The sequence below is a fragment of the Cryptomeria japonica genome, chromosome 5 (assembly GCF_030272615.1).
Source record: "Cryptomeria japonica chromosome 5, Sugi_1.0, whole genome shotgun sequence".
NCBI classification, from domain to species: Eukaryota; Viridiplantae; Streptophyta; class Pinopsida; order Cupressales; family Cupressaceae; genus Cryptomeria; species Cryptomeria japonica.
The window spans coordinates 764,061,308-764,205,486 of record NC_081409.1 but is presented as its reverse complement, the minus strand read 5'-3'; the positions used below and the strand labels follow the sequence as shown (position 1 = coordinate 764,205,486).

Sequence of the window (144,179 nt, the reverse complement as noted above, 5' to 3'; positions counted from 1 at the left end):
TCACCGATTAATGACATCTAAAATTTTTTGCTCATTTCATTTCCAAAGTTCTTACAAAGAGAGTCATTTCCACAAAATATAATATCATCAACAAATATGGCTGAGTTTAGTATTCCATTTTCATCATTCTTCTTTTATATATTGTTGTTCTCACTTGTCCTTATAAAACCAATCTTAATCAAATAAGAGTGCAATCTTTCATACCATGCTCTAGGTGCTTGTTTCAGACCATATAATGCTTTGTTCAATTTACATACCTGATCTTTATTATTGTCTTCAAAAAATCCTTCAGGTTGTTCAATAAAAACTTCTTCTTCTAATATTCCATTCAGAAATACAGATTTGACATCCATGTGATATACCTTGAATTTTTTGAAAGCAGCATATGCCAACAATGTTCTTACTCCTTCAAGTCTAGCCATAGGTGCAAAAGTTTCACCATAATCAATTCCTTCTTCTTGAGCATAACCTTTGCAAACTAGTCTTGCTTTATTTCGGATGACCTCTCCTTTTTCATTTAGCTTGTTTATGAAAATCCACTTTGTAGAAATTACATTTTTATCCTTTGGTCTTGGGATTAGTGTCCATGTGTCATTCTTCTTGAATTGATCAATCTCTTCTGTCATAGCATTTATCCAATCTTCACTGTGAAATGCCTCTTCCACTATTCTCGGTTCAAATTCAGATATGAGACATGTGTTCTGTCTCAGTTTGTTCCTTGTCATCACTGGATCATCCTTATCTCCTATAATCTGACTTGGTGCATGATTTCTTCTGACATACTTGGCTAATACAGGCTTGGTAGGCTTTGTATGATCTTCTTCATCACTCGGTAACTGGATATTTTTTTCAACAATTTTCTCGGCAAAACTTGTCGGTTGAACATAGACAAATTCATCGTAATCTTCTGGTTCTTTGGAATTTCCTTCATCATTTCTTTCTGCAAATTCATCAATTTTCACATTTGCACTTTCTACTATTTTGTTAGATGATTTGATTAGACATTTAAATGCTTTGCTTCTAGAAGAATAACCTAGAAATATTCCTTCTTCACTTTTCTAATCAAACTTGCCATTTCTATCATCTTTGTGTACATAGCATCTACTTCCAAAGATTTTAAAATAACTTACATTAGGTTTTTTGTCATACCAGATTTCATATGGTGTCTTCAAAGTACCTTTCTTCAGTTGTACTCGGTTCATGGTGTAAACTGATGTCCTTATTGCTTCTCTCCAAAATGTTTGTGGCACTTTCTTTTCAATCATCAGCATTCTAGCACAATCCACAATAGATCTGTTTCTTCTCTCAGCTATTCCATTCTGCTATGGAGTTCTCGGTGCAGAGACTTGTCTTTTAATACCATGATCATTGCAAAATAAGTTGAACTCATTAGATGTGAATTCTCCTCCTCTATCTGATCTAAGACATTTCAGTTGTCTTCCTATTTCATTTTCAACTCTTGCCTTGTACCATTTAAACATTTGAAAAGCTTTTTATTTTTCTTTTAAAAACATTACTGACATCATCCTTGAATAGTCATCCACAAATAGTATGAAATATTTATCACCATAATAACTTTAAACTTTCATAGGACCACAAAGATCAGTGTGCACAAGATCTAAAATTCCCTTAGAAGTATAAGACTTGTAAAGCTTGACCTTGTCATCTTACCCATCTGGCATCCTCGACACATAGCATTCTCAGGTTTTTCAGGACTTGGTAGACCTCTTACTTGGTGCTTCTTACTTATTTTGATCAGATTATAAAAATTTACATGACAAAACCTTTTATGCCATAACCAGGTATCATCTATCTTTGCATACAAACACTTGTTCCGAGTTGAGTCAAGGTGAAATGTGTTACCTTTTGTTTGTGTACTGGTAGCAGCTAACTTTCCATTTTTGTCATGAAATTTGACAATTCCTTTTTGAAATTATATTCGGTAACCAGTATTGTTTAGCTATGCTACACTCAACAAATTGTATTTCAAACCTTCAACCCAATAGACATCATTGCATCTTGCATTGTCAAGAAGTGTTATAGATCCTTTACCTTTCACAAGACATGGTGCATCATTACCAAATATTACATAGCCTCCATCATAATCTTCTAACATAACAAACTTGTGTTTATCTCATGTCATATGATGTGAGCATCCACTATCTATGATCCAAGAATCATTAGTATTTACATGAGATATTAGGGCTTTTTCTTCATACCTTTCTTCATCTGATCCATCTTTGATAGCCACATAAACTACTTCCTCTGTATCAGTTTCATCTGATTTATCATCATTGGATTCCTCATCAGCTATTAAGAATGTCTTTCTATCTCTTCTTCTGAAGTCTCGGTGTCCTTTGTAATGATTGTCTTTCTGTTTGTCATCTGAGTAATCTCTCTTTTCAGTAGATTCTTTGTCAGGACAGTTAGAAGCCATATGTCCTATCTTATCACAATTGAAACATTTCAACGGTAGTTTTCCTTTATACTTACCTTTGCCTCTTAGTAACCTTCTGGCTAATAGTGCTTCAAACTCTTCCTGCTTTCTGATTTCCTCATACAGTTTGTGTACTTCTTCCATGTTCTTATGAAAACTTTCACTTGCTCCACTGTGATCTCCTCTAGAGTACTTATACTTTCTTTCATTGTAATCATTAGATTAATCAAGATGAAAAGAACTAAATGCAGATTCAACTTTATTTACCAAAGATCCACTATTATCAAAGTTACTTAGCTCAAATGTATGTAGCTTACCAATAGTAGCATCTAAAGAAACTAGCATATTAGGTACAGACCTCAATTCATTGATTGCAGAGACTCTGATTGCATAAGCCGGTAGAAGGGTTCTTAACAACTTACTTGTTATATCCTTTTCTTAAATAGTTCCACCTGCTCCTTTGATTTGATTGACAATCTCCTTTAGTCTTGTACTGTACTGGGTTATGTTCCCACCTTCATTCATCCTCATAGATTCAAGTTGTCCTCTTAGACTATCTACTTTTGCTCTTTGAAAATGTTCATCTCCTCCATATACTGATATGAGCTTATCCCACATAGCCTTTGCATCATTGCAGCCTTCTAGATCATTAAACTCTGAGTTGGTCAATGCAGATGTTATTTCAATCATTGCTTGGATATGTTCTTGCTTTGCCTTTATCTCTTCCATTGTCAATGGATAGGTGCTTGGTGTGATGAAATCATTCTCTAGATAATATACAGCTTCATCTCCAACTCCTGATAGGTGCAGCTTCATCCTTTTCTACCATGTAGAGAAACTTGACTTGTTCATCTTTGGTGCATCCCTCTTATACATCTTTGGATCTTTTCCTCAAGTACCTTTAAACTTTTCTTCTGCAGTCCAAAGCTCGGATACCAATTGATAGTTCTTATACTTAATGAAAGTATAGATCCAATAGCCAACAAGATGAGAGGGGGGAGGGGTGAATCATACAACCTTAATCTTCCATAAAAATATCAGATTCAACCTTGGTAACACATACTTCAGTAATATAACCAAAACTGCTAAACATGCAAACTCAAAAGCATATAAACATCATAAACCTCATAACACGAGATTTAACGTGGAAACCCAAATAGGGAAAAACCACTGTGGGATTTTGGACCCACTAAGAAATATACTCTTCTAGAGTATGCTCGGTTAAAACCAAATCCTATTAAAGATTACAAACACATTGCTAGATGTGACTCGGTTAAGGGATTTCCCTCAGATCTGTTAGGATCTTCACCTTGTTAGAAGTGACCTTGTTAAAGGATTTCAAACACTCAATCAGAATGTCACCTTGCTAGAGGGTTTTATAAATAAGACTGTTAAGTCCACTCGGTTAAGAGATTTTCTGTCACTTTCACAAAATAACAGTAGTAAAAATCTATCTGCAACTTCACATCTAAAATGCCAATGCAGATTCTTATTTACTCAATACAATCTAGACATAGAACTAATCTTGTCCATCTGCTGGGCTTCTATACTCTATTATTGAAACAGGTCTTCAAGCTTCTGTGCTCGGTAATCACTATGTAGCATCCCTGTGCATACATTCGCCCGCATACATTGTTTATCAATAGTTCCCTATTTATAAACAATTACCTAACCGCTTAATCTCCTTGATCACATTTCCCATGATCAATCATAGCCATCAGATCTTGAAACTTTGACCAGGTTCAATGTATCCTTTGATCTAAAAATGTTTTACCCTTCCTTGGAACTTGTGCTAGGATATTGCAGTTCAATCTAAGCTGTAGATCTTCATGCCGATTTTCCTTTGCCATAGATTCATTAACAAACTTCATGCATTGGATACCAATCATTTAATCAATTCCATCTCATCATCTTCCCTCATTAAATTACGCATGTAACCATTTAATGTATTCTGTTATAGCTCAGTTACAACTCGGTAACAACTCGGTAAATACTAAACTTCACTCGATAGACATTCTGCCTTCATTAACCGATGGCAATAACCATAGGATTTACCGACTAGGTTCTTTGCTCGATAACATAGTATAGTATTAACCTTACAATTTACAACATATGTATGATGTTAAAACAATCTAAACATCATGATCTCATCATTGTCTGACTCGGTAATAGTTGCCCATTGAATACCTTATTCATCCCCTTATTCATCATTATTTTTCTGTGTCTTTTACCGACATCTTTATACTCTTCAAATCATACTTCTCAAGATATGGCAACATGATACTGAATTAGAAAATCAATTTCTTGACATCAATGACAAAATAATAATATCAAGACAGTAAACATCCTTAATCAGTTTTATCCATAATCATCAACAACCTTCTCAATATCCTTATTCAAATGCCAACAATCTCCCATTGTCTGTTATAATGCCAAATGCCAACACATAGAACCTTGACTCGTATGATAGACGATCAAGTAGTATGACAGAATATCTTGACTTGTATGACAGGATATCTTGACTCGTACAACAGGTATTTTAACAAGTGTAAAAAGTATTTGTTTGTTTGAGTTTTGATCACTGAATTTTGATGTTTTACTTTGGTTTTCCAGTTTTAAGTGTCTGATTTTTCAATTTAGGGATGAATACATAGCAAACACATGATGTGATACATGACTCTCAATCAAGCTAAACCCTAAGGAAGTTGGCTGAGAATGAAAACCTTTGCTTTCTAACTTAGGTACACACCCAATAGCTAATCAGAATACGGTCGTTGAGTCTCACGCAATGAATTCTCAACGCCGTATTATCTGACTCTAAATGCTAATGGGGGCACGATATGGCAAGTGTCTTGGGAGAGTTACTATCTCTCTTGCACAAAGATTATCACCCTTTTGGAGGTGAATCAGGTAACTTCTATTTTAACCGGCACTAGTAAGGGATCCATTCAGCACGTCGTGGTATAAACTCAATTAAGAGGTCTCCCAACCTTGAAAATCAAGGTTTGATATACCCGAAGGTATACAAGAGAGCTATTCCAGAGCATGGTTTTTTCTTTGAATTTCATTAAAAACACATTTATTTTATGGTGGGTTGGATTACTTGGTGTTAGCCATTCCCACTTAGGTCGTTCCCCTCTCATCGGCCTTAAGGACTAAGAGTTAATAACTCCTTGGGAGGGCAGTCCTACTAAAGAGATGCACTAATGAAAGCAAAAAGATGAGTCTAGCTTTCTGATCACCTAAGAAAGGTGAGAGCATACTTGCCTATCATCACAAGAACATAAGACATGATAGTTCATTTCTTTAAGCCCAAATTGAAGTGTGCCTAAAAATCTTAAAGAATACACAGTTTTTTTTTTGCTCAATCCTTAGGCAACCTGCAAAATAGATCCATTAATAGTCATGATTGTGTTTTGAATTATATCTTGGACAAGCATCCTGCAGAAAAGAGTTATGCTGCAAACATCTCATAGACATAACAAGATTAGCATTAGTGATCCAAACTATGAAATTTTCAAAAAAAACTATATGAAATTTTAGCCTAACTTCAAATAGGCATAACTTTCTGCTCGAGACTCGAAATTACGAATCATTTAACTCATTGGAAAGGTCTCCAACGCTTTCAAGGGCTAAAAAAGCCTTTCAGACGTTCAAAAATGCAAATTACCAACATTTAGACAAATTTGAAAATTCTAATTTGTAGTTTTTTTTTTAAATCACAGAACCAGAGACTTGTACAACATGCTTTTCTAGTTAGTATGACAAAACTTTAGATTTCACACAAGAATTAAAGTAGACTCATATGACATAGGATTTTGAAGCCAGAAAATCATACGAAATAGAATTAGATATAGTACGACAGTGCAAATCAACTCGTACGACACAAGAATGAGCTAGAACAAATAAAGAATTTTCAATGTAAAATCTCATATGAGTCAGAATTATACCTAGTATGAGTCAAGATGAAGTGTCATCTGGGGCTAAAAGGTAGTTCGTATGAGTTGGAAAATCAACTCGTATGACATTCTGGTTCTGATCCGATAGAGATGAATGTTTATTGAAGCTTGAGTGGCCGAAAATGATGATTTCTACCCCATGGTGGGCGCCAAAATGTCATGGTCTGTGAAGTGTACCTGTATCTGCAACCACAATGCATTTAATAAATCATTACAAGCATGGTTAGAAGATTTAAATCAAAGAAAGACAAAACCATAGCTAATCGACTTATTGCCTCTTAGTAAATGCGAGTATGAAAAATGCTCTCAGATTTGATTATGCATATTCTAGTGACTTGACTACACTTAGATGGAGGATTTAAAAGATGAAAATACATGATCTTAGAAAGAATAGCATGATTAAGCTAAGATTCAAGCTAAAATTGATCATGATAACATTGTAAAACTGATAAACTATAAGCTAGATGCCTATAATAACAATGCATTAGACGAAAATGAGATGGGATCAAATGATATGAAATTGGGACCCTTTGAGCCCCAAAATGAGGTCTATTTATAGGATTTTCCAAGGCTAGGGGTGATGTGGCAAGAATCAATGGTCAAGATTGATCTAAAGATATCAATGGTTAAATTGGAGGAGATTGGCAAAGGGAGTTGGATTAAAGGGAACATCTGCCATCTCTATGGTGACAAGTGTCAAGAGGCTTCTAGAAGAGTTAGATGAAAGGGAACACTTAGTGACAAGTGTCACAAGGTTCTAGAAGATGTTGGATGAAAGGGAACATGGTGGTAGGTAGAATGGGTTAGGTTTAGGAATGGTTAGATTTAGGAGTGGTAGAAGTTAGGAGAATTTGAATTTAAAAATTCAAATAATAGGCTAATTAATTTCAACAACTCATGATTGATTTGTTTGTTTTAATTAGGGGATTTAAAAGAAATGAATTTGGTGGAGGGAATTAATTAATTTAAATTAATTAATTAAAGGGGCAAAATGAAATGAACCTATTTAATAAATCCTTAGATTTATTAATAAGTAGATGAAATGGGAAATTTAATCAAATTGTCTAGTGAATTTAATTAAATTGGGGAGGGGGATTAATTAAATTATTGATTATTTAATTAATTATCTTTAGACCATTTTTAGGTGTATACAGTAATCTATACATCAAAATAAATGGAAATCACAAGATTATTGTTGTTGTGTATGTGGATGACATAATATTTCGAGGCAACAAGGATTCCTTGTGGAAAGAGTTTGTTGATCAGATGTAGTCAGAGTTTGAGATTTCAATGTTTGGAGAGTTGTCATACTTTCTTGGTTTGCAGATTTCTCAGCAAGATAAAGGAATATTTATCTCAAACCAAGTATGCCAGAGATATGTTGAAGAAGTTTCAAATGGAAGACAACAAACTAGTAAGTACCCCCATGGTGATCGGATACAATTTGAAAAAGGTTGATGAGTCACTAGAAGTGGATCAGACCCTGTATAGATCCATGATTGGTAGTTTGTTATACCTTACTACCTCAAGACCAGATATAGTGCAGGAAATATGTATGGTGGCAAGATTTCAAGTTACACCTAAACAGTCACATGTGAATGCAGTTAGAAGAATCTTCAGGTACCTACAAGGAACACTTAATTATGACTTATGGTATCCAAAGCAAGGAGATTTCACTCTACAAGCCTACATTGATGCTAATTAGGAAGACTGCATTGATGACTAGAAAAGTACAAGTGGTGGAGCATTCTTTTTAGGTAACCAGTTAGTTTCATGGCACAACGAGAAGTAGGATTCAGTCTCCTTATCTACTGCTAAGGCAGGATACATTGTTGCTGCTACATGTTGTTCTCAAGTGTTATGGAAAAAGCAGAACCTCAAGGAAATTTAGGTAGAAATATCCAACCCTATTCCTATCCAATGTGATAACTCAAGTGCAATCAGCATTTCAAAGAATTTGGTTATGCACTCAAGGACAAAGCACTTTGCCTTCAAATACCATTTTCTATTGGAGAAGGTTTCAGAGAAAGAAGTAAAGGTAGAATATAATCCTACAAGTGAACAAGTTGTTGATATCTTCACAAAACCTCTATCGGGTAAACACATTTGAATACCTAAGACACAAGTTAGGAGTTGTCCCACTAGCTTTATGCACTTAAATGTGTATGGAGTTATGTGGTTCAGGGGGAGTTCACATCCGTACATATTTTATCTCTTGGACCATATGCTAAACATAGGGGGAGATCAGGTATTTGTATTGCAGCTCCAATAGGTTTGAGACTTTAGGAAGTTATCTATTCAATTTGTTTATCTACCATAGTCACAATCATCTTGATGGAGAGATTAACTTGATAGGGGGAGAACTTGATCATAAATCTTCATTGGTGAGTTTTATAGTTGTCTATTCAATTTATCTATCTACAAAAGTCACATATAGTCTTTTGGGAGAAAGAGTACAGTGGTCTGACCTACCAAAAATTGATGTTTGAGCCCTTTGTCATTGTTGTAAAAGGGGTATAAATAGCCTATATTGTGAATAATATTTGTGTTGACATCAATGTCAAAGGGGGAGTTTGTTGGAATTGTGTTGTCATTGATGGAAACCGATATAGGATGTCAACTAGTATGGGATGTCAACCGGTATGAGATGTCAACTGGCATGCAAGTTGGAGACTATTGGGGAGATGGTTGGCATTGTGTTTTCATTGATGTCAATTGGCATGCAAAGTTGATGTTATCAGTATGCAAGTAGGAGTATTGGAGATTGTTGGCATGTTGATGTTGATAACTTAATGATGAAAGAATAATACCAAACAGGTACTGAGAGGGGGGGTGAATTAGTACAGACAAAAATACACTCTTAAACCGGTTTGTCAGTAGACACTGTGCATTGACAGACAAATAGTAACACCGGTCCTAAAACAGAGTACAATTGGCAAAAACCTAGGATAACTAAGACAAGCATAAACCGGTTGATATCTATCTTCTCATATACTCTAACACTTCATTTCCATTTCACCCTAATACATGAACAAGTAATCTACCATCAAAGATATACATATGAGCAACTAGATCAACATAATTTACTGCTTGACAGAAAACAACAAACCATCACATGAGGAAGACATCACACATAACACACATATTTTTTCACGTGGAAACCCAACTGGGAAAAAACATGGTGGGGATGAATACCCACAAGCTTGTTTTTGAACTCTTTAGAAGTCCGGTCTGTTAGGAGCCTTGTCCGGTTAAAGACTGATATAATAGGTTCTGTTAGGAATTGATCCTATTAGGGATCACCCGGTTAAGGGATGGCTAGAATACCCGGTTAAGGGTTAAACCCTGTTAAAGGTTACCTTGTTAGAGGATTTCAAGAACTCAATGGTTTTGAGTCACCTTGTTAAAGGATTTACAGCAAGCCTATTAAAGCTACCCTGTTAAGGGATTTCTCAACTGTTGAAGTGGTTAGAGATCAACAAGTATTACAATGATCTGGTAACAACACTCAATGCCAATGCAGATCTGCTTAAGCTCCTCTTCACCTTCTGCACTTACACTCTGCACGTATCACTTCTCTCCTTTTGGTCTGGAAAGAATCACGTATCCCTTCTCTTGGATACACACACACAAATTTTGCCAACAACCTCAGAAAGAATCACAACATCAACCTTATAGGAAAATAGATAGGTCGGTAGCATAAACCCTAAACCCTAAAACCTGTTATGTTAAGGAATTCAAATAGTTCTTGATCCAATCTCAAGACATTCTCCATCATCCATTTCCACCAATTTCATGGTGGTTGATAACCCATCACACATTATCACCATTTTACAGACTTCACACATTCTCGAGGTAAATAGGAACAATCTCCTTCATGCAAGATCCTTCACACGCACAAGGCTTACGTGGCAACATGATCTGTTCTTTGTTACCATGCTAACTCATCACACAAAGTCACCGGTTGAGCCACACAGGCTTGAAGCACTTAAACCGGAAACCCTGAAGTTGAGACTACCAACTGGTAGTCATACAACACTTCCATGTGCTAGTTCCCATAACCATATGCCAGTTCACCTTGAACAAACACACCGCTTCACTTTGGCACAAATGCTGGTTCATAGTGTTATACCGGTTCTCACATATGCCGGTTCTCACCTCTAAAGCATATTGACATCAATGACAACATACAATGTCATTATGTCCTCATACCAGTTCACATAATGCCAACAGATGTCAACTAGTAAGAAAGAAAGAGATAAATTGAAGGGAAGATAGACAAAATTGAAGAAAACAAATTGGATGGTTGCTGGATCATATATATTGAAGATGTGAATATTGCACCGAGAGCATAGTGTGTGACCTAGATAAGAAAATGAAAGGATACAATGTCCTAACCAGTAGAACAGAGAATTGTATGATATGAATGTTAACTGGTTAGTGTATATTGGTATTATGATTGGTTGGTAACTAAGTTTGAACTGACATGATCAAGTCAGTCAGATGCTGACATATATAACACGTGGATTCCAAGTGGCAAACATGCAGTGGTAGGTGAATTATGTATGGGTGAGGTAGTTGCCAATTAGGTCGTTAATAAATGTCGACTATGAAAATCATAGATGATTTGCAAAGGATTACAACTTGAAGAAGATTGAAAGGAAACAACCGGACTGACAAAATCAAGGCCAATGAATAGTGTTTCATTTGCTATATAGTGAACATGTGTTGGAAGGATTAATAATGTTGGTTATGTTTGACTTGTTGCAGGTTGTTAATCTAAGAAATGTGATGTGATTTGATTTGATACAAATTATGGTCAGTGAAGAAAACCCTAGGTCCATAAAGTTTGAATTTAGTTTTTGGTAGGAAAGTATGAGTATAAATGTGCAGATCAAAGATCTAAGATTGATGATGAAAAAGTGTGATTCTGCCAGGTGAGAGTTGATTAGTCTAAATGTTGATAGCACAAATATTGAAGTAACTATGTGTTAGATGAAGAACCAGTAAGAAGGGTTTAACCGACAAGGCTTAAGGTTACCGATAAATAGTTAGATTTTAACAATTCATCTAACCGATAGTGTTTGAACCAGTAAGATAGCATCAGAGAGTGAAGGAGAAAAGAGTGAGTATCAGAGGGGGTCTAGCAAGGTTGAAGCTGAGTAGAAGAGAATTCAAATAGAGAGAACGAAGATCTAATAGGGAAGAGGTTGCGTTATAGAAAAGAGTTCAACTAACAAAGTGATTTGTTTACGAGTGTTACAAAACTCATTTGTAACAAAGTTCTTATCATTATATTAATTTTAAATTTAATTGTATTTCACTAAGTGGGTATTCAGTGTAGGGGTTGGAGATCCTTGAGTTGGTGCTCAGAATAGATTAGGGGTTGGTGCTCCTTTGCATAGGTGGCCATAAACTGCTAGGGGTTGATACTCCTTGTGTCGGTTCCCTAAAACATTCTAAACTATTATTTTCATTATGAAACTAGATTGGAGCAGTAGATCTCCAACAATATTTCTCACCAAGGTTTTTACCACAGTGGGTATTCCTCGTATATTCAGTGTTATGTGATGAGCTTTGGTGTGTGATTTCTTGTTAATGTTTTTATTATTCTATCGGTTGCACACATTATTTGAAATTATCCATAATCAGTGATTCACCCCTCTCAGTGATATATGGTGTTCTACATTAATAATATCCCATATTCCGAGCAACAGAGAATTCAAATGATATTTCATCCATGCATCCCAAGAAGAATAATTTGTTCCATCAAAATTTGGTTCTTTGGAACTAATCTCTTATACCATCCTAGACCTTCCTCAAGTGTTTAATCTTATCTTAGAGGAACCTTGCTTCTATGCCAATTATTGAGCATACCAAAATACTAAGGGGGGAGGGTGAATCAATCTAGACCTTAAACTAATTTACCTTTAAGATATTAAATTTAAAACCATAATTATCTTATCTCTACAATATCAAAACATGAAAACACAATACACAATACACAAGAGAACACTAGATTTACATGGAAAACTCTAAGTAGGAAAAAACCATAGTGATAATCACACTCATAGTATGAATAATTGATTAAAATGTTTTAGGTTTAAGGCCAAGGAATCTCATTACTCTTTATTTCAACTTGAAAGACTAAGGTGCATAATCTTAGGGAAAGATACAATGGACTTTCATTATCGAGATCCACAATCCCAAGGCAAGGTACAATAGACTTGTATAACTAAAGCTCGCTACTTTAGGGCAAGATACAAATTTGCACAAGCTACCAAAAGGACACATTGTCTTCCAATAGGTGTAGGGAAATGATAAATTAAAATGAACAAGATCTATTGATCATGAAATTTCCCTTGAACCACTATGTCAAGAGATCAATATCATGGCAAAAAAAACTCACACAATGACTATCTCAAAACTCAGTCACACTAATGGATATGATCATCAAGGTTTATCACAAAATTAAATTCACAATTTTTTTTCTCCACATCTACTTACACATAATTCACTATCAATAAACATTAATTCATATCATAATTCAATAATTTGCACATCTTCATCTACTAGCTTAATCATTGATACCCTCAACTAGGTTGGTCACAGACAAAAAATACATAAATTACATACGATCAGCTGCCAAGGGAAATTGCACCAAATGCAACCCATCCCAAGAGAGTAAGGGGATCCAAATACATCAGAAGTTTTTTGTATTTTATCCCAATGAACCACACACACTAACACATCCTCAAAATTCAACATCAAACATAATGTGCAAATAACCAATAAAAAATTAACCAGTTAGCCCAAAAACATCACACAACAAAAATTATTCAATTTATATTTTCACACACCATGGTAAGACCCATAACAACACTCTAACTCAACCTCCAATGTATATTTATATTAAGAGAGTACAATCCAAATAAGATAAACCAATTGAGTCAGCCATAGACCAAACACAACTGACCATACCGAACAATAGAATAACATAAGTTCACTTGCCAAATAAAACAATGCATGAAATTTGAACTTAAAAACTACACAAACTATATGAACATGTCTTCCAAGATGCAACACAATAACCAACACTATGGAGCAATGTGGGGAATTCTCTGGACTAGTCCTAATAGACAACCTCATTGTAAACAAACAACAATAATCAACTTCAACATCTAAGAAACCGAGGACCTAAAAGCATGATAGTGCAACATCCACATAACATAGACATTGATTCTAGAACCACAAGCCATCATCTTACAAAACCTGAGCACTCTTCCATAAGGACTTTGAACACTCTTTCTTGCAAATTGTAACTTCCAATATTGTCACCTTCCAAAAACACCTAATAATCACTCAATATCACCTCCATACAATATAACATTTGAACACTCATTTTTGGACTTCATACCACAACTGCACAACTAAACAACTAAAACTTCTTCCTTACCTTTGTCACCACTACACTTAATTATAGACAACACAAACTCATCTTCACTTGTGACATCAATGACAATACTAAACAATTTTGACATGAGTGAAAAAATAACCAGATTTTCAATAATGCCGGAATATTTGGGTAGTGTGATGTCGAATATGACTCTTGAAAATGGACTATCTTGATGAGATACTTCTTCTTGATCACTTTTTTTGTTAGAAAAAATTTATTCTAGCACTTCCTCTTCATTAGGGTATTCTTTAGTGGAATCCTCTTTGGATTTATATTCCTCATTGGAGTCTTCTTCTATTGACTCACCTATGAAAATTATCCTAATCATAAATACAACCTCTAATAACAAAATACCTTGTAGGAGTATGCCTCTAATAATTCATTCATCCACACTTCCTTTGTGGTCTCATCTCTCTTATGCTTTTCAAATTCTCCTTCAAAATTAGGTTCTTCTTCATTTTTGGTAATAAATAATTTGTCTATGGTATTGATCTCCTCCTCATCGTCATCGTAGTCTGTTGCACTATTCTTTTGTTGTCTACAAATTAAATTTCTTGCATTTGGGCATCAATTACCCCATTTGCATCAACATACCACCTCAATCCAAGAAATGGATCAAATGAATAAAAAATCTCTTTTACTATTACGACTTCAAAATCCACCAATTGTTTTATGCCATGGACATTCTTCTCAAGATGTCTCTTGGTCCCTAGTGTATTGATTATGGTTCTATCCACTAGACTAATGTTATTATAAGTTGTCTCAAGTGCCAATTTCTCCAACTACGGCCATATCCTTCTTGGAAAAAATAAAATATTTGGTGCCAAGTCCACTATTACTCTACTGATATTCTTATGATAAATTCAAAGAACAATCAGGATTAGCCTTGTCTTCCAATGTTTCCTTATGGATCAAACTTCTGGTATTTCCTTCTTCTTCTACTACTTGCTAAATTGATTTAATTTTTCTAAGAGATCATGCTATCCTACCAACTAAGTCATGCGTTTTAGAATATGCACTTCCTAACAAGTGAAATAACAAGTCTATTCATTCTCCCTATTTTTCTCTCATTCCACTATTCTCCTAGTTTTCTCAATGATCTGTCATACTAGGTGCTCCCAATTCTTGGTCCCCTGTTTGGTGACACTATCCACTGGACTAATACTATCTTTTGATCTTTTTTCTTTAGTTGTTATACTAGGTTCACTTGCCAAGAAAAATAATGCATGAATTGGTGACACTATCCACTAGACTAATGTTAGACTAATTCTGGTTCGATCCACTAGACTAATGTTATCTTTTGATCTTTTTTCTTTAGTTGTTATACTAGGTGCTCCCAATTATTGGTCCCCTATTTGGTGAGTACTACAACTTTTCCCTTGTTGCCTAGTTTAAGGTACATATGGGATTCCTCTTGTTTTGTATTACTTTCATTATATTTATATCCAACATCCCTTCCAACCATGTGATATCTCCTTTCTTCTTCTTGATGTGTTTTTAGTATTTTATGCAGGAGCCTTTCCCTATAGGTGCATTTGAACTCTATATATGATCACATTGTATGGATAATATCACATTATTATAATGTTGTCTTGCCTTCTCACAGTTGAACTTATCATTGTCCTCATGACCATAAAATACACATTTATTCCTCTTCTCTCCCCAACACTGTACTACATAATGGCCTATTTTACTACACTTAAATTAGGTGGCCTATTTTAAATTGCATTGGCATTTCTTTAGTTTAATTCCCATAGTAGTACCTTATAACTAGCCTCATGAACATATAACTTCCTTTTTGTACTCCCTTCATATATGCCATATCTCTATCACAATTTGGTTCTTCCTTCACTCTAAATAGGTGGAAATGGTAGTCTAATGCTATATGATCATCCCATTCTCCATAAGTGATACCATACACAGAGCTAGGCTTCTGCATTTTTTGGAAATCAACTTTTAGTGCGTTTTCCTTCCTTTCTACAATCTTCTTAGGGAATTCATTCCACACATGATTCTACCTACTACAATATGAGCACTAGATGTTTGACCTTTGAGGTCCTATTTCATGATTCATTATTGTATATGGTGAAAATGGAAACAACAATATTGAGAGACTAAATGAATTAAACCACAAAACCCTATCCTAACAATAACAAAGATCCACCATAACATATGAAGATTACCTAAGACAATGCAATTCAAATGAAATTCACATGTCCAATATGGTTTGGATCTCCATTCTTCATATCTCCATTGATCTTGCTTGATATATTTGCTTTCAGATTTTATGTGTGCACAAGAGCTCAACAAAGAATGGAAATGTGGTTGCAAGTAGGCTTGATTGCATATGAAAGTTTGAATGCTAGTCCCAAATTGATAATGAAAGAAACATCTCCTTATATAGAAGACACTATGAGAAATGAAGGGATAAGATTGAGAGGTGTAAAAGATAAATGGTTGGCTATGATTAGAGGGTAGGTATAGAAAATAAGAAAATAATAAGAGGGTAGGCAATGTAGGAATTAAGAGATGAATGACATGTGTCATAGGTAGAAAAGGCTAATGAATTAATTAAATAAATAAAGATTTATTTAATTAATAGAGGAAGTGGGATCAATTAAATAAATAGGATATTTATTTAATTTAGGAAAAGGATGATTTAAATAAATAAATATTCATTTAATTAATAGAAGAATTAGGTTAAGATAATTAAATAAATAAAGATATTTATTTAATTAGACAAGACAATTTTAGGTGTCTACATTTTACCCCACTTTGAGACAATGCAGCTTGTTGCATTGTTTCAAAGAAGATAATATGAACTGATACAAAGTTGCCCCAAGATGGAAATGATATGCCCCCTTGAGAGATTGGATGAAAATGTCTAAAAAGATCATAGACAATCTCTCAATAAGAAATAAAGGGTAGAATGGACTAACTGGATAGAGTGACAGAGTCATAGGATAAAGAAGACTAACACAGGAAACTAAGGCTAGGGCTAGGGCTAGAGCAGTCTATAAGATAGACCAGGAGGGGAAAACATCCTCATTTTCATCCACACATCCAAGAGAGAAGAGTGCAAAGAGAGAATAGAGCAACAATAGTCACCAGCGATGGCATTGGTTCACAGATTCAATTGCGTTCGCCGATTATAGAGGCTAGCAGAATCAAGAGAGCCGGTAAGTACCACAAAACCTCCTTGTACTTTGTCGCAATAAATGTTGTCATAAATGCATGCTAGGTAGCACATTTAATGCTTATTAGAATATGTCAAGGGGGGTCAAAAAATGCTAAGGCGCGTCTAGTTGGCTAGGCGCATCTGTGTTTGTGCCAGGCGTGTCTATGAATGCAAAGGCATTTATGTCAAATGTGAGCGCATCTATGTATTTCAGGAACATCTGTGCAGAGCAGGCATGTTTGTGCTATGTGTGTGCGTTTGTGTAGAGTAGGGGCACATCTATGTATGTTAGGCGCATCTGTGCAGAGTAGGCACGTTTATGTAGTATGTAAGCGTATTTATATCATAAATGTGCGTTTATGTCTTCTAGGCCAAATCAGCAGTTCTGTGATGAACATACGTTGTCGATTGGATAAGCTGCTGAGAGAATACACTCAAGCAGGTCCTCTAGGGAAGACTAGGATAGTAGATAGGGCTAGGACTGACAATTCTGTGATAGAACATATGTTGCCAATCAGGAAACTACTCAAGAGGATACATTCAAGTAGAGCCCTAGGATATGATAGATCGAGACACTTTGTGATGAACAGGGAGTACTAAAAGAGAAACACTTTGTGATGAATAGGGAGTACAAAAACGCATAGTACTTTGTGATGAACAGGGAGTACCACTAGAATAAACAACAACACTTTGTGATGAACAGTGAGTGTCACTAGGATAGAGTATCATAAGTACTTAGGATAATAAGTAACAATTTGTGATGAACAAGGAATGCCACTTTGACTAACATAATTGATTTTCTTGATTGCGGGAGTACCTACCTATTCTAGAGTCATGGGAGAGATTCCCATCGACTCAGAGTTTAGAGCTGACATTTGAGGATAGGGCAGCAATTGAGGTTATGGGACTGCGACATATCATGTATGTGCATGAGTTTCAAGCAAACATGAGATTACTGATTGTACTTGCTGAGAGATGGCACTCAGAGACTTGTACATTTCATTTACCAATGGGTGAGATGATAGTCACCTTAGAGGATGTTTACAGGATACTGCAGATACCAATTGATGGGGAGTTAGTTCCTTATGATCGAGATGGAGACAAGGATGCACTGAGACAAGTGTTCTAGGATCCAAGACTAGAGATGAGGTTTGGACACGTGGCATGGGACATGATGACATAGACAGGATTAGCATTACCAACAATACTAGATAGAGTGATCAGTGTGTTCCTCTGTTTGGATAGGGTGACGCGAGGAATGGCTGTGGGCTGGGGGAGTACACTAGAGACACTGGTGACACAACATACCAGATTTGCATGGGGACTGTGTCCATTGGAATATGTGTATTATGAGCTTCATCAGTTTGTATACCTTTGATCAGTAGGATTGGGCTGCGGAGTTACATTGTTGCAGGTGTGGGCTTATGAGCATCTATTGGTTACCCGACGATTCACTTTAGAGGCAGGGGCCATGGGCGCAGTTTTTTGCATCTGTATGATATGATTACATCTCAGGCACAGACTGGGACATTAGAGTATTGGTGCAGGGTCATTGATGAGATTGACACTATAGTATGGAGGCCTTACCGAGAGTGTGAGGAGTGGGAGGATGATGCCGTGGAGCTTCCATATACATTCAGGAGTAGGTATCTGATTGGGCAGACGCCCTATGTGCTTGAGAGGTAGTTGGTGGAAAGGGTGGGTAGGCAGTTCGGTAGGATACAATGGATGCCACAGGGTTCCAGGAGGTATGCTCAGACAGTGAGGGATCAGGTGCACTTCGGGCCGTTATTGTCATATGATCAAGTAGTGATGTAGCTGGTAGAGTTGATTCCCTTGCCTTGGGATATGCGGCCAAAGATAGAGGATGCAAGGATGGATGCCAAGTATACTGCATATTGGGTAGAGCATCTATTTCCATGGTTGATAGATCCGAGGGAGTTGATAGATGGAGATGGTGGAGGTGATAGATGGAGATGGGTGAGGTATGGTAGGAGAGAGGAGAGTGGCTTTGTGAAGAGAGGGTGGAGAGGAGGGGCAGGCTCGATAGATTCACATGGTGAGAGGCAAAGGTGGATTGTTGTTACAGGTGCTAGCAGCATAGGTTCCCAGACAGGGATAGGGACAGGCATAGCTATAGGAGCAACCATAGGTACATGGATAGGGGCAGCCATAGGAGCAGTCACATGGTGAGGGGGGAGAGGAGGAGGATGAGCTACTAGAGTTGAGGGAGATCTGCCAGGGACAGGCATATGAGATCCAAGATCTGGAGAGGGAGACAACTAGACTCAGGAGATAGCTAAGGGACACTGAGCGGGAGAGGGATCAAGCTATCCAGCATTATATAGAGCCTGAGACAGCTTTGAGGGCATGAAGATAGGTAGTAGAGGACATAGGAGCTAGATACGCCTATGTTCTACAAGTCGAGGATGAGATAGGTTACTGGAGAGACCTATACTATGGAGCAGTGCCACCAGAACAACGGGCTAGGAGCTTCCATAGACCATCATGGACTACGACAACCACTGGAGGGAGAGACATGAGATAGGCGTCTAGTGGTGGGGTCATGGGTCCTCCACCACCACCAGATAGAGGGGGCAAGAGAGATGATCCTCGGGTGGGTCCTTCTAGGGCTCAAACTCCATCGAGCCCAGGCAGCTCAGAGGGAGGGAGTTCATCATAGCCTTAGAGGGCTCCCTATGTATTAGTTTTGTACCTTTTTGTATGATGATGTAGACACATTCGGGTGATTGTAGCCATTTGATTTTGACATCATTGTATCATGACACTTATGATTTTGAGATATATATATATATATATATATATGAGATGATTCATCTTTGTGGTAGCTATATGCATGTGTATCTATGTGATGTGATGCGTCTATATGTTCTATGTTGCATGTTTCTATATGATGCTTATGAGATGGATGCAAATATGTACATGATGAAATGCAATATTTTTGTTCTTTTATGTTTTTTAAATATGTTATGTAGATGAAATGCAGATGAATATGAATGTAAAATGTGCTAACATGTGTTGTATGCAAGATGTGATGCAATTGTGATATCTATATGTATGTATCAAATGCTTATATGTGGTAATGTAGGTGCAACTACATGAAATGCAAATATTTTTGGTGTCATTATACTCAGTCATGTGATAGCATGCTACACGGACTCGAGAAGGATGATGGAAGTCAATCAAGAAAGGGGGATGGAAGATAGAAGATATGAAAGTGAAAGAGCTTCTTGTGCATTATCATCATTGAGCTTTATTATGGCAAAATAGGTTATGACAATCGAGGCATATGTTTGACCCAGAAAGTCATTGTACCTATTTGCATGGCGATAAGATAGTCGCAAACAAGGAATGCCCTAGTTCATACTAGACGCATAGTTTCCTCATATCCTTGGACAAGTCATAGCATTACTAAGAGACAATCCATAGACAGCAAAGAAAAATAGGTGATGATACCCCATCCTCACCTTTCTAGTCAAAGACATCCTGGAGATAAAATCTCTAGTCAAAGACATCCTGGAAAAGCTAAAAGACATGTCACCCGAAAGATAAAATCAAAAGAAAACCAAGACTCAACACCAACATCCACTGTAGTCCTCAAGTTTAGTGTCTCTTGTCACTTGTATAAGTCTATTTGATTGTGGTCACAATGTTTACTTTCACAAAAAGGATAGATAGCACTGAACCATAATGTTGTCTGAGTCTGTTGAAAGATTTGATTTGTTGAAGCCCATTGTTGCTTGTGTCTCATCTGAAATTGATTGAATCCATGAGATTGATACTTTATTCTAAAGAAGACGAAACTTTATTGTGGATGAGCGATGCAAATTTTGCTTTATTATGGATTGTGAGAGGATAGACTGAAGAAAGTTGGAAGAAATTGTACTCCTCGAAACATGTGATGCTCTCAGTTCCACACCCATCACTAGACTTAGGATTTTCCTTAGCCATAGATAGGAGCTGATTTATGATGGATGGAAAGGGAAAAAAGGGGGTTATTATGAATGGCGAACCAATCTTGGGTAGATCAATAACAAGCCATTATGGGAATGGGTAAGGTTATTATGGATGGATAGGTTGTGAGTGTGCGCAAAGTGAAAGGATGAAATGGAATCCTGAAGGAGGGAGGAGCAATGTCTCTATACATGGTGCCAGTGACCCAGTTTTCACCATGGTACTTGCCCAGGGTGCCACCGAAGTGGTTTTCACCATTGGAAAAAATGCTTTTCTATTTTCCAATTTTTTTTAATGTCACGAGGCGCCTGTTTGCCAGGTTTTCACCAAGTAACGATTTTTTTTATTTTATGATTTTTTTGTCTTTTTGAATTTTTTTTGATTTTTTTTTTTTGTATTTTTGAATTAGGATATTCTGAAGAGCTATGTGTAAAACTTGCAAAGGTGCATGCTATTGATAGGATCCTCCAAAGTTTTTCCCTCTGTGGTTGAGAGCTGATATGCATCGGATCCATAGGTTGCTGTAATGATGTAAGGACCAAGCCAATTTGGTTCGAACTTGTCCTTCTTCTCTCCATCTTGTTGATTTTAAGGATTTTCTCAGAGAACTAAGTCACCTACCTCAAATGTGTGAGGCTTGACCTTATGATTGTAACTGCAGCTCATTCCTTGTTGATAAGCCTTGAGATGATTAAAAGCAGTTTGTTTTTGTTCATCCAATGGTTCAAGTTCTTGTAAGCGGGAGACCCTGTAGTCTTCATCATTGATGATGTTTTGCAAAGAGACTCATAAAGAGGGTAACTCAACCTTGATAGGAAAGATAGCTTCAGTGCCATAGACAAGTGAATAAGGTGTGGCTCCAGTAGGTGTCCAGACACTTGTGCGGTAAGCCCGAAGTGTGGGATTAAGTTGGATATGCCAATTGCGGCCAGCATCATCGACTGTCTTTTTTAGGATTTTAAGAATGGTTTTATTAGATGCCCCAGCTTGGTCATTACCTGGGGGTAATAAGGTGTCAAGAAATGATGGGTAATATGGAAGTGATCACAGAGTTCACGAACATACTAATTTTTGAAAGGATGCCCGTTATCAGTGTTGATGGAAATAGGAATACCGTAATGACAAATGATGTAGTTGAGAATGAATGTAGCAATTTGTTTTCCAGTGACTTGTGTAAGAGGCACGACTTCGATCCATTTTGTGAAATACTCTGTAGTAGTGATGATGAATTTATGGCTATTGGAGGAAGAAGGGTGAATCTTGCCTATGAGATCGAGTCCCCATTGGGAAAAGGGCCAAAGAGCTGCAATCGGTTGAAGTTCTTAAGCTGGCGCATGAATGAGTTCTCCATAGATTTGACATTGCTTACATTTCTTGACAAACTGATATGAGTCTTTTTGTATATTGGGCCAGTAATATCCAGTCCTGATGAGTTTCTTGGCCAAGATAGGACCACTAGAATGTAGACCATGTATCCTTTCATGAACTTCGCGTAATGCAATCTGAGCTTCGTCCCTTTCTAAACATCTAAGGAGAGTACCATCTAGACCTCGATGGTATAGGATATCGGCTAAAATGACGTATCGAGAAGATTGGTGAATGAAAGTGCGACGTTGATTGTTAGATAAGTCAGGGGGAATGGTATTATTATGAAGGTATGTGAAAATGGAACCATATAACTTGGAATCGGGACCAATGACACATATCATCTTAGTAGGAGTGATCTCATATGAGGGAACCAAAAGGTTATCCACTAAGAACTCATAGCAAGTTTCATTCTGTGCTAGATCGATCAATGAAGCAATAGTAGCCATAGCATCTGTGGCTTGATTCTTTTCTCTTAGTATTTGCTCAAAGTTTAACTTTGCAAAATGTTATTTCAGGTCATCCACCATTTTTTTGTAAGGCATTAATTTTTCATCCTTTGTTTGATAGTCATCATTTGTTTGATGAATAACAAGTTGAGATGGCCCAAAACATGAAGTTCCAGGATCTTCCACTGAACTGCAATCCGTAATCCAGATGTTAATGCCTCGTATTCTCCTATGTTAGTAGTGCAAGGAAATGACAATCGATATGATTTTGGTATGGAATCCACTTGAGGTGTGATGAAGAGGATGCCAACTCCCGCACCATGTTGTGTGTATGAACCGTCAAAGTATAGTTTCCAAGGCTTTGTGTGTGATACTGTCAAGATGGATTCATTTGGAAATTCTAAAGTTAGAGTAGCATCATCTATCATAGGAGCATCTGCTAATTGATCTACGATAGCTTGTCCTTTTATTGCTTTTCTATCCACATACTCAATGTTGAATTCACTCAGGAGCATCACCCATTTGGCTAGTCGACTGGTAAGTGTAGCTTTATTGAGAAGGTATTTCAATGGATCAATCCTTGCGACCAACTTAGTTTTATGAGTTAGCATGTAATGTCATAATTTTTGTGAAGTGAAGACCACAACAAGACATGCATGCTCAATTGATGTGTAGTTTAGTTCATATCCTACCAAAGTGTGATTGATGTAGTAGACTGCCTTTTCTTTGCCCTCAACATCTTGTTAAGCTAAGAGTGCTCCCACTGCTATTGAAGTAGCGGATATGTATAGTAATAGGGGTTGATCTGGAATCAGTGGCATCAAGACTGGTGGATTCAGAAGATAATCTTTGAGTATCTAGAAAGCCTATTGACAGTTATCATCCCATTTGAATTTGATGTTTTTATGTAACAAGTGCTGAAAAGGATGAAATTTATCTACAAGTTGTGCTATGAATCTTTGTATGGACTGGAGTCTCCCTTGCAAAGATCGAAGCTGACTAATATTTCTTGGTGGTTGCATCTCTAGGATGGCTTTGACTTTTGTTGGATCAACTTCGATTCCTCTTTTTGAGACAATGAATCCCAGGAGCTTCCCGGAGGTTACTCCAAAGACACATTTCTTGGGGTTTAATCTTACTTTGTATTTTTCCAACTGGTCAAAAATGATTGAAAGTATGTCCAAATGTGTATCTCTGTCTATTGATTTGCCCAAGAGTTCATCAACATAATCTTCCATAGTAACATGCATGAGATCATGAAAGATAGTAGTCATGGCTCTTTGGTATGTAGCACTTGCATTCTTTAGCCCAAAGGGCATGACATTCTAGCAGAAAGTTCCCCAAGGACAAGTAAATGTTGTTTTGTGTTGATCCTTGGATGCGATTTTTATTTGATTATAGCCAGAGAATCCATCCATCAAAGATAGCATCGCATAACCTGTTGTGAGCTCTACGATCAGGTTGATATTCGACAACAAAAAATCATCCTTAGGACAAGCTTTGTTGATGTCTTTGAAATTTGTGCATATCCTGATGCTACGATCTAGTTTATTGATAGGTACTAAGTTGGAGATCCATTCAAGGTAATCAATTGGGCGTATGAAACTGACATCCAATAATTTTTCAAGTTCCACTTTAACTAATAATGCCACTTGTGGATGCATCTTTCTTAACTTTTGTTTGACTGGTTTTGCCCCTGGTTTGACTGTCAAATGATGCATTACCAAATCTGGATCCAGTCCAGGCATATTAGCATATGACCATGCAAAATTGATTTGTCGCTCCATGAAGAATCTTATGAACTTTGGTCTTTCTGTCTCCATTAGAGATTGTGCCAGAAATACATTATGTGGAATTTCTTATGTACCAATGTTTGTTTTGATGGTCCCCTCCACTAACATAGATGATTTTTCTTCATATGATGCTGGGAGAATGTCAAGCTTTCCATCTTCGAGTGCCTCAGAGAGGTTTTTTCCTGTAGATACATCCTTTCTTTTTACTTTTTTGGGGTCAGACAGTGCCACAACATGGTTTTCACCATAAGACCCTTGATTTGTTTTTATTTTTATGTTTTTACGACTGGAAGGCCCAACACCCTCACCAAAATATGCCATGCTATTGAGTTCTATAATGTATCCTACCTTATAGTCCCTAGGGGGAAGATCATCTCGTATGCCTAGATAGTCAATAAAAGATTCATCATTTTGGAATGTGTCGAACTCTGCAAGTCCTTCATGGTCCCAGTCAATAGGTTGGTGGTGAACAAGGGGAAGGCCTTCAATTTTGTCAAAGTCAGCAGGACCAAGGGTGAAGATGCAGTTATATTCAGGTATGTCAAGGTAGTTATCGACATCATCATTGGCACTCTCCTCATCTGTCTCAATCATGAATGAATCCAAATTGTCATCATTAGTAGTGCATTCCGGGATAGGTGTTCTCCTTCTTCACGATTTCGACCTAGCATCTAGAGGTAAGGACTGTGTGGGATCCTCAGGGGTTGTTTCTTGACCAAATTTGAATTTTTTATAAAATTCCTCTTCTTTTGTGGGTTCACCTAGTTCTCTGAATGTCTCAATGAGTTCATAGTCACTGGAGGATTTGTCTGAATTCCATTCCCATTCATTGGAGTCTTTGGAATAGCGATTCTCTTGTTGATTTTTGGCAGCTTTGATTTGTAATGCTTCTCCTGTCTTTCAAGTATTTACCTTGGGAGACATGAAACCAAGTCCTTTCAAGTATTCCTTTTTGAAAGTCCTTTCAAGCATTCCTTTCTTAAGCCAAGAGGACTTTTGCCATCATACCCAGATTTTGGAGGATCTTGAATCCTTTGCCATATTTTTCACATGGTATGCTGATGTGATATTGTGTATTCTTTTTAGGATCTTTGTAAAACATTTTCTATAAATCTACTTCCTCAACTTCACCCCACTTTTGGAAGATAGTAGTAGGATCCCATTTGAGTGTAATGATGGATACCCGTTTAGAAGGATGTGGTCATCCATATTCTTTGGTGAACTCATAACTTGTTGTAAGCACATGGTTTTATTCAAAGTGTATTCACCCATGCCTTTGTCCTGATATTTCCCTTTAATCTCCTCTTGTTTTGATGTTGAAGGTTTTAATGATTTAGGATCAATGTATGCAGAAGAAGGGACAACTTCTCTATTACTTGGAATGATCATCTCAGTTTTTGGTCTCAAGTTATTGCAATATATGAATGGATTAGGATCACCATTAACCGTTATTTCAAATCCATTGTGAGGAAACTTAATGCATTGGTGGTATGTAGCTAGGACTACCATAATCTCATGAATCCAAGGACATCCTAGTAATATATTGTATGTGAGATCTAAGTCTAGGACTTGACAAACCACATCCTTTGTAATTGGCCCAACTCTGAGAGGTAAGGTGACTATGCCTTTGGATGAACGTTCTTCATCATCATATGCTTTGATGGTAATTTTTTTTGTAGAATTCATAGCTTTATCAGAATATCCCAATTGTTTAATAGTGCTCAATGTACAAATGTTTAGACCTGCTCCTTCATCTATCAGAACTCTCTTGATTCGATGTTTGTGTAGGAAGGCTTCAATGTGCAAAGGTGCATTATGTGGTTGGCTAACAAAGGCATCATTAGCTTCTGTGAATGTAAGGGAGTGTGGAACGGAAAGCTATCCCACCATGGCTTGAAATTGGTCCATGTTCAGATCAATGGGGATGGAAGTGTCTCTCAAGATTTTGTCAAGAATGGCTTTATGTGCGGGGGATATGCGTAAAAGCTTGAGGATGAAGATAAGCGCGGGTGTCTTCTCTAACTGTTCTACAAGGTCATACTCAGGTTTGGTTGATGAGGAAGTGGTGTTTTTAGCTAGATTACCTTGCAAGGTGAATTTACCTTGACGAGTTGTGACATTACATTCATAGGTAGGTTTGGAAGAAGATCCAATGCCTTTTAGGACAATTTTAGGTCTTTGGGTATAATTCTCAGGCGTTTTGTCCTTGATGATAATGGTAGACACATAATTGTCCATAGAAATGTGATTGATAGTTGAATCATAGTTGTAGGATGCTCTGGTATAGTTGGTCTGGTCATCGGTGGCTTTAGCTTTTCCCTTATCATGTTTTGGGAATGCTTCCTTAAATATTTCATGTTCTTGATTGGATGAGTGTCCTTCAATCTCAATGTCACCTCTATCAATAAGATCTTGTATGGTGTTCTTCAGTCGATGGTAATTTCCTATTTTATGACCTTTTCTCTTATGAAATTCACAATACTCATCATCATTCCACCAATTTGGTTTAACCTTTGGCTCATATGGAGGCAAATCTGGAATTGTTATTATTTTGTTTGCCACTAGCTTTTTGAAAACTGATTCTAGTGGTTCTCCCAATGGAGTGTACTTCCTTCGTGACTTGGAAGTTGTTTGAGTATTTACCTAATTGTTTCTAGAGCTTGATCCAGTAAAAAAAAAAATTTGGTCGTACTATATTGGCATCAACAACACCATCATTGATTGTGTTCTTGTTTTTATTCCAAAATCTTGGCTTGTCTTTTCCTTTAAAGTCCTCTTTGTTTTCTTTAAATATTTTGATGACTCCTTGTTCAATTAGGAACTTCTTTGTTGCTAAGCCTTTTTCAATAACGTCCTTGAAGGTGGAAAAACAAGCTTTTCTTAGGTCATAACCAATGTCTTTGTTCACATTCTGGGTGAACATCTCTACCATTTGTTTTTGTGGAATTTCACAAGAGCATCTCCTGGCTAGATTTCTCCATCTTTGTAAAAATGATGAAAAAGATTCTCCATCCTTTTGCTTGGTGTTACATAAAGTAGTGATTGATATGTCTATCTCTATGTTGTATGAGAAATGTTGGATAAATGCCTCTGCTAAGTCACCACATAACTTAATTCTAGGTGGGAGTTGGGAACCATTCCATAGCTTGATCACCTAATCTCTGTGGGAATAATCTCAGCAAATATGTCTCTTCTGCTACTACCTCAATGCAAGCTATGAAAAACTGTCTTATATGTGCCTTAGGATCCCCTTTTCCCCTGTACTTATCAAACTTAGGTGTCACGAAATGTGTAGGAAAAGGAGGCATTGGAATGCTTTTGTCAAATGGATAGGGACATATGTCTCTCATTGTGTAAGTTGGCTTCGGTGTATTTATGTCCTCCATTTTCTTTTGTAAGTCCTTAATTTGTTGTTCCAAATTGTTCTTAGGTGGAGACTGACTTCTTGGACTATGCCCCAAGCTTGAGGCACTGGGTGGAGAAGGAGCATGTTGCATATATGGATGATATTGGTCATACACATGTTCATATGGAGGAGGTCTATAATGATGTTGCGTATATGGACCACTTGGTATAGAGTCATGGTGAGGAATGGAATATCTGATTTGTCCATGTATACCATACTCTACAGGCATGTCATGAGTTTGTTCTAATGTGTTGCCCCCAAATTTGATGCAGGGTTTCCTTGTGTCCAAATTTTGATCATGCCTTTGGCTATCCAATTGCTTTGGTGGTTGGTCCTTAGCATTGGTATGTGATTGAGTATATTTTTCTGCATAAGACTTCCATAATGGTCTGCGAAGGTGAGTATCATATGCTTGACCATGTGTGTATGGGACCTCTGGTTTTTAAAACAAAGATGATGGTGATTCAGGCACAAGATGTGGTCATCTAGTACCTCCACTATTAGGCCTCCTTTGATCCATGTTGAGGTGAGGTTGTTGCAAAGGTCAATTTTCCATTATTTGAGACATGTTAAAATCATGAGGGATCTTGGCTCCACTTTGTGCCATCACTTGTAAGAAGTATTGTCTATCTCTCCTCATTATTTTCTCAACCAATCGATTGAAATAGGGATCCATAATGGAGTCTTCCACTTCTGCTGAATGTACTGAAATGTTGTCCATATTGTCATTGTGTGCATCATTGTTGTTTCTAGTGTCCATGTTCTCAACATTTGGAATTTTTCTATAGGCATCCATGTCCGGTAATGTAGTATGATTGGAATTGAAAAAGACATCATTGTCATACTCATAAGAACTCATGTTTGTAGACTCTTGAGCCTCTTTATCTTTTCTCCTAGATTTTTGGGAACGGGTTTCAACCATGAACTAGGTATTGACCAAGATGTTTGAGACTAGATGAAAATGGAAAGAGTATGGAAGACCAAGAGTTGGATGGAATGTAAATGAATCTGAGGTGTACTTGAAATGTCCAAATTGTAAGACCAAGTATGTATGTAATAGAGTAGGTGTGGCTTCCAAAGAGATGATAGTTTCTCTTGATGAGGTAAGTTGACCTTGACTCTAAGTAAGACCAAATGAGACCCAAAGGTGATAGACCTTGATGAGGGACCACTTAGAAAAATATTGTTGTATGTAATGTGTTGACAAAGTATGATAAGGACAAGCAAGTGACCTTTTGACTCAAGTTTTGACAAATGTGAATGTAATGCAAGGTGTAAAGCAATGATGCACTTTGTGAGACCCAAAGATAGGTTGAATGCTAGATGAAAACCTGAAGTAATAACCTAGGAAGCTCAATAAGTCTGAAACTGACTATTCTTATTTGTTGGGCTGTAAAGTTTTCCAATTCTGAATACAGACGTGTCTGTATACTTCACATACATGATTTAATGACACAAATGTGGTTCTATAAGACATAGACATGTGGCATCATCTTGTAAGAGTAAGAAACATTGGTAATGAGTACTGGGGGGTGGGAATCATAGGGTTCCTCTATAGTTGGGTACTAGACTATATAGTCAGTCTAGTCCATTCATGCCCCCAATTATATCTTTTTTGAGATTTTGTAATGAATGTTGCTCAAAAGAATAGAGACGTGTTTCTGCCCTTCACAGACACGTTTATATGAAACAGACACAACTCTGTTTGACACAGATGCGTTTCTGAAAACTGAGTGCATTTTTTTCAATTTGTGAAGTTATTTTATTGTGACCAAATCTGAATTTTTTACTGTTTTTCGTAACAAGAGGACACAATTTTGATGAGGACTCAATGTTTGCAAGTGTTTAGACTAAAAAATGACTCAAAGAAAAGTGTTTTGTTTGATGTAAAAACATTTTGCATACACTTGAAGAAACAAAAGACACAATGTTATGATGTTTGATCTTGAATGTTTGATTGTTCAAAATAAGACAAGCACAATTCTTATGGCTGGCCAAGACAATAGTTGTTGATCCCACATGGGGTTTCCCCTAAGGCTACGCTATTCAAAGTGGATACTTAGATGCTTGATCCCACTGGCTCCACCCTTGACACTCACTTCTCGGGGCAGCCAAGCATCAGTCCCCACGAAAACTCCCCATGGTGAGCTTTGTTTCTCTACTAAGAATCGTATGTGTGTGGGTCGCTCTAGAGGTCCGACCTCTTGACCCAACAACTAGAATGATTTTGTCCTCTAAAACAAAAAGGTGCTAGTAAGGGTATCTACTCATGTGGCCATACATGCGGCACTTTCAGCTCTATAAATATAGAAGGCTCCCAGCCAGTAGGGGTTATGCCCTACAATTGATCAAATAAATTTGATCAAACGGGTTTATGGGGAGACATAGTGGCGCTATGAACTAATCAACACACATTATCCATGGTTTTCACCATGAATACAGTTGCTTATAGTGGTTTGGAAGAGGTGGGTTTTCCTTGCTACCACTTGGGTCATCCTCTCCTCACTAGTAGTCCTAATGACCACATGGGGAGACAAGCCCTCTAGAGATTAAACAAAAAGAACCAATTTCTCAAGACACAAAAGACACTGGTTCAATTTTAGTACACCAATTGAAGTGTTTGCTAGTCTATGAAAACAAGGCACACAATAAAGATCAAAAACCCTTGCCAAGGTCCTACAACAAAGATCTGTTAGTAGTTTGGATTGTCTCAAATGATCACCCCTTCCTGCAAGTGCACAAGTTAGGTAAATTTTAGATCCAAAAGACTTTACGAAATAGGGGCCTTCGACAAAATGATTTTTTTTTCAAGACAAACTACACCAATTTTGTTAGCTAGATCAAAATATCTTAGCTCAATATAAACCAGATCTGAAATCCGAATAACAAAGCAAAACCCTAAAACTGGATAAAAGACCAAAATGCAAAAGTTGAAACACAGACGTGATTTTACCCTACATAGACGCGGTTTTGGAACACAAACGTGGTTCCAAAACATAGACACGTTTCTGCAAAAAATGTAAAACTGTAAAATCTGCAAAACATAAACGCGAGATCACAAACACAGCTAAATCTCTCAGCCATGATTAAACCACCCACAGACGCGCCTATAATGAAAACCTGCAATCTGGAAAATGAAAAATACTGTTAGAAACATAGACGCAATTAAGAGGTTCATAGACACGGCAAAAAATAAAAAATGTGATCTCAAAATGCGCAGGTTATCGGAAATGTCAGATCTACAACTTCAAAAACACAAAACCTGCAACAAAAGATGTTAAATGCAAAAGGGACAAGAGTCCCACCGAGCATGCCAAAATGTATATGGTGAAAATGGAAACAACAATATTGAAAGACAATGAATTCAACCATAAAACCCTATCCTAACAACAACAAAGATCCACCATAACATATGAAGATTACCTAAGACAATGCAAGTCAAATGAAATCACAAAGATTATACCATCACATGTCCAATATGGTTTGGATCTCCATTCTTTCTATCTCCATTGATCTTGGTTGATTTATTTTCTCTCAGATTTGATGTGTGCACAAGAGCTCAACAAAGAATGGAAATGTGGTTGCAAGTAGGCTTGATTGCATATGAAAGTTTGAATGCTAGTCCCAGATTGATAATGAAAGAAACATCTCCTTATATAGAAGACACTATAAGAAATTAAGGGATAAGATTGAGAGGTGTAAAAGATAAATGGTCAGCTATGATTAGAGGGTAGGTATAGAAAATAAGAAAATAATAAGAGGGTAGGTAATGTAGGAATTAAGAGATGAATGACATGTGTCATAGGTAGAAAAGGCTAATGAATTAATTAAATAAATAAAGATTTATTTAATTAATAGAGGAAGTGGGATCAATTAAATAAATAAGATATTTATTTAATTTAGGAAAAGGATAATTTAAATAAATAAAAGTATTTATTTAAATGAGAAACAAGGCTAGAAGAGGATAAATGAATTAATTAAATAAATAAATATTCATTTAATTAATAGAAGAATTAGGCTAAGATAATTAAATAAATAAAGATATTTATTTAAGTAGATGAGACAATTTTAGGTGTCTACAATTATATCATACCACAACCATAATTGTTCTAACTCTAATTCGAGTTGCTCAATTTTTCTACTTGCTCTATCCTTCTTTGCCTTGTGCCATGATTGATTTTCTACCATGAAGGCCAATGTTACTAATTTTGAACATGTATCAAAATACCTACCTTCTAGGGACATCCACAAATTTGGTGTTACTGCATAAATGAATAAGTCCATCTGTTACTTGTCATTTAGGGTTTCTTCCAATCTCCACATCACTTTCTTGAACCTTCTATCAAACTTAACTATTGACTCATCCTGTTGCTCAAATAAGTCTTACAATTTGGTCTTTCCCTATGTTGGAATTTCTAACCTATAAAAATTCTCTAGAAATACTATTTATCATTTTGTGCATATGCTCTATGATACCACTTTAGTGGCTTGTTCCTCAATGATCCAACAAAGTCAAATAGTTTGGTCCTATTTTGAGTTTCATTTTGGATTTGTCGTAGTGATTATAGTAAGAAAACATGTTTTCTAGCATTGTTTGTGTCCTCAAATATGGGAACCATTTTCATGCTACCCATGGTTTTTTCTTCATTAGAGGTACTTCCTCCTTTAGTTTTGGAATTATTTGAATTTGTATGTGTGTTTCTTCTTGGTTTCCCCATGCGATTGCTTGATTGTCACCTCCAAAGTTATCCCAATCTACTATATATGTTGTCCATAAATTATTTCTATATTTGTTTCTCTAAGATTCTTCTCCACTTGTTATATTTGTATCTGATGTATTTGGCATAGGGGATGACTCCTTGTTTGGGGTTTGTGACTATTCAAGGTACCACTTTAGTTCCAAAGATGACATTTGATTAATACTTGGTATCAGTTCATAAAATTGTAATATTCTCTTGGGATTGAGACTACTTTTCTTTACAATTTCATTTTCTTCTTCTATAATTTTATTTTTCTCCTCCATGACATTATTGCCTTTTGATATATGTGCTTTCCCTTTTCTATCCTTGGTTGTACCCACATCGACATGCTCAACTGCACCATCTTTGGTGTGCTTACTCTTCCCTTTAGATTTTTCTTTTGTCAACTGGCCAACTCTCTCTTTATACCTCTTTTCTATTTCATTCAATATTCTACAATGTCATTCCTTACTCTCCTAATTTTTTCTTCCTTTTCTTTCACCAGCATTCATGCTCATATATTCCACAATCAATTCTTTGTTCTCTCTTCTTCTCTTATGATTTCCTTTAGTCATGGTATTTGGTTTTAGTATTTTTTATATCTTTACATATATACATTTCACCATTCAAAGCATGAAAATGTGTGCCTTTTTAGGGGTTGTTTTAGATCTTGCCCCCTTTCCATTCACCATCCCCTAATTTCCTACCCCCTCACATAGAGGTAGCCCTTAGGGTATAACACAAATCAATTTTTAGCCACTTTACTTCATATCTTTTCCTAAAATTTTCTCACTGTTCACTCTAGAGTCCTAGTAATGAAACCAATGCTAGCAAGATGAATAGGGAAACTATAGTTTGAAGATCTATACCCTAGAGGACATAATAAGAAAATCAACTAATTTGAAATCCAAAAAAGATAGTAAACCATCTAATCATCAACATACATAAAGAAAAATCTTAACACAAATAAATGGACCAGAAACATCATTGCATTGTATTTTGAATCTCGAGATGTATTACTTGTCTAGATATCGATCTCTATTCTCCTATCAACTATCTTATCATCTCTCTCTCTCTCTCTCTCTCTCTCTCTCTCTCTCTCTCTCTCTCTCTCTCTATTCTTAGGATATCAATTAAAATGCTATTATATACAATTCCCAAGGTAGGATTGTTGGAAATTAAAGCTCATCTGGAGGTCTCTGGTGGTTTCCGGTGGATGATTATTGGTTTAGGATTGTCATTGATATAAAATTCATTGCGATTTGATCTGGTGGTTGTAATTTTTCTTATCTAGAAGCTAGTATGATATGATTGTATTCGAGTGAGAGGTGATAGAGAATCCATTTTGGCACAGTTTCACGTGTGCATTTTTTATCTGGCAGTTGATTGTGATAGAGTACAGGGCAGAACAAATCATAATAGAGAAGGTGATTCAATCAGTGTATTCAACATAGCCGGAAGTCATCCAGGAATTGTAGATGCTATTTTAGAGTTCACACATTGTAATTAATCACTGTAAAAAAATTTGTAAGTTAGTGAGACTTCCTTGAGGGTTGTAGCCTTTTAGGTTATTATAATTGAGCAGTGAGATCTAGGCAATATGCCTAAATGCCTGTGCATTCCCATCTTTTAATATATTTTTTATACTGGCCATAGTGCAATAATATTGTAGGTTCAAATCCCACCGTGGTTTTTCCCATTTGGGTTTCCACATAAAAGTACTAATGTTATGATCTTGTGGTTGTTTGTTTCATGTTTTTTCATTTCAGTTTTAAGTGTTTGCATCCGATTGTTGAAATTTAAGTTTAAAAATATTCAAACTGATAGATCACTAATTCACCCCCTCTCTTAGTGATTCCTAATTCCAAAAATTATTATCAGAGCCTAGTACCTTTGAGGAAGGTTCAGGAGATTTATTCAATGGATTTCGATTTTCAGAGACAACTTAGTGTGGAACTTGAGGATCTTGATGTAGCTAGAAATGAGATTTGTACCTTGAAGAAGAATCTAAATGCTATGAACGATTTCATCAATGACTTGAACAATCAAGCGAACATGTCTAGAGACAAGAGGAAATAACTGATGGACAAGCTAAAGGAGAAAGAAGATTAGATCATGAAATACCAAGATAAAGTTGATGAAGTTAGCAAGCTTCAAATAGAGAATCATACTTTGAAGAATGAGATGAAATCATCGTGATGTGGCTGACTAAAGAGGTTGAGGATTGGAAGAAGAATGAAGAGAATCTGGCACAATCACTAAAGAAAAGAGTGGATGAATGATTCAGGCTTACCTATGAGAATGATCAGTTGAATCTTGAGACCCACCAAATAAAAAGACTATTCGGGTAGAACATCTAATTCTCTGGAAAGGATCATTTGAAACCCTCTAATTGTCTCTATTAGACTAATATATTTACCAGGTAACCATTGAATACCTTTGCTATAAAAAAAGGGTTGTGACAAAAATCGTTCAATTTTTCTTCCTCTTGCCACGATTAAATGATCATCTTCTGATAATTTGTCTAATCCAAGAATAGCTATAATATCTTGAAGTTCCTTATAACGTTACAAACTTTGTTTAACTCCTTGCACAGTTTCATAATGTTCTTTTGTTGGCATTTGACATTATAACAGACAATGGGAGATTGTTGGCATTTCAATAAGGATATTGAGAAGGTTGTTGATGATTATGGATATAACTAATTAAGGATGTTTACTGTCTTGATATTATTATTTTGTCATTGATGTCAAGAAATTGATTTTCTAATTGTAAAGCGGAAAATCGAACCCTAGGTGCTCTCCCCCACTCCAAGGAGAAAGGAGGTCACTAGGATTGATGGTTTTCACTTAAGAGGGACTTTACATTCAAAAGAGGGGTTTGAAACTCACAAGATCCAATCCCACACAATGCAAGATTGAATTCTAAATGAGTTTCAAGGGTTGAGACATCAAGGATACCCTCTTTTGTAAAGAATGTAGATAGAAAGATTGAACTAGGAGTACATGTGAAGTAGGAAAGATTCATTTGTAAACAGAGATAGAGACACAGGATGAAGTTGCGGACCTGGAATTAGCAGTAAAATGTTGAGGTGATGTTGTTCTGCAAATTTGAGCGAAAGTTGACAGGATGATGGCACCCGGAGTGCACACGGTCCTCCGAAAAATCCGCGAAACGAAGGGGGATCTATTCGTCTCTGCACAAGGATTCCAGATCTTCAATTACAGCCGCGTACTTGCAACCTACACAAAGAAAAGAGAGGACGATTGGGGGGTTAGGGATTAGGGGTTTGCCTTTAGGTCAAAACCTAGTTTTGGAATTAACCAAGAAATGAGAATGTTGTAAATGTAAATGTTTGTAATGTAAACAAGTACTGATACCTTGTTGTAAGAATGTTTGTATTCTTACATGCGAAGGTGTAATGAATGTTGTATTTTGTATGTTGTAAGTGATCTCCTCTTCAATGGTTGAATCCTTGTCTTGAATGCAACACTTAGCCTTGAATGGAAACTTAGAATGCTCAATTGCTTGAAGGAATGCTTGAATGCTTGAATGTTTGAATGTTTGAATATTGCTTCCGCCTCTTGCTTGCATATATTTTTCCTCTTTTTCCTTGCCTCCTCAAATGGGAGGGGAAATGTAGTTTATATACTTGTCAATTAGGGCTGATAGACTGATTTTTCCGACCTTAGGCCGACCAGGAAACATTATTTCCCAATTTGCAAACTTAAAGACCCGATGCCCAAAAGAGACCGGGCCCAAAATAGGGCAAGGGACCAGGGCGCTAGGCACCATGGTCCTGAGGGACTAGGGCACTGGGCGCCATGGTCCTGGAGGACCAAGGCACTGGGCGCCATGGTCCCACCTCCTGGGACAGCAGGGTGCAAGGAAGGATCAGGCCAAGGTGCAGAAATATGCAGTTTTTGGTGTCATAAATAGGTTTCGGGGTCTCCATTCAGGTTCAACGTTGCGCCGCCATCGTGAAGACCCAAATGCAGTCAAAATTGCAAGTGTCACAATTTTAGGGTGCTACATTTAGCCCCCACTTTAGCGGGAGTATAAGCGTACGCCCATACTTTCGGTAAAGTACAAGGAAACAACATTGAAAGACTTTCACCATGTCAAGAAGGCAAGACACACCAAGCCCCCAGTGGACTAAGGATCTGACGACTTCGATTGACAAAGTAAAAGGGAAGATCATGAGGGAGAACCATGACTGTCAGTAGTAAGGTTCCCTCACTATGAGTCATGTAAGAAAGATATCAAAAATTTTCAAGGCAAAGCTAAATTTGTCAAGAAATTTTCAAGTATCTTGAAGAGATATGAACGGGGTGTATGCCCCCCTACGTTAAAGCGATCACACACGCCTCATCGGGGGTGATTGCTTTAAGGTAGTGATACATATAGGAAATGAGAAGGGAAAGGAGCATGTTATCACAAGGATTTAGCCCCCAAGTGTGAGATAAGCCCAAGGATAATAGACACAAAACACAAAGCACGAGGTGACTTCACTTTCCTTGGGGTCAGTATGTTGTATGATAATTCATGTATATCATATGTATGTATGCATAATTGTTCTTCATTCCCCAATCAAGGAAGGTCACCTAGAAGAAGGGAACACATGTGTCTTTTGAGTCAACATGAGAGAGATAAAAAAAAAATCTCAATGCTTTGCATCGTCCTCAAGTAGACAACACTAAGGACAACAAATAGAAGAATGAGAATAACACATAGAAGAAGTAACAATAAGGATCAAGAGAGGAGGAGAGAGTCTACCATGCTAATGAACTAGTCTAGCACGTCATCTACCCCCCGATCTTGCTGATCAATATTTCGGGAAGGCAGGAAACACGCTAGAGGAGGAACATCCAACACAGCAGACGGAGCTATCACAAGATCCAAACAAGGGCTATATTCATGTTCCAAGCCACGTTGTTCTTGTCTAGGAGCTAGGATAAGTGCTTTAGAAAATTCGTTAGATAAATGGTTATCAACATCAACATATTCATATTCACTATCAGAATGAAAAGAAGTAACATTTTCATCATGAATAACATTTTCATCTATATCATCATCAAGATTTATAAAAATAGGATCTTTAACTCGCACAGGATCAAGACCATCATGCATCTTATGTTTAGGAGATTTTGGCTCAATTTCTGGCTGAGGAGAAAATGGAATAATACTAGCTGAAGGTGTTTTTGGGGATTGCAAAGTTTGAGAAGCAGCTGCATGAGCTCTAAGACGATGCTTTCGACGGTGTTCACGTGCAGAACGATTTCGTCTAGTCTTAGTAGGAAGTTGAGAAGATTGAGGAGGAGTAATTTTCTCATCCTTATCACTTGGGTGTTTGGGTTGTGATCTCTTAGGTTGGATAATAGGAGAAGAAGAAGGTCTCTTCTCTCTATAAGAAGAAGGAGGAGGAACTGCTCCATATAAAGGAAGAATATTTGGTTTAGGAAGGAGACCAAGTCCATCATGACGAGGAGGTATAGGTCTACTTTTAGAAAGTTTATTAGGCATAGACATAGTCACATCCATAGGGATGGGTTGGGAATCTCCTTGAGGAAAGACATTAGTTTTATCTTTCAAAGGAAGAACTTCCTTCTCAAGAACGATAGGAATATTAAGTTTGGGTGTTCTAGGTTCACTTAGAGATAGGATCATATCTTTTTTCCACTTTTGATAAGATTTGAAAAGATGATCACTCTGCAGTGGAAGAGATTGGAATTGTTTAGGCCAAAAGTAATCAATAGAAACGCTAGAAGTTCTTTCAGCTGGTTTAAAGAGACTATGATTGACAGTAACAACTTCAACATTATGGGGAAATTTCAAACACTTGTGAATAGGAGAAGCAATAGCTTTCATGGAAGATACCCAAGGATATCCTAGCTTCACACGAAATTGTTTGGATGATGGAATAATAGCAAAGATTACATCAAGGGATATGTTATGGACCTCAATAGGTAATGTAATAGAACCAATTGCAGGAGAAGAAAATGCATCAAGTAATTTCACAACCACATTTGTTTCATCATAGATCACTTGATTCAATTGCAAAGTAAAAAGAAATTCTTCAGTAATGATATTAACCATGCAAGAAGGATCAATAAGCACTCCACAACAAGGTGTATTCTTGACTTTTGCAACTATATATAAAGGACCATCAGGTGCCCTGATAGTTTCACTAGAATCAAAGGTGATGGAAGGTTCTTTAGGGATTTTCTGCTGCTCTACAAAGTTAATCACATTCGGAGTCATAGACCCAAGATCATCAGGTGAGACAGAGGAATCATTAGTATCGATCGCATTAGAGGTATGAGAAGGTAATGGATCAGTAAAAATCTTGATATTTTGATTAGGAGGAGCTACAGATGTGTTGCCTTTATCATTCACACCAGAAACAGAGATAGTATTATTATCAATCAAATCATGAATTTTACCCTTTAAAGCAAAACCTTTTTCAGTATCATGCCCAGGTTGATGATGAAATTGACAAAAAGATTTGTTATCAAAATAGGGTGAATTAATCTTTGTAGGATCTATTTGCTTTATAGGAGGGAGAGTAAGCACATTTTGTTCCAATAACTTATTCATAATACTATGCAATGATTCATTCAAAGGAGTAAACTTTCTTTCTTTCTTGAAAAACTTAGAAATAGGAGGCACACCTGATGCTGCATTCACATTGTTGTTGATGATGTTTTCATTGAATTTAATGGACTCTCTGTTCGGTTTAAACTTCCCAAATGGTTGTTGACTACTATCACCCTTATCACTCGGAGCCATAGGATTTGCTTGTTCCATTTGACTCACAATCAGTCGATAATTGTGAAGAGTTGCACACAACTATTGGAAAGAAGTAAACTCAGAAAATAGAAGTTTTTCTCTAATATCTTTTTGTAAATTAGAAATAAAGATTCTTTGAATATCATTGTCAGGCACTGGAAAAGAAATTTGAGCATACAAATGCTTATATCTACCAATGAAATCAGTCACTTTTTCTTTAACACCTTGTTTACAATGCATTAAATCAATCAAAGTGAATTTTGGACTTATATTGTTTTGAAATTGTTGAATAAAAGCATTTGCAAGTTGTTGGAAAGAAGTAATACAATAGGAAGGCAACGAGCAATACCATTGTAGAGCCTTGTCTCTTAATGTTCTAGCAAACAATTTTGCAAGCAACCTTTGGTCATGAGCAAAATCGGTACATATTGTTTGAAAAGTCTTAACATGTGTTAGAGGATCACCTTTACCATTGTAGAGCTCCAATTGTGGGATTTCAACATGCTTAGGGGGAATAGCTCGAACAATGTCAAGAGAAAGTGGGCTTGCAACATCAAATGTGGGCACACTAAACTTAGATTGATTCATAGAGGCAATTTGTTGCTGTAAAGAAGAGATAGTTTGTGCAAGATTGTTAATGGTCGCTTCAGTCGAAGAGTTCATATTAGACGTGTTAGATTGTGATGGAGGTATTATGTTATTGAAAGAAGGTATTGATTGAGAGTAAGGTGGCAGGACACTATGATAGTTAGTCATAGGAGATGATTGGAAAGGAGGAACACTACAAGGAGGAATGGAATGGTTAAATGAATTGCCCCCTTGCGCCAGGTTCATTTGCGGAGATGTAATAGGAACACTTATTGAAGGAATGAATGAAGAAGTCAGATTGAATGAAGGAAGAGGGGTAATTGAAGAAGAGGGATTGCCCCCATGGCTGGTGATCATAGGTGGAATGTCTTGTATTGAAGTAGTCATTATGTTTGATGTAAAAGTAGGTATACTAGCAATAGAAGTCATCAAAGGGATAGAATGATTGACTTGAGTAGGAGGTTGTGTATAACCCAAAGTTTCAGCACAACTCTTCATAGGCATCACATTCGAATCCACAATGTGTACAATACTACGCAAAATATCAATTCCATTCTTATCATTTTGAACCATACATTTTAGACCCTCAATTAAGGGAAGAGCTTGACTATCGGGGTATTCTTGAGACATCCATTGCTGAAAATCATCAAATTGGTTATCCAATTTTGAAAATTGTTCTACAGAAACCTCATGGAGAGCTTCTTCATCATTAAGAGGATTAGAGGAATTACCCGTGTCGTTGTTAAAAAGGCCATTCAAATTAGGTTCCATCTCCTCAGTAATTAAACCTTGGAAAGACTTAATTCTAAGGCTTCGTCTAATGGGAATAGTGTAAGTAGGGCTTATTGTTGTAAAACTCATGCACTAAAGAGAGAGAGAAGATTTTGAATTTAGAGGTAGCAAATTTCAATAAAATCAGCCAATCTCCTAGATTTAAGCTGTTAAATGCAATCAGGACAATCTCCCAAAATTTCAGAAAAAATGTCCAAGACTGTGGCGAACGGAGTGCACACGGTCCTCGCAACTTTTTTTGAAATTTGCAGGGATGAAAGTTATGATGATTTTAAAGCTAATCTAAAAAAATTGAATGATTTTACGATCTGTAGATAGGCCAAATTAAAGTTGCAATCTCAAAATTGAACCCTACCAAGATTGTCGAAAAATGCAAAATTTGAATTTTGAAAAAGAGAGGGAAACTGAAATTTTGAATTTTATGATTTTAGAGGGAATACTAAAAGCAATGTAGGTTTTGAAAATTAAAAATTGACTCAATTTCAAACAAAATTCAATTTTGAAAGTGGAAATCAAGGTTGTTGCAATTAAACATTTAATTTCAAAAGTCACAAACTGCAAAAATTTGAATAAAGCACTGAAATTTCGAATGAATGCCAACACACTTTTCAAATTTAGGACAGTAAGAAACACAATTTTGACATGAATTTCAATTTCAATAATTTTTGAATGATTATAAGCCTTAATCCAAGCAATCGCTAGACCAACTTTGACTTTAATTTTGAAAGTGTTAGAATTGATGAAATCAGCCAAGATTCTGGATTCTAGCAGGAAAATACAGTAAGATCTAACTCCCAAAATTTCGGAAAAAATGTCAAGGAAAATGGCACTTGGGGTGCACACGGTCCTCGCAACTTTTTTCAAAATTTTTAGGGATGAGAGATTTTATGATTTTGTTGCGGAATCCAAAGTTACAGCCGATTTGGAGGTGTTTTGATCAGTGAAATCATCAGTCAAAGGCTGAATCAAGAGGGTTTTAAAAATTAGGGTTTTTACACTTAAACACTTAATTTTCAGAATTAAAGCACAAATATGATTTGACAATTTGCAGTAGGAGGGCAGATCTGAAACAAGCATTAACAATTAAACATTTCACAAGCTGAATTACAAAAAAGAAAATTTAGGGTTTTGTGCAATTAACCTCTAAAATTTGTAAAAGATAAAACATGAAAATGTAATTAAGGAAGCAAATTTTTTTTTTCAGATCTAACCATGAATAATCAGAATTAGGATGTTCATGTCGGGTTCACCAAAATGTAAAGTGGAAAATCGAACCCTAGGTGTTCTCCCCCACTCTAAGGAGAAAGGAGGTCACTAGGATTGACGGTTTTCACTTAAGAGGGACTTTACATTCAAAAGAGGGGTTTGAAACTCACAAGATCCAATCCCGCACAATGCAAGATTGAATTCTAAATGAGTTTCAAGGGTTGATACATCAAGGATACCCTCTTTTGTAAAGAATGTAGATAGAAAGATTGAACTAGGAGTACATGTGAAGTAGGAAAGATTCGTTTGTAAATGGAGATAGAGACACATGATGAAGTTGCGAACCTGGAATTAGCAGTAAAATGTTGAGGTGATGCTGTTCTGCAAATTTGAGCGAAAGTTGACGGGACGATGGTGCCCGAAGTGCACACGGTCCTCCAAAAAATCCGCGAAACGAAGGGGGATCTGCTCGTCTCTGCACAAGGATTCCAGATCTTCAATTACAGCCGCGTACCTGCAACCTATAGACAGAAAAGAGAGGATGATTGGGGGGTTAGGGATTAGGGGTTTGCCTTTAGGTCAAACCCCGGTTTTGGAATTAACCAAGAAATGAGAATGTTGTAAATGTAAATGTCTGTAATGTAAACAAGTACTGATACCTTGTTGTAAGAATGTTTGTATTCTTACATGCGAAGGTGTAATAAATGTTGTATTTTGTATGTTGTAAGTGATCTCCTCTTCAATGATTGAATCCTTGTCTTGAATGCAACACTTAGCCTTGAATGGAGACTTAGAATGCTCAATTGCTTGAAGGAATGCTTGAATGCTTGAATGTTTGAATGTTTGAATATCGCTTCCGCCTCTTGCTTGCATATATTTTTCCTCTTTTTCCTTGCCTCCTCAAATGGGAGGGGAAATGTAGTTTATATACTTGTCAATTAGGGCTGATAGACTGATTTTTCCGACCTTAGGCCGACCAGGAAACATTATTTCCCAATTTGCAAACTTAAAGACCTGATGCCCAAAAGAGACCGGGCCCAAAATAGGGCCAGGGACCAGGGCGCTAGGCGCCATGGTCCTGAGGGACTAGGGCGCTGGGCGCCATGGTCCCACCTCCCGGGACAGCAGGGTGCAAGGAAGGATCAGGCCAATGTGCAAAAATATGTAGTTTTTGGTGTCGTAAACAGGTTTCGGGGTCTCCATTTAGGTTCAACATTGCGCCGCCATCGTGAAGACCCAAATGCAGTCGAAATTGCAAGTGTCACAATTTTAGGATGCTACACTAATTCAGTATGATGTTGCCATATCTTGAGAAGTATGATTTGAAGAGTATAAAGATGTCGGTAAAAGACACAGAAAGAATATGATGAATAAGGGGATGAATAAGGTATTCAAAGGGCAACTATTGCCGAGTTAGACAGTGATGAGATCATGATGTTTTGATTGTTTTGACATCATACATATGTTGTAAATTGTAAGGTTAATACTATACTATGTTACTGAGCATAGAACCTAGTCGGTAAACCCTAAGGTTATCGCTATTGGTTAATGAAGGCAGAATGTCTACCAAGTGAAGTTTACTATTTACCGAGTGTTACCGAGTTGTAACTGAGCTGTAATAGAATACATTAAATGGTTACATGAGTTATTTAATGAAGGAAGCTAATGAGCTGGAACTGATTAAATGATTGGTATGCCATGCATGAATTTTGTTAATGAATCTATGGCAAAGGAAAATCGGCATGAAGATCTACAGCTCAGATTGAGCCACAATACCCTAGCACAAGTTCCAAGAAATGTATGCAAGTTCCAAGGTAGGGTAAAACATTTTTAAATCGAAGGATACATTGAACCTAGTCAAAGTTTGAAGATCTGATGGCTATGATTGATCATGGGAAATGTGATCAAGGAGATTAAGCGGTTGGCGAATTGTTTATAAATAGGGAACTATTGATAAACAATGTATGCAGGCAAATGTATGCACAGGGATGCTACATAGTGATTACCGAGCATAGAAGCTTGAAGACCTGTTTGAATAACAGAGTATAGAAGCCCAACAGATGGACAAGATTAGTTCTATGTCTAGATTGTATTAAGCAAATAAGAATCTGGTTTAGCATTTTAGATGTGAAGTTGCAGATATATTTTTATTATTGTTATTTTGTGAAAGTGACCGAAAATCTCTTAACCGAGTGGACTTAACAGTCTTATTTGTAAAACCCTCTAGCAAGGTGACATTCTGATTGAGTGTTTGAAATCCCTTAACGATGTCACTTCTAACAAGGTGAAGATCCTAACACATTTGAGGGAAATCCCTTAACCGGGTCACATCTAGCAATGTGTTTGTAATCTTTAACAAGATTTTCTTTTAACCGAGCATACTCTAGAAGAGTATATTTCTTAGTGGGTTCAAAATCCCACAGTGGTTTTTCCCTATATGGGTTTCCATGTTAAATCTGGTGTTATGAGGTTTATGATGTTTATATGCTTTTGACTTTGAATGTTTAGTAGTTTTGGTTATATTACTGAAGTATATGTTACCGAGGTTGAATCTGATGTTTTTATGGAAGATTAAGGTTGTATGATTCACCCCCCCCCCTCTCATCTTGTTGGCTATTGGATCTATACTTACATTAAGTATCAAAACTATCAATTGGTATAAGAGCTTTGGACTCCAGAAGAAAAGTTTAAAGGTACTTAAGGCAAAGATCCAAAGATGTATAAGAGGGATGTACCAAAGCTGAACAAGTCAAGTTTCTCTACATGGCAAAAAAGGATGAAGTTGCACCTATCAGGAGTTGGAGAATATGTTGTATATTATCTGGAGAATGATTTCATCACACCGAGAACCTATCCATTAACAATGGAAGAGATAAAGGCAAAGCAAGAACATATCCAAGCAATGATTGAAATAACATCTGCATTGACCAACTCAGAGTTTAATGATCTAGAAGGCTATGTGGGATAAGCTCATATCGGTATATGGAGGGGATGAACATTTTCAAAGAGAAAAAGTAGATAGTCTAAGAGGACAACTTGAATCTATGAGGATGAATGAAGGTAAGAACATAACTCAATACAGTACAAGACTAAAGGAGATTGTCAATCAAATCAAAGGAGCAAGTGGAACTATTGAAGAAAAGGATATAACAAGTAAGTTGATAAGAACCCTTCTACCGACTTATGCAATCAGAGTCTCTGCAATCAATGAATTGAGGTCTGTACCTAATATGCTAGTTTCTTTAGATGCTACTATTGGTAAGCTACATACATTTGAGCTAAGTAACTTTGATAATAGTGGATCTTTGGTAAATAATGTTGAATCTGCATTTAGTTCTTTTCATCTTGATGAATCTAATGATTACAATGAAAGAAAGTATAAGTACTCTGAAGGAGATCATAGTGGAGCAAGTGAAAGATTTCATAATAACATGGAAGAAGTACACAAACTGTATGAGGAAATCAAAAAGCAAGAAGAGTTTGAAGCACTATTAGCCAGAAGATTACCGAGAGGCAAAGGTAAGTATAAAGGAAAACTACCTTTGAAATGTTTCAATTGTGATAAGATAGGACATATGTCTTCTAACTGTCCTGACAAAGATTCTACTGAAAAGAGAGATTACCGAGATGATAGACAGAAACATAATCATTACAGAGGACACCGAGACTTGAGAAGAAGAGATAGAAAGACATGCTTAATAGCTGATGAGGAATCCAATGATGATAAATCAGATGAAACTGATACAGAGGAAGTAGTTTATGTGGCTATCAAAGATGGATCAGATGAAGAAAGGTATGAAGAAAAAGCCCTAATATCTCACATAAATACTAATGATTCTTGGATCATAGATAATGGATTCTCACATCATATGATAGGAGATAAACACAAGTTTGTTATGTTAGAAGATTATGATGGAGGCTATGTAAGATTTGGTAATGATGCACCATGTCCGGTGAAAGGTAAAGGATCTATAACACTTCTTGACAATGCAATATGCAATGATGTTTATTGGGTTGAAGGTTTGAAATACAATTTTTTGAGTGTAGCACAGCTAAACAATACAGGTTACCGAATAGAATTTCAGAAGGGAATTATCAAAGTTAATGACAAGAATGGAGAGTTAGCTGCTACCGGGACACAAACAAAAGGTAACACATTTCACCTTGACTCAACTTGGAATAAATGTTTGTATGCAAAGATAGATGATACCTGGTTATGGCATAAAAGGTTTTGTCATGTAAATTTTTATAATCTGATCAAAATAAGTAAGAAGCACTGAGTAAGAGGTTTACCAAGTCTTGAAAAACCTGAGAATGCTATGTGCCGAGGATGCCAGATGGGTAAGATGACAAGATCAAGCTTTACAAGTAAGTCTTACACTTCTAAGGGAATTTTAAATCTTGTGCAAACTGATCTTTGTGGTCCTATGAAAGTTCAAAGTTAATATGGTGATAAATATTTCATATTATTTGTGGATGAATATTCAAGGATGATGTCAGTTATGTTTTTAAAAGAAAAACCAAAAGCTTTTCAAATGTTTAAATGGTACAAGGCAAGAGTTAAAAATGAAATAGGAAGACAATTGAAATGTCTTAGATCTATTGTGGATTGTGCCAGAACACTGATGATTGAAAAGAAAGTGCCACAAACATTTTGGAGAGAACCAATAAGCACAACAGTTTACACCCTGAACCGAGTACAACTGAAGAAAGGTACTTTGAAGACACCATATGAAATCTGGTATGACAAGAAACCTAATGTAAGTTTTTTAAAAATCTTTCAAAGTAAATGCTATGTACACAAAGATGATAGAAATGGCAAGTTTGATCAGAAAAATGAAGAAGGAACATTTCTATGTTATTCTTCTAGAAGCAAAGCATTTAAATGTCTGATCAAATCATCTAACAAAATAGTAGAAAGTGCAAATGTGAAAATTGATGAATTTGCAAAAAGAAATGATGAAGGAAATTCCAAAGAACCAGAAGATTATGATGAATTTGTCTATGTTCAACTGACAAGTCCTACCGAGAAAACTGTTGAAGAGAATATCCAGTTACCGAGTGATGAAGAAGATCATACAGAGCCTACCAAGCCTGTATTAGCCAAGTATGTCAGAAGACATCATGCACCAAGTCAGATTATAGGAGATAAGGATGATCCAGTGATGACAAGGAACAAACTGAGACAGAACACATGTCTGATATCTGAATTTGAACTGAGAATAGTGAAAGAGGCATTTAATAGTGAAGATTGGATAAATGCTATGATAGAAGAGATTGATCAAATCAAGAAGAATGACACATGGACACTAATCCCATGACCAAAGGACAAAAATGTAATCGCTACAAAGTGAATTTTCAGAAACAAGCTAAATGAAAAAGGAGAGGTCATTCGAAATAAAGCAAGACTAGTTTGCAAAGGTTATGCTCAAGAAGAAAGAATTGATTATGGTGAAACTTTTGCACCTGTGGCTAGACTGGAAGGAGTAAGAACATTGTTGGCATATGCTACTTTCAAAAACTTCAAGGTATATCAAATGGATGTCAAATCTACATTTCTGAATGGAATATTAGAAGAAGAAGTTTTTATTGAACAACCTGAAGGATTTGTTGAAGACAATAATAAAGATCAGGTATGTAAATTGAACAAAGCATTATATGGTCTCAAACAAGCACCTAGAGCATGGTATGAAAGATTGCACTCTTATTTGATTAAGATTGGTTTTATAAGGACAAGTGAGAACAACAATATGTACATGAAGAATGATGAAAATGGAATACTGATCTCAGCCATATTTGTTGATGATATTATATTTTGTGGAAATGACTCTCTTTGTAAGAACTTTGAAAATGAAATGAGCAAAGAATTTGAGATGTCATTAATCAGTGAGATAAAATATTTTATAGGTTTACAGATACTGCAAATGAAAAATGAGATATTCATTACTCTATCCAAGAACATAAAGGAAATCTTGAAGAAATTTGGAATGGAGGATTCAAAACTAGTAAGTACTCCTATGACTACCAACTATAAATTATCAAAGAATGATGAATCTGTATCTGTTGATCAGACACTTTATTGATCCATGATTGGAAAGCTACAATATGTTGTTCACAACAGACCAGACATAGCACATGCAGTAGGTATAGTTGCAAGATTCTCTGCAAATCCTAAGGAAACACACATGACAACAATCAAAAGAATTTTTAGATACTTGAAAGGCACATAGGATTATGGCTTAGTATATCATAAAGGAAATGATTTTGATTTAAAAGTTTATACTAATGTTGATTGGGCAGGCAACATTGATGACAGGAAAAGCACAAGTGGAGGGGCTTTCTTTTTAGGAGAAAGACTAGTGAGTTGGCATAGCAAGAAACAAGGATGTGTTTCACAGTCAACAACAGAAGTTGAATACGTTGCTGCAACATTGAATTGTACCAACATTGCATGGATCAAACAACTGTTGGAAGGTATAATTGAGAAAGTTACTGAGCCATTAACTATATTCTATGACAATACTAGTGCTATTAACATTTCAAAGAATCCTGTTATGCACTCTAAGACAAAGCACATCTCTATGAAATATCATTATCTTAGAGAAGAAAGTCAAGAGAAGAAAGTGGTGTTGGAGTATGTAAGCACAAAGGAACAAATAGCTGATATCTTCACCAAGCCACTACCAAGGGACACTTTTGAATATCTCGGAAGTAAGTTAGGGGTCCTACCCCTATCTTCTACTCACTGACCGAGTTCAGTGAAAGAATCAATTCAATGACTCCATCGAATATCTTTTTCGAGTTGATGTTGGTTTACACACTGTAGGATGTTTTCTAAAGGTGTGCAAGAAATAATATAGGATACGATACAGGGAACAAGAATTGAAGACAAAATGCTCTTACTGAGACTCAGTTGATACACAATAGCAGGAAATCACTTCATACAGGAAGAAATTATGTTTTAGTTCTTTACTTTTTGGCATTGTTGTCAAAGGGGGAGAAGACTGATTAAAAAGACTGAAACTGAAGGAGAGAAGACTGGAGAAAAGAGGAGAAGTCTAATGTATGGGGGAGAATTTTGATGACAGTAAGAGAGCATTTTAGCATTTCAGAATCACAGCAATCCGAATCTTTTTAAGGTCAAATCAATTGGTTTTGCCATCAATGCCAAAGGGGGAGATTGTTGGCATTTGACATTATAACAGACAATAGGAGATTGTTGGCATTTCAATAAGGATATTGAGAAGGTTGTTGATGATTATGGATATAACTGATTAAGGATGTTTACTATTTTGATATTATTATTTTGTCATTGATGTCAAGAAATTGATTTTCTAATTTAGTATGATGTTGCCATATCTTGAGAAGTGTGATTTTAAGAGTATAAAGATGTCGGTAAAAGACACAGAAAGAATATTATGAATAAGGGGATGGATAAGGTATTCAATGGGAAACTATTACCGAGTCAGACAATGATGAGATCATGATGTTTAGATTGTTTTGACATCATACATATGTTGTAAATTGTAAGGTTAATACTATACTATGTTACCAAGCAAAGAACCTAGTCGGTAAACCCTAAGGAACCTAGTTGATAAACCCTAAGGGTATCGCTATCGGTTAATGAAGGAAAAATGTCTACTGAGTGAATTTTTGTATTTACCAAGTTGTTACCAAGTTGTAACCGACCTGTAATAGAATACATTAAATGGTTACATGCGTTATTTAATGAAGGAAGCTAATAAGCTGGAATTGATTAAATGATTGGTATGCAGTGCATGAAGTTTGTTAATGAATCTATGGCAAAGGAAAATCATCATGAAGATCTACAACTCAGATTGAACCACAATACCCTTGCACAAGTTCCAAGGTATGGTAAAACGTATTCAGATTGAAGGATACATTGAACCTGGTCGAAGTTTCAAGATCTGATGGCTATGATTGATCATGGGAAATGTGATCAAGGAGATTAAGTGGTTGGTGAATTGTTTATAAATAGGGAACTGTTGATAAACAATGTATGTGGGAAAATGTATGCATAGGGATGCTACATAGTTATTACCAAGCATAGAAGCTTGAAGACCTATTTGAATAACAGAGTATAGAAGCCCAGCAGATGGACAAGATTAGTTCTATGTCTAGATTGTATTGAGCAAATAAGAATCTGCTTTAGCATTTTAGATGTGAAGTTGAAGATAGATTTTTATTACTGTTATTTTGTGAAAGTGACAGAAAATCTCTTAACCGAATGGACTTAACATTCTTATTTGTAAAACCCTCTAGCAAGGTGACATTCTGATTGAGTGTTTGAAATCCTTTAACAAGGTCACTTCTAACAAGATAAAGATCCTAATAGATCTGAGGGAAATCCCTTAACCGGGTCACATCTAGCAATGTGTTTGTAATCTTTAACAGGATTTGCTTTTAACCGAGCATACTCTAGAAGAGTATATTTCTTAGTGGGTCCAAAATTCCACAGTGGTTTTTCCCTATTTGGGTTTCCACATTAAATCTGGTGTTATGAGGTTTATGATGTTTATATGCTTTTGAGTTTGCATGTTTAGTAGTTTTGGTTATATTACTGAAGTATATGTTACCGAGGTTGAATCTGATGTTTTTATGGAAGATTAAGGTTGTATGATTCACCCCCCCCTCTCATCTTGTTGGCTATTGGATCTGTACTTACATTAAGTATCAGAACTACCATCTTCACCTACGATCGAAGGTTGGAGCATAGTTGACATGGAATCTAACAGATCCACTGTTGGATAGATCCCCTTGGTAGCTAATCCTCTTGATAGTACAATAGTAGCATCTAAATGTGAAAATGTTGTAGTAGGAGAGGGATCAGTCAAGTCATCTGCAGGTACATAAACTGCTTGAATGGAGGTTATAGATCCTTCTTTGGTAGAAGTTATTCTCTCTTGTAAAGAACCCATTTTCATGCTAAGAGTTGGCTGATAACCCATTGCGGAAGGCATTCTGCCTAATAATATAGATACATCTGAACTTGCTACTACTAATGAATACAAAGACAAATTCAAAAATAGCTCAGCAAGGCTTGACGAGATGTTAAAGAGTCAGAGAAATGGAAAGAACATGCGAGGACTTGGATTTGAGAAAGGTGAATCCTCTGGATCTAGACAAAGTTGTTGGCATTTTGATGATGTTTTGATTGTCATTGATGGTCACACACTTTCTTGATGTATGAGTTATGCTCAACCGGTAATTGTTCCAATCGGTATTGTGTATTATTGAATGTATAGTCTTTAGACTATCGGTATTTTGCAGAAGATGTTTACCAGTCATAGATTGACTGAAGAGCTCAAGTGGTATGGAGACCCCAAGTGGTTTGAGGATAACAAGTGGTATGAAGGAACCAAGTGATAGTTAACTTTTGATCGGAACACTACAATCTACTAGTCTTCATTTTTGACAATCGGTAATTGGTATATTATATTAACCGGTATTACTCTATGATGAGTTACCAACCGGTATTTCTATAATGTGTGATGAGTTATCATCCTCCGACACTTTGGTGATGATTTTGTGTCGTGTTACCAAATGTGTTTAGATGCACTGAACCTAGGAACTTGTAGTCTAATCCTATTGGACTGACATGAAATCAGTTTCCTTTATAAAGACATTATGTCTAGGGTTTGCATGTATGAGAGAGAGTATGAAAGATAGAATAAGAAAAGGTTATGTGCAATCATTGAAGAGAAGATTAGGTCTGTGTGAAGAGATAGAGTGTGGAGATATTGAAGACTGAATTAATGCTAAAATGTATTAACAATGAGTTGTCAAGGATCTAATTAAACATACTATGCTATTGCCTAGATCATTCACTTGTTGATTACTAATATCTTCGACAAGTCTGAAACCCTTAACATGGTAGGCCTAGGAAAGCCTTTGTAAATCCTCTAACAAGGTGGTTCACAACTGTGGATCTAAAATCCTTTAACAAGGTAGTCTTTAATAAGACTTATCTCTTAATAGAGATCTAAATTCCTAACAGGATCTATTCTGGTGAAGAACATTGTATGACCTTAACCGGTCTGACCTTAACCGGTCTAGTTTCTATTCTATAAATAGTTACTTGTGATTTTTTTCTCACCGTGGTTTTTCCCATTTGGGTTTCCATGTTAAATATCTTGTGTTATGGTGATTGTACTCTTGTGGGTGAATGATTTGTTTGCTATTTGGTTTGCATTTATCTTAACTGGTTTATTAGTGAATCTGTTGTACCAATTATCTGCTAAACTGTTTAAAAGTTTGTTTACAGTATTTTTTGGTATACTAATTCACCCCCCCTCTTAGTATTCATCAATTTGTATCAAAGCTAGCCTTTTAATAAGTCTAACCACTTGGAAGGAGATATGGGGGGATACAGTGTGAGGGAACTTACTCATCACCTCACTCAGACTGAGAGAGCCTATGATGAACTCAAAGTCAAGTATGAAGCCTCTTTGGCCAAAAGAAGAGAGCATGCTGAGAAACTAATGGAACTTACTAAAAATAGCTCTTCTGATGAAGCTGAAATGCATGCCCTAGTTGAAGAAGTTGAAAAATTGAATGAATCTAAAGCCAATCTGAGAAAAGAGTTGGAAGGACTTACTATCAGAATGTACCAAGAGCTTGAGAACAGAAGGAACGCTGAAGATCTAGTAAAAGACAAAGATCATGAGATCTCCAAGCTAAAGAAGGAAATCAACCCTTACTGCTCATCTCAAAGAGAGTAAAGTGGAAAAAGAAGAAATGCAAGGTGAACTAAACATGGCTATTTCTAAGAATGCAACCTTGATGGAATCCAATGCTAATATTTCCAAGAAACTTACTAAGTCAAAGGAAATACTTGCCAAATTCAATAAGAGTACTGTTAAACTAGAGCAAAAGCTGGAATCGGCAAAGCCAATAAAGAATACCACTAGACTTGGTTTCTCTAGGTATGAGGAAGGTGAGACCTCTGGAACAAAAGCTGAAGCATTAAAGAAGCAACTGACATCCAAGGATAAAGGTAAGCAAAAATTTAAACCTATTTGCTTTAATTGTCTCAAAGAAGGACACACTGCTAATGTGTGTAGAAGCAAGGCCTACAACAATTTTCCTTATTTTCTAAACAATAAGCCTAGATCCAATAGATTCAATGGAAACTGTTATACATGAAACAAGTTTGGGCATAGAGCATTTGAATGCAGTTCAGTTTTGCACAACACTGGGAGACATCCTCCAAGGACTCAAGGAATTATCCTAGAACCTTTTTTGAACTGGAATCCCAACCGGTACAATACCTATGATCATCGGTCAGGTGGTTATCAAGTGGCAACTAGTTGGAGAGAAACTTGTTTGATCTATCATGGTAACAGTCACACTGCTGCAATATGTAGAAGGAAGAATGGAAGTATGAATAATGGACCATGGAGAACACCTGGAATGGTATGATATCATTGCAACAAACTGGGACACACTACCAAAACTTGTAGACTGAGAAAGAACCTATCAGATGATATACTGATCACTCCAGAAGGGAAGATTGATGCTAAAACCGTTTAGGTGGAAATGAATAAAACTTGGAAAAAGAAATTAGAAGAAGAGTCATAGGATGAACCGGTTTCTGTACCTAGTGTGGAAGTCTCTGAATCGACAAACCGAGCTTTAGAAAAGCTTAGGGGGAACATATCAATGAAATATTTTGAACCCCCAATTTATATCAGTAAAGAGCTTAATCAGTATATGTTACCTGTCAGCTGGTAGAAGACTTGAAGTGGTAAAAGGCAAAATTAGGGTTTGTGCCCTAGCGGTGATGCATTTATTATGGTAGGTGATAAGTTGTTTAAAAGGGATTTGTGTCATCATTATCACTTACTAGATTTTGAGAGAAGAATTTTCAAGAGAAGAGCGACAAAAGGTGATTCGTTTAGTGATTCAAAGTGAATTAAAAAATCTTGTAGACGAATCTAGCGATCTTTTTCAATCGATCAGTGAAGAACACTAAGTGGTGATCTAAAAACTAAAGTGGTGTATTGTGGGCGACATTGGCAAACCCTAAAATTCAGATTGTGAAGGTATTTCTCAAAATTCTCTCTTATCATGGCTTCTGCATTGCACTCTAGTTCTAGTGCACCTGAAGATACACCTGATTTTCTTCAAAAGAAAATGAAATACAATGCCCTATCTCAAATACCTGCCGGAGTTATTATCAAGGAATAAATTTTAGGGTATATAGACTATAAATTAGAAGACTAGGATCCCTAGTAATCCATTCCCAGCTAAGTCTATTTTGTGGGGATGACAAGAAGATCAAACGTGAGTATAGTATCCTTGAAAAGATGAAACTGCACAATGCGGTATATTTTCTAGAAGAATTCACAGAAGAACATATCCACATCATCCTTAGCAGAGTGCATGGTGATAAGATGTATCTCGAGCGGATGCATGACATCACACCAGAAGCAATTCATGCCATCACCAGTTTCTACAAAATTGGAGAGGTACTAGCTTTACGGAAGGTCACCAAAATTGAAATGACAAAGCTCATCGGTTCTATGAGTGACCAATGGGCAATGAGCATCAACACCATTAAAGATGATCTGGTGAAATATTCTTGCATGGTGATTGGTTATCAGATGTTTTATGCCAGCAAAATGAATTATGTCCCTGCTACTGCGGTGAATGCCCCTTATAGGATGATCAAGGAAGAGACTACATTTGACCTATGTACCTGTCTATAGAAGCAATTGTTGTTGAATCTAAAGTCCATCAGACAGGACAATTCTCTAAGGTTCGGGTTTGGCCAACTTCTGGTCGGCTTATTATTTTATTTTCAAGGTTATTTCCCTAGAGTACGTGATGTGAAATGGTCTACTGACCTACCGGTTTCTAGGCAAATTAAGGAAAGTCTACAAGTAGTGGGAACTACATATCCTGAGGTTCTGAATAAATATTTTGATGAATTCAAGGGGAAGATGAGCTAGAGAATAAGGATATCTGATGATATTGTGAATAAGTATGAAGATGACATCTGCTTTACAATAAGGATAGATGACTGCATAATGGAAGTGGTGGAAACAAGAAAGGAAGTAGTTGGCCCTATGGGGTATGAAGTGATGTATGACATGTTGATTGGGTATGCCTCTACCTTACTTGCATCTCCACTGGATGCAAAGAAAAAGAGAACCAGTACCTACTTGGAGAGGGTCACACCGGTTGAAGAACCAAAATAGAAAAAGGACAAAGCAGTGCCATCAGTATCTGCACTGGTTACCTCTGCCAGTCTGAAAGTGACCAAGCGGTCACCAACTAAGAAGAAACCTGAGATCATTCTTGCAAAAGTATTTGAGAGGAAGCGGAAATCCAAAACCCACTCATCAGAGTCAAAGGACACTAAACCGGAGATTCAAACAAAGAAGACACGATAATCAAGCAAGAAGGCGAAGTCTACTGGTAATGTTCCTACAACTTCAGCACTGGTAAATATACATATTTCCTCTTATAAGCCAATGACACATTGTCAGAGTACATTAAAGAATATTAGGAGAAAAGTACTTGATGATTTAAAGGAATATTTTGATGATTGTATTGATAGTGAGAAAGAAGAAGTAGAATAGGAAGTCATCAAATATTTATGTGTTAATGATCGGTCACCATCTGAGATTAGATTGGTTACACTAAATTCTTTGTACAATTCTTTGGATAATAAATGACGCATTGCCATTGAGAAAGAATAGGAAATCAGGGAGAAAATTTTTGCACAATAATTTCCTGATGCTTCAAATTCTAAATTATTTGAGATAATGGATAAGAACAAAGGCATCTTCTTCATGAGAAGGAGAAGACATAGGCTACTAGAAGGTAAAGCTTATGAAGTAGAAAAGGATACTCACATACAAGTGAAAGCTTCTATCAAAATACATCAAGTATCTGAAGCCGCTAGGAAGGCTGAACAAGAACATGACCTATCATCAAGCCAATTGGATGAGGTATTTGACAGTCAAGGTGAAAGAGTGACAGAATAACCTATTGATGTTGATGTTGGCATTACATTAAATTTGTTGGTATGATGATATTGAGAAGGTTGTTGGAGATTGATGATATAATTGATAAAGGATGATTACTTTCTTAATAATATTATTTTGTCATTGATGTCAAGCAATTGATTTTTTGATTCAGTATGATGTTTCCATATCTTAAAGAGTATGTTTTGATGAGTATAAAGATGTCGGTAAGTGACACAAAAAGAATGTGAAAATGAAGGGGAGTAATTAGTTATTCAATGGGCAACTATTACTGAGTTAGACACTGATGAGATTATGTTATTTTGATTGTTTTGCTATCCTATATATGTGTATTCGAAGACTGAATAAGAAGGAGAAAAGATTTCATGTAACAGAATGAGCAAAGGTTTGATACTGTTCTATTTTACCAAGTGAGGAGCTAGTCAGTAAACACCAAGGTTATCAGTGTCGGTTAATGAAGATAGAATGTCTACCGAGTAAAGTTCAGTATTTACCGAGTATCAACCGAGCAGTAACCGAATGCATTGGATGAATAAATACATTATTAAATGAAGGATGCCAATGAGCTGGAGATTTATAGAAGATTGGAATATCATGCACGAAGTTTGTTAAGGATCAATGGCAATGAAAATTCAAGAGTTGGATCTACAACACAGATTGAATGGTCATAACCGAGCACAAGTACCAAGGAAGGAATACAAGTTTCAAGGAAAGATAAAACATTTTTAGTTTGAAGGATTCAATGAACCTAGTTAAGTTTGAAGATTTGATGGCTAAGATTAATCATGGGAAATGTGATTAAGGAGATTAAGCAGTTAGGAATTGCTTATAAATAAGGAAAAGTTGTAGAACAAAGTATGCGGGCAAATAGAAGAGCAGTGATACTGGAGAGGTGATTACCGAGTACAAAAGATTGATGTGATTGAAGAATAGATTGAGAAGCCTAGCAAGGAGGAAGATAAGTCTTATGACAAGATTATTTTGAACACATAGAGTCTACTTTAACATTTCAGATGTGAAGTTGTAGATATATTTTATTACTGTTATTTATTTTTGTAAGTGACAGGAAATCTCTTAACCAAGTGGACCTAATAGTCTTATTTGTAAATCCTCTAGCAAGGTAACATTTTGAATGAGTGTTTGAAATCCTTTGACAAGGTCACTTCTAACAAAGTGTAATATTCTGATAGATCTAAGGGAAATCCCTTGACCGGGTCACATCTAGCAATGTGTTTATGTAATCTTTAACATGATTGGATTTTAACCGAGCATACTCTAGAAGAGTATATTTTCTTAGTGGGTCTGAAATCCCATAGTGGTTTTTCCCTATTTGGGTTTCCACATTAAATCTGGTGTTAAATGTGTTTTGATGTTTCAAGTTTATCAGTTTATGAGTTTGAATGATTTACAGTCATAGTTGCATATCAAGTAAGTTCTACTGAGGTTGAATTTGGATAGATCATTGAATTGTGAGTTTATCTTATTCACCCCCCCTCTCATCTAACTTGCAATTGGTATTAGAGATAGAACTCCGAAAGTAAATTTTAAAGGAACTTGAGGCAAGATCCAAAGATGTATAAAAGGGATGCACCAAAGTTGAACAAGTCAAGTTTCTCCACATGGTAGAAAAGGATGAAGTTGCACTTATTAGGAATTAGAGAATATGCAACATATTATCTGGAGAATGATTGCACTGCACCTAGCACCTACTCGATGACAATGGAAGAGATAAAGGCAAAGCAAGAACATATTCAAGCAATGATTGAAATAACATGAGCATTGACCGACTCAGAGTTTAATGATCTAGAAGGTTGCAATGATGCCAAAGCTATGTGGAATAAGCTTATATCTGTGTATGGTGGTGATGAACATGTTCAAAGAGCAAAAGTAGACAGTCTAAGAGGACAACTTGAATCCATGAGAATGAATGAAGGTGAGAACATAATCCAATACAGTACAAGGTTAAAGGAAATTGTCAATCAAATCAAAGGAGCAGGAGGAACTATTGAAGAAAAGGATGTAACAAGTAAGTTGCTGAGAACACTTCTACCTGCTTATGCCATTCAAGTCTATACAATTAATGAATTAAGGTCTTTACCAAACATGTTAGTCTCTTTGGATGCTACTATCGGTAAGCTACATACTTTTGAGTTAAGTAATTTTGATAGCAGTGGGTCTTCGGTTAACAAAGTTGCATCTGCATTCAGTTCTTTTCATCTTGGTGAATCTAATGATTACAATGATAGAATGTATAAGTATGCTGAAGGAAATCATAGTGGAGCAAGTGAGAGATTTTGCAAAAATATGGAAGAAGTACACAAACTATATGAGGAAATAAAAAAGCAAGAAGAGTTTGAAGCATTATTGGCCAGAAGGTTATCGAGAGGAAAAGGTAAGTATAAAGGAAAGTTACCTTTGAAATGTTTTAACTGTGATAAAATTGGACATATGGCTTCAAACTATCTTGACAAAGAATCTAGTGAAAACAGAGAATACCAAGATGACAGGCAGAAAGAAAACCAATACAGAGGCCACCAAGACTTTAGAAGGAGAGATAGAAAGACATGCCTAGTAGCTGATGAGGAATCCAATGATGATAAATCTGATGGGATTGAGATAGAGGAAGTTGTATATGTAACTATCAAAGATGGTTCAGATGAAGAAAGGTATGAAGAAAAAGCCTTAATATCACACATAAATAATAATGATTCTTGGATCATAGATAGTGGATGCTCACATCACATGACAGGTGATAAACACAAGTTTGTTAAATTAGAAGATTATGATGGAGGTTATGTAAGATTTGGTAATGATGTACCATGTCCTATGAAAGGCAAAGGATCTATCACACTTCTTGATAATGCTAAATGTGATGATGTATTTTGGGTTGAAGATCTGAAATACAATTTGTTGAGTGTAGCACAGCTAAACAATACAGGATACTGAATAGAATTTCAGAAAGGAATTGTCAAAGTTCATGACAAACATGGAAAGTTGGCTGCTACCGGGACTCAAACAAGAGGTAATACATTTCATCTTGACTCAACTCAGAATAATTGTCTATATGCGAAAATAGAAGACACCTGGTTATGGCATAAAAGATTTTGTCATGTAAATTTTGATAACCTGATCAAAATAAGTAAGAAGCACTGAGTAAGAGGTCTACCAAGCTTGGAAAAACCTGAGAATGCAATATGCCAAGCATGCCAGATGGGTAAGATGACAAAATCAAGATTTACAAGTAATTCTTACACTTCTAAAGGAATTTTAGATCTTGTGTACACTGATCTTTGTGGTCCTATGAAAGTTCAAAGTTATTATGGTGATAAATACTTCATATTATTTGTGGATGATTACTCAAGGATGATGTTAGTTATGTTTTTAAAAGAGAAATTAGAAGCCTTTCAAATGTTCAAATGGTATAAGGCAAGAGTTGAAAATGAAACAGGAAGATAGTTGAAATGTCTAAGATCTGATAGAGGAGGAGAGTTCATTTCAGATGAATTTAACTTATTCTGCAATGATCATGGTATAAAGAGACAAGTGTCTGCATCAAGAACACCACAGCAAAATGGGATAGCTGAAAGAAGAAACAAATCAATTGTAGATTGTGCTAGAACTTTGATGATAGAGAAGAGAGTACCTCAAATATTTCTGAGAGAAGCAATAAGCACTATAGTTTACACCTTGAACCGAGTACAACTAAAGAAAGGAACTATGAAGACACCGTATGAAATCTAGTATGATAAGAAAACTAATGTAAGTTACCTTAAAATATTTGGAAGTAGATGCTATGTTCACAAAGATGACATAAATGGAAAGGTTGATTAGAAAAGTGAGGAAGGAACATTTCTTGGTTATTCTTCTAGAAGTAAAGGATTTAAATGTCTGATCAAATCATCTAACAAAATAGTGGAAAGTGCAAATGTGAAAATTGATGAATTTGCAGAAAGGAATGATGAAGGAAATTCCAAAGAACCAGAAGATTATGAAGAGTTTGCATATGTACAATCGAGAAGTCTAACCAAGAAAGCCGATGAAGAAAATACTCAGTTACCAAGTGATGAAGAAGATCATATAGAGCCTATCGAGCCTATATTAGCAAAATAAGTCAGAAGAAATCATGAATCAAGTCAGATTATAGGAGATAAGGATGATCTAGTGATGACAAGGAACAAACTAAGATAGAACACATGTCTGATATCCGAGTTTGAACCGAGGATAGTAAAAGAGGCATTAAACAATGAAGATTGGGTGAATGCTATGATAGAAGAGATTGAACAAATCAAGAAAAATAAAACATGGACACTGGTCCCAAGACCAAAAGAGAAAAATGTAATCAGTACAAAGTGGATTTTCAGAAATAAGCTAAATGAAAAAGGTGAGGTCATTCGGAATAAAGCAAGGCTAGTTTGCAAAGGTTATGCTTAAGAAGAAGGAATACACTATGGTGAGACTTTTGCACCTATGGCAAGGCTTGAGGGAGTGAGAACATTGTTGGCATATGCTGCTTACAAAAATTTCAAGGTATATCAAATGGATGTTAAATCTGCATTTTTGAATGGTATACTAGAAGAAGAAGTTTACATTGAACAAACTGAAGGATTTATTGAAGAGAAGAATAAAGATCAGGTATGCAAGTTGAAAAAAGCTTTATATGGCCTAAAGTAAGCACCTAGAGCATGGTATGAAAGGTTGCACTCCTACTTAATCAAGATTGGATTTATGAGGACTAGTGAAAATAACAACATGTATATGAAGAATGATGAGGATAATGGAATACTGATTTCAGCCATATTTGTTGATGATATTATTTTTTGTGGAAATGATTCTTTATGCAAGAACTTTGGAAATGAAATGTGCACAGAATTTGAGGTGTCATTAATTGGTGAAATAAAGTATTTTATAGGTTTACAGATACTGCAAATGAAAAATGGGATTTTCATTACTCAATCCAAGTATATAAAGGAAATCTTGAAGAAATTTGGAATGGAGGATTCTAAACCTGTAAGTACTCCTATGACTACTAATTGTAAACTATTAAAGAATGATGAATCTGCATCTGTTGATGAGACACTTTACTGATCTATGATTGGAAAGTTGCAATATGTAGTTCACAATAGACTTGATATAGCACATGCAGTAGGTATAGCTGCAAGATTTTCTACAGATCCCAAAGAAACCCATTTGACAACAATCAAGAGAATTTTTAGATACTTGAGAGGCACTGAAGATTATGGTTTACTATATAAAAAGAGGAATGATTTTGACTTAAAAGTCTATACTGATGCTGATTGGGTAGGAAATATTGATGACAAAAAAAGCACAAGCGATGGAGCTTTCCATTTTAGAGAAATACTAGTGAGTTGGCTTAGCAAGAAACAAGGATGCATTTCACAGTCAATAGCTGAAGCTAAATATGTCACTATAGCATTGAATTATACCAATATAGCATGGATCAAACAATTATTGGAAGGTATGAATGAGACAATTACCGAGCCAGTAACTGTATTTTGTGATAATACATCATTATCTAAGAGAAGAAGTTCAAGAAAAGAAAGTTGTGCTGGAGTATGCTAGAACAAAGGAACAAATAACAGACATCTTCACAAAGCCACTGCCAAGGGACACTTTTGAGTATCTCATAAGTAAGTTAGGAGTCCTACCCTTATCTAGTACTCATTGATAGAGTTCAGTGAAAGCATCAATTCTATGACTCTAAAGAATACTATTTATGAGTTGATGTTGATTTACACACTTTAGGAGGTTGCCTAAAGTTGTGCAAGAAACAGTGAATGAAGACAAGATGCCCTGACCGAGACTAAGATGATACATTTGTATATGTTTTAATAGCAAGAAAATTACTTCACAGGGGAAGTAATCATGAATTAGTTTTACTTTTGGCACTGTTTTCAAAGGGGGAGAAGACTAATGAAAGGGCGAGAAGATTATAGGAGAAGTTTACAACTCAAGGATAATAGGAGAAGAATAACAACAGTCCGAATAAATTGGAATAAATTAATTTGGTATTGCCATCAATTCCAAAGGGGGAGATTGTTAGCATTACATTAAGTTTGTTGGTATGATGATATTGAGAAGGTTGTTGGAGATTGATGATATAATTGATAAAGGATGATTACTTTCTTAATAATATTATTTTGTCATTGATGTCAAGCAATTGATTTTCTGATTTAGTATGATGTTGCCATATCTTAAAGAGTATGTTTTGATGAGTATAAAGATGTCGGTAAGTGACACAGAAAGAATGTGAAAATGAAGGGGAGTAATTAGTTATTCAATGGCCAACTATTACCGAGTTAGACAGTGATGAGATTATGTTATTTTGATTGTTTCGATATCCTATATACGTGCATTCAAAGACTGAATAAGAAGGAGAAAATATTTCATGTAATAGAATGAGTAAAGGTTTGATACTATTCTATTTTACCGAGCAAGGAGCTAGTCGGTAAACACCAAGGTTATCAGTGTCGGTTAATGAAGACAGAATGTCTACCGAGTAAAGTTCAGTATTTACTGAGTATCAACCAAGTAGTAACCGAATGCATTGGATGAATAAATACATTATTAAATGAAGGATGCCAATGAGTTGGAGATTTATAGAAGATTGGAATGTCATGCAAGAATTTTGTTAAGGATCAACGGCAATGAAAATTCAAGAGTTGGATCTACAACACAGATTGAACGGTCATAACCGAGCACAAGTACCAAGGAAGGAATACAAGTTTCAAGGAAAGATAAAATGTTTTTCAATCCAAAGGATTCAATGAACCTAGTCAAGTTTGAAGATCTGATGGCTAAGATTAATCATGGGAAATGTGATTAAGGAGATTAAGTAGTTAGGAATTGCTTATAAATAAGGAAAAGTTGTTGAACAAAGTATGCAAGCAAATAGAAGAGCAGTGATACTGCAGAGGTGATTACCGAGTACAAAAGATTGAAGATCTGATTGAAGAACAGATTGAGAAGCCCAACAAGGAGGAAGATAAGTCATATGACAAGATTATTTTGGGCACATAGAGTCTGCTTTATCATTTCAGATGTGAAGTTGCAGATATATTTTATTACTGTTATTTATTTTTGTAAGTGACAGAAACTCTCTTAACCAAGTGGACCTAATAGTCTTATTTGTAAATCCTCTAGCAAGGTAACATTCTGAATGAGTGTTTGAAGTCCTTTGACAAGGTCACTTCTAACAAAGTGTAAGATTCTGATAGATCTTAGGGAAATCCCTTGACTGGGTCACATCTAGCAATGTGTTTATGTAATCTTTAATAGGATTGGCTTTTAACTGAGCATACTCTAGAAGAGTATATTTTCTTAGTGGGTCTGAAATCCCACAGTGGTTTTTCCCTATTTGGGTTTCCAAGTTAAATCTGGTGTTAAATGTGTTTTGATGTTTCAAGTTTATCAGTTTATGAGTTTGAATGATTTATAGTCATAGTTGCATATCAAGTAAGTTCTACCGAGGTTGAATTTGGATAGATCATTGATTTGTGAGTTTATCTGATTCAACCCCCCCTCTCATCTAACTAATAGTTGATGCATTAGATAATCAGGATGTCACTCCTGACAAAGAGAAAGAGAAACAAGATAAAGAAAAAGAAGAGAAAGAGAAACATGACAAGGAAAAAGCTGAAAAAGAGAAACAGGACAAAGAGAAAGTGGAGAAAGAGAAAGAGGAATAAGCAAGGAAGGAATAAAACAAGAGTAAAGTGGTAGAGAAAAAGAAAGAGGAAGATAAGAGAAAAGAAGAAAGAGGAAGAGAAGAGGAAAGAAGAGGAGAAGAGGAAAGAAGAGGAGAAGAGGAAGAAGAGAAGAAGAAAGAAGAAGACAAGAGGAAGGAAGAAGAAAGGAAGAAGGAGGAAGAGAAGAAAAAGTGGGAAGAGGACAAGAAGAAAGAAGAAATGGAGAAGAAACAAGAAGAGGAGCAAAAGAAGAAAGAAGATGATAAGAAAAAACAAGAAGAGGAGAAGGAAGTAGAGAAGAACAAACAAGCAGAGACTCCTAAGGTAACCTATGATCAAACCAAACAAGTTGATACCACTAGTCTTATTGATCTAACTCTTGCAAGTCTGACTCAATCTGAAGATGAGTCTGGGCTACTTTGAAGCATCAAATTTGTAGAGGAGAGACTGGAAGAATTGTGAAGGAAGAAAGAACAAGATGTCATACAAACTCCGGTTGACACCCTTACTAGTCTAATTCCTATTACCAACCTCCCCAGTACTGATTCCTCTCTATCCAAGCTAAAACTTCTGTGTACCGTAGTGGAGGACTAGGTACAATTCTTGGAAGATGTTGTTGAAGCAACCACAAAGAAGAACCATGAAAAGGCACTCAATGTTTCCTTATTCAAGCAAATGAATGAGCTGCAAACACAACTACTCAAGCAGCAAAATGATATTAGTGTTGGTATGGGTGAAGGTAAATTACTGTTGAGTAAAATTGGCCAGCCCTATCTATTTTGTGACGATGTGCTTAACTAGAAATCTAAACTCCAATCAGAGTTACATGCATATATCAGCAATTTCAAGATGACCTATGATCTCTTCACTACATATGGGCAAACCATTCATCATTATCAGCATCAGACTGCCAAGATGGACTTAGAGATCAGCAACCAGTCTAAATATTTGCAGGAGCTAAAATTGCTCCTATTGCCAAGACTGCAGATTCTTTAGAAATGTTTTCTCAACTTGGAAGCTATCACAGTAACTCAAGAGATGAGTACCATTGATGCAATGGAAGAACTGGCATTCCAGATGAAGACTGAAATTGAGGTTGCTACCTCATTACTTGAGTCATGGAGATTGGCCATGAAAACTTTTATGTAGGACTTTAAATATGTTTTTGAGAAATTTTATTCTTTATTGTCATGAACATCTACTCTATTTTATTATATATGCAAAAAGGGGTTACTTTACATTACTTTGTCATTGTTGGAAAAGGGGGGAGTAGTGTACATTAAATTTTTGGTGAATGTTACCATTTCATGTACTTTCATGTTACCAGTTTGGGGAATAGTGTATATGCTTACGAGGAGTAATTTTGATTATGGCATTTTTTGTTGTAAAAACACTTAGAAGTCAAAATTTTCCTGAGTGTTCCCATCAATGCCAAAGGGGGAGATTGTTGGCATTTTGATGATGTTTTGATTGTCATTGATGGTCACACACTTTCTTGATGATGGACACACACTTTCTTGATGTATGAGTTATGTTGAACTGGTAATAGTTCCAACCGGTATTGTGTATTATTGAATGTATAGTCTTTAGACTATCGGTATTTTGCAGAAGATGTTTACCGGTCACAGATTGACTAAAGAGCTCAAGTGGTATGGAGACCCCAAGTGGTTCAAGGATCATAAGCGGTATGAAGGAACCAAGCTTTAGTTAAATTTTGATCAGAACACTATGATCTACTAGTCTTCATTTTTGACAACCGATAATCGGTATATTGTATTAACTGGTATTACTCTGTGATGAGTTACCAACCGGTATTTCTATAATGTGTGATGAGTTATCATCCACCGACACTTTGGTGGTGATTTTGTACCATGTTACCAAATGTGTCTAGATGCACTAAACCTAGGAACTTGTAGTCTAATCCTATTGGACCAACATGAAATCAGTTTCCTTTATAAGGACATCATGTCTAGGGTTTGCATGTATGAGAGAGAGTATGAAAGATAGAATAAGCAAAGGTTATGTGCGATCATTGAAGAGAAGATTAGGTCTATGTGAAGAGATAGAGTGTGGAGATATTGAAGACTGAATTAATGTTGAAATGCATTAACAATGAGCTGTCAAGGATCTAATTAAGCATACTGTACTATTGCTTAGAACATTCACTTGTTAATTACTAATATCTTCGACAAGTCTGAAACCCTTAATCGGGCAGGCCCAACAAAGCCTTTGTAAATTCTCTAACAAGGTGGTTCACAACTGTGGATCTGAAATCCTTTAACAAGGTAGTCTTTAACAGGACTTATCTCCTAACAGAGATCTAGAATCCTAACAAGATCTGTTTTTGTGAAGAACATTGTATGACCTTAACCAGTCTGGTTTCTATTTTGCAGATAGCTACTTGTGAGTTTCTGCTCACCATGGTTTTTCCCATTTGGGTTTCCATGTCAAATATCTTGTGTTATGGTGATTGTACTCTTGTGGGTGAATGCTTTGTTTTCTATTTGGTTTGCATTTATCTTAACCGATTTATTAGTGAATCTGTTGTATCTGTTATCTGCTAAACTATTTAAAATTTTGTTTACAGTATTTTTTGGTATACTAATTCACCCCCCCCCCCTCTTAGTATTCATCAAAAGAAACCAAGAAGAAAGACTGAGAGCGGGGGGGGGGGGGGGTGAATCAGTCTTCACTAGAATAACAAATTTATTCATAAAATATAAATCTGATAAAATGTAGAAATAAGAATGTTAAGCAAATTGATAGCACAACACACAAAACCAAGTTTTTTGATGTGGAAAACTCGGTTAAGGTAAAAACCACAGTGGGAACCTACCCACAGCAAGATTGTTAGATAGTTCAAATAACTGGAAGACAACTGAGAGGGGGGGGGGGACTGAATCAGTTGTCTCTGATTACCGGAACCATTATCAATTAAAACTTTAATACTAAAATCCAAAACATTAATACCGGAATGCTTAAACCAAATACCAAAATAGAAGTTAAACCAATTAAGAATAAACAATAATCACTGAATAAATACCATCCACATGACACCAAAATTTATATGTGGAAAACCCGGTAAAGGGAAAAACCACGGTGGGAAGCCTATCCACAGTCAGATAATACTTTTGCAGTAAGTATGTGAATTATAATTGAGGGGCCTGCACTTGCAGGAGGCCAACAACCTAGAGCGCATTGCTCATCACAAAAGGAGTCTCACTGACTACATATAGATCTAGACTACAATCTGGAGAAGTGTTGAATCGCAAATCATAGCATCTCCTATGCTTGAGTACAGTTCTGGTTAAGCTCAATACCAGATGACTAAATCCTCTTACATAAACCCAATTTGATCTCCAATGATCGACCAATTCCTCTTACTGAATGATCTTGAATTATTTGCACATTACATACCTTGAGATTTTTCTTATCCTATCCCATGATGATCTATAATGAGATCTCAACATATATATACAAACCCTCGACTATAAACAATCAGGTCAACTACTAGACAATAAACCAATTTACATAATTAAAAAATAGGTCAGCCTTAGACCAAATAAATAATATCCAATACATAGGACATCCTAGAAATGTATCAAGAGGTCCAATCACACACTTCATTAAACCGGTCCATAACCTAGACCAACTGGGACCCAGCATAGGTCAATACGCTACAACAATGATCTCCATTCACCAAGTCTCGAACATGATCACCAACAGCATCCAAAAACCATACCAGAAACTGCACCAATACCACTTATGCAATTCATCAAATATGTTCATCAAAAGCTCTACTGGTGAAACCCTCGCTGGAATCAGAAACCAAGCTTCTAAGCAAACAGGATAGCATTCGATCACTAGACCAAAACCAACTTACTGGGTATGAACATGAGTATCATGAATAAGCCAATTCCTTAACCAAACTATACCATAGCCTACCAGATCATGTCGGATCCAAATCAACCAGAAACCACTCAACCTATCGGGACCAGGAGGGTGCCAGTAAAACATCCAAACAACTAGTGTTGGCATCAATGACAAAACATCAATATAACACATAATCAATTCCTCCAAATTGCCAACAATCTCCCCCTTTGGCATTGATGGCAACACTAGATGTGAAAAAAATCTACGTACCAAGAAATGCCAAACAAGTCTCCCCCAATGGAAGATAGCCAACAATCTCCTGCATGCAGATGTAGCAATGAGGTTCTAAAAACAAAGACCAAACACCTTCTATGAATGATATCTCTATAAAGCTCTGAATTTTACATATATCTCTCCATAATCAATATCTCTCCCTTTTACTTTCTCTTATTAGTATCTCTCCCCCTTTTACTTTTTCTTTTTCACGTCAATATCTCTCGCCCTTTGACATCAATGCCAAAAATCTAACCAAAATATTAAAGAAAAAACATAAACTATTGATTCATAAAGCTAAATACTCCCCCTGAGCAATAGCATCCCCACATCAGTGCCAAAATGAATGGTATCTCTCATAATGCATACCAGACTGATGCCAAATTGCATCAATCAAATATCTATTGGAGGGGCAGAAACTCCCAATCTATCTCTCAAGTACTCAAACGATTCCTTGGACAGGTTTATTGAAAATATCTGCAATCTACTCTTTAGTGTTCGCATAAACCAATTTTTCATTTTCTTCCACCTTTTCCTTCAAAAAGTTATACTTGATAGATATGTTCTTTGTCTTAGAATGAAATACCAGATTCTTTGATATATCAATAGTAGTAGAGTTATCACAGTGAATAACTACCAGTGCATTACAATCCACCTTTATATCCTTCAGCATTTTCTTCATCCATAAAACTTGTGTACAGTTAGTAGCAACATCAATATACTCAGCTTCAGTAGTAGATAAAGAAGTACATGATTGTTTCTTGCTGATCCGTGAAACCAACTTCTTTCCAAGAAAGAAAGCTCCATTGGAAGTACTTTTTCGGTCATCAACATCTTCAGCCCAATCAACATCTGTATATGCACATAAAGTAAATTTTTCATCCTTAGGGTACCATAAACCATATTCTGATGTACCTTGCAAGTATCTAAAAATCCTTTTCACCGCACTCTCATGATTTTATCTAGGACCAGTCTGAAATTTTGAAACAATACAAACAATATTCATTATGTCAGGCCTAATCTGAGTCAAATAAAGCAGACCTCCAATCATAGATTTGTATCTTGTAGGATTTACCAATGCAAAACATCTTTTCTTGTCAATTTCTCAATTATAACCATAGGAGTACTTACCAGTTTAGAATCTCCCATAACAAATTTCTTCAACAATTCCTTATCATACTTAGTTTGATAGATGAAAATACCTTTTTCAGTCTAGGTAATCTGCAAACCTAAGAAAAATTTAATCTCACCAATCATAGACATCTCAAATTCTTTCTCCATATTCTTAGAGAATTCTATGCATAACTTGTCTTCACCTCCAAAAATAATATCATCAACAAATAATTCAATAATCAGTATATCATCATCAATGATCTTATAATATAAATTACTATCAGAACCACCCTTAGTAAAGCCAAACTTCAAAAGATATTTATCCAACCTTGCATACCAAGCTCTAGGTGCTTCTTTCAATCCATATAAAGCTTTCCTAACCTACAAACCATGTTTGTATCATCTGATAGTAAAAAACCATCAGAATGCTCAATATAAACTTCTTCATCAAGATCCCCATAAAAAAATGCACACTTAACATCAATCTGATAAACCTTGTAGTTCTTATAAGAAGCATAGGCAAGAAATAATTTTACAGCTTCAATCCTAGCTACCGGTGCAAAGGTGTCTCCATAATCAATTCATTCCTTCTAAGAATATCCTTTACAAACCAATCTAGCCTTATTCCTTATAACTTGACCATCCTCATTCAATTTATTCGTAAAAACCCATTTAGTTCCAATAACATTCTTATTTTTAGGTCAGGGAACCAAAGTCCATGTGTTATTGTTCTCAATCTGATTTAATTCTTCTTCCATATCTTTCAACCAATATTCATCTTTACATGCCTCAATTACTGATACCAGTTCAACTTGTGAAATTAAACATACCTCATTTGTTGCTAGTCTTCTTCTTGTCATTACTCTATTGTTCTTATCCCCAATGATCTAATCTTCTAAACAATTCAATCTCACATACCTAGGAGTCCTCTAACTCTATGTTCCTCTTCTCGGTTCTTCAATTACTGTTAAATTTTATGATACTACTAGAGTAAGTGGTTCAGCTCTCTGTTCCGGTAAAGGTGCTAGTAGTTCAGATATAATCATTTCCATTGCCGGAACATCTTCCTTGATAGCCAAAAACACCCATTCCTTCCCATTGTCAAAACCACTAGCAGAGTCTTCTAGCGGTCGATCATCAAAATCAATAATGCCTTCCTCATCCACTATGTAGCATGATTTGTCTCTATTCTTCTTGTATTTATATTCATTCTGATATCCAGGGTTAATCTTAAATGATGTTTTAACTCTTTCTTCAAATCTTGAATTCCTTTCAGGACATCTAGATGCAAAATGACCAATCTTATTACATGCAAAACATTTAAAAGGTTCTTTTCCTTCATACTTACTTCGTATCGGTCCTCTAGGTACTCTTCTAGCAAATTGTGCTTCAAGTTGCTCAAACTCATCATCTTCTCTCTTCATATCTTCCAATTCCTTTGCATATAAAACTTTCCAATCTTCCTTACCAGTTGTAGATGTAGATGAATGAAAAATAGGTTCAGTCTTCACATCTCCAGAAGGTCCAAATTGTTCAAGCTCAAAAGAAGACAATTTCCTAACCAAGGTATATCTATTGATAGATGTGTTAACCATTATTATCAACTCATTAATAGCAGTAGCCTTCATTTTGTAAGCTAGTGGAAGGGCTTTGAGAACTTTAAAAACATTTTCATCTTCACTCAGAGTTCTGCTACAACATTGAATTCCCATAGCAATCTCATTTTTCCCTTTCCATGGATGCGGTAATCCTTTCATCTTCTTCAATTTTTAGGTTTTCATATCTTACTCGGTAACCATCAAGTTTAGCAATCTTCACTGTAGGGTCACCTTCATTAAGAGTCTCCAACGTATCCCATATAGCCTTTCCAGATGATTTGTCGGTTAATCCCATTATTTGTTGATCAGAAAGTGCACACAAGAGGGATTCTCTTGCTCTACAATCATTCTCAAGCTCCTTATCTAGGTTTGTCAGAGCAGGATTGTCAGATGCCAGATTATGAGGTGTGACACCATTCTATGTGATCTGCCAAATCTCCTTACCAAGATATCTCAGATGAGTCTCCATCTGAATCTTCCATACTGTGTAATTTTGTTCCATCAAGCCTTAGTATATCTCTTTGAAAGATAGCTCTAGATGAACTAGATGAACTTGAACTATTGGATGCCATAGGATCTTTCTCCAGCAGTTACGATTTTTGTAGAGAGTACCAAAGCTTTGAGATGAATTGTTAAACAGTTAAAATAACCTCAAGACAACTGAGAGGGGGAGGGGGTGGATCAGTTGTCTCAGATTACCAGAACCATTATCAATTGAAACTTTAATACTGGAACCCAAAACATTAATACCAGAATGCTTAAAAAAATACCAGAATAGCAGTTAAATTAATTAAGCATAAATAATAATCACAGAATGAATACCATCCACATGACACCGAAAAATTGGTAAAGGGAAAAACCATGGTGAGAAGCCTACCCATAGCCAGATAATACTTTTGTAGTAAGTAGGTGAATTACAATTGAGGGGCCTCCACTTGCAGGAAGGCCAACAACCTAGATCATGTTGTTCACCAAATCTGGTTAACCCAAGAACACCTGCAATCTATCTATGAGATAGCCAATCTCAATCAATGAAACACTTCAGGGCTTGGACAACATAACATAGGATCCTAATGATCCTCCTACACTTTAGGTTCTGCTAGACCTAGGGGGGGACACCCTTTTATGCATTAAATACAATGATTATAGACACATAACTGCATCAACAATAAGCAGATAGATCATTCCACAGACTCACCAAATTTAGAAACACATTACAGATTGGCTGAATCTGTATAAACCACAAATGAAAAAGAGCTTGGAATGAAAGAACAAAACCCCTAAACACAAAGGGAAATAGATTTTCTTTTAAAGTATATTGCTCTGAGAACATCCCCAAAACTTGTGAGACCAGTGCCTTATCTTAGGGCAACAGAGTCATATATCAAACTGCAAATGATAGCATGTGCTACAAATCCATCTTCATTATTAATATCCTTGCATTAATGCCTTACAAAAATGCATTACTCAACTCATTCACAAAACCATCAGATCTGCAAAAATGTATATCCCATTATCTATGATGTATTACAGAATTTAAATTCCTCCTTGAAGAATGCCTGCAAACAATCACTACAACCTCCTTGAAATTGACAAACTTCAAACCTCCTTAAGGCCTTCAATTTGTAACAAAAATAAATACATCTAGAGATGAATTCTGTGTGAAGTTGTGCATGCCTTACATACACAAGAACCTGGAGCAAAACATCTATAGCAAGAAAATACTCTATTACTCAAAAGAAAAACCCTGCCCTATACAATATTGAAGAGAACTCAGAAATGGAAGCCATCAAATCTGGAGCATTTTTCCAAATTTTTGGAACCCTTACAAATGAGAAGAATTAAGAATAAGAAGAGGAGGGAAAGATCAGATCTGCAATCGAAATTGCCAAGTGTCTATTTTCTCTAACTAAAATTCTTTACCTTCTTCTTTCCCATGGAAACTACTCTCGAAATATCCCATACTTGTTAAAATTAACTAGCTGATATGATTCCTCACTCCAAGAGCTTTCTGGAAACATATAATACTTTATATTTTGGCCAAAAATACAGCACTGGGCGAATTAATCATTCACATGTGCATAATCATTTAAATTTTTGAATTTTTAATATAGTTTGCACTATGTAATAAACTGAATTTAAATTTGATTTTTGGCTCTTTTTGTGCTCTGACGCCTTGCCACATGGTGGACTCTGATTGGTTCATAGGGTCTACTGGGCACCACCTCAACTAACACCTCATCACCGCCACATGTCCGCTTGCTTGTCTGTCCACCCGTACGCCACGTGTGTGCCACATCACCACCACTGGGACGGGGCCCACCTGCTGGACCTCTGATTGGTCCTACCACCTGAGCGCCACCTGGATTTCACCATTTTGCAGACCTTAACTTTCATTCATCTTCAAGCTCCGAAATGACGCAGACCATCGGATCAACCCGAACTTGCTCGATCTTTACCACTTCGTTTTCGCTTCATTTTTGGTCTGAGCCTTTCGCCATTTTGTGGACCTTAACTTTCGTGCATCTCGCCTTTGCAAAGTCACACTAACTGTCGATCCTCTCCAAACTTTCTCGCTAGTTAAGTGTGCCTACGTGGGGTTCACCTATTGCCATTTGTCACCTCCTCCAGTCGCCTTGGGATCTGCACCCACACGTGTGGGGTCCGCTTGGGCGTCCAACGGGCACTGTCTGTCAAAAGCCTTGATGGCTTTGACACTATGGATGTGTGGAGTATTTCTTATAAATACCAAAAAATTACATTTCCCAGCCAATGTGGGATATTGCCTTTTGCCTGGCATTGTGTATTCTGGAGCTTTTTCTGAGACTTTAATGGCGCCTTGCCTGCGGGTTTCAATGCTACAATCACACAGAGGGAAAACACCAAGGTCGTGGCATCAAGAAATATACCTACTGATGAAATTTGATTAAATTTTAATGCCTCCCAAACTCCTCCATTTCCACACAAAGAAAACCATGCCATAATAGGGAGAGGTTGCTGGCAAAAATGTGGAATGTTAGTTTTACATCTGCTAACTTTATTGGCTTGAAATTTCTTTGGTGCCCTTTAACTTTTCATGGTTGGCCAAGGAGCATGTTAGCTGAGCGTGGAGCTTAATCTTACACCTGTAAACTGTATTTTTTGAAATTCTTAATTGCCCCTTTCTCCAAACATGCTCTACACAGGGTTTTCACTGGGTTTTTCTTGGGTTTCAATACATACCAAGTTTCATACACTTCAGCTCACCCACCACGCAAAGCTTTATGCCTACCAATGTACATTCACTGAAGTTACTATTGTTTGCATTTCTTCAAGACTTCAACACTGCCACACAAGGAAGAGGATTTAATATCATCTACTAATTGCTTTTGCTTGAAGTTTCCTGAGCTATTTTGTAACCCACGCAGAGGGAGAGCTCATGAGGAGGAACTTGACTACTGCATACATTTTGCTATTATTTCAATAGCTGAAGCTTAAACACCAAACCAAGTGAAGGGAGGATGCTAGCAAGGGAGATCCAATTCAAATATGCTTTAGCTAGCAGCCATAGTGAGGATTCAACATGAAGATACACATATTGATTGCATTGCTTTGAAGTTTTTTTAAAAGTCTGCTCCAATACCAATCGCCTTCCATTGCATGTATTTGTTTGGAGTTTGAATGCTTTCTCACTTTATGTGCCAGCTGCGAATTTCATTACTTAAGAAGTTCAAACCTCCCACTCCATTCTCACAATAACAAAATCATGCTGAAGATCCGCAATATATACTTGTTTTCTCTGATGTAAATATATGTACTTTATAATAATTGAGCCTCCACTCAGCAATAACTTTGGAACGTCACACTTATTCTCAGCACACCGCAAGTATTTCAACATCAATTCTTGCTGCACTTATACTCTAGTGCCATTGGCACTCACCATTTTCTATTCCTTGAGATATTCAAATTGTTTATTTATTGATAGTGAGAAAAAGACATATGGTCTAAAGTGTGTTTTGTAATGACCATGCATGATTTTTTAATGATATGATAAAAATTGTCACATTCTCTCAAAATGGAGGCGACAAAAATGCACTGCAATTATACCCAACTTGGTTCTAGAAGATACATGTTTTTCTTTAAGACTATTTCGCCATAAAATTGATGCACAGGCATGAGCCAAGTCGGGCCCCAAAGTGGGTCTGACTAAAAAAAAAATCATTTTCAAGCAACTGGCCTCTAAAATACCTCAAGAACCTTAGACATACCTCTGGAATTGATCGACATCATTTTCGGATCATCAAACTGAGTTTTACAACTTTCAGGCAATTACGCCACATTTTCGCATTTAATCGCGAAGATGTAATTTTCAAAGTGGTCAAAACAACTTTCTGGACCTCACCATCTGACAGGTGTGTACTCTGATAAACAAGGATCAACTCTACCAAACGGTTTTTCAAGAAGAGTCCCAAGTGAAGAGATATTAATTTCCGAAAATGCCCAACTGCCTTTGTCGACATTGCAGACCTGATGAAGTCAATGTTCTGGCAACACATGATGCCTTTCTTAAAAATATCAAATGACCTCTGTAGACCCTCAAATTTGATACACAGGTACCTTGAAGTACATGTTAAATCTTTGAATTCTCAGTTCGATCACAAGACTGACAGGATGCAAATGGTGTGCTCATGAGAATGGCTACATTAACTGATAAAGCACTGAAAGTACGGATCACTGAAAACGATGACTCAATGAACCCTTTTGAAAACCGATCAAATGGATTGGCAGAGGCTTGAAACTTGAAAAGTAGCTCATCATTTATACCAACATTAGCCCAAAACTAACATTATGTCATAACACTTACTGAGGCAACTTTTACACTTATGCAAAACAAGGCTCCGACTAGCTGTCAAAACAGGGACTAGTCAAACCACACAAACTGCAAATGGATTGATCTTCAAAAATTGAGCATATGTATTCATTAGGACTTAAAAATTTTCAAGATAACTCACATTTATGCATATAATTGAATCCATTTTGAATTTCTCCATGATGATCAACAGGGTAAGAGATGTAAGCACTCAAAGTAGGCTACTCAATAAAATCTGCATTTGTGCCTAAAATGCACTTTCAACTCACCCCTTGAACTGGGTACCTGATAAACTTATCCAAATTGAATTTTGAAAGTTGCACATCATTTCATAGGCCAAATTAAAGGTGTAGGAAATGAATCCTGAGCCTTACCTCTTTCAAATCAACTGGCTCCACTTTACCCTCTCTAGGTAGGCCATTCAAACTGATTCATTTAGGTACTTTTCTGACATGCAGAGAAATTTTTTGAAATGGGCCTCTAAAATTGACCCAATTTTAATGAGTCCCAACAAATCACACTGCTCATCATAAAAGGAGTCTCACTGACTACATAGACATCTAGACTACAATCCAGAGAAGTGTTCAACTTCAAAAGATAGCATCTCCTATGATTGAGTATAGTTCTGGTTAAGCTCAATACTAGAGGACTAAATCCTCTTACATGAACCCAATTCGATATCCAATGATCGATTAAATCCTCTGACTGATTGATATTACATTATTCATACATTACATCCCTTGACATTTTTCGTATCCTATCCTATGATAATCTACAATGAGATCTTACAATATATATATACAAACCCTCGACCATAAACAATCGAGTCAACTACCAAACAATAAACCAATTTACATAATTACAAAACATGTTAGCCTTAGACCAAACAAATAATATCCAACACATAGGACATCCTGGAAATATATTGAGAGGTCCAATCCACACGCTTCATCAAACTAGTCCATAACCTAGACCAAGAAGGACTTAGTATAGGTCCATATGCTACAGAAATGATCTCCATTCACCAAGTCTTGAACATGATCACCAACAACATCCAGAAACCATATCAGAAGCTACACCAATACCACTTATGCAATTCATCAAAGATCTTCATCAAAAGCTCTGCCGGTGAAACCCTCGCCGGAACCAGAAACCAAGCTTCTAAGAAAACATGATAGCATCCAATCACTAGACCAAAACCAACTTACTGGATATGAACATGAGTATCATGAATAAGCCAATTTCTTAACCAAAGTATACCAGAGCCTACCGGATCATGCCAGATCCAAATCAACCAGAAACCACTCAACCTACCACGACTAGAAGGGTGCTGGTAAAGCTTACAAATAACTAGTGTTAACACCAATGATAAAACATCAATGCAACACATAATCAATTCCTCCAAATTGCCAGTAGATGATACTCTACAGTAGTATGTGAAAATGTTACAATGGGGAATTCACATGTGCATTCAGGCACACTACCTAGAGCTCATTCATCAGATATAATGGCTCAAAAGGGTTACAACCTGTTGACAATGGGTTGTCATTGATATCAACTAGTATGGGATGACTATCGATAATAGAGATGTATGTGCAACACTGTCAAGGAGGAGTACTGGTTGAGATATCTATGATATCACCTTGTCTTGCAGAACACCGATAAGGTAAGAAAGATAACACCGGTACACAAGTTTGTGCTTGACTTGCATGGATGGAATAGTAAGGTGACTGGTACCAGTACAGTGCATCACCGGTAAGGAAAGGATGTCAACTGGTAAGTGATGTGTTGACATGAGGAAGTTAGATCAACCAAGTGAATGGTTATTATCCTACAAAGGTCATGACCAGTGTACATGCGAGATGGCCAAGGTGCTTGGATGTTATCTATGATGAAGAGGAAGAATGTTACCTGAATCACATCAACACCAGAGTACAAGAATAAACGGATCACAGGTATGTTGTGTGGCTGCAAAAAATAGGACTCCCAACCGATGAAGATGCAGTCATTATGAGAGATGACTGATAGTGAATGCACCCACACTGGATCACATGGATATGCTGCACAAACAGGAAAGTCACATGAGCACATTGCAGGATGCAGAAGACAAGGTGTCACTCCACTGGTAAAAGGAACTTATCTCCTATTATGCATTGTGTGCATCATAGTGTTGTGAGATAAGGAAGAGGAGGTGTGTTTAAAGTGCATGAAATCAGGGATATGCACTGAACTGATTGAGAAGTCATTATTGAGATGTCAGTATAGATCAAGAGTGTTTACAGGTATGTAAGTCAACCTGTAATGTGGACAAGGTGCAGATGAAGAAGACTCCCCATCTGATGAAGATGTACATAACGCAGGTTACCAAGAGTGTTGAGCAACTCCACTAGAAGAAAAAAAGAGTACAAGGTTGATGGCAGATAAGTGTGAGGGTTTGATTGGTAGGGTTAGTTAACCGGCAGAGAAGAGAAACTGATAGAGTGTTTGGTTGGTGATCTTATCTGGACCAACATGAAGAGGCAAGTTGGCAGTTGGTCAACATGGATGCCATATGGAATCAAGATGGTGGACCTACATTCGGACGAAGAAGAAATGTACATCGAAGGGGTAGTTGAAGAGTTGGTCGACATTGATGGAAGATCCCATAAATTATGGGACATGTTGCAGAGTCCTTGTAGAGGTTTGTGGCTCGAGGTCTGGAGGAAAACTATGAGCCAGCTAAGAGTAATTGAGGAGATCGAGGCAAATGAAGGAAACAACAAGACAAATCTTGTTGTTTGACCAAGAGATTAGTCAATAGGGTAAAAGCAGATCGTCAAAGATAGAAGGCATGATCAAGAAGGTGTGGTAATGGCAGAGATGTACAGTTGGCCATCAGGAAGATCAGATCAAGGAAGATCTGATTAGATTTGGTTTTCTTTGAGGATCATGAGAAAACCCTAACTTCCCATGATTTTTAATTGGCCTTTGGTGGGAAAAACCTGGCTATAAATATGAAGGCCAAAGACATTTTTGATGATGCTAAATAGAAGAATATTGTGCTACTGTGAAGTGTGTTACTTTTACATGTAAGAGTTGTTAGGACCCGAAGGTAACTGAGAGGGGTGGGTGGGGGTGAATTAGTTGTCTATTAATTTCAACCCAAATATACTTTAACCAAACTTGATACTTAATACCGGTAAACCAAACTTAATGTCGGTAAACAGATTAACAGTTAATAGCAGTACTGATAAAACTTAATGCATGAAACAGAAAGAGAAACAATATCCACAACACATAACACAAAGATTTATCTGTGGAAACCCTATAAGGGGAAAAACCACGGTGGGAAATCTTACACACAATCAAATGATACTACTGCAGTTAGTATGTGTATACAAATGGGGTCTACACATGCAGATAGGCCAGTTGCTTAGAGCTCACTGCTCAATCACAAAATGAGAGTCACACTGACTACAATTGGATGACTAAATTGAATGATAATGTACTGCTCAAAGTAGCATCTCCATTGCTAGATTTAGTACTGGTTAAGCTCTGATTGTCTCCTTCAAACCTTCCTTGAATCTTAAAATGATGTTTGCATGAGTAGCTCTACTTATATTCACATATACCAAATATCACAACCTTATAATACCTTATCTCATCTCTTATATCAATCTCACAATTGAGATCTTACATATATACAAAAACCTAAGACCAAATGTGTAGGTCGTCTTACTAAGAATAATATAATAAAATATATTACAAGTAAGTCAAGATGTGATGCATCATGTTGGCTCAATAATAATATTAATTGATTAAACCATCTCCATAACGTGTCGTGATGATCTGGAATAGATAACGCTTTTCGGTCTATAACCTAGACCCATTTGTCGATAACAACAAATATGTTAACCCAATTAGACTAATAACCAAATCTCCAAAACCAAGTGTCCAAACCATGTCTTTGACATAACCAAGTGATTTCTAGATGATAACAAGTCATCCTTAGTGCCAGTGAACAATATAACCTGTCATTGAACCAGATACCGGTGACTGCGCATAAGTCACAGAGTCTTGCCGGTGAACATAACCAAAGATCTCTAGAAGGATAAGTGTTGATAAGTGTTGACATCAATGATAAAAACAATGCAACATATCCATAATACCAAAAATCTCCTCCTTTGGCATTGATGACAACACAAGATGGAAAAACCATTTAAGTGCCAAAGCAAAAATTCCAAAAACCAAAAATCAACAATCTCCAGAATAGATAAATACCAGAAATAAAAATATAGAATATCTCTCCCCCTAGGGTAATGGTTCCTAAATACAAATTTTTTCCATAGATATCTCTCCCCCTTTGACATCAAATGCCAAAGCAATACAAATACCAAATAAAACTAGTTCATAGAGCCAATTACAAATACCAACTACTCCCCCTGAGAAGTAGCTCTCCTCCATCAAAGTTGGAAAAAGGTTTCTCCATAAATTATGTGGGTTTGATGCCAAGCATCAACTGTCTAAGTCTCTACTGATGATGGTATGAACCCAATCTACTCTCTGAGATATTCAAAAGTTTCCTTAGGCAAAGGCTTAGTAAAGATGTCTACAATCTTCTCTTTAGTATTCACATAAACCAATCTTACTTCTTTTGCTTCTACATTCTCTTTCAAAAAATTGTATTTGATAGAAACATGTTTAGTTTTAGAGTGAAATACTAGATTCTTAGATATATCAATTGCTGCTAAATTATCACAATAGATGATTATAGGTTCTTTGGATTTTACCTTTATGTCCTTCAACATTTATTTAATCCATAATACCTGAGTACAATTGGTTGCTACTGCAACATATTCTGATTCTACTATTGATAATGATGAACAATTCTATTTTTTGCTCAACCATGAAATCAATCTGCTACCAAGAAAGAATTCCCCACCAGTGGTGCTCTTTCTATCATCTACATCTCCTACCCAATTAGCATCGTTGTATGCACATAAATCAAAATTTTCATCTTTAGGATACCATAAACCAAGATTTTTTGTGCCTTGTAAATACCAGAAAATCCTTTTTATTGTTGATTCATGATTTTCTCTAGGATTACATTGAAATCTTGAAACAATACACACTGCATATAACACAAAGGCAACTGAGAGGGGGGGGGGGGGGGAATCAATTATCTATTAATTTCAACCCAAATATACTTTAACCAAACTTGATACTTAATACCAGTAGACCAAACCTAATGCCGGTAAACAGATTAACAGTTAATAGTAGTACTAGTGAAACTTAATGCATGAAACAGAAAGAGAAACAATATCCACAATACATAACACAGATATTTGTACATGGAAACCCTGTAAGGGGAAAAACCATAGTGGGAAACCTTACCCACAATCAAATGATTCTACTGCAGATAGTATTTGTATACAAATGGGGTTTGCACATGTAGATAGGCCCGCTGCCTAGAGCTCACTACTCAATCACAAAATGAGAGTCACACTCACTACAATTGGATGATTAGATCCAATGATAATGTACTGCTCAAAGTAGCATCTCCAATGCTAGACTCAGTACCGGTTAAGCTCTGATCGTCTCCTTCAAACCTTCCTTGAATATTCAAATGATGTCTGCATGAGTAGCTCTACTTATATTTGAATATACTAAATATCACAACCTTATAATACCTTATCTCATCTCTTATATCAATCTCACAATTGAGATCTTACATATATACCAAAACCTAAGACCAAATGTGTAGGTCAGCTTACTAAGAATAATATAATAAAATCTATTACAAGTAAGTCAAGATGCGATGCATCATGTTGGCTCAACAACAATATTAATTGATTAAACCATCTCCATAACATGTTGTGCTGATTTGGAATAGATAACACTCACCGGTCCATAACCTAGACCTATTTGTCGGTAACAGCAAAAAGGTTAACCCGATTAGAGCAATAACCAAATCTCCAAAACCAAGTGTCCAAACCATGTCTTCGACATAACCAAGTGATCTCTAGATGATAACAAGTCATCCTTAGTGCCAGTGAACAATATAACCTCCCGGTGAACCAGATATTGGTGACTATGCATAAGTCATTGAGTCTTGCCGGTGAGCATAACCAAAGATCTCCAGAAGGATAAGTGTTGACATCAATGACAAAACCAATGCAACATATCCATAATACCAACAAGAGAAAATCAGCCAAGTGCTCAACGAGTATCTTAGAAGAGAGTGAGAGTGAGTGAGAATCAGGTTGAAGTGTTCAACTGGTAGTAGAGCAGAACCGGTAGTGAGCTTACCAGCACAGAAGAAGGGAAGGACGCTACAGAGAAGGCAGATAGAGAACCAGAAAAATGTTATACCAGTGAAGATCACAGAGTAAGGTGGAGATCTAGTAGAGAAGAAGAAGAGAAGAGGTGTACCAGTAGAGTTTACAGACAGTTAAGCAACAACAGCATAAGAGAGTAGCAGAAGAGTGAGTCAGTGTAGCAGAGAAGGTATCTCATCGGCAAAGTAATGTATATGAAATGGTTGCAAGATTCACTTGTAACAAGACAACTACTTTTGTATTTGATGATTTCATTGTGATTACTAAGTTGTAGCCCATAAACAAGTTAGGGGTTAGTTCTCCTTGGGTTGGTGCCCTAAATCAGAGGTTGGTGCCCTAAACATTGTAATAGTTTTGATTTTGAAGCTAGATTGTATCAGTAGACTCCAGCAGTATTTCTCATCGAGGTTTTTCACATCTTAGTTTTTCCTCATACATACTAGTGTTATGTGTTGTCCCCTTGTGTGATTGCATTTGTTTTGGTCTCTCCACTAACTGGTAATTCTGCATTGAGTTAGTTCTATTAACCGGCATGCTCACATGTGATAGCTAAAGGGAAAAAGTTTGAGAACCACTGATTCACCCCCTCCCCCTCTCAATGGTGCATTGTGTCTAATAATTGGTATCAAAGCCTAGGTTCCACGTCAGAGGAGTTTTCTCCATCTTGGGTAGATTTTGGCTTAAGGACACAATGGTTTGGTTAGTGTCAATCTCTGCTCTAGTGTTTGATGGATCAAACTATTCTATTTGGAGTTGCAGAATGGAAGTCTTCATATCCTCTCTAGGGTGTGATGTATGGATGTCGGTTGTTAATGGTCTCCCTAGGAATGTCAGTCCTCCCACTAGATCAGAAGAAGAAAGAAATTGCTTGTGCAATGAAGAAGCCATGAAGGCTATATTTAGTGGGCTCATCGGTGATGTCTCCTCATAGGTGGACAGATGTAAATCTATAAAGTGTCTATGGGATAGACTAAGGAAGCTCTATGGTAATGAACCCTATACTACTGGATCAGTGTGTGTAAGTGAGAAGAACAATGTAGTAGTTACATGCGCAGATGATGAAGGAAGATCCACTAGCAGTCACAACATTGATGAAGAAGGAACCCATCTCCTCATGGCTCAAGGATCTGAAGTTGAGGTGCACACATTTGAAAGTGATAATTCAAATAGATCCCACCAACAAAATGTGTTTGGCAGTGATGATGAGGAAGAAGGAGACAAGAAAGATAGATCTAGCCATCAAGATCTATTTGATAGTGAAGGGAAAGAAGAAGAAGATGTAGAAGTAGATCTTGACTGTGAACTGGTAAGTTCTCTAGAAGAGCTTCAAAATGTTAGAAATGATTTTAAGATCTACAAAAGATCAGTTCATGAGGACTACAATCAGTTGAGAACCTGCCTTGATGTGTCAAACCAAAAGGCTATCTTATTGACTTTTCAAGTGGAAGAGACAAAAAGATTAACTGATGATTTGAAATCAGTCTTGGACTCCCAAGAAAGTGAAAGGGAGAACTTGAGAGATGAATACAAGCTATTCAAGAATTCTTCTATAGTAGAGAAAAATAGATTGACAAATTGTATTGAAGATTTTGAGAAATGCATCTCAGAGTTGAAGTCTCTGGCAGAGAACAACAAGGAGTGTCGGTGTGAAGATCTAGCATCTAGGATAGAAGTAAAGAATGAATAATATCTGTAGCTAGTTGGAGAAATGGAGATTATCCAAAATGACCTTGAGAAGTGTCAGGATGAGCTCAAGGTAATAACTCAGTTTGATGGTAGCAGTGATGCCTTGGACAAGATGTTGAAGAAGCAGAAGCATGCCAAGGAAACTAAAGGGTTAGGAAGTGGTGTCGGTGAATGCTCCACCAACAAGAATGTCCCCCACAATGACATTTAGTTTGTCTCCTCAAATGAAGAGAACAAGGGACAAACCTTCACAGTGAGAAATGCTCCCCGAAAGAAGGTTGATCTAAACACAACCGAAGAGGACTTGTAGATAGAAAAGAAGACCGGTGTTGCCAAAAGAAGGAACAATGCAGATCCCAAAGGTAAAGGGAAGATGGGAGAAGACAACTGCACATGAAGTAGAAAAATGAGAAGACAACAAAGAGGATCTCCTACTGGCCAAGGATAAGGAAATGCTACCACCCATAGGGAAAAGCATGTGTGGGAGAAGAAGAGACTAGATGGAATAGCTGAACAAAATGGACAACAAAGGATCCATTCTCAAAGAAGAAGAAATGGAGATGCAAAATTGGTAAGATCTCCCCATGCATTGTAGAATAAATTTGTAAGTCATATGCCATCCTTTACCGGTTACTGCTTTGCATGTAGCCATAGGGAAGGGGAATGTAGAAAGAGATTTAGAAAGGATAATGTAGGATCTCATAGAAATCATACATATGAGAAAAATGTATCCAAGAGTAGATACATGCATGTCCTCTCTCTCGGTTATGCAAATGTTGTTTGTCATAATTGCAATGGTTTTGGCCATAGAGAGTTTGAGTGCAGGAAGAGGAACCTGCAGTCACATGGAGGATGATATAACAAGTATACTCTATAGAAATGTGGATTTAGAGCATTTGGAAGTCAGAGACCTGCATGGAACCAAAGGAGGAATATCCCTGTAGGAGCAAGAGGTCCACTGGTTTTAGTTGCCAGTCACAGCAACATGACCAGAAGGAGATGGTCAAACCATTATATCAAGATATTCCTCAAACATGAAGTTGGGATGGATTTTGTGTGCTACTATAGCACTACTTCTGACTGTAATGGAGAATCAGGAAATGGAAAGCCCCATCAGCAGAAGAAGGAAAGACCTGCTCCCAAGACTAAAAATGAGAAGAAGAATGAGACCAAGCAGGTATGGAGAAGGAAGACCATGGACCAACACTATGCACTTATTGCACAGGTGATATCTCATAAGGCCTAAGGGAGATGCGAGATATTAGGGGGAGTGGCACATTGAATTTATCATTCACCCCCTGAACAAAGAAGGCAACATAGAAGAACATGTTGTTGTCAGTATGAAGAATTGAAATGATATGATAAGTGTGTGTAGAGGTTGCCTTAACTACACACCTATAGATCAGTGTTGGATCACACTATTGCATTTGTCAATAAGTGGAGATTAACAACTGGTATTAGATGTTAACCGGTATGTGCAGGATGTTACCGACATGTGTGCTAATAGGTACTTGCAGGTTATGTAAGACAATGATGTTGGAAATAATTGCATTAGCTCTGGTAACATGGAATGTGGAGTTCAAGTCTTAGGTGGTATTGAAAAAGACTTGAATGACATATGTTGACCTGGTGGTTGATCATGTAGACATGCATATTTTTTTGGGGCTAACCAGCTTGAATCTTGGCATGATGATAACATTGTCTGGCATTGTGTAAATCTAGGATCATGTTATAGGCTGTGATGGATACAATGGAGCTGAAAAATCATCAGATGATCACAAATTCATAGCTCAACTAGTATATGGAGGAAATTGGAGCCCCGATATTAGGCCCCACTAGAGATAAGGACTTGAGATGTATGACTCAGGGGGAGTGAAAGTGGCTATGATGCAAGGCCAGGATACTTGAACTTGGAAGAGTATGCGCACTGATTGCCCAAAACTGAAGATGATGAAAAGTCACAGTAGGAATACCTAGAAGAATTTCATTGCAAGGGGTATCTACGTGTCATGTGGTTGGTTGTATTCTTAGTACAATCACATTTAATTTCTAAAGAAATTTGGGATCAAACAGGGAGTGATGCAGGTTGACTAGTAAGTGAGTAGTGCTCATTGGCACATCCCTCTCAAATTGAGTAGTTTAACAAATGATATATAATTTGCATGTTAAATTGGTGTTAGTTGATGGTTGAATCCTCCATCTCAAGTGTTGTGACTTGAGAAGATGTAACAATTGATATAAAGGAGAGACATTCGGTAAAGAAAAAGGAGACAAAGAATTATGTCAGTGACTAGTAAATATAGGGAGGAATGATATCCTGACAGGAGAAAGATTTTGTAGTACATTGCATACTACATGTGCTGAGAACCCATAGATCATTGAAAGGGGGAGATGGATTATGTAGTATGCTGGATACTACGAGTTGACATCAATGCCAAAGGGGGAGATTGTTGGCATTGGGTTGTCATTGATGTCAACTAGTATGGGATGACTACCGGTAAGAGAGATGTATGTGCAACATTGTCAAGGAGGAGTACAGGTTGAGATATCTTTGATATCACCTTTTGTTGCAGAACACTAGTAAGGTAAGTAAGATAACCTCAGTACACAACTTTGTGCCTAACTTGTGTGGATGGAATAGTAAGGTGATCAATACTAGTACAATGCATTATTGGTAAGTGACGTGTTGACATGAGGAAGTCAGGTCAAACAAGTGAATGGTTGTTATCCTATAAAGGTCATGACCAGTGTACATGCAGGATGGCCAAGGTGCTTGGATGTTGTCTATGATGAAGAGATAGAATGTTACCTAAATCACATCAACACTAGAGTAGAAGAATGAATGGATCACAGGTATGCTATGTGGTTGCAGAACAATAGGACTCCCATCAGATGAAGAGATGACTGATAGTGAATGTGCCCACACCGGATCACATGTGCCTATTTGAAGATATGTTGCACAAATAGGAAAGTCACATGAGTACATTGCAGGATGCAGAAGACAAGGTATCACTCCCCTGGTAAGAGGAACTTATCTCCTATTATGCATTGTGTGCATCATAGTGTTGTGAGATAAGGAAGAGGAGGTGTGCTTCAAATGCATGAAAATAGGGATATGCGCTGAACCAAGTAAGAAGGCATGATTGAGATGTTGGTATAGATCAAGAGTGTTTACCAGTATGTAAGTCAACGGGTAATATGGAAAAGGTGCAGATGAAGAAGACTCCCCTTTTTATGAATATGTACATAAGGCAGGTTAGAAATAGTGCTAACTGACTCCACCGAAAGAAAAGCAAAGTGTAAGGTTGATGGAGGATCAGTGTGAGGGTTTGACCGGCAGGGTTAATAAACCAAGAGAGAAGAGAAACCGGTAGAGTGTTTGGTTGGTGATCTTATTTGGACCGATATGAAGAGCCAAGTTGGCATTTGGTCGACATGGATGCCACATGGAGTCAAGGTGGCGGACCTACATTCGGATGAAGAAGGAATGTACACCGATAGGGTGGTTGAAGAGTTGGTCGACATTGATGGAAGATCCCACAAATCACGGGATGTGTTATAGAGTCCTTGTAGAGGTTTGTGGCTTGAGGTCTAGAGGAAAACTACAAGCTAGCTAAGAGTAATTGAGGAGATCGAAGCAGATGAAGGAAACATCAAGACATATCTTGTTGTTTCACTAAGAGATCAGTCGATAGGGTAAAAGAAGATTGCCAAAGATAGAAGGCGTGATCAAGAAGGAGTGGTAATGGTGGAGATGTACAGTTGGCCACCAGGAAGATTAGATCAGGGAATATTTGATTAGATTTTGTTTTCCTTGAGGATGATGAGAAAACCCTAACCGCCCATGATTTTGAATTGGCCTTTGGTGGGAAAAACCTGGCTATAAATATGCAGGCCAAAGACAAATTTTATGTTGCTGAATAGAAGAATAGTGTGCTACTACGAAGTGTGTTACTTCTGCATGTGAAAGAAAATCAGCCAAGTTCTCAATGAGTATCTCAGAAGAGAGTGAGAGTGAGTGAGAATCAAGTTGAAGAGTTCAACTAGTAGCAGAGCAAAACTGGTAGTGACCATACTAGCAGAACAGAAGTGAAGGAGGCTATAGAGAAGGCAAACAAAGAACTGATAAAGTGTTATACTGGTGAAGAGAACAGAGTAAGGTGGAGATCCAGTAGAGAAGAAGAAGAGAAGAGGTGTATCAGTAGAGTTTACTAGCAGTTAAGCAATAGCAGAAGAGAGTAGGAGAAGAGTGAGTCGGTGTAGCAGAGAAGGTATCTCACCAGCAGAGTAAGGTATATGAAATGGTTTCTAGATTCACTTGTAACAAGACAACTACTTTTGTATTTGATGATTTCATTGTGATCATTGATTTGTAGCTTGGTGCAAGGGTTGTAGCTCCTTTGGGTTGTAGCCCATAAACAAGTTAGGAGTTGGATCTCCTTGGGTTGGTGCCCTAAATCATGGGTTGGTGCTCCTTGGGCTGGTGCCCTAAATCAGGGGTTGTAGCTTCTTGGGTTGGTTCCCTAAACATTGTAATAGTTTTGATTGTGAGGCTGGATTGGAGCAGTAGACTCCAGTAGCATTACTCACCAAGGTTTTTCCCATCTTGGGTTTTCCTTGTACATACTGGTATTATGTGTTGTCCCTTTGTGTGATTGCATTTGTTTTGGTCTCTCCACTAATCGATAAGTCTACATTAAGTTAGTTCTATTAACCAGTATGCTCACATAGAATAGCTAAAGGGAAAAAGTTTGAGTACCACTGATTCATCCCCTCCCCCTCTCAGTGGTGCATTGTTTTTAACATAACCCTTAGGGAAGTCTCACTGAATTTAAATAATATTCAGACTACAATTTGAAAGAAGTGAACTGAAAGAGTAGCATCTCCAAATGCCTGATTATAATTCTGGTTAAATACAGATGTCTGCCCTGCAACACCAATGTCACCTCAAACTCAACATCAAAGGATAAATCACTTGTTCACATAAAAATGTCTCTCTAATAATGTAAACACAATGTCAACACCTAAATTAAATGACTATATCACCTATATATACAATTCATCAACATTGACAACAAGGTCTGCTAAACCCTCAACCCTCAATTACAAAATTACATCACATGATACAAAGATCAACCACTGGAGGTCAATATAGTGGTTTGCATGACATAAATATTGGAAATATGAAGGAATTGATTATGTCTTGCATTTATTTTTTGTCATTCATGTCAAAACTAGTTGTTATGGTTGTTTATCGACTTCCGATTGAAGGATCGGATTGGGAAGATTATCAGTTGATTGTCACCGATATGATCTGTATGATGAAATAAGTTTGTATGAATGGTTAATATGCTTTTGAAGCATGTTTCAGTCAGTTGGTATTGACTTGGTGATCAGATACTATCTTATGTTTTAGTAAGCCTACTTTGTAGGTTCGGTAAGGGTTTCACGGGCAGAGCTTTATTGAAGATCTTTGATGTAATACACAAGTTGTGTTGGTGCAGCTTCTAGAAGGGATTTAGGATGTTGATGGTTATTGTGTTCATGCCTTGACTGATAGGTGTCACTACTTTGGCATGTGTGGATCTAATTTAGGTCTGGTGCTATCTAGGTTATGGACCAGTTTAATGAAACGTATTGGTAGGTCCTTTTGATGTGCTTACATGATGATTGATTGGATGATATTTGTTTGGCCTTAGGTCGACATGTTTTATGATTTTATTTTAGGATTATGTAATGGATCTATTGAATTATCATTTGGGTGGCCAACCTAATTGTTTAGGTCTAGGGTTTGTATAAATATATGTAAGATCTTATTGTAGATAATATGCAAGGAGTGAATAATGTAATAATCATTTGAGTAGAATATTTGGTCGATCATAGGTGATCAAGTTGGGTTTATGTAAGAGGTTTTAGGCCTCTGATATTGAGCTTAACTAGAACTATAGTCAGTCATAGGAGATGCTATACTTATAGTTCAATCTTCATTTTGAATTATAGTCTGATGTGTTATGTAGTCAGTGCGCTCTAGGTAGTATGCCTTCTTGCATGTGTAGGCCCCTATTGTAATCATATACTTTCTGCAAAAGTATCATCTGACTTTGGGTAGGGTTTCCCACAGTGGTTTTTCCCTTTATCTGGTTTTATACGTACAAATCATGGCATTATGTGTTATGGTTGCATGATATTGATTCTATGGTTTTCAATTATGGTTTAATGCTTTATCAATTATTCTGGTATCTATTTTCTTGTATTTTGGTAAAAGGTTTTAAGTTCTTTAATTCACATAATCTGTTGACAATTGATTCACCCCCCCCTCTTAGTTGTCCACCAGTTATCCTAACAATTGGTATCAGAGCCTTGTCCTATTTAATTAGAAGCCTAAGCACTTAAGGAAGATCCTATGAGAGCTAATAGTTTAGCTACTATTTACCGGAAGGACAACCCTAGGCTTGATGGAAAAAACTATGGATTATAGAAAAATCAGATGGAGACTCATTTAAGATGCACTATAAAGGAAATTTGGGAAATAACTCAGAAAGGTTACACTCCTTATGATCCAAAATTTAGCAATATTGTACCTATAGACTTGGAAAGGAAAATAGAAAATGATTATAGAGCTAGAGAATCCCTCTTAAGCGCCTTATCAGATCAATAGATCATGGGTTTAGGGTTTAGGGTTATTAGATAAATCATCAGAAAAAGCTATATGGGACAAGTTGGAGACTTTGAATGAAGGTGATCCCATTGTTAAAGTTTCAAAACTTGAATGTTACTATGTAAGATATGAAAAATTGAGATGGAGGAAGATGAAAGAATTTATGAATTCATGGAAACAGTAAATGAAATTGTATTGGGAATTTAGTGCTATGGTAGATCTCTAAGAGAAGAAGAGATTTTTTCAAAAGTATTAAGGATTTTGACATTGACATATGAGATGAAGGTAACTTTAATTAATGAGATAAGAACCATGCCTAATTCTTCTATCAATAGAGACACTCTTGTTGGGAAGATATCTTCTTTTGAGCTTGAAGAATTTGGTCCTCTAGGAGCAACAAATATTGGCACTATATTTAAGACATCTACATCATCAACCGACAAGCAAGACTGGAAATTTTTGTATGCAAAAGGATTGGAGGTTATTAGGAAAGATGATGAAGACCTTGTGCAACTTCAAGCCCTATTTCCTAGAAGAATACCTAAAGGTCTGAAAGGAAGTAAGTATGAAGGAAAATCGCCTTTCAAATGTTTTGCATGTAATAAGATAAGTCATTTTGCATCTAGATGTCTCGAAGGAATTCAAAATTGAAAGAAAGATCAAGAAGATCTTTTAAGCCTAACCCTGAATATCAGATCAAGCATAAGTACAGGAGAAAGAAAAATAAATCATGCTAATATGCTGATGAGGAAGGAGTAACTAATGACTTAGAGGAAGAACTGGTAGGAGACTCAACTAGTGGATCTAGCAATGGAAAAGAATGGGTATTTTATGCTATGAAGGAAGATGATCTAGAACTAGTTATCAAAAATGAAGAAAAGGCCCTTGCAGCAAAAGTTGAAGACAAAGATGAATGGGTAATAGATAGTGGATTTTCTCATCATATGACAGGAGACAAAAGAAAGTTTCTAACCTACAAGAATTTAATGGTGGTCAAGTTATATTTGGTAAGAATAGAGCATTCACGATCAAAGGAAGAGGAATCATTTCATTGAATGGTAAGAATAATAGTGAAAATGTCTATTACGTTGAAGGTCTGAAGCATAATATTTTGAGTGTAGGATAGTTGGTAGATAGATGATTTCAATTAAAATTCAAGGATGGAAAGTACAAAATCATTAACAAATCAAGATCAGAGATTGCAACCAGTACACAAACAAAAGGTAACATCTCTCTTTTGAAATCTGATGTAAAAACATGTTTGATTGCACATATTGATGAAAGTTGGCTATGGTATAAGAGGTTGTGTCATGTAAATTTTGATTGCATTGTAAAGACCAGTTCAACTAAGGTAGTTGGAGATTTACCTAAGATTGGGAAGCCTCATAGTCCCATATGTAAGGAATGTCAAATGGGTAAGCAAATCAAAACTTGTTTTAAGAGAATACCTGATAAATCTAAAGATATTCTTGATTTGATTCATATTGACCTATGTGGTCCTATTAATACAAGAAGCTTTCAAGGAGATAGATATTTCATGTTAATCATTGATGACTATTCTAGAATGATGTGGGTTGCTTTTCTAAGGGAGAAATCAAAAGCCTTTGAGAAATTCAAGATCTTTAAAGCTATGGTTGAGACAGATGCAAGGATGGAAATAAAGTGTTTGAGATCATATCAAGGTGGTGAATTCACATCCGATGAATTCAATAGCTATTGTGAGAAAAATGACACTAAGAGGTAGATATTTGCACCCAGGACACCTCAGTGGAATGGTATTTTGGATGCAACCAGAACCATGATGATGGAAGCTAATTTGCCTCATAGCTACTGGAGAGAAGTAGTAAGTACAACAGTTTACACTATGTATGGTGAAAAGTGAATAATGAAAACAATAATATTGAAAGACTAAATGAATTCAACCACAAAACCCTAGCCTAACAACAACAAAGATCCACCATAACATATGAAGATTACCTAAGACAATGTAAATCAACAAAATAAAAAAATATTATACCGTCACATGTCTACTATGGTTTGAATCTCCTTTCTTCCTATCTCCACTGATCTTGCTTCATATATTTGCTCTTAGATTTTATATGTGCACAAGAGCTCAACAAAGAACGAAAATGTGATTGATAGCTTGATCGCAAAAAGGCTTGATTGCATAAGAAATTTTAAATGCGTAGATTGCTTAGGAGTGCTAGGAGGATTGATAATGAGAGAAGCATCTTCTTATATAAAAGACACTATAAGAAGTGGAGGGATAAGATTAAGAGGTGTAAAAGATAGATGGTTGGCTAGGATTAAAGGGTAGGTAGATAAAATAATAAAATAATGAGAGGGTAGGTAGTGTAGGAATTAAGAGATGAATGACATGTGTCATGAGTAGAAAAGGCTAATGAATTAATTAATTAAATAAAGATTTATTTAATTAATATAAGAAGTGGGATCAATTAAATAAAAAAAAGTATTTATTTAATTTAGGAGAAGGACAATTTAAATAAATAAAAGTACTTATTTAAATGAGAAAAAGGCTAGAAAAGGATAAATTAATTAATTAAAAAATAAAGATTTATTTAATTAATAGAAGACTTAGGCTAAAATTATTAGATAAATAAAAATATTTATATAATTAGACAGGACAATTTTAGGTGTCTACATTTTGCCCTTCTTTGAGACAATGCAACTTGTCGTGTTGGGTCAAAGAAGATAAGATAAAATGATACAAAGTTGCCCCAAGACGGGAATGATATGCCCCCTTGAGAGATTGGATGAATATGTTTGAAAATATCACAGACAATCTCTCGATAAGAAAGAAAGGCCAGAAAGGACTGAAAAGATAGGATAGAGTGACAGAGTCATGGGATAAAGAAGATTGACTTGAGAGACTAGGATTAGGATATTATATAAGATAGAATATGAGGGAAAACATCCTCATTGTCATCCACACACCTTAGAGATTAGAGTGCAGAGAGAGCGGATAGAAGTCAATAGTTAGTAGCAATGGCATTGGTGCATAGTTTTGATCACGTTCGTCAATATCAGAGGCCAATAGATGCAGGAGAGTTGGTAAGTACCACAAAACCTCCTTGTACCTTGTTGCATTAGTTGTTGTCATAAATGCATGTTAGGTAGGTCAATAAATGTATATTAGGTATGACTAAGAAACCTGTCAAGTGGGACAAAAAACATGAGGGCATGCCTGCATTGGTGCCAGGCACGTCTGGGTAGGTTAGGTGTGTCTGTGTCAAGTTTAAATGCATCTATGGTTTAAAAAGTGTCTATGACAACTGCGATCACTTTTGTGAAATGTAGGTGCTTCTCTGTAGGGAAAGCGCGTATATGTAGGATAGAGGCACGTCTGTGTGATCTAGGTGCGTGTGTGAAATGTAGAGATGTCTGTGAAGGATTCAAGAGCATTTGTATCATGAAAGCATGTTTATGTCTTCAAGGTCGAATCAATAGTTTTGTGATAAACATACGCTATTGATTGGATAAGCTTCTAAGAGGATACACTTAGACAGGTCCTCTAGGGAAGACTAGGATAACAGATAGGGCTAGGATTGATAATTTTGTGATAGAACATATGTTGCCAATCGAGAGAATACTCAAGAGGATACACTCAAGCAGAGGCCCTAGGATAGGATAGAGCAAGGCACTTTGTGATGAACAAGGAGTACCAAAGAAATTGACAGTTCTGTGATAGAACATACGTTGTCAATTGGATTAGGTTGAAATCGACAATTCTGTGATAGAACATACATTGTCAATTGGATAAGCTATTCAAGATGATACACTCAACTAGGTGCCCTAAAAGATAAGATAAAAGAAGCACTTTGTGATGAACAAGAAGTACTACTAGGATATAGTGCCATATGATAGCTATAAGCACTTGGATAAAAGAGCAGCACTTTGTGATGAATAGGGAGTACTACTAAGATTGATACAGTTGATTTTGTTGACTGCAAGAGGACCTACCTATGCTAGAGTCACAAGAGAGATTCCCTTTGACTTAGGGATTACGACCAGAATTGACATTGGAGGATAGAGCAGGAGTTGAGGCCATGAGATTACGATATATTATGTAAATGCCTGAGTTTCGGGTGGAAACGGGGTTGATGGCTTCATTAGCTAAGAGATGGCATTCAGAGACATGCATGTTTCATTTTCCAATGGGTGAGATGATAGTCACCTTGGAGGATGTGTATAGGATACTATGGATACCGATCGAGAGGGAGATAGGGAGGCATTGAGATGAGTGTTCCAAGATCTAGGACTGGAGATGAGGGTAGGACATATGGACTAGGACACCATGATAACTATAGGATTGTATCTAATGATGGTGTTGGTAGGAGTGATTAGTGGGTTCCTTTATCCAGACAGGGTGACATAAGGGTTGGCTGTGGGATGGGGGAGGAAACTGGAGATATTGATGACTGAGCACACCAAATTTGCATGGGGGTCATGTCTATTGGCACACTTGTATTATGAGTTGCATTAGTTTGTGCATCATGGATCAATGAGATTGGGGTGTGGAGTCACATTATTGCAGGTATGGGCATATGAGCATCTTCCGGTTACACAGCCAATACACTTTAGAGGCAAGGGACATGGGCCCAATTATATGCATTTTTATGATATGATTACTTCTAGCCAGGGATTGGGAGGCTAGAGTATTAGCACCGAGTGATTCATGAGGTAGACAATGTAGTATGGAGGCCTTACAGAGATTATGAGGAGTGAGAGGATAACAAAGTTGAGTTGCCATATGTGTTCATGAGTAGGTATCTGATTGGGTGAATGCCATATGTTATTGAGAGGTAGTTGATTGATAGAGTATGTAGGCAGTTTGGCAGGATATAGCAGATTCCATGGGGTTCACAGATGTATGCGCAGATAGTAAGAGATCAGGCACATCTAGGTCCATTAATGTCTTATGATCAGGCATTGACACTGATGTAGGAGATGGTTCCCATGCCTTGGGATATTTGGGCAGATGTGGAAGATGCATGGATGGATAACAAGTACAATGCATATTGTGAAAATCATCCATTTCCACGGATGGCAAATCCAAGAGAGCTGATAGAGGGTGATGGTGGGGATGGTGAAGGTAGAGGCAAATGGAGGAGGCATGGTGCATTAGCTAAGAGGAGGGTAGCTCAAAGGAGATATGGGGGAGAGGAGAGATAGGGTCATGTAGTCATAGGTAGAGGTGGACTTCTTTTATAGGTGCCAGCAGCATAGGTGCCCAGATAGGTAGAGGGTAGGGACAGGAGAAGCCACGAGGATAGTGGGAGGAGGGAGGAGAGGAGGAGGATGAGCTAGCATCCTTGAGAGAGATCTACCAGGGATAGGTAGATGAGATTCAGGACTTGGAGAGGTATGGGGCTTGGCTCAGGAGACAACTAAGGGACACTAAGTAGGAGAGAGATTGGGCTATTCAGCTCTATACAGAGGCTGAGGCAGCACCAAGGGTAGGTAGGCAAGCAACAAAGTACATTAAGGCTAGATATGCCTATGTTCTATGGGTAGAGAGGAGATAGCCTACTGGAGATATATGTATTACAGAGTTGTGCCACCATATCAGTGGGCTAGGAACTTTCAGAGACCATCATGGACTACAACGACCATTGGAGGGAGAGATAGGAGACAAGCATCTAGTGGTGGGTTCATGGGTCCTCCACCACCACTAGATAGAGGGGGAAGGAGAGATGATGTTGGGGTGGGGACTTATAAGGCTCATACTCCATCGAGGCTAGTTGGATCTGAGGGAGGGAGTTCATCATAGCCTTAGATGACTCCCTATGTATCAATGTTGTACCATTTTTGTATGATTATGTAGACACTTTCAGGTGATTGTAGCCATATGTATTTTGACATCATTGTATCATGACACACACACACACACACACATACACACACACACACACACACACACACACACACACACACACACACACACACACACACACACACACACACACACATATATATATATATAAAATATGATTCATCCTCACAAAAGCTATATGTATATGTACCTATGTGATGTTGCTTCTATGTGATGCATGTTTCTATGTGATGCTTATGATATGGATAAAAATATGTACATGATGAAACGCAATATTTTTGTTCTTTTATGTTTTATATGTTATGCATATGTGAATGTATTAAATGAAGATGAATATAATAATGCAAATAATTATTTACATTGATGAAAATGTAAAATGTCCTAACATGTGTTCTGTGCAGGATATGACACAATTGTGATATCTATATGTGCGTATTTATGAAATGCTAATATGTGGTAATGCAAGTGAAAACTACATTCAATACAAATATTTTTGGCATGTCATTGTTCTCAGTCATGTGATAGCGGGCTACACGAAATCAAGAAAGACGATGGAGGTCAATCAAGAAAGGGGGATGAAAGATAGAAGATATGGAATTGAAAGAGCTTCTTGTGCTTTATCATCATTGAGCTTTATTATGGATAATAGGTTATAACAATCTAGATATAGGTTCTACCCCAAAAGTCATGGTACCCATTTGCATCGAGATCAAATAGTCGCAAACAAGGAATGCCCCAGTTCACACTAGAATCACAGTGTCCTCATATCCTTGGACAATTCATAGCATTACTAAGAGACAATCCACAGACAGGAAAAAAATAGGAGGTGAATCATATCCCATCCTCATCTTTCTAGTCAAAGACATCCTGGAGATAAAATCTCCAGTTAGAGACATCCCATAAAAGCTAAAAGATATGTCACCAAAAGATAAAATCAAAAGAAAACCAAGACTCGACACCAAAATCCACTGTAGTCCTCAATTTTAGTGTCTCTTGTCACTTGTATAAGTATATTTGATTGTTCTCACAATGTTTACTTTCACAAAAGGATAGATAGCATTGAACCATAATGTTGTCTGAGTCTGTTGAAAGAGTTTATTTGTTTAATCCCATTGTTGTTGTTTACTGACCGAATCCATGAAATTGATACTTTATTATAGAGAAGGAAGAACTTCATTCATGCAGGGGCAACTCATCAACATTCCAATCATGGCTCTAAGGATGAAGACTAGGATCAGTTTAGTATCTTAGTGTGTCTTTTGTTTATGCAAGTTTGTTTCATGTATTCAATAAACCCCACCATGTAATGCCATGTCACCAATTAGGCAATTTGATAAGCCAATTGGGACAATGTGGTCAATAAAGGTAGTAGATGGTTTATTTTTGTGTTTGATAGGTTTTTGACATGTTTTAGGATTTTTTGGTTGATCCAAGTGTGTGGATCCCAACCTTAGCAAGTGTGACAATATTTTGTGCAAAATTGCAAAATTGCAACTTTTGGAAAATGCAACTTTTGAGTGCAAAAGTGCAACTTTTTGAAATACGGTTGCGGAAGACTTTCAATGAATCCAAAATACTCAAAATTAGGATGGAAACCATTGGAGAGTTGTATAAACCTTGTGGATGTGATTCCCAATGTTTATGATGTTGTGTTGTGAACTTGTGAAGCAATTCAACATAAAAATACTGAAGTTTTCCCATAATTTTTCTCTTTGCATTGATTTCACATGCATGTACGGACTGGATTGGAGAACCCCATTCATGGATTAGATAGAGGGGTGAAGTAGATTTGTTTTTATGGTGGTATAAGGTTCTATTTTTTTATGAGTGGAGATAACCCTCCATTTTCCAGACTATAACTCGAAAAGTGAGGGTTTGGAGAGGGTTTTGGATAAAAATGGCCTTATCTTGCATTCTAGTCCACTAGAAGACTCTTCCTTTGGTGGGATGTAGGATATGCCTTTTTAATTTATTTTTTTCATGGTTTTTTGTAGGGGAGACTTGGTTGTGTGGAGAAAGAAGAAAAATTAGGTAGGCATCTCTCTGTGACTACCTAGGACAAGATTTAGGACGGTCATCATAAAACATCATAATGGTAGATTCCAGGCATCCAACACTGGAATTGGAGGTTACTCACCATCCCCCACATGCCCATAGAGTTTTTTTTTAAATTGGAGTTCATTGATTGGTAGTTTCTTTATAAAATAGGCCTAATTTTCCCTATTAGGTCTCTTGGCCTCTCAAGGGTTCAGACCTTGAAATTTTAGATCTGAGGAAACCATTTTGGGGATAGGGGTAACTCTCAAAAGGGTATCTCAAATGGTAATTTTTTTGTATGGCTATGTGGAAAATTTTGGAGTTAAGATCCATTTTATTGCCAGATAGGGCTACAAGCCTAGGGGGTAGGTTTCTAAAGGAGGTGTAAGGAATTGGAGTCTGATCCCAAAACCAATGCTTGGACCAGTCTCTAATGGCCATGAATGAACCAATTCCAAAGCCCTTAGGAGCAGGGGGTCATGGGATGGTGTAGGGTAGGTATTGAGGCATTTACTCATCTTGAGTAGGCCCAAGCCTAGTGAATTTGTGAGTAGACTCATCGAAGGTGTGGATCCCTTCCTTGTAGGACCCTTGTGATCATTTGAGGGGTTAGAAGTCTAACCTTGTTTGGGCTTGGCATTAGGTGTGTGGGTAGGGCTCTGCATCAAGTGGTATCAGAGCATTGTAGTGTTCTTTGGATAGAAGGAGAAGACAAGATGTCAGAAGAAGAGGGATCCCAGGATGTACCTCCAAGAATGACCAATGCTAAGTTGAATGTCCTAGTGAAGAAGAAAATGGTAGAGAGCAGAGCTGTCAGGGCTGAGAGTCAAGCCTTGAGAAATGAGATGGACCGGCTAAAGGATAGAGTGGAAAGGGCAGAGAGAGACTTTGGAGAAGAAGGGGATGAAGAGGAGATCCCTAGGTAGGAAGAACTAGAGGTTCCTGGAAACCAGAGACCTCTGATGAGTGTTCTCAAGTCCATGGAAAGGAGAACAATGGATGTGAAGATGGATCTGCCAATGTTTGTAGGAAAGATGGAGCCTGATACAGTGATGGAGTGTATAGACTCCTTGGACAATTTCTTTGAAAGTGAAGATATACTGGAGCACTAGATGGTGAAGATGGACCAATCCAAAATGAAAGGGGCTGCACTAACTTTGTGGACTTTCATCCAAGATGAGAGGGTGAAAGAGGGAAAGAGAAGAGTGGCTACATGGAAGAAGATGATGGCTTTAGTGAAAGAAGCCTATGTCCCAATGGACTATAGTGTCCAATTGCATAGGATGAGACAAAATTTGAAGAAAAAGGAGGTGGACGTGAGTTCCTATTTAGAGGAGTTCATGAAGTTGTGTGTGAGAACCAAGGTGAGAGAAAGTGAAGATGAGAATGTGGCAAGGTACCTAAATGGGTTGAGATTTGCAATCCAAGAAGATTTGAATCTCCACACCCCAGAGACAGTCCAAAAGTGCTTTCAATTGGCACTCAAGGTGGAGGGGAATTTAAAGAGAAGACAGGAACAAAATGGAAGAGGTAAAGGGAGATAAAAAAGAGGGGGAAGAGGCCCTTTCAGAGGTAGAGGAAATGGTTTTGGATACCAAGGTGACTCTAGCCAAGAAGGAAATAGAGGAGAGAGCAGTTACAACCAAGGAGGGGGCTACAATCCAAGAGGGAACTTTAGGGGTAGAAGACCACCCTATAGAGGAAGATCTCAAGGAAGAGGACCTCCTAGATGTTATAACTGCAACCAAGAAGGGAAGATTACCAATAGGTGTCCAGAGAAGGCTTCTATCTCCATGGGAGAAAGAAGAAGCAATTTGGTGTAGGAATCTGATTGTCAAAGTGTGGCAAGTGCAAACACTTATCAAAGTGGTAATGCTCCTAATAGCTCTGGTTATCCTAAAAGAGGAGAGGCTCTGATGATGAGGAGAGTAGTAACCACCATGATGGTACCTAACAAGGAGCCTACACAAAGGAAATCTCTTTTCAAAACCACTTGCAAGGTAGGAGGAAAGGTATACAAGGTCTTGATAGACTCCAGATCCACTAAAAATTTTGTATCACTTGAAATGGTAGAAATCTTAAACTTAGAAATTTGTCTCATCCTTACCCCTACAAGGTCTCATGGCTCACCCAAGGTCAACAAGCCATGGTAGAAGAGCAGGCTTGGGTGGAGTTTCAGATCGGATCATACAAGGATAGATTGCTATTTGATATAGCCAAGATGGATGCATGCCATCTCTTGTTTGGGAGACCATGGGAGTATGACTTGAGAGCTCATCATGATGGGTTGAGAAACACATATTCAATCACCAAGGATGGTAAGGTGATATAACTCTTACCTCTAATAGAGGAAGAGATGGAATGAAAAGGGAAGGATGCCAAAGTGCTGATGGTAGAAGGAAACTAATTCATGAAGGAGATTGCAGAGAAACGTGTAGTATGCTATGCCCTCATGTATAGTCCCAAGGTGACAATGAAAGAGAAGTTTGTAGAAGGGAAAGAAGGAGGACAAAAGCATATGGACCCTATAGTCAGATAGTTGCTTGATAAGCATCAGACATCATCTCAGATGGAATGCCAAGATCCCTGCCACCGGTGAGAGACATCAATCATTGCATAGATCTGATCCCTGGAACTACTCTCCCAAAAAAGCATCCTACAAACTCACTCCAGACCAGAATGCAGAAATGACAAGGAAGATTGAAGGGTTTCTTGAATTAGGCCTAATTGGCATGACCTTAAGCCCATGTGTAGTACCTGTTGTCCTAACACTCAAGAAAGAAGGCACTTGGAGGCTTTGCATAGACTCAAGGGCCATCAACAAGATAACTATAAGGTATAGGTTCCCAATCCCTAGGATAGAGGATTTTCTTGATTACTTGGGGAGTGCTAATTATTTCACCAAAATGGATCTAAAAAGTGAATACCATCATATTAGAATAAGGCCAAGGGATGAGTGGAAATCAACTTTTAAAACTAATGAGGGGTTGTATGAGTGGAAAGTCATGTCATTTGGGTTGTCCAATTCCCCCAGTGACTTTATGAGGTTGATGAATGAGGTCTTGGTGGAATTTATAGGAAAGATTATCATAGTATTCCTAGATGATATCTTGATCTTTAGTCACACAAGGGAAGAGCACCTCAGACATATAGATATGTTTCTCTACAGGTTACATGAAGAGAAAATAATGATCAATTTGGATAAGTGCTTGTTCATGTAGGAGGAGATCATTTGCTTGGGCTTTGTAATCTCACAAGGTGAGTGGAAAATGGACCAAGAGAAGGTAAGAGCCATACTTTCTTGGCCAACACCTAAAACTATGAATGATGTTTGGAGCTTCCATGGTTTAGCAACTTTTTATAGGAAATTCATAAGAGGATTTAGTCATGTTTGTGCACCCATGCTTGACACCATAAAGGGAGGACAAAAGTGCAGGTTCAGTTGGACCAAAGAGGCAGATGATTCATTTGAAACATTAAAGAAGAAGGTTGTAGAACAACCAGTCCTTGCACTACCAGATTTCAACAAGATATTTTAGGTGGAGTGTGATGCAAGCCACATGGATATTGGGGCAGTGCTCAGTCAGGAACGAAGGTCTATTGCTTTTTTTAGTGAAAAGCTAAATGATGCCAAGAAAAGATACTCATCCTATGACTTGGAGATGTATGATTTAGTACAGTTTTTGAAGAAGTGGAGGCACTATTTATTGCCTAAGAAGTTCATAGTTTTTACTAATAATCAGGCTCTCAGTATCATAAATAGCCAAGAGAAGCTAAACCACCAACACATGAAGTGGATAGAGACACTAGAAGCCTTCACCTTCACCCTCAAACACAAGAAGGGAGTCAAGAACAAAGTTGCAGATGCTTTGAGTAGGAGGATCTTAACTGTCAACCAAATCAAGATGGAGAGTGTTGGTATTGATTCCTTGAAGAGTACATATGACATTGATGAATATTTTGGAGAGATCTACAAGGTATGTGAAACCTTTGGTGAGAGGTATCATATTGAGTTTTATGAATTTCTGATACAAGATGGATTGTTATTCAAAGGAGGATAGTTGTGTATTCCTAAGTTTTCCATGAGGTTAAATATCATTAGGGAGAAGCATTGTGGAGCTATGGCAGGTCATTTTGGCCTTGAAAAGACTCTAGACCTTGTGAAGAGACATTACTATTGGCCTAAGTTATAGGCAGATGTAAGGAAGTTTGTGGAAACATGTGTAATATGTCAGAAAGCTAAGAGGAAGTCCACTAATGTAGGTTTGTATCAGCCCTTACCCATTCCTTCTAGGCCATGGGAGAGCATAAGTATGGATTTTGTGTTGGGTCTTCCTAAGACAAGGAGGGGATTTGATAGTGTCTTTGTAGTGGTGGATAGGTTCAATAAAATGGTTCATTTCTTGCCATGTAAGACTTCTTGTGATGCCTCATATGTTGCAGATCTATTCTTCAATGAAATAGTCTGGATACATGGATTGCCTCTAAACATTGTTTCAGACAGAGATGTGAAGTTCATATGTCACTTTTGGAGGACCCTTTGGAATAAGTTGGGAACTAACCTAGCTTTCTCATCAGCCTACCATCCTCAAACAAATGGGAAAATTGAAGTTCTCAATAGGTTATTGGGAAACCTATTAAGGTGTTTGACAAGGCAACATGGAGAAAAATGGGACAGTATACTATCACAGGTAGAGTTCTCATAAAATGACACTATCAATAGGAGCACAGGGAAGTATCCTTTCCAAATTGTGTATGGTATCCACCCAAGGGGAGTATTGGAGTTAAGAGATTTTCCCAAGGAAGAGCCCATTAGTGCAGATGGTGAAGCTTTTGAATCAACCATCAAGGAGGTGCATGACCAAGTAAAGTCTCATCTTCAATAGTCTGCAGTGAAGTACAAGGTTTATGCTGATAAGAAAAAGAGAGATTTACAATTTAGTGTTGGGGATTTGGTATGGGTACATTTGAAAAAGGAGAGAGTCCCAAAAGGAAAATACACCAAGCTCATTGGTGCATGAGCACCTAGTTGAGCAAAACTCTCCTTTTTGAGTAATTTATGATTTTATGTTTGTATTGTCTTGTGAAAGGTTTTTAATGTTGTTTTAGGTTGTTGTGTGTCTTTTCTAGTGGTTTTGATCTTATTTTGGGCTCAAGAGGTCTAGTTTTGCCTTTCAGGCTTTGAGTTGACAATTTTGGCAAAAATGTGCAAAATTGCCAAAAAGGTCTTCTAATGCTTTTCAAAGAATTGAAATATGTTTGGTAAGTGTTTTTAAGCATGTATAAGGTGTTTAGATGAGTTTATGAGGTTAGGTTGTCAAAAATGTATTTTTGAGCAAGAAATGTTGTCATTTTTTGGCTTTTCTTGAGAAATGAAGTTGTGGAAGCCTCATGTCCATGCTAGGGCTTGATAACCAACTAGAAAAACTATAAAAGGCCTCCCTTTTCCTTGGAAAGGGTTGGTGATTGTATGAGCAAGAGATTCCTAATAGAAATCATGAAATTTTGACTTTTAACATTATTTTTTCCTTCCTTGGAGTAACAGTCCATACTGTATCTTTTCTAGTCCATACTGTACCTTTGGAAAGTGTGCATAATAGCTGTACAATGATATCTAAGTGATTTTTGTTCTAGTTTCCTTTGGCAATTTGATTGTACAAAATTATTTCACTTTTGTGTGTTCTCTACCCTGTCAAGGGTTTGAGGTTACAAAATGCAACAACTTGACTAATCCAGGTCTGGGATCCCACAAAATGGATTTAGTTAAGTTGGTATGCATGTATATAGTGTACATATGCTTTATTTTGTGCCAAAATTGTGCGTGGAGGATGGATTTGAGTTGAAGACTAGGCAAGTATTGATTACTCGACTAGTAGCATGATCAAAAACTCAAAATTTGCACCCAAAAGAAATTTGGAGTGAACAAATGTATGAGGAAAAGGTCTGGAAATATGGAAAAGGGTGTTTAGAATCATCTTGGTTTGTTAGAGAAGCTTATCCATATTAAAAATTCTCAGTTTGTAAGCAAAACAGTGAGTTCACTGTTTTTTGTGAATTGTGTTTGCCAAAATGCTCAGGGAATGCTTCAAAGCATAATCCAAGACTTATAAATATGAAGGATATGTAATAGGAAATTTAATTAGTGTTTTGCAGACCTCATTGAGGTATATTTCCAGTTCAATCCCCTTGTTATGCAGGTCCAAAGATGTAGCAGTAGTTGATTGGTAAAAGGGCAGTGTTTTAACAGTGATAGTGGTATTTTACTTCCTTTCTCAGTTGTTTTCCAAGTGTTTGGCATAATATGGATATGGAAGAGATAGGGGACACATGTTGGAGACATGACAAAGGTCCTATGAATATCTAGGCACTTGTAGCAGTGAACAAGAATGCAAACCCAGTGGTTACATTTCAAAACCCTCCAAAACCCTACTTTTAAGCCCAAATTTGTGGATAGTCACTAAAACTGGTTAATGGAGCCTAAAACCTGAAAAATATTTGAGCCTAGACCTCTAAATCATCATCCAAGACAAGCTTGTGGGAGGTTTTAACCATCGTTGAGCTAAATAAGCAAAAAAGTGGCAATTACCCATCCACAGGCTAGTAGCCCTTTTTGACTATTTTTGTCAAAAAGTATGAACCCGATTGCGAGGAGGATTTTGGGAATTATGGAACTTTGTGTGATCACTCTAAAATAGTGAAGCAAGTGTATTTGAGACCTTGGGCAATGTATAATCTCATTTGGGGGTTTTGACCTTTGATTGGTGAGTTGGGTAAGTTAAGAGTTATGAGCCTTAAACTAAGTTGGTTGTCAAATCTTGAGTAAAACCTTGTTGCCTCCACATGACCATGGTGGAATTCCCTAATGCACACTGAAAACAATAAGTTGAATGTCTAGTAAGTCAGTGGTTGAGAAATGTGTAGATGGGTAAAGTGAGGAGTTGGAGTAAGTTTGACTATTGTAAAGGGAGGTTGTTGGTGAAGACTTGTAGAGAGACCTGACTATTGTAACTAAACTTGATATTTGCAAACATAAGGAGCAAACATAAACAATACTTTTGTTTCCTATTGTAAGTTCTTGACCAAAATTGGCCTTTTGAGCACTTGCCTAGCAATCTCCTTATCATAGTGGTATCAAAGCCAACAAAAGATTCAGAAGAAAAGGATCATTAGGAAAACATGGTGACTAATGTTGCGTTAGCCAAGAAGGTTGAAGACCAAGAAGAGGAAAATAGGGCACTCAGAGAAATATTGGATCAACTAGCAATGAAACTAGCTGAAGTAGAAGTCAAGACTGAAGAAGTGCATTATAAGGTTGGAGATCAGGGTAAAATTGTGGCCATAGAAGATGAGGTTCCGATACCTAGCCCTGTTATTGAGAAAGAACCATTCTTGAAAGCTTTGAGGGCTATGAGTGGAAAAACCTTAGAGGAAGTGTCTCTTTTCAGTGGAAAGATGGATCCAGATGCTATTATAGAGTTGATTGAAGGACTAGAAAACCATTTTGAATGTGATGGAGTAACCAAAGCATAGAAGGTTAAGGTAGAAAAATCAAGGTTGAGAGGGGAACCCTTAACTTGGTGGAAGTTCATCCAAGAGGAAAGGGTGAAAGAAGGTAAGAAACCAATAGCCACTTGGAAAACAATGGTAGCCAAAATAAAAGAAACCTACCTTCCTGAAGACTATGAAATACAACTTCACAAGAAAAGACAAAATTTGAGACAAAAAGACCTAGATGTCAGTAGCTACACTGAGGAGTTTGAAAAAATGTGCATGAGATCCAGAGTAGTAGAGGATGAGAGCATAAAAGTGGCAAGGTACTTGAATGGGTTGAGGTGGAACATCCAGGAAGAGATGAGCTTGTTATGCCCACAAACAGTACACAAGTGTTATCAACTAGCACTTAAGGTGGAAGAGAAAGGTAGGAGAAAGAAAGAACAAAACAACAGACGAAGAGGTATGGGAAGAGATGGTAGAGGCCATAGAGGTAGTTTTGGGGGAAGGAACATAGATCAATGATCCCAGGGAGAGTCTAAACTTATAGAGAAAAGTGGGGATTCTCAGAGCAAACCCAACTATAGGGGTAGGGGATCAAGCAACCCGAGTAGGGGTAGATCTAATGGACCATGGCGAGTGTCCTACTTCTCAACCATGAAGTGCTATAACTGTCAAAAGTTGGGCCACCCTGCCTATAGATGCCCAGAGAAGCCTAGTTCATCCTATGGTGGTGAAAAGAGGGTAAATTATGTTCAGGAATATGGAGGGAATACCAGAACTTCAGCATGGAACCTAGCTTCAGAAGATGGTGAGAGTTTAATGATCAAGAGAGTGCTAATGAATAAGCCACATAGTACAGGGGTCTCACAAAGAAGAGCATTGTTCAGGATTAAGTGTAAAATCATGAGAAAGGTGTGTAATGTGATCATGGATTCAAGATCCATAGATAACATCATATCAGAGGAAGCAGTAAGTAAATTGAAACTACCTAGGATACAACACAAGGAGCCATACAAGGTCACATGGTTAAATAAGGGACAACATGTGTTAGTAAATGAGCAAGCCTGGGTAGATTTCCACATAGGTGGATATACAGATAGGATCCTATGTGACATCCTTCCTATGGATGCTTCCCACCTACTGTTGGGTAGACCATGGTAGTTTGACCAAAAAGCACAACATGATGGGGAAATAAACTCTTACTCATTTCAGAAAGATGGAGTAACTTATCAGATTGAATCCCTCAATGAAGAAGGAGAGAGAAGCAACAAAGTGCCTAACATCTTGTTAGTGAATGAGAAAGAATTCATAAAAACACTAGAAGAAGGTGAAGGAGTGGGATTTGCACTCATAGTGAAACCCAAGGAGAATAGTTAGAAAAGAAAGTTGAGATACCATATGAGGTGCAACAAATCCTTGATAAATTCAAAGAAATAATTAGTGATGGTACACCTGCAGCCTTACCACCTCCTAGAGCCATTAGGCATCAGATTGATTTCATACCTGGAGCCTCTTTACCAAATAAGGCAGCCTATAAGATGACCCCTGAACAAAATGAAGAGGTAGCAAGACAAATACAAGAACTCTTAGACCAAGGGCTAATTAGGAAAAGCATTAGTCCTTGTGCAGTACCTACAGTGTTGGCACCTAAGAAGGGTGGAACATGGAGACTTTGTATAGATTCTAGAGCCATAAACAAGGTCACCATCATATACAGATTTTCCATACCCAGAATAGAGGATTTGATGGATTGTTTGGGGGGAGCATAGTATTTAAGTAAGACTGACTTGAAGAGTGGTTACCATCAGATAAGAATCAAAGAGGGTGATGAATGGAAGACAACTTTCAAAATGAATGAGGGTCTCTATGAGTGGCTTGTCATGCCATTTGGACTCTCTAATGCTCCCAACAGATTCATGAGACTCATGAATGAAGTTTTACATGATTTCATTGGAAATTTTGTTGTTGTATATTTAGATGATATTCTTATCTTCAGTAAAACTAAGGAAGAGCATTTGAAGCATTCAGCTATTGTTTTGAGAAAGTTATCTGATGAACAGCTAACCATTAATCTAAAAAAATGTGATTTTATGAAGCAAGAATTGGTCCATCTTGGTTTTGTTGTATTAGGAGGCAATCTGAAAATGGATCAATCTAAAGTTGCAGCAATAACTAGTTGGCCAACTCCTAAGACAACTAGTGATGTCAAAAGTTTCCATGGTTTGGCACAATTTTAGAGAAAATTCATCAGGGGATTCAGTGAGATTTGTGCTCCAATGTTAGACACCATCAAAGGGGGTGTAAAGGTAAAGTTTCAGTGGACAGATGCAGCCAATAAGGGGTTTGAATTATTGAAAACTAAAGTAGCTACTCAACCAGTGCTCATTTTACCTAGTTTTGATAAGCTTTTTACTATTGAATGTGATGCTAGTAATATTGTTGTAGAGTTGTTTTAAGTCAGGAAAATAGACCAGTTGCATTCCTTAGTGAGAAGTTGAATGATGCCAAGAAAAAGTGCTCTTCCTATGATTTAGAACTTTATGCATTAGTATAGGCACTTAGGAAATGGAGACACTATCTTCTTCCTAAAGAGTTTGTTGTATACATAGATAATCAGGCACTAAGTTTCTTGAACTCACAAGATAAACTGAATCATAGGCATGTTAAATGGGTAGAGTACTTGCAAGCTTACACTTTTACTCTTAAGCATAAGAATGGACAATTGAATAAAGTAGCAGATGCTTTGAGTAGAAGGTTGCTAACTATTCATGAGATTCAAGTTCAGAGCATTGGTATTGATAGTTTTAAGGATATGTATCTTACTGATGATGATTTTGTTGAAGCTTATAAAGTTTGTCAAGATTTTGAGAATAATTTCCATGGTGAATATGTTGATTTCACTTTGTAGGATGGTTTTTTATTTAAGGGTGGACAATTATGTGTTCCAAAGGGTTCTATGAGAGAGAACCTCATTCCGGAGAAGCACAATGGTTGTTTAAGTGGACATTTCGGTCTCAACAAGACCTTAGAGTTGGTTCAAAGGTTCTATTATTGGCGTAAGATGCAAAGAGACATCAGGAGGTATGTTGAGCAATGTTTGGTATGTCAAAAGGCAAAAGGTAATTCCTCCAATGCTGGTTTATATCAGCCTCTTCCCATTCCACATAGGCCTTGGGATTGCATTAGTATGGATTTTGTGGTAGGATTACCTAGAACTCAAGCAGGATTTGATAGCATCTTTGTAGTAGTTGACATATTTAGCAAAATGGCTCATTTTATTCCTTTTAAAACAACACATGATGCAAGTCATATTGTTTACTTATTTTTCAAAGAAGTTGTTAGAATACGTGGTTTGCCTACTAGCATTGTTTTAGATAGGGATGTTAAGTTTCTTGGTCATTTCTAGAAGACATTGTGGAGGAGACTGGGTACTAATCTCTCTTTTGGTTCAACTTATCATCCACAAACTGATGGCCAAACCAAAGTTGTGAACAAGTCTCTTGGAAACATGCTTAGGTGCTTGACAAAGGAATATGGGCAGAGTTGGGATCAGCTCATTCATCTAGCAAAATATGCCTACAATGATAGTGTTAACTGGTCTACAAATAAAATTCCTTTTGAAGTTGTTTATGGTATTCATTCAAGGGGTATAATGGAGTTGAGGGATATCACTAACTTTCAGTCTAAGAGTGGAACAATAGATGACATGGCTCAATCCATGAAGGAGGTTCATGAGCAAGTGAGAAAAGCTCTCTAAGATACCTCCTAAAAGGTCAAGGCAAGAGTGGATGCTACAAAGAGAGATGTTCAGTTTTCCATAGGAGATTATGTGATAGTTAATTTGAACAAGGAAAGGCTACAAAAGGGTGCTCCAAGAAAACTTCAGATGAGGAGAATAGGCCCTTGCAAAATCTTGGCTAAGTATGGGTTGAATGCTTACAAAGTTGATTTGCCTACTGATGGTTCTTTGTCTCTCATTTTTAATGTTGTAGATTTGATTGATTTCAAAGGGAAGCCACCTAAGGAGATTCAAAGAGTTTCAGATGTTGCACAATCCCTTTGTGATCTATCTCTCCCTTCTCTTTCTATTCCCCAAGCAGAACAGGTTCTAGACTCCAAGATTCTCAAAAAGACAAGGCATCACACCTATATGGAGCATCTAATCAAATGGAAGGATAAGCCTATGTCAGAGGCCACATGGATACCTGAAATTAACTTTCAAAATTTTGGCATCCTTTCTTCTTTTCTTCCTCAAGGAGTCACATGACTTCTTTGTTTTGGGGGGAGTATGGTGCAGGAGCACCTAGTTGAGCAAAACTCTCATTTTTGAGTAATTTATGATTTCATGTTTGTAATGTCTTGTGAAATGTTTTTAATGTTTTTTTAGGTTGTTGCATGTCTTTTCTAGTGGTTTTTCTCTCATTTTGGGCTCAAGAGGTCAAGTATTGCCTTTCAGGGTTTGAGTTGACAATTTTGGTAAAAATCTGCAAAATTGCAAAAAAGATCTTCTAATGCATTCCAAAGCACTGAAACATGTTTAATAAGTGTTTTTAAGTATGTATAAGGTGTTTAGAATATTTTATGAGGCTATGTTGTCCAAAATGTCTTTTGGAGCAAGAAATGTTGTCATTTGGGCTTGTAAAATTGTCAAAGTTGTCACTTTTTTAACTTTTTCTTGCAAAATGAAGTTGTGGAAACCTCATGTCCATACTGGGGCTTGATAACCAACTGCAAAAACTATAAAAGGCATCCCTTTTCCTTGGAAAGGAATGTTGATTGTATGAGCAAGAGATTCCTAATAGAAATCATGAAATTTTGGCTTTTAACATTGTTTTTTCCTTCCTTGGAGTAACAGTTCGTACTGTAGCTTTTCTAGTCCATACTCTACCTTTGGAAAGTGTGCATAATAGTTGTACAATTCTCTCTAAGTGATTTTTGTTCTAATTTCCTTTGGCAATTTGATTGTACAAAATTATTTCACTTTTGTGTGTTCTCTGCCCTATCAAGGGTTTGAGGTTACAAAATGCAACAACTTGACTAATCTAGGTCTGGGATCCCACAAAATGGATTTAGTCAAGTTGGTACACATGTATATAGTGTACATATGCTTTATTTTGTGCCAAAATTGTGTGTGGAGGATGGGTTTGAGTTGAAGACTAGGCAAGTATTGATTACTTGGCTAGTAGCATGATCAAAAACTCAAAATTTGCACCCAAAAGAAATTTGGAGTGAAGAAATGTATGAGGGATAGGTCTAGAAATAAAACCAAGGGTGTTGAGAATCATCTTGGTTTGTTAGAGAAGCTTATCCATATTAAACATTCTCAGTTTGTAATCAAAACAGTGAGTTCACTATTTCTGTGAATTGTGTTTGCCAAAATGCTCAGGGAATGCTTCAAAGCATAATCCAAGACTTATAACTATGAAGGCTATGTAATAGGAAATTTCATTATTCTTTTGTAGACCTCATTGAGGTATATTTCTAGTTCAATCCCCTTGTTATGCAGGTCCAAATATGTAGCAGCAGTTGACTGGTAAAAGGGCAGTGTTTTAACAGTGACAATGGTATTTTACATCCTTTCTCAGTTGTTTGCCAAGTGTTTGGCATAATGTGGGTATGGTAGAGATAGGGGACACATTTTTGAGACATCACAAAGGTCCTCTGAAGATATAGGTACTTGTAGTGGTGAACAAGAATGCAAACCCAGTGGTTACACTTCAAAACCCTCCAAAACCCTACTTTTAAGCCCAAATTTGTGGATAGTCACTAAAATTGGTTAATGGAGCCTAAAACCTGAAAAATATTTCAGCCTAGACCTCTAAATCATCATCTAAGACAAGCTTGTGGGAGGTTTTAACCATCATTGAGTAGAATAAGCAAAAAAGTGGCAATTACCCCTCCACGGGCTAGTAGCCCTTTTTGACAGTTTTTGTCAAAAAGTATGAGCCTAATTGCGAGGAGGATTTTGGGACTTATGGAACTTTGTGTGATCACTCTAAAATAGTGAAGCAAGTGTATTTGATACCTTGGCCAGTGTGTAATCTCATTTGGGGGTTTTGACCTTTGATTGGTGAGTTGGGTAAGCTAAGAGCTATGAGCCTTAAACTAAGTTGGCTGTCAAATCTTGAGTAAAACCTTGTTGCCTCCACATGACCATGTTGGAACTGCCTAATGCACACTGAAAACAATAAGTTGAATGTCCAGTAAGTTAGGGGTTGATAAATGTGTAGATGTGTGAAGTGAGGAGTTGGAGTAAGTTTGAGCAAAGGTGTGAGCTTTCACCAAAAAAGGAGGTTGTTGGTGAAGACTTGTAGAGAGACCTGACTATTTTAACTGAACTTGATATTTGCAAACATAAGGAGCATACATAAACAATACTTTTGTTTCCTATTGTAACTTCTTGACCAAAATTGGCCTTTTGAGCACTTGCCTAGTAATCTCCCTATCACTCATGCAGAGGAATATTGGACCATGTCATATATTGAAGAAATGTGGAAAAAATACCTATGAAATCCAACTTCCTCCTGATCTTGGATTATCACCCATTTTTAATGTGTGCGATCTTACACCTTTCAAAGGTAGTAACAATGAAGTTGAGGAACCAATGCAGGTTGCAATAGATAATGGCATTCCAAGGCATGAATCACCTAAGTTGAGAAAAGTGTTAGGCACTAGAGTCACAAAGAAGACAGGGAACAAGGAGTACATTGACTACTTGGTGGCTTGGCAGGACAAACCAGACTTTGAGGTAGTTTGGATGATAGATGAACAAATTTCCAACCATGGTGCAGACTTACAAACTCTAATCTCAAGTAGGATTCAAATCTCTTCTCCCAAGGAGTATGGTGTAGGGGCACCTCATCAACATTCCAATCATGGCTCTAAGGATGAATAATAGGATCATTGTAGTGTTTTAGTGTGTCTTGTGTTTATGCAAGTTTGTTTCATGTATTCAATAAACCTCACCATGTAAGCCCATGTCACCAATTACACAATCTGATAAGCCAATTGGGACAATGTGGTCAATAGGGGTAGTAGATGGTTTAGTTTTGTGTTTGATAGGTTTTTGAAATGTTTTAGGAGTTTTTGGTTGATCCAAGTGTGTGGATCCCAACCTTAGCAAGTGTGACAACATTTTGTGCAAAATTGCAAAATTGCCACTTTTGGAAAATGCAACTTTTGAGTGTAAAAGTGCAACTTTTTGAAATATGGTTGGGGAAGCCTTTCAATGGCTCCAACCTCCTCCAAATTAGGTTGGAAACTATTGGAGAGTTGTATAAACCTTGTGGACATGATTACCAAGGTTTCTGATGTTGTGTTGTGAAGCAATTGAACACAAAAATACTGAAGTTTTCACAACATTTTTGTCTTTGCATTGATTGCACGTGCCTGTACGGACTGGATTGAAGAACACCATTCATGGATTAGATAGAGGGTTGAAGTAGATTTTTTTTGGTGGTGGTTTGAGGTTCTAATTGTTTATGAGTGGAGAGAACCCTCCATTTTCCTGACTGTAACTCGAAAAGTGAGGGTTTGGAGACGGTTTTGGATAAAAATGGCCTTATCTTGCATTCTAATCCACTAGAAGACTCTTCTTTTGGTGGGATGTAGGATAGGCCTCTATAATTTAGAGTTTTCATGGGTTTTTGTAGGGAAGACTTGGTTGTGTGGAGAAAGAAGAAAAATTAGTTAGGCATCTCTATGTGACTACCTAGGACAAGATTTAGGACAACCATCATAAAACATCATAACGGTGGATCCTAGGTATGCAACCCTAGAATTGGAGGTTACCCACCATCCTCCAAATGCCCATAGAGTTATTTTTCTAGTTGGAGTTCATTGATTGGTAGTTTCTTTGTAAAATAGGCCTAATTGCCCCTATTAGGTCTCTTAGCCTCTCAAGGGTTCAGACCTTGAAATTGCAGATATGAGGAAACCATTTTGGGGATAGGTGTAACATTTTGGAGTTAAGATCCATTTTATCACCAGATGGGGCTACAATCCTAAGGGGTAGGTTTCTAAAGGAGGTGTAATGAATTGGAGTCTGATCCCAAAACCAATACTTGGACCAGTCTCTAATGGCCATAAATGAACCAATTCCAAAGCCCTTAGGAGAAGGGGGTCATGGTATGGTGTAGGGTAGGTATTTAGGCATTTTCTCATCTTGAGTAGGCCCAAGTCTAGTGAATTTGTGAGTAGACTTATCCACGGTGTGGATTCCTTCCTTGTAGGACCCTTGTGGTCATTTGAGGGGTCAAAAGTCTAACCTTGTTTGGTCTTTTCCTTAGGTGTGTGGGTAGGGCTTTGCATCATTTATTGCAGATCTGTGATGCAAGTGCTTCTTTATTTTGGATTTTGTGTAGATAGACTGAAGAAAGATGGAAGAAACTATACTCCTTAGAACGTGTGATTCTCTCAGTTCAACACCCATCAATAGACTTAGGATTTTCCTTATCCACAGATAGGATGTGATTTATTATGGATGGAAAAAGGGGGGGAAGGAAGGATTATTATGAATGGCTAACCATTCTTGGGAAGATCAATAACAAGCCATGATGGGAATAGGTAAGTTTATTATGGATGAATAGGTTGTGAGTGTGTGCGGAGTGAAAGGGTCAGATTGAATCCTGAAGGAGGGATGAGTAGTGTCTCTACACATGGAACCAGTAACCTAGTTTTCACCATGGTACTTTCCCAGGGCACCACCTAAGTGGTTTTCACCATTGAAAGAATTTATTTCTCTTACTTTTTTTTCTTTTTTTTTTTGATATATATATATATGTATGTATGTATTTTTGAATTAGGATATTCCAAAGAGCTATGTGTAAAACCTGTAAAGGTGCATGTTGTTGATAGGATCCTCCAAAGGTTCTCCCTCTAGTATCGAAAGCTGATATGCACCTGCCCCATAGACTATTGTGATGACATAAGGACCAAACCAATTTGGTTTGAATTTGCCCTACTTCTCTCTATCTTGCTGATTTCTAGGATTCTCCTTGAGAACTAAGTCACCCACCTTGAATGTGTGAGGCTTTATCTTATGATTTTAACTGCATTTTTCCTTGACTCAATGATATGTAGCTCAAATTACTATCTTCCTTGATAATGGAACTAAGGTAGAATTACTAGTGTGTGAACTACCTAGGTCCGTATTCGTGTCACCTAAAGAAGTTTGGGCATTCCTGATAACAAATTCCTTCAAGGAAGTTCCATTAAAGGTCAATGATGTATCACCAAAAGGGAAAGGATGTGTGAAATAGGTGGATGAGTTATGAAGGCTTATGATTACAAAAATAAGTGAAAGTAGGATGGCATGATGGATACTTAGGATCAACAATTATGCTTTTTGACTTAAAATTGTAGAACTTTTTCCCCCAGTTATTTTGATATTAAGGGAGATCATCGCTTGATCTTTTTCTTTCATAGGATTTTTATCCTTGACTTTGATTTTTGTAGAGTCCAATAGCTTTTGATTTTGATTTGGACTAAAGGACTTCTCTTTATTTTTGAATTTTAAATTTTTCTTTTCAAAGCTTGATTTTTCATCCCTGATGAGTAAGGGCTTTTCTGATTCCTATTGATCCATCTAGGAGAGGAGTGGAAATGGAATAAATGTTGGAAATTGAAACTCAATTGGTTGGTTTTATTATGTTGTCATTAATGGTAACATGGTATTTTTTTTTGGCTTCATGTTTTGGTTTAGTTGTGTACCGACAGGCACTTCATAAACACTACACCGGCACTGACACGAGAAAATGATTTCTTTGGTTATCGGCAATGCAAGCCGACATGGTTTAGAATATGGTTATTGATATTGGAGGCTGACATCTCTTAGATCTATCATTGGCAATTGTTTTTCATATTAATGCATTTATGTTATCTAACCATGTAATTTTATATTGTAATTATCTTTGTAAGCCAACATAAGGCATGATAAGTTGTATAGGATATATAGGTCAGTTGGATTAGATCATTTTGATATAGATGTGGTGATGGATATGTGAATGTGATAGAATGTGAAATATATCAGAGAGATTATGTATGTGAGGATATTTATGTAAGGGTTATTTCAGTAAAGGGTTTAGGGTTTTAGACCATAACAAACAAAGCTTAAACCAGAACTATATTCTGGCATAGAAGATGCTATCTTAGCAGTTCAACACTTCTCCAAATTGTAGTCTATATTTATGTGTAGTTAGTGAGGCTCCATTTGTGATTGAGCGGTGTGCTCTAGGCTGTAAGCCTTACTACAAGTGCAGGCCCCTTATATTTTGTAATATCTTTTCATATGGCCAGTGGATTGATATTGTGGGTCACAAATCCCACTATTGTTTTTCCTCTTTGAGGTTTTCCACGTATAATTATGTGTGTTATGATTCTCATTTATGTGATTGGATTATTGGTTGCTTTACTTCTTTCAAATCTGTATGTACTGGTATATTGGTTGGTGTATGCATGTTTTAATAAGGCTAAAACTAATTCATCTGGTATAACACTAATTCACTCCCCCTCTTAGTGTTATTGGATTCCAACAATTGGTATCAAAGCCTTGTGCCTCAGAGGAAGTTTAACAGCTTGAGGAAGATCCTGAATCTGGAATCCATGGACATGGGTTTAGAGAAACAACTTGAGATGGAACTTGAAGATTATGATGCTGAAAGGTTGAAGAATTTAAAGCTACAAGAGGAATTCATTCTTGTCCTACAAGAAATGCTATCATTTGTTCAAGCTAGGAGGAAGGAACTTTTGCAAAGTTAGGATGATGAAGAGACATATGTACTTAAGGAACAATGTCATAAATTGAGCTAGGAGAACATGGTTTTGAGAAATGAAATGCAAACTATAACTATGAGAATTTCTAAGGAGATTGAGGACCGAAAGAAAAAGAAAGAAAATCTTGCGGTATCCCTAAAAAACAAACTTGAAGAATCTGGTAGGTTGGTTCATGAGAATGATATTTTGAGAATTGATTTAGTACAATCCCAGAGTAATGAACAAGATCTTGAGAGACAAATAATAATTCTGAGAGAATATCTAACTAGTGCAAGTGAGTATAAAGAAAAGATCAAGATTATCTCACCACAACTAAATGAGTTGTTGAAGAGACAAATGCGGATTGGAGATTCCAATGGACTTGGATTTGAGAAAGGACAAAGTTTCGGTACTGCTAATGAAGATCAAAATCACAAGGCACCGACAAGGAAATTTAATGCTTATAAATTTAATGGTAGATGTTTTGTTTGTAATAGATTTAGTCACATGGCTAGACAATGTAGAAACAGAGCAAATCAGAACCTTGATTCTGCTCCTGGTAAATGTTCTAAATGCAATAAGTATGGTCATAAGAAAGATGATTGCAAAATGAATTTTAAATGCTATGCATGTGGAAAGTTTGGACATATGGCTAATCAGTGCAGGTCAAGCAATTTGATCGGTTTTAGCAAAGAAATTGAAAGGAACAATGTTACATGTTATGTGTGTAATGAGGTTGGATATATTGTTAAATTCTGTAGAAGCAGAAATCCATCGGTTGGTAATGGAGGATCAAATGAGAAAGGGAAAGAGAAGGTTAGTGAAATCCGGCAAGATCATACTCAAAGATGGGTTAGGAAGACTGAAAAACAATCATTAGATGGAATTGCATCAGTTACTTATCCGACAGAAGAGGTTGCTTCTGCATTGGAAGGTAGCTCATCCGGTAACTGAGGTAGATGCCTTAGGGGTAGGCAAAATTTAGGAAGATACTACATATGCCCCGTAGTGGTCTCGATTTCTGAATAATTTCTTTTCTCTTCACAAATTATGCCTTTGATTACACAAGAAGAGAACAACAAGAATAGGAAACAACACAACATTAATGAGGTTTACAAGGATAAAACCTCCTACACTTCAAGCCTTACAAATCTTAGGCGGGTAAACCTAATTGTGACTACTTTCTCACAACCTAGTAGATGGTTTACACAAAACCAGTGCAAATTTTTGCAAACTCCTTCAATTTAGTGAAACCAAACATGAATGAAACATTTGCTTTGATTATATGGGACCACAAAGATGTCACAAATACCAGCAATTCAAACCAGTGCCTTATCTGGGCATCAGAGTCATCAAAAACCAAACTATAATCTAACAACAAAATTCATATACATACCACCATTTTTTATGTATTAAATCTATATATGCCTGATATACATAGACTTCCAATCTGTACTAGACCTACTCATCAAATTCATGTGAATATATTGATATCAATGAAGATGAATTAAGTATATTTAATTTTCCTCCTTGAGGAAAAGACTTAAAACATTCTCATTAATTGACTTGCAAATCATCTAATTAAACAATCCTTGATTATCTAATTAAAAATGAAAACCAACATGCTATAGGTCCTGGGGACAACTGAGGGGGGGGGGGTGACTCAGTTGTCTAATAAATTCAAACCAAAATCTTATTAACCAACTTATTGCTTAATACCGGTAAGACAGTTAATTGTGCCGGTAAACAGTGTTAACAGGAAATGTTGTACCGGTAAGAACTAATGCATGAAACATCAGCACAAAGTCAACCACAACACATGACACAAATATTTGTACGTGGAAACCCTGTAAGGGGAAAAACCATGGTGGGAAACCTTACCCACAATCAGATGATACTACTATAGATAGTAAGTGTACAAGAGGGGTCTGCACATGCAGAAAGGCCAACAGCCTAGAGCTCACTGCTCAAACACAAATGGGAGTCACACTGACTACAGATGGATGGTTAAATCCAATGAGAATGTACTACACAAAATAGCATCTTCATATGCTGGATTCAGTACCAGTGTAATGCTGATATGCTTCCATAAAAACCTAGCTTCACCTTCAAATGATGTCTTCGTGTATACCTCTACTTAATCTCGCATATACCTTCTTACAATTCTTTTTTGTATTCCACACGATCTTACAAATAAGATCTTACATTTATACCATACCCTAGGACCAATTTTAGTAGGTTGGCTCTACAAGATATTACAATAAAACATTTTACAAATAATACAATATCTGATGCAATAACCGATTGAACATGTTGGCTTAATGCATTTACAACAATAATAAATCATCTCCATAGCGTGCCATGTTGATCTGGAAAAGATAAACCTGCCGGTGTAACCCTAGATAACCTGGACCTATTTGCCGATAAAAGAAAATATGCAAATAAGAATATACCAATGATATTACTTCAAGGAAAAGTGTCCACATGATGTCTTCGACATTACCAAGTGTCTTCCATGTTATTGCATGTATCAGTGAACATTATATCCTATCGATTAACCATATAATGGTGATTGTTGAACAGTTTACTGATTGCCAGTGAATGTTGTTGGATCTCCAAAGTAGGTGTGTTAGCAGGTGTTGTCATCAATGACAAAACCATACCAAAATACCAACACATGCAAACATAAAGACAACTTAGATCTGATCTTGAAATATTTCTGATTGTATAGTTTTCCCTCGTCAAAGATTATAGAGATATAAGAATGATTCAAAATGCTGAAAACAATGTCTGCATATATTTTGCCAGAGCTTCGCTACAAAATTTTTGTGATCTCTTTCTAGGTAGTCCTGGTATCCTTTTATAGAACTTTGGATGCAACAAGCTTTGGACTTCCCTAGAAGAAAATTCCTATCCTGACAACTATTCCCTCCAAAAGTTACACTAATTACAAGACTGCACTTGAGGGAGAAGCATAGCTACTTTTGGAATGCGTACTTCTATAACTGATTTGTCATCCAGTTGGAAAATAGCAAAAAGGGCAGGTTCCTGACACGTGGCACCTCTATCTTAAGATATTTTGAACTCTTTGAGGTTCCAATTACCCAAAATCTATTACAAAAGAAAACTGCTTCAGGATGCCAATGATCTATCACATGTCGAAGCATCAGTGGGACCTTCTTGTTCACTTGTCTCTTTCAAAATGTACTTTCTTTCCCACTCTTTGAACATCTCATCATTAGGACAAGGAAAGTTGATAATCTTAAGCTTTTGTTTATTCAAACTTTTCCATTTCATCCTTAATTATTTAACTTCATTTTCTAAAAAGCCAAAATATTATTTTGCCTTTTCAGTTTCCTCAATAGTTTGAATAAAAAAAAAGGTATTATCCATATTTATGATATTATTTATCCTTTGAGACAGCTTGTGACTTAGCTCCTCAATCCACACTTCCTTGGCTTTCATCTTTTTTTCACTTAAGAAACCTCCAGGAAACAATTCAGACTTTTCCTTGGTATATTCTTGTCGGAATAAACCTGCCTTTCTTTCAATGTCTATTCTTTCGGCTGCAAAACTCGATAAGTCTTTAACAAATTCATAAGTAGACTTAATTGCATTATCAACATCTACTTCTTCTTGAGATAATGAATATACTAACTCTAAGTCTACTTCTCTTGCAGTCCACTTATCTAAGAGTGGCTCCAAAGTAGCCTTTTCCTCCTTCAAAGAACCCAAGAGATTCATTATTCTTTTCATGTTCAAATATACAATTGCTACTTGAACAGTATCAGCAAATTTCAAAATAGTGTCTCTGACTTTTTCTTCATACTTCTTTGCCAATATTGACTGAGCCTACTTTAACTTTTCAATTTCATCTTGAGTATTGTCTGTTGACTGAAAGCCAGAAGTCATGGGGGAAGGAGGAAATTCAATGATAGGACTGGAAGGAGGGGGCCCGGGAGGAGAAGAGGCAATCATCAATTGAGAGGACTCACCCTTTTGTTGTTGTCCTTCCAATCTACCTTTCAATTCTGCAATTGTTTTGTCCTTAGAAGTGATTTCAAGCTTTGCATCATTATAAGCCTTGAGAAATATGTCTAACATTGCCTGAAGATTAGCCTTTTCCTTTGCCTCCTTCTCGGCCACCACCATACCAAACTTAGCAGACTCTAAAGTCATACCAACAACTTCTCTTACACTTGTATCTTTAACCCTGTTCACTATCATCCCCCCTTAGTAATCACACCTTGAGGATTCACCCCCTTTTCTATTCTCTTCTCTTTTTAATGACCGCATTACAAGAGCTGCATGGTCATTACTATAGGTAATCCCCTCCAAGGGCTTAGTTTTTTTTCTTACTGCATCAAAAACTAGAATATCTGCTATATCCCACTCTCAGAGAATCCGCGCTACAACACTTTCAATTAATTTTCTCCCCTCCTCTGGGTTAATCAACTCAAATTATTTTAGCATTTCCTATTTAATTTCTACTTCAATAGCAGATGGATCTCTATTTAGTTGTTCAACTTTTCTTTTATCACATCTCTCCTTAAATTTATCCATATTCTTTCTCCAAACAAATTGCAAAAAGGCTCCTGACATCACAAAATTGTCATCAGCCAAAAACTCATCACAAACCTATTTTATAATAGGATCCAATTCTCTCCTAGCAAATTCCTCAACAATTAGATCCGTTTTAGCACCTGTTGACTCCTCTGACATTCCCTCCTGCAATTCTCCATAAGTAAAATAAATGCGTCCTAAGCTTCCTAATTGCATTAGTTGCTCAGCTACAAACTTCTCATCACCTATAGGTAATGGGGATTAGGAAGGTGAATACATAGCTTCACTTGGTTGTGCCTCTTCCTCCACTCTTTGCCTCTTTGGGGAAGTCTGGGAGTCAAGAACATCCTCCATTGGCCTTTTTCACTTTGATGTAGAAGGGTCATCCTTCCTTGGCATCACCACATTATAGACTGATTTCTTATGCATTACATATTCACTAGGAGGAATGATCTTAGCAAAAATAGGTTTTTTCAAGGTGAGTTTGGCCTTTTTAGGGTCTGCCTTTATCACTAGATCTTTTTTCTCATTTAAGGTTTGCATGGTGTCCTCAAAACATTCTATTAAAAACTCATTCTTTCCCCAAATGGATGAAATCTCATCAATGGATCATAAATTTTATCAAAATACTAGACAAAGTTAAGAGTTTTCCTATATACAAACCATTTTTCTTTCTTCACCTCTTGGTCCACCAGATTAAACTCATTCCTTATTAAATCTTGCAACTATTGTTGCCAATCTATAGGGCTTGAAGAACTCATCAAAATGCAACCAACCCCCTTTAGTAATCACAAATTGGTGTGGCATGGTAATGGTTGGAAAAATTGTTCCTCTTCCCTTATTTGTCAATTCTGCTTTCTGCAGACTCCCAATCCACCTTATGATCTCACAAATACTTACTTTTTATGGGACCTCATAAGGGAGCAAATATGGAGTTCCCGTAAAGCCATACACTCTAAAAATAATAGAACCAGGATACAAAATTATATCACCCCAATTGTGCACAATTTTGATATCTTCTACAAATTCTTTGGGTTTGATAAATTAGAGAAGAACCTTTGGGATCCTGGGGTTCTCTTGACACAAGAGAATTCTTAATCTTGATGTAAAACATCTATCAAACTTTAAGTGGCTGGCATCTTCTCTATCTGAGGATATATATGCACTCCATAACTGCATTGGCATGTCTTCACCATCTTTGACTCTCAGTTAGTCCATACCCTTTGCAAAATAATCTACACCCTTGAACAAGAACATGTGCATTAACAAAGAATACCAGCCAAAAGGTATATCCATCTTGGCATTATTAATCCCAATCAAACCGTCATGGATCACATTTACTAGATAAGGTACAAAGTCATAAGCTATTACTATAGATGGATTGAGAATTTGTTCCATCATGAGCATATAATGAGTTGGTATAGCATTTTCTTTATCCTCTCCAAAAATCTGATATAGAGACCAATATATTCCTTTAGCCCTCAAAGTGACAAAATTCATAAGGAAAGCTTCAACTGTACTAGGCCCTACTAATGTTAGCCCATCTACTTTTGCAAATAATTCCCTCACTGGTCTACCTCTGAGATGGTCTTTTTGAGTATCATAGACCTTCTTTAAAATTTCAAAATCAATTGGCTCTAGATAATTTGAAGACTCATTTAACTGGAAAACCTTTCTAATCTCGTCAACTATAACTTCAATCAAAGGGATTCCACTTACATTCCATATAATTCTGGTAACAGAGTCATAATTCTTTGCACTTTGGGTTAACAAGTTAACATCCATAAAAACTCCAGGGACCACCAATTTCCTGACATCTAATTGCCATATGTTATTTGTAGGAGCAGGTGCATTTCACTGACTAAACCCCACCCTGAGCAGACCTAAACCAGACATGCCTATCTGGGGATCTCTTAACCAATATCCTTTGTCAAACAAACCATCACCAAGTTTTAAGTGAGGATATTTGGGCACAAATTCTTTCTACTTGGTAGAACTATTCATAGATTGAACCAACTATTCTAAAAAATCATCACAGATAGCCCTTTCATGATAATCTACTTTCCCTTTGAACTCCCATCATGGTATCATTTTGATAATTTAGGGTTTATCTTATTTTAACCTTTTGATTCAAAAAACCCTTTGAATCTCCCAGAACCAGACAATGTCAACACATAAGAGAAGAAATTGCAAATAACATTCACAAAACAACTTACTTGTCACCAGAAAACTCACAGAAGCTTCAAACTTTGTCTCTGCAAACCCTTCGTGAAAGCCTTTTACAGTCAAAATCTCAAAAAACAAGATTTTATGAAGAAACCTTGGCGGCAAATCAACTTTAAATCTCATTAACCAAGCCACATGCTTTGCAATAAATTCATTTGAAATTCAAAATTTCCGCTCCAATGAACATACGGGACTTTTAGTGTGCTTTTTCCTTTAGTTGCTGATCCACAAAGAGCAAAGAACTTGCAACTCTCGTTCACGGTTCAGTGACAACCGTTAGATCATTCAGATCTAACATTCCCTTTAATCTCTTAGGCCTTGCGAAGGGGGCCCACCATACTCCATCTGTCTGCATTTAGTCACTGAGTCGCGATGGGTAAAAGACTTGCATCTTCCCATCATGGTCTCCTGACCGCCGTTGGATCTCTTTGATCTGCCTGACTTTTAAGAACCCGATACATACATTAAAGGTCTTACTTAGGACTTTAGGGAAAAATAAGGTGCTCCAACTTAATAGAAATGAAACCTGCCTAAGCCTAAGAATTAAATGGCCCCTTTCAATGACATAAAGACCCTTTCGGTTAAGTGGAAAAAAAAGTAATGATTAAAAAGACCTTTCCTTAGGACAAGAGACATAAAGGTTTTTTTTATGATTTAAAATTATTATACCCAAAACCCTTAGAAGCCATTGACTTGCAGACTTGGAACATTGAAAAATTACAGAAACCTTCAAAGATGTTAGGAATATTACAATACCACCCAAATTATTGATAACAATAGCTCTAACTAGGGATGGGTGGACCCAAGATCAACACAAGAACCTAGCAAAACTCTGGGGCATAGACCAAATAAAAGCCCTAACCAAAGCAAACCTAATATATACAATTTTTACAACTACTGTGCATGGACAAAATGTGTAATGAGAAGTAGTGCTTCAGGGATTGTCCATGCACTAGGAATTCCTGTAGCTCACCATTCATTTTTTGTAGGAAATATGAGTCTTTTCCATTAACTTCAAAGATAATAAGAGGGCCTATCCACAATGATTCAAAAATTTTATGTTTGCCTTTATCTTGTTCTCTATCATTCCACTGAAGAACCATGTCACCAATTTGAAACTTTCTAGTTGTGGCTCTTTTGTCAAAAAGGTATTTTGACTGCAACTAAGTTTTTCAGATTCTTCTTATGAGCCATAATTCTCATCTCTTCCAACTCTACCAATTGAATCATTATGTCCTCCATAGGTTCAGACACCTCCAATTCTTCAACTTGCAAGAATTTGTATACAAGAAGGAGGTTGTTCACAGGTAACCTATCCTATACTCCATACACCAATTCAAATGGGGATGTACCAATGGCCTTCTTCACAGTAACCTTGTCTGCCCATAAAGCTAGCTTGAGCTTTTGATCCCAAGACCTTTTATTCAGCTCAAGAATCTTCTTAATGATGTTTATGAGGATTTTGTTGCTTGATACTGCCTGGTCATTGCCTTGTGGGTGGTACAGTGAGTAATATGACATGATAATTTTATAACTTGCACATAATTCTATAAATTCCTTAGACTTGAAGCACATGGCATTATCCATAATCAACTTCACAGGCCCACCAAACCTTGTCAATACATTATCTATTGAAAAATCAACCACAACTTTACTAGTTGCTTGCTTGGTGGGTATGGCCTCAATCCATTTTGTGAAGTAATGTGGCCACCAAGATCCACCTATGACCTCAACTTAATTTTTATGTTATCTCTCCAATGAAGTTAATGCCCCATTGAGAAAAATGGACCTCAGTTGTAACAAGGTTGAGTGGCAGAGCACCTACATACTTCAATTTTGAAGAAAATTTCTGACAAGGGTAACATTTTTGGACATATTTGTGAGTATCCCTGAACAAGGTAGGCTAGTAATATCCTGCCCTAATTATTTTGTTGGTAGTTGTCTTTGCTGAGTAGTGACCTCCACATACTCCATTATGCATCTCTGTCAGAACCTTTTGAGCTTGGGAATCATCTAGACAAATCAATAACACCCTATCTTTGTTCCTCCAGTACAGGTCTCCCTGAATGAGAACATATTTCTATGACTTCATCTTTAATGTTCTCTTTTGGTTGTGGGTCATTCCCTATGGACATGTTGCATTTTTCAAAAAATACACAACCTCTGAATACCATGGTTGCCTTTCAATTCTAGTGACAATAACATCTTCAGTTTCAATATTGTTGATGCCAATGTTCGCAAGATTTGACTCTGTCATCAATTTGGCCAAGCCTAGTCCTCTTACTAACTTTGTGATTTTGATCTCAAGATCAAACTCCTGTATCCTATTTATCCACCTACACCTTTTACCAGTAACTTCAAACTGGGATAAAATGTCTTTGACAACTACATGTGGGACATAGGCAATGACTCTTGCATTCACAAGATAAGGCATAAATGCTTTAATAGCCTCGACCAGAGCATATGCCTATTTTTCCATAATCTCATATTTTAACTTAGCAACCTGCAAAGATTTAGTATAAAAAGCAATTGGATGCTCATAACCTTCATCATCCTACTAAAGCAAGATTGTTGCTATTGTATGGTAAGAAACAAAGGAAAATAGTGAAAAAGGCTTACTATAATTAGGAGATTTTAACATTGGGGCTTCCTGAATAGCCTTTTTAATCTTGTCAAAGGCCTATGCTACTTCCTCACCCAAAGAAAATTTAGCATCCTTTTTCAGTAGCTTAACAATGGGCTTGGCAATCTCAACAAAGTTAGCTATAAATCTTTTGACAAAATTCACTTTACCCAGGAAGGACTGGATTCCTCTAACATTCTTAGGTTGAGGCACCTTTTTAATAGCCTAAATTCTCTCAAGATCAATCTTGACTCCTTCCTTGGAAATAATGTGTCCTAATAGCTTTCCTTCAGCTAGAGTAGATTTACATTTTTTGGGATTTAGAGAGACACCAAATTCCAAGGCCTTGCAGAATATTTTTTCCAGATGACCACAATGGTCATCTACCTTCTTTTAAAAGCATGTAAGGTCATCTTGGTAGACAACCATTATAATGTTAATAAATTATTTGAAGGCTACATCCATAGCCCTATGAAAAGTTGCCCCAACATTCTTTAAACCAAATGGCATCCTTACATAAACATAAGTTCCCCAAGGGGTAGTAAAAATAGTCTTGAACTGCTCAGACACTTTTACCAATAGCTGATTGTACTCGGAGAAACCATCCATCATTCTTAATAGGTCACACCTAGTTACCCTCTGAAGCATAGCTTCCATATTTGGTGATGAGTAATTGTCCTTAAGAGAAGTGACATTCAAATTCCTGAAATCTACACAGAGCCTTATGTCCCCATTCTTCTTCCTGACAGGAACTAGATTGGATACCCATGATGAATGCCTTACGGGCTTTATAATTCCCCCTTCTCTTAGCTTGGTCAATTATTGCTTCATTTTGGTTTCCAGGAGGGGGTTGATAGGTCTTTGCTTTTGTCTAAAAGGCTTAGCATCAGGATGAAGAGGTATTTCATGCTGAAATAAATCTTGTCTATATGCCATTAGGTCATCATAAGTCCAAGCAAAAACATGTTTATACTTTTTTAGCATATTAATGAGGTTGGCCTTGATATGGGAAGACAAATGTTTCCCAATATACACCAACTTGGGGGATGACTCTATCCCTAAGTTTACCTCTTCCATTTCTTCCAACTTAGTAGATGACTTCTAATATAAATGACCATCACTATAGTTGAGCATACCCTCTAGTTCCACTAGTCCTTTGGGCATTTCATTAGTTTCTAGTTGAACTATGTCATTTCCAAAAACTATTTCTTTCCTATCTACTATTTCTACCAATGCATTACAGTCGATTTTCTGACCTTCATAGTCATCAATGCATTGTACAAACCTGAGTATATCATCATCATTTTCAAACACCTACCAGTTATACACATTGTCTAGAATAACAGGTTTCTCCTTGATCTCAACTATTGATACTCCAGTTAATGTTATATCATCATTTTTCAGTGCAAAATTAGCTAAGAAGTTGGACATAATATTTTTTGAACTTTCAATCTAGTTAATTTAATATGCATCAAAGTATTCAATCACATCCCAAACAACATGTTTATACTTTTTTAACCTGTCATTCTTAGATGCATATTTTGATCTTATCTGAGACAACACAAGTTCTGAATCTCCAAAAACTCTTAACAAATGAATCCCATGTTTCTTAGTAATTTCCAACCCCAATAATAAGGCCTCATACTCAGGTGTATTGTTTGTGCACTGAAAAGCCAACAGAAAGGAGTATTTAAAAGTAGTACCTCATGGGGAAATAAAAAGTACTCCTACTCTAGATCCTTCTTTAGAACACACTCCATCAAAGTACATTTGCCACAGGCCTTCCTGTTGAGATTTTAATTCATTAATAATAGGGTTTGTATTTTTTAACTGAGGTTGGATTGGTTCAATTATAAAGTTGTATGGTCCACATCAATCATGCAATTAAGCATGTTAGGATCTATTTTCTCAATACCCTCTAGGGAATACGGTTCTCTATATAATTTCACCTCATTCCCATTCACTGGGATGGTTGCCTATGAGAGATCTAGCTGGATATCTCCTCCAACTATTACATCCCACTGTCTAGATAAAAGCATTCCATAATGGGGCTTAGTGTCAGTTACTATAACATCCATCTTATAGGTTGCCTCAAGGAATGCTTCTATTTTCACCTCTATGTCTTTTATTCTACCCACAATAGTTACTTCTCTTATATCCATAGTGTAGAACTTCCCATATATGGTACTTACTGACAATCCTAGCTCCTTCATGACCCCATATGGCATCACATTTGCGGCAGCCCCAGAATCTATCATACAATTTTTTATTAGTCTATTGTTGACTAATAATGTCACATAAAAAGGATCAACTTGGGAAGGTTTCTGAGCAATTGTGGTTCCCACATAAATTTCTGGGATTTTTTGTTCTTGGTCCTTTCTCTCCTTTTCAGTACCTTTTGGTAAAGATGCATCTATATCTAATATACTAGAAATTAAAGAAAATACAGCTTCTCTATGTTCTTTTATTTTTTACAGCTCTATCAGGGGTACTGAAACTTTCATCTAGGTTAAAGCTTGAGTCATATCAAATGCAGAATTAATATAAGACTTTGAATGGGCTTTAACCTTATCTAATTTTTGGTGACTTTTCTTCTTATCGGTAATGGTCTCAAATAAATCACTAGTTGCACTAGCTTTCTTAGGTTTCCTGAAAGTGTTAGACTGGTCCTTTTTAGCATGACCATCTACGACAGGATTTTTGCCATCAACCACCTTTTTTCTGAGAAATTTCTTTGATAAACATGGAACCAGGCTTCCCTTGATTCTCATCATTCTTACTACTTCTCAAGTTATAGTTGTGTTTGGCCTTAACTTTTGAAGCTTTGGTGAGGTTCTTCACTTCTTCCTCACCAGGCCTTCTAAGGTGAACTTCTTCATCTTTAATTGTCACCACATTTAGAGTAAGATTCCAATCAATCATCAATTACCCCTAGCAATTTGCATTGCTTCTTAGTGCATCATACTCATCTGCTTCGTCTTGTGAAGACTCATAGTCATTGTCAATAGTGGTTTCAAACATATTCACTGCAGACTTATCCTCATTCCGATACCTCAATTCATCCTCACTCCTCATTGATTCATTTAAAGCCTCAGCCACAACATATTGGTAAGGGGAATGTGATCTATCACATGTTGTACATCAAGGATTATTCTCCACATTATGCATATTTCCACCTTTTAAAGGGCCAGGGGTATCTTGATTCTGTGTACTTCTTGGCTTGTCTTGCACAGGTTTGTCATCTTTCCAGGTAGTATTATATGGCATATCATGTAACCTAGCAGGCCTATCTTGCCAATTGTAATGAGGTTTATCATTCTTACTCACCTTTGTAGTAAGGTCTTTCACAGGAGTCATCAGTTTCTCAATCATATCCTCTTCTCTAGAGGCCTTATTTGGTTTTTGCTTTTTCTCTTGCCACAGTCTGCCATCAGTTCTTGTTCCCACTTTTCTTGATTCTTTCCTATTACTTTCCACATTTATTGCAATTCTAAAAGAATCCCTTAGACTATGTGGGTTATTATCCCTGAGGATATAAGCCATCTTTGGGTCAAAGACATTATAATAGGTGGTTAGACATATATTTTCATCTAACCTCATCACTTGAAATAATATGTGCATTGCCTTTTGGAACCTTGCATTAAAGTCTTTGATGGCCTCATTATCATATTTTTTGATATTATTAAACTCACTGAGCATGAAGCTCACATTTGTCTTTTCCCCATACTACTCTTGAAAACAATTCTTGAACTCTTCCCAAGTACTAATGCTACCCATAGGTAACCCTCTATACCAGCCCCTAGCATCTTCAACTAGAGATTACATGAATAGTTTCATGATCACATCCTCATTAGCAATCTCATAGTCATTAATCATATCACCAAAAGACTTCAGATGCTCCTCTACACTTATGGCATTATTTCCAGCAAATTTATGAATTTTATCCCCCATTTCAATAGGGACGTGGTTTGGATAACCTGGGATCCCATAAAAGAAAATACTGGACCAAGTCAAGAGTTTTATTATATACCAACCATTCTTTCTTCACCTCTTGGTCTGCAAGATTAAACTCATTCCTTATTAAATCCTCAGGAAAGTGGAATTGATGAAATTTTGCACCACACCTGACCTTCTTTCTAAACATACCATTTAAAAAATCCTCTAGGTCAGAAAATCTTGCATCTGTTTTTTCCAATCTATAGGGCTTAAATAACTCATCAAAATGCAGCCAACCCCCTTAAGTAATCACAAATTGGTGTGCCATGGTAATGGTTGGAAAAATTGTTCCTTTGACCTTATTTGTCAATTCTGCTTCCTGCACAACCCCAATTTGCCTTATGATCCTAGCAATACCTACTTTCAAGGGGACCTGTTAAGGGAGCAAATATGGAGTTCCCCTAAAGCCTTACACTCTAAAAATAGTAGAACCAGGATACAAAATTATATCACCCCAATTGTGCACAATTTTGATATCTTCTTCAAATTCCTTGGGTCTGATAAATTCAAGAAGAACCTTTGGGATCCTGGGGTTCTCTTGACACAAGAGAATTCTTAACCTTGATGCGAAACATCTATCAAACTTTAAGTAGCTAGCATCTTCTCTATCCCAGGATAGATCTGCACTCCATAATTGTGCCGGCATGTCTTCACCATCTTTGACTCTCAGTAAGTCCATACCCTTTGCAAAATAATCTACACCCTTGAACAAGAACATGTGCATTAACAAAGAATACCAACCAAAAGTTCTATCCACCTTGGCATTATTAATCCCAATCAAACCCTCATGGATCACATTTTCTAGATAAGGTGCAAAGTCATAAGTTGCTGCTATAAATGGATTGAGAATTTGTTGCATCATGAGCATATAATGAGTTGGTATAGCATTTTTTGCATCCTCTCCAAAAATCTGACATAGAGACCAATATATTCCTTTATCCCTCAAAGTGAAAAAATTCATAGGGAGAGGTTCAACTGTACTAGGCCCTACCAATGTTAGCCCTCCTATTTTTGCAAAGAATTCCCTCATTGGTCCACCTCTGAGATGGTGTTTTTCAGTATCATAGACCTTCTTTAACATTTCAAAATCAATTGTCTCTAGATAATTTGAAGACTCATTTAGCCAGAAAATTTTTCTAATCTCATCAACTGTAACTTCAATCAAAGGGATTTCACTTACATTCCTTACAATTCTGGTAACAGAGTCATAATTCTTTGCTATTTGGGTTAACAAGTCAACATCCATAAAAACTCCAAGGACCACCAATTTACTGACATCTAATTGCCATATGTTGTTTGTAGGAGCAGGTGCATTTTGCTGACTAAACCCCAGCCTGAATAGACCTAAACCAAACATGCCTATCTGGGGATCTCTTAACCAATATCATTTGTCAAACAAACCATCACCACTTTTTAAGCGAGGAGATTTGGGCACATGTTCTTTCTGCTTGGCAGAACTATTCATAGACTAAACCAACTATTCTAAAAAATCATCACAGATAGCCCTTTCTTGATAATCTACTTTCCCTTTGAACTCTTGTCATGGTACCATTTTGATAATTTAGGGTTTATCTTATTTTAACCTTTTGATTCAAAAAACCCTTTGAATCTCCAAAAACCAGACAATGCCAGCACAGAAGAGCAAAAATTGCAAATAACAGTCACAAAACAACTTACTTGTCACCAAAAAACTCATAGAAGCTTCAAACTTTGTCTCCGCAAACCCTTTGTGAAAGCCTTTTACAATCAAAATCTCAAAAAACAAGATTTTATGAAGCAACCTCGGCAGTGAATCAACATTAAATCTCATTAACCAAGCCACACGCTCTACAATTAATTCATTTGAAATTCAAAATTTCCTCTCCAATGGATGGAAGGGACTTTTAGTGTGCTTTTTCCTTTAGTCGTTGATCCACAAAGAGAAAAGAACTTGCAACTCTTGTTCACAGTTCAACGACAACCGTTGGATTGTTTAGATCTAGCATGCCCTTTAATCTCTTAGGACTTGCAAAGGGGGCCCACCATATTGCATCTTTTTGCCTTTAGTCGTTGTCGCAATGGGTAAAAGACTTGAATCTTCCCATCACGGTCTCGTGACCGCCGTTGGATCTCTTTGATCTATCAAACTTTTAAGAACCTGATACATACATTAAAGGTCTTACTTAGGACTTTAGGGAAAAATAAGATGCTCCAACTTAATAGAAATGAAACCCGCCTAGGCCTAAGACTTAAATGACCCCTTTCAACAACATAAAGACCCTTTTGGTTAAGTGGCGAAAAAGGTAATGATTAAAAAGACCTTTCCTTAGGACAAGAGACATAAAGGTTTTTTACGATTTAAAATTATTATACCCAAAACCCTTAGAAGCCATTGACTTGTAGACTAGGAACATTGAAAATTTGCAAAAACCTTCAGAGATGTCAGGAATATTACAACACCACCCAAATTACTAATAACATCCCGGAAAGAGGTTCTCGAAGATGTTCCAGATATTGGAGATGCTTATCTATCATGGATATGTTCTATTTGAGATCCGATATCTTTTCAGTGACAGTCATTAATGTCAATGGAAGATTAGGGTGGTTTCAAAGTTATTAAGAGGGACTAAGAACGATCAAAGGCATTTCAGAGAAATTAGATTTCTTCTTGAGCGATTTCACCGGCAACTGGAAGAATTTGTTAAGGGTTTTCATTGAAAGCAAACAATAGGTATTTATCTTTAAACATGGAAGCGAGATCATCATGTATTCCTATCTTTGTTGCAAATCCCATTGTAGTACATTTCAAGGACCACCCCAGACCAATTTTCAAGGGGTATCCGCATGTGGCTACCCTGGAAGATTCGGTTGGAGCATTTTCCTATGTTCCAGAGGGAGTTATCTATGTTGAAGATGTTAGGGCATAGATACATTGTCACATTGAGGACTTGGAACATCAAAATAAAGGGCACGTACATGAGCGAGATGATGGGAGAATCCAGAAAGATCAAACCGACATACAAAAAAATTGAAGACTTAGGGTTTACCAACATTCTAGACATCCCAAAATTTCAAGATGAGATAATTTGGTGTGTTTTGAGCAGAGTACATGGGGGATTTATCTAGTTGGATAGACCTTACAAGATCACCAAGGAAGCCATCAAGGCAATCACTGGTTTGCCACAGGTTGGGCAATGTCCAAACAAGAAGGTTTCGAATGATTATTTGAATAAAATCACTAGCACAACATTTGACAGGAGATATATGAGAATAAGGACTATTACCGGCATAGACATCAGATTTGGTAGCATGATCATCAGATATAAGGTAACTCAATCAAACTAACTGAATTTTGTTTCCAGTTCTTGCATTTTGGTAGCATATAAAATGATGAGAGAAAATGAAAAATTGGATCAATGCGGTTGGATGTTAGATGAACTATTAACAAACCTAGAAAATATTAAGGGAGGAAAGAAAAGAACCTTCCGGTATGGCAACTTAATTGTCTCCTTAATGTTATTTTTCATGAATGACAATCCCAGTTCTGGGAAGAGGTAATGGGCATCTAATATCTCGATAGGGAGACAATTCAAACAGTCAATTGCTACTTTAGATAGTCAGAGAGATGATAAAGTATGGGGATATTTTAAAGGATTCCATAAATCTATGAAGTCTAGGGAAAGGATTGGGTAAGTTCACAAAGATGGTGGTCAGAAAGTGAACACACCCCAAAAAAACCATGAAAAACAACAAAATGCGCATGGGGTATTTCAAATTTAAAGAACCCCGTACGCATTTAGGCTCATTTTGTCAAGCCTAACTAAAGCTAAATTATGTATGGGGTTTAAAGTATACTAACCACGTACGTAGTTTAAAAACTAAAACCCGGTACACAGTTTTAGTTTGTAAACCATGTATGCGTTTGTCTGTCAATAAAAATGCAATTCATTTAGAATTAAATTAGGTTTTTTGGTAGGATATATACATAAAATATAACATTTAAGTATAAGAAAGATAAAAGACAAAGAGAAATGTCAATATGTGTATATTGTCAAAATGTTTGAGAGTGGTTCCAGATCTAAAAGAGTTATAATGTAGATTCTAGTATTTTGAGTATTCTTATAAATTTCAGACTTAGTCAAATTTCAGTAATCAACATGCTCATATCAGCATTATCTCTCTCATCTCTTCCCTACATTCCCCCTCTCTCTTCCTTAACCCCTACCATTTTGTCACTTAGGCATCTCCCTCTCTACTTTCTTCCCTCTCTCAAGTATCTCTCCCTCTACTTTTTTCCCTCTCTCGGGTATCTCTCCCTCTCTTTCTCATCTCCCTCACCCTCTTTCTCTCTTTCATCTATCCCTCTCTTTCTCTCCCTCTCTCAAATATATCTATCTCTCACTATCCCCCCTCTCTTCAATGTCTCTATCTCTCATTCTATCCCTCTCCCTCCCCTCCCTTTCTCTTCCTTTGTCAAGTATTTCTTTCTCTCTAACTCTCTTTCTCTCTCCCCCTCTCTCTCCATTTCTCTTTCTCTCAAGTCTCTCTCCTTCTCTCTATCAAGTCTCTGGCTCTCAACCTTTATCTATCTCTCTCTCCCTCTCTTCTTCTATCCAGTTTCTCTCTCTCTCTCTCTCTCTCTCTCTCTCTCTCTCTCTCTCTCTCTCTCTCTCTCTCTCTCTCTCTCTCTACCTCTATCTCTCTATCTCACTCTCCTCCTCTGTCAAGTGTATCTCTTTCCCACTCTCTCCCTACCTCCCCCCCTCTCTTTCTATTTTTCACTTAAGTCTCTCTCTCTCTCTCTCCCCCATTATTTATCTCTAAAGTATCTCCCTCTCATCCTCTATCTCTCTATCTCACTCTCCCCTTCTCTCAGGTGTCTCTCTCTCTCATTCTCTCCCTCTCTCCCTTTCTCATTACCTCTTTTTCTCACTCTCTCCCTCTCTTTGCACCTCTCTCTCTAGTCTCTTGTACTCTCCTTCCATCCCTTCCTCCCTCTCACTCAGACTCTCTCTATCTCTCACCCTCTATTTCTCTCTCTCTCACCTTCCCTCCCTCCACCTCTTAGGTCTATCTTTCTCTCCCAATCCCTCTATCCATTTCTTAGATCTCTTTATATCTCCCCCCCCCCCCTCTCTCTCTCTCTCTCTCCATCTCTCCATCTCTCTTTCTCTCATTTATCTCTTATCTCTCCCTCTTAGTCTCTATCTCACTCTCTTCCTCTCTTAGGTGTATCTCTCTCCCATCTCCTCCCTCTCCTCTCCCTCTCTCCCTCTCTAGGGTCATATGGTATTCTTAGGGGTCATATGGTATCCTAGGGATACATGCATGTGTCCTAAGGGGTCATAGGACACCATATGACCCATAATGACACCTAAGAGGTCATAGGGTACCATATGATGCATAACGACACATAAGAGGTCATATGGAGTTGTAAGGGGTCATAGGACACCATACGACCCATAATGACACCAAATGGTTCCTAAGGGATCATAGAACACTATATGACCTCTTAGGACACCATATGACCCATAACAACACCATATGGAGTCCTAAGAGGTCAAATGGTGTCCTAAGGGGTTGTAGAAGACCATATGACCCCTTAGGACACCATATGACCCCTAACAACACCATATGGTGTCCTAAGGGATCATAAGGTGTCCTAGGGGTCATAGAGCACCATAAGACACATAACAACACCATATGGTGTCCTAAGGGGTCATAGGACACCATATGACCCTTAGAACATAATATGACCCCTAACAACATCTAAGGGATCATAGGGTATTCTAAGGGGTCATATGACACTATATGATCCCTTAGCACACCATAGGACCTATAATAAAACCAAATGGTGTCCTAAGGGGTCATAAAACACTATATGACCCTTTAGGACACCATATGGTGTTGTTAAGGGTCATATGGTGTCCTGAGGTGTCATATGGCATCCTATGACCCCTTAGGACACCATATGGTGTCTTTATGGGTTGTATTACGTCTTAAGGGGTCATATGGTGTCATAAGGGGTCATAGGACACCATATGACCTCTTAGGAAATAATATAACCTCTAATGACTCCTATGGGGTCATAGAACACCATATGACCCTTTAAGACACCATACAATGCATAATGACACCATATGGAATCCTAAGGGGTCATAGGAGACCATATGCCCCCTAATGACACCATATGGTGTCCTAAGGGGTCATAAGGTGTCCTAGGGGTCATAGGACACCATAAGACACATAATGATACCATATGGTTTCCTAAGGGGTCATAGGACACCATATGACCCTTAGAACACAATATGACCCCTAACAACATCTAAGGGGTCATAGGGCACTATATGATCCCTTAGCATTCCATAGGACCTATAATGACACCAAATAGTGTCCTAAAGGATCATAGAACACCATATGACCCTTTTAGCACCATATGGTGTTGTTATGGGTCGTATGGTGTCCTAAGGGGTCATATGGAATCCTATGACCCCTTAGGACACCATATGGTGTCGTTATGGGTCATATAGTGTCTTAAGGGGTCATATGGTGTCCTAAGGGGTCATAGGACACCATATGACCTCTTAGGAAACAATATGACCTCTAATGACACCTAAGGGATCATATGGTGTCCTAAGGGGTCATAGAACACCATATGACCCTTTAGGACACCATACGATCCATAAGGACACCATATGGAGTCCTAAGGGGTCATATGGTGTCCTAAGGAATCATAGAACACCACATGACCCCTTAGGGAACCATATAACCCATAACGACACCTAAGGGGTTATATGGAGTCCTAAGTGGTCATAAGACACCATATGACCATATGACCTATAAAGATTATCCAACCAATACATCCACATGATCCAAAGAAACCAATATATTCATCTTCTTCAAACATTCTACTTTATATCCTATCTTTAAAAATAAAATAAAAACTGACCACCTTGTCAATCTTATCACCTCATCTATATGCAAACAAAATGAAGATATATTGGAGGAGCCTCCTCATAACTGCAATTTCAAACCCTTCTTCCTCCTATTCAATATACACGCACAAATCCATCAGTCAATTTTCTTAGAAGAGCATACATGATAAAAATGAAAGAGGAAGTTGTAGACAAGAAATAAATTCACTTACTTCTATAGAAGTGCAGACATAGTTGTAGTGGGGCCTTCAACAAACTCAAAAAATTCTTTTGTGGCCATTGAGGCTCTTGAGAAAATAAAACTATGTCTAAGGACCCCATATGCAGTATATTAATAACTGCGTTCACGTTGTTAGTCCTTAAAACGTTGGCAAGCCCAACGATATTTTTTTTCACCCTGTGCACTCGTAGAGAGAGAGAGAGAGAGAGAGAGAGAGAGAGAGAGAGAGAGAGAGAGAGAGAGAGAGAGAGAGAGAGAGAGAGAGGGAGAGAGGTAGAGAGAGGTAGAGGGAGAGAGAGAGAGAGAGAGAGAGAGAGAGAGAGAGGGTATGGAGGAAGGGAGAAGGGGAGAGAGGGAGAGAGAGGTAGAGGGAGGGAGAGAGAGAGAGGGAGGGAGAGAGAGGGAGAGGGAGAGGGAGGAGAGAGAGAGAGAGAGAGAGAGAGAGAGAGAGAGAGAGAGAGAGAGAGAGAGATGGGGTATGGAGGAAGGGATAAGTGGAGAGAGGGAGAGAGAGAGAGAGAGAGAGAGGAACCTTGTATGCGCTTGAAAGGGGGAGAGAGGGAGACAATACACATACATACACACATATGTGTGTATATATATACTTAATATATTATATTATATATTTATATATTATATAGAAATTGTATATTATATATATACACATATTATATATACAATATCATATTATACACACTCCCAAAATTTAAACAAATGTAGCGCGCACTCGCTATTTATAATAAAAATAACGTATACGTGCTTTTTATAGTTAAGATAGAGCGTAGATGCTTCTTACACCATAAGTACCCCATACACGCTTTTTATACCATAGGTACCCCATACATGCTTTTGACTGTTTAGGCTTATAAATAGGCCTGGATGACAAAGGTACAGTTTGGAAGTTTGATTTCCCTCCTTTTTGACGAGTTTTATTTTATCAACTTGGTTTCTTGACTTTGTCATTGTTAGGTTTACACTTCATCAAGTGGGTATTTCTAAAATTGCCACCATATTTTCACCCATCTTATAAGCTTTCTAACCATATAATTTATTTTAAATATGAACAACAATAACATATTATTATTGAATTTCTTTTATCAGCATCTCCATAGTTCTCACAGACATACATGCACCATTTTTTTATTAACTTTTAATATACGTATTCAAATTTAAAAAACTTTATATATTATTGTACTGCACTTGATTCTTTACAATTTAAAAAAGAAATTGTATTTTTGATTTTTTTAGTGCAACTTATGCTTCGCGCACAAACAGGTGCCTAATTTTTCAGGATGTGCTTGATTGGGAAAATCATAAAAAACAAAATACTCAACAAAAAATTACAACAAAATACACATCTTCTAGTGCTCACTCTTAACTATCTTTTTGCCAAAGGATTTGTCAAAATACTAAATCTAACTATGATGTTTTCAATGTGCATGTCAGACACTATGTTATGTTTTTCTGAAAAAATCAAGGTTTATTTTTCGTGCGCGAAGGATTTGACCCCCTAATCTTATCCAATTTTGAAAATGTTTAGTAGTTTGGAAACTAGATTCAGAGTAGTACAATATTTTTTCTTTGATTATCTTCATATCTTAAGTGGATGACTTTTAAATTTTTCCTCCAAGTTCAGGTTCACCCGATTTCAGAAAAAAAAAGTGTCCACTTATACCCCCCTTTTTGACCACCATCTTTGTGCACTTACCCAATTCCTAGTCATATTGTAGAAAAATATTCAACTAACATATGATTCATGGTGAAGAAGGATGAAACAATTATGGAAGTGGCTAATCCCCAAAAGATTTGGATTGAGGAAATGGGCTATTAAGTGGATGCACAGATCCTTGAGGCTTATGCAAAAATGTTGATTGATGCACCTATTGATGAGGTAGAGAAGCCCTGTGGTACAGTAAAACAAAAATCACAATAGGTTGAAACAAAGCTCAACTGGAAGAAGAGAGAGAAGCAGGAAGGAAAGGCTAGAAAATTTGTTGAGAAGGTCTCACAGGATATCAAAGCATTGATTGATGTTGTCCCGAAGAAAGGTAGGAAGAGGAAGAATCCAAAAGTACACATAGAGCCTACTACAACAGAGTCTGAATCTGAGCATGACACACCCTTGGAATTCAAGAGGGTTATAAGGACAAAAATAGAGGAAAAAAATGTAGAGGCTAAAAAGCAACCTATTAGGAAGGTTACATTCAAAATACCGACACAAAAGAAAGCACCAAAAGTAACCACTTCAACTCCATCCGGTACTGCAAGAAGGAAGAAGAAGAATGAGATTGATCTGGCAATTGAATCTGGTAATGTAACTATCATCCAACCAAAAACTTGTGCAGAGTTAGTAGATGAAATCTCTATGGATGGCATGTTAAAGAATGTACAGTTTTATTATGAACTCTTAGAGGATAATGAACAAAGAGAGGTAGAGGAAGCAATATTATTATATTTGGATATTTATAACAAGGCCTTAATATAAATTGAAAACCAAATACCAGTATAATTATATAATATGTTAGAAGCTAGAAGACTGTCAGAAATGCAAGAAGACAAGAATATTAAAATTCAAGAGTTCTTATCAGTTTGTGTTACTATTGCTCCAAAGGAAATGGAAAGGACAATTGAGGTGGCAGATAGAAAAGTCTTTAATAGAAAACATAGAATATCCAGTCTGATGCTAGGAGGGGTAAATGAGATAATAAAGGAGACTCAAAAGGCATGGGTTAAGTTCTTTGGAGAGAATAGAGCTTTCAAAGACAGACACTATAGATTCCCTAACAATACTTCACCAGAATCAAAGACAGACACTATAGATACCCCAGTTGAAGGAAAAGGAAAGGGGATTATGGGTACTTCACCATCAGTTTTGAAAAACATTAAGATAGTGGAAATCAAGCCCCTGGTAGATACAAATTTACAAACAGATGCTAAGATACCGGATAATACAGAGAGTGAAAAAGTTGATGATGTATAGGATACTAATATTGACGATTATAGTCCTCCAGATACAAATGTACAGGTTGAGGTTACAGTTCCTATAGAGGAACTGACAGTTACAAAGGCTGCAGCAAGTGGTGAAGCCACCAGTGCAAGTGAGGAAGCTATAAAGGACAAATCATCAGAGGAGAAGAAAGGGGAAAATTATAGAGAACCGTTAGTTGGTTCATCATTGTTGTCAATTGACACCTCATAGGTTGTAAAGAAAAATATAACCAAGATGAGTCTTACTGAACTCATGATGATGGCATCACCAAAATTAATGAAGGATGGATCTATAGAAAGAGATTATTGATTAGTCAATCATTGTTTTACACAGACTAGTCCCAGAGTGCAATATTGGCAATGAAGTGATCCCATCTAACAAACTTAAGGCAATTACTGAGCATATTTCAAAGGATTTTCAATCCTTACATGAGATTTCAAATTGGCAAGCACTGGAGAGGTTCACTCAGGCTAAAAGAGTTACATTTGATCAGGTGATTGAATATGAGAAGAAGAAGATTAATGAAAAGATGAAACTGATAGATAATTCTTTGAATGAGTGTACAAATATTTATAGGGTATGTTGTAACATAGATATACTTACAGTTAATGTGGATAAAAGGATAAAAGAATTTCAGGAGAAAATTGCAAATATAGATAATTCTTTTGATGGATTGACTTCATTAACTACATCCATTGATGGTCAAATTTTGAGTTTGGAAGCCCAAATTTTTGTTCTTGAGAAGGAAAGAGACAAAATCATAACAAGGGCCAGAAGTTTGAGAGGCTTGGTGAGTCCCCGGTTTGATTCACTAAGTGTACATAAGAAAGAATGTATGGATATGGTTGGAAAGCTGACACCGGCAAAGGTAAGTGAGAAAGAGTCATTTGCACATATATTAACTGAACTTGTATCTATTTCCGACACTTTCAAAACTAGTTGGGATACTTATCTTGAGCTATTGGAGAAGGCTTATCTAGAAATTTTAAAATTAGTTAAGCTCCGGTAAGATATTTTTGGGATATTCATTGTATAGTTATATTTGGATCTTTGACATTTTTTTTAGAATTTTTTATGGTATTGATGTCAAAGGGGGAGTGATATAGATGTGAAAAAGAAAAGAGAAGTAAAAAGAATAGAAGGACTTGTATATATTAGGGGGAGATATGGAGATATGGGAGTATGGAGCATTTTGCATTAATGAATATTCAACTTAGGGGGAGAAGGTAGGATGGAACCGGTAGATGAAACCTTGATCATTTTTCACATGAGTGTTTCCATCAATGCCAAACAGGGAGATTGTTGGCAATTGACACTTAATTGGTTGGTTTCACTATGTTTTCATTGATGGCAGCGTGGTCTTTTGTTCCACCTTCATGTTTTGGTTCAGTTGTGTACCGGCAGGCACTTCACAGACACTACACCGGCACTGGCATCGATAGGACAAAAGGATTTCTTTGGTTACCGGCAATGCAGGCCAACATGGTTTAGAATATGGTTATTGGTATTGGAGGCCAACACCTCTTAGATCCGACATCAGCAATTGCTTTTGATATTCATGCATTTGTGTTATCTAGCTGACATGTAATTTGATATTGTAATTATCTTTGTAAGCCGACATAAGGCATGATAAGTTGTATAGGATACATAGGTTAGTTGGATTAGATCATTTTGATATAGCTATTGTGATGGATATGTGAATGTGATATAATGCAAAATATATCAGAGAGATTATGTATGTGAGGATATTTATGTAAGGGGTATTTCGATAAAAGGTTTAGCATTTTAGACCGGAACAGATAGAGCTTAAACCAGAACTGTATTCTGGCATAGACGATGCTATCTTAGTAGTTCAACACTTCTCCAGATTGTAGTCCAGTTTTATGTGTAGTCAGTGAGGTTCCATTTGTGATTGAGCAGTGTGCTCTAGTCTACAAGCCTTCCTGCAAGTGCAGGCCCCTTATATTTTGTAATATCTCTGTTGGTATTTTCGTATGGTTTTGTCATTGATGTCAACACCTACTAACACTTATCAACTCTGACACTTTGGAGGATCAACAATACTCACCAGAAAGCAAGTGACTTATGCACAGTCACTGATATCTGGTACACTGGCGGGATATAATGTTCACCGACATTTGGAATGATATGGAAAACACCTGGTTATGTTGAAGACATCATTTGGACACTTTGTCTTGGAGATTTGTTCATTGGCATATTCGTATTTGCATATTTGTTGTTACCCGCAAATAGGTCTAGGTTATGCACCGACAGGCTTATCTACTCCAGATCAGCATGACATGCTTTGGAGATGATTTTGTTGTTATTCTAAATACATTAAGTCGACATGTTGAATCAGATATTGCATCGGTTATTGATTTACTTGTAATTGTTTTATTGTAATATCTTTTAGAGCCGACCTACTAAAATTGGTCTTAGGTTATGGTATATATGTAGGATCTTATTTGTAAGATCAATATGCGATAAGGAAAATGAATTGTAAGAAGGTATATGTGAGAATAAGCAGAGATATACACACAGACACATCATTTTAAGGTGAAGCAAGGTATGTGTAAAGACAATCAGAACTACACCGGTACTAAATACAGCATATGAAGATGCTATTTTGAGCAGTACATTCTTTGGATTTAACCATCCAATTGTAGTCAGTGTGACTCCTATGTGTGTTTGAGAAGTGAGCTCTAGGCGCTTGGCCTTTCTGCATGCGCAAACCCCATTTGTATACACATACTATCTGTAGTAGTGTCATCTAATTGTGGGTAAGGTTTCCCACCGTGTTTTTTTTCCCTTATAGGGTTTCCAAGTACAAATATTGTTGTTATGTGTTGTGGATGCTATTATCTTTCTATTTCATGCATTAATCTCTACCAGTACTATAATTAACTGATAAACTGTCTACTGACATAACTGGTATTAAACATTAAGGTTGGTTAAATTGTTTTTGGTTTAAATTTACTTGACAACTGATTCACCCCCCCTCTCAGTTGTCTCTGGGACCTAAGAATTGGTATCAGAGCAGAGTCCTCTTTTTGCAAAAGTTTAAGAGCTTGAGGAGATCCAATGTCTACTAACTATTTCAGGAAGGACAGTCCTAAACTTGATGGAACCAACTATGGAATATGGAAGATTAGAATGGAGACACATCTAAATTGCATTGGAAAGGACATCTGGGATGTTACAAAGAATGACTATACAACTCCTACAACCAGTCAGCCTAATCCACCAAACTTGGCTAAAGATGAGGAAAATGATTGCAAAGCAAGAGAAGCACTTTTGAGCGCATTAACAGATCAGCAAATCATGGGATTATCAGATAGGTCTACTACTAAAGCTATTTGGGATCATTTTGAAAAATTGAATGAAGGAGATTCCACAGTCAAAATTGCAAAAATTGAAAGCTTCCGGGTCAGGTATGAAAATCTGAAAATTGAAGAAAATGAAAGGATTTTTGCTTTTATGGAAAGAGTAAATGAAATTGTTTTGGGTATTAAATGTTGTGGAGGAACCTTAAGTGAAGATTAAATTATTTCAAAGGTTTTAAGAGGATTGCCACCAGCATATAAAATGAAAGTTACTACTATAAATGAGTTGAGAATAATGCCTAATACATCAGTAACTAGGGATACATTGATTGGAAAACTTTCAGCTTTTGAAATTGAGGAATTTGGTCCTATTGCTACTATAAAGACAAATTTAGCTTTTAAGGCATCAACATCATCTACACCATCATTTGACAAATCTGATTGGAAAGCCTTTATGCAAGAGAACTTGAGGAAAGCTGGAGAGAAAATGAAGAACTTGAAGCACTATTTGCAAGGAAAATGCCTACAGGTCTAGTTGGAAGCAAGTATGAAGGTAAACCACCCTTTAAATTCTTTAACTATAATAAGATTGGTCATATGGCTTCAATATGCTCTGATAGACATGCTAGACTAAGAGAAGAAGCTAGAAGAACATACAAGCCTAACCCTGAATATCAGAGATACACATTTAAGAAGAATAAAGATAAATCTTATCATCTCGCTGATGAAGGATTCACTGATGATTTTGATGAAGATTCGAGGGACAATGGATGGGTTTTTGTTGCTATAACAAAAGATCAACCAACACCTATTGTTCAACCGGTAGAGAAAGCCCTAGTAGCTAAAGTTGAAGTTAAGGATGAATGGATCATTGATTCAGGATGTTCACATCACATGACTGGTGATAAAGGTAAATTCTTGAACTTTCAGGAATATAATGGAGGTCTAGTAAGATTTGGAGATGACAA

At 37.0% G+C, this 144,179-nt stretch overlaps 1 pseudogene; it reads right to left on the bottom strand.

Moving 5' to 3' along the window:
• Window positions 1–35,015: 35,015 nt before the first annotated feature.
• On the bottom strand, window positions 35,016–120,101 carry LOC131036482 (ATP synthase subunit beta, chloroplastic-like; annotated as a pseudogene).
• Between the last annotated feature and the right edge of the window lie 24,078 nt (window positions 120,102–144,179).